At 38.7% G+C, this 132892-nt stretch overlaps 2 protein-coding genes across 3 annotated transcripts; one reads left to right on the top strand and one right to left on the bottom strand.

The window, feature by feature from the left end:
• The first annotated feature begins 51507 nt into the window (after window positions 1-51507).
• GDA (guanine deaminase) lies at window positions 51508-104751 on the top strand. The gene is made up of 14 exons (XM_034410244.3): window positions 51508-51998; window positions 72513-72601; window positions 76980-77151; window positions 79228-79315; window positions 80503-80608; window positions 84480-84507; window positions 85733-85840; window positions 91667-91774; window positions 92846-92943; window positions 93992-94059; window positions 95634-95783; window positions 96914-97032; window positions 99959-99986; window positions 101311-104751. The coding sequence occupies exons 1-14, from the start codon at window positions 51696-51698 to the stop codon at window positions 101379-101381; spliced, it is 1536 nt and encodes a 511-aa protein (XP_034266135.2). The 5' UTR covers window positions 51508-51695; the 3' UTR covers window positions 101382-104751.
• Window positions 104752-117748: 12997 nt separating this feature from the next.
• On the bottom strand, window positions 117749-132609 carry ZFAND5 (zinc finger AN1-type containing 5). 2 transcript variants are annotated; one of them, XM_034410243.3, is made up of 6 exons: window positions 128317-132609; window positions 124728-124884; window positions 124384-124495; window positions 123943-124043; window positions 119568-119693; window positions 117749-119374 (listed from the first exon to the last, which is right to left on the bottom strand). In XM_034410243.3, exons 2-6 carry the CDS (start codon window positions 124876-124878, stop codon window positions 119226-119228), a joined length of 639 nt encoding a protein of 212 aa, XP_034266134.1. In that variant the 5' UTR covers window positions 124879-124884; window positions 128317-132609; the 3' UTR covers window positions 117749-119225. The 2 variants fall into 2 exon arrangements, 1 of the variants encoding a protein (XP_034266134.1); XR_015732243.1 differs by lacking the exon at window positions 123943-124043.
• Window positions 132610-132892: the final 283 nt, after the last annotated feature.

The following is a 132892-nucleotide window of genomic DNA, read 5'->3' as shown; positions in this document are numbered from 1 at the left end:
CTGTGGCTGAAAGATCTTTCTCCTTTGCAATCCTCATCCTCCCACACAAAGGAGACCAGGGGAATTTATGTCTGTAGGAGGCAACTTGCTACCACTTGCTATAGGCCTCATGAAATAGGAAATCAGCATACCAAGGGACATTGGAGACATTCCAACACATCATAGTTGTAGCTTTTGCTGGATATAAGGAGGAACAGAAGAAATAAATGGGGGAGGAAATATTGGCAATCAATCTTGGGGATAGAAGGAACAAGGGATCCATATCAAGTGGTGTGACCACTCAAGAGGCACTTTTCCTACCAGCCTTCTGTCTTGCAAAGTTCTCAAGGCTTTGTGAAGATCTATCAACCAGATATGAATGCAGAGGTGATTATTTGAAGGAATGTAAGTCAGTGTATTTCTCATTCTTACACTTTAGTATCTATGCAGATACATGTTTAGTGTTTTGCTTTCCATGTTTAGGCCACCCCAGTTATCTCTCTGCTTCCTAGGAGACTTTTAAATAGAAACCTTACTGAAGGGACAGATTATATCTGGCTTTTAGCTTCTTATCCCTGCCTTTACAGATAAGTAGCAACACCACTTGATTTGTACCTGGAAATGAGCCAAGGATCAGAAATAACTCACAAACATTGGTTATCTCTTGCTGGGTTTTTTGCTGGGTTATGACAAGATCTTTGGGGATTTTGCTAAAATCTGGCTTGCTGGTAGATGGAGGTTGCTTGCTTGCTTCTGTTTATGTGGTTGCAATTTTAAAAGGAGTGTAAAAACATTTTTTTCCTGTGCGCTGCTCCCACTATCCATGCATGGGTTAATCCTTCAGTGCTTGGCAACAACTGAGTGAAAACAAAAGGCTTTTGTTCCCCCCTTTCCGGCTCCCAAGCCACACCTCTGGTCCCATGATCCCCCAGTCTTCACTCAGTTGCTGGCAAACACTGTAGTGATTTTTGGAGCTCCACAGATTGCTAAGGTATTGTGAGTCTGTGGGGGTTTTCTTCTCTGTTTTTTCTCTTTAATTCTCTAAGTATTGGCTTTCCCCTTTCCTTTGAGCGTTAGGTTTTTGTGTTATTTTTGAGTAGCTCCCCTTCGCGATTTTTTCTTTCTTTTAACTGCTGTGCAGGGCGATTTGAGCAGAGGAGGGGGAGTGGAGCAGAGCGCTCACACGCTCGCTCGCCAGCCTCTCCGCTCAGACCAGCTGGCTCGCTGCAAGCGCTACCGGGCGATCCGCTCCCTCTTCAGCTAGCAGGAGCCCATAGCTCATCGCCCCACGCTGGAGCCAGCAATTAGCAGCGGCGCGCTCCTCAACTGGCCGGCGGAGCCGCAAGCGCCGGCCGCCCACACGGCGAAGAGCCGAAGCTCGCTTGAAGGCTGAGCTTCGCAGGGCTGCTCCGGAGCAAGGGCGCAAGGCAGGACAAGCGCCGGAAGAAGGAGACAGCCCTCCCTGCACTACGGAATAACCCCTCGTTAAGGGGATTGTGCGGCGTCTGGTCGGACCCTCGGGCCGCCATTGTAAGCCCGCTGCCAGGTCTGCCCTCGTGGAGAAGAGCACTACGTGGCAGCGCCCTATTGGCGGACCTTCGGGCCGCCATTTTGGGCGAGATCTTCAAGCTTGCGCCTCCCTTATCCATCAGGGAGCCAGCTGCAGACCTGCACCACCCCCCCCCCACTGCTGGAAGGGGCATCAAACCACCCCCACCACCACCATCTGAAGAGGTTTGGGGGAGGCCCCGGGGCGCTCACTCAACAGATCACCCGTGAGTCGCAGGGCAAGGTCCTGATTCAAGTTCCCAGCCGCTCCAGCCATGTCTCATTCCCCCCCATCATCAGACATGGAGCTGGAACTAAGCCCCCCACGCATAAGCGAAAAAAGGGGGAAAAAGAAATCAAAAAAGAGGCACGTGAGCTCGGCCAGCAGGGCTGCCTCAGAAGGTTCCCTACCCTTCCAGGATAGGGACGCCCTGAGAAGGCACAACGCCCTAGAGCGACAGTGGGAGAGGGCGCACAAGGCGGTCTCAGGAATCCTGCCCAGGGATCCTGCACCTGGGGAGCCTACCCCCATCTCCCCAAGAGAGGCGGAAAGGGGACTTACATCTGTGGCCGACATCACAGTCACCCACAATACCCCTGAGGGGATTGGGCCCACTCGCACAACATCTCGCATTGAGGCAGCGTCAAGGCCCGGACTGGAAGCTCCAACTTCTCCGCCACCAAACCAGCATCGCCGGGCTAGGGAGGCAAGTGCCACACCCTCAAGGGTAGACCCACAGGGTCAGGGCGGACTGGGCTTGCCCCCCCCAGTGGACTTCCAGGCCATGTTCTCCGCGGCCCTGTCATCTTTCTTCACGGCAACAATGCAGCAGGCGTCCCAGGCTCCCGTACAAACCGCACCCGGCCAGGCGCGGCCGTTCCAACCCCAGCCCCGCCCCCTCCCAGAGCGAGGTCGGGACTCTTCATCAGACGAATCGGACCAAGCCGAGGATGCCCCAGAGGAGATGGAGCTATCGGAGGATGAAGGTCTAGCACCAGACACCCCGGCCTTTACAGGCCTCTTCTGCCCGGCCCTATTCAAGTCGCTCCTCCACAAGGCACGACTCACAACCAACCTCGGAGTGCCAGGAGATGTCGCAACGCCCTCCACGTCAACGGCGGGCCCTCACGATGCCCTTTTCAAGTCGTCAAAGCCGCAGAAGGACTACATCCCTTGCCCGCAGCTATTTACAGACGTGATTCAGAACCCCTGGGTGCAGCCGGCCTCCATGGCAACACCCAGCAACCTCGATAAGAAACTCTACTGCTCAGCCCCAGAGTTAGAGGACCTCCTGGTGCTCCCCTCAGTAGACCAGCCAGTGACAACCTTATCTTCCAACTCCCTGATCTCTACTGACCCTCTAGACACGCTCAAGGCGGAAGAAAAGAGGATGGAATGGGCCTTCCGCAAAGCGCACCAGGCCGTGGACTGGGCAATCAGATCCGCCACAGCTTCATCCTTCTTCAGCAGAGCCTCGCTCATTTGGCTCCGTCACCTGCAGGACAGGCTCCCGCCTGAGGACACTAGACTGCATCAAGATCTAAATAAGATAATAGCTGCCACCGAATACACTGCTGACAGCTCCCTGAACTCAGCCAAGTTCGCCTCAAGGGCGCTGGCTTCTACTCTTACTGCTAGGAGGCTATTCTGGCTTCAGCCTTGGAAAGCCGACTTCAAGGCCAAATGGAAGTTGGCGGCTTCCCCATATAAAGCACCAGATCTGTTCGGCGCTTCGCTGGAACCCCTACTGATTGAAGGGAAGGACAAGAGGAAGATCCTCCCATCAACCTACAGGTGCCAGGAACGCAGGTACACGCCTTACCCGCTCCAGCAGCCCTTTCGTGCAGGCGCCGGACCCAGGGGGTCCTCCTCGCACCGCTCCCATTACCAGGGAGGAGACAGATTTAACGACAGACAACAGTTCCAAGACCGAGGAAGACACCAGCAGCCTAAATGCAATTTCCGAGGAGCCGGCCCTAAGCCCGCCAGAAGGGGGAAATGACTCCAGGCCCATAGGGCCCATAGGGGGACGCCTCATCCTCTTCCATCAACAATGGGCCAGATCGACCTCGGACTCCTGGGTAAGGCGTACGACCTCTTCCGGTCTGTCTATCGAATTCTCCGGCCAGCCGCCCCACCGGTTTGTCTGTTGTCCAACTCCTCGATCCTCGGAACTTCAGGACCTGATGTCGCAGGAGATTGCCCACCTCCTGGAGGTCGAGGCCATAGAGCCGGTCCCGCACAGCCAGCGGGGCTCAGGATTCTACTCGACCCTCTTCTTGGTCCCCAAGAATTCCGGGGGCTGGAGGGGCATACTGAATCTAAAGCGCCTGAACCTGTCGGTACAATACCGCAGGTTCAAGATGCACTCCCTCAAGTCCATCTTAGCGGGAGTGAGACAGGGAGACTTCCTTCAATCAGTCGATCTCCGGGAGGCTTATCTGCACGTGCCAATTCACCCGCATCACCGTCAGTACCTGAGGTTCGAATACGCGGGCCATCACTACCAATATCGCGCGATGCCATTCGGACTTTCCTCGGCTCGCCGCACCTTTACCAAACTGGTAGCGGTGGTGGCGGCCAGGCTCCGGGCCGTCCCGATCCGGGTGCTATGTTATCTGGACGACATTCTGGTCCTGTCGTCCATGCCCGACCAAGCTTACAGAGACATGAAGATGGTGATCAAGGTCTTCCAGGAGCATGGCTTCACCATAAACTTCGCAAAGAGTCAGCTCCTGCCCACCACCAGGCTTCTTCACCGGGGGGCACTGATAGATTCGGCCAGCGGCCAGGTATTTCTGTCTCTGGACAGAGTCCAAAGCATCCAAACTTCAACTCTGCAGACCCTGATGAGGAGGAGAGTTGCCCTGATCCACCTCTCAACCCTCCTCGGGAAGATGGTATCCTGCTTCGCCATCGTACCGTGGGCACGCAGACATTCGAGACCTCTGCAGTGGTTCCTCCTCCCCTTCCAGCGAACGGGAAGGGCCAACTCCAAGAAGGAGGTACGCCTCACCTTGCAGGTCCGCAGGTCCCTCAGGTGGTGGACATCGCCATCGCTCCTAAAGGGTTCCAGCTTTCTAGAGCCAGACCGCCTGATACTCACCACCGACGCCAGTCTTCGGGGGTGGGGAGCCCATCTCCACAACCTAGTCACGCAAGGACAGTGGTCGCAAGAAGAACAGCAATGCAGCATCAACCTCCTAGAGCTTCGGGCGATCAGACTGGCACTGAGCAACTTCCAGCCGACGGTGCAGGGGCATCATATCTTAATCCTGACCGACAACATCTCGGCCAAAGCGCACGTCAACAGGGAGGGGGGCACGAGGTCCCGTACACTGATGAACGAGGCTGCGGAGCTATTCAGCTGGGCAGAGAGACACCTGCTCTCGATCAGAGCAGATCACATCTCCGGGGCAACCAATGTGAGGGCGGACTGGCTCAGCCGCGAAACGATAGATCAAGCGGAATGGCAACTCCACCCACAGCTGTTTCAAGAACTCGCTTCACGCTTCTGAAACCCGGTCGTAGATCTCTTCGCAACCCTGACCAACGCTCAGCTTCCCCGCTTCGTGTCCCGCTACCCGACACCACAAGCGGAGGACCACGATGCGCTGCGTTGCAGGTGGCCCGAAGGTCTCCTGTACGCATTCCCACCAGTTCCGCTGCTCCCGCGACTCATTCGGAAGCTACTGGCAGAAAAAGCCGACCTACTCCTGGTAGCCCCGAACTGGCCCCGGAGACCATGGTTCGCCGACCTGGTAGCACTGTCTGTAGGACAGCCATGGGTGATCCCACCACAGCAGCTCGTCCTGTGCCAAGGAGCAGTCACGCACCCAGAGCCCCAGTGGCTGCAATTAGCCGTCTGGCACTTGAACGGGTCATCCTGAAGAAGGATAGCCTACCAGACGAGGTGGTTGCCACTATCCAGGCGGCCAGACGGCCGGCTACGACCCGCATCTACGAGTCATCATGGCAGGCGTTCTGTCGCTGAAGCGCCCACCAGCACATCGACCCCACGTCAGCCACCATTCGGGACATTCTGCGGTTCCTACAAGCTGGCCTAGACAAGGGCCTGGCTCCCGCAACCCTAAGGAGACAGACAGCGGCGTTGTCAACAGTCATCGTGTGCTCGCCGTACCAATCCCTCGCGCATCACCCGCGCATCAAGGGGTTTCTGCATGGGGCCGCCAACCTGCGACCCCCCACAGTTCACCGCTACCCCTCATGGGATCTACCACTGGTGTTGCGGGCACTGACCGGACCCCCTTTCGAGCCCCTAGACTCGACATCTCTCAAGTACCTATCGTTTAAGGTGACCTTCCTGCTGGCAATCACCTCAGCAAGGAGGGTCTCAGAGCTAGCGGCTCTGTCAGTCCGCAAAGACTTGTGTATCTTCCACGACTCCACGGTGACCCTACGCCTGGATCCTGCATTTATCCCGAAGGTCAACTCGTGGTTCCACCGAGCTCAGGAGCTCATCCTGCTGGACTTCTGCCCTTCACCTCGCGACCCCAGAGAAAAGAGGTGGCACACCCTAGACGTGCGACGCGCCATCCGCACTTACATCCAACGGACCGCTCCTTTCCGCCATACGGAGGGACTCCTGGTTTCCTTCAACCCGAAATCCATGGGTCAGAAGATATCAGCAGCCACAGTCAGCAGATGGATCAAGGCCTGCATCGCCCTGGCGTATGACCTGAATGCCACAGCGACCCCCGGCAAGATCCTACCGCACTCGACTCGCAACGCGGCCCCCACGGCGGCCTGGGCCACCCAAGCCTCGGTCGTGGACATCTGCAGAGCTGCGACGTGGTCATCCCTCACTCCGTTCATCCGCCACTACAAGATCGATGCATACAACTCGGCGGAGGCATCCTTTGGCCGCAGAATTCTGCAAAAAGTTCTGACGGAAGAGGACTCTGGAGGCAGTCAGCCCCCCACCCAGGGAGTTTAAGCTTGGGTATATCCCATGCATGGATAGTGGGAGCAGCGCACAGGAAAATGGACGTTGTCTTACCTGAACGTCCCTTTTCTGGGCGCTGCGTACATTATCCATATCCCGCCCGTTAGGGCTGCCTGCCACTGTTATGGCTGAATTTACGTTAGTTTCCTTATGTTGATTTGAGTTAATAAAGTTGAGTTTATAAGTTACCTATAGTGTGGATTCCTGTCTGCTGCGCCTTCGTTCAGACTGGGGGATCATGGGACCAGAGGCGTGGCTTGGGAGCCGGAAAGGGGGGAACAAAAGCCTTTTGTTTTCACTCAGTTGTTGCCAAGCACTGAAGGATTAACCCATGCATGGATAGTGTACGCAGCACCCAGAAAAGGGACGTTCAGGTAAGACAACGTCCATTCTAATGATTGAATGCCACTCAGAGTCTGCAAGATGAAGCGGCATAGAAATATTAGTAATAGGAAAATACAAAATAACGCCAGGTTTTGTTTCTTAATCATGTTTAATTTGATCATGGCTATGTTATAATTCATAATTGGAAAGTTTGAACCATGTTGTTGCAGTCTTATGTATCTCATTAGCTTAATGGGAGTAAGCTATTGGGATTTTTGTGATATTGTTACAGCTGACACTCCAGGATAAGCTACTTAATATATAGAGATATAGATTTGAATCTCCAGAGGCAAAACTAAATTTTAACCACCTTTTACCCCAAGGAGAACAACATAACCTACACTAGTCAGAAATATGGATCTCTTAACCACCAGCCTTTGTCTTCTCTGGATTCACTAAGGTTTGGCTGATTAAACTACCTAGCTACATTACTAATGGCAGGCATGAGTAAAGCATTTCCAGTGCTCGGGTTCTTTTTTATCTAAGACAAAATAGAACTGGATGTTATCATCATGGGAATGAGATAAATGCTATGAAACTAACAGATGCAGACATTCCTTCCCCAAAAAGAACATGAGCTGTGAAATCAACAATCCTTGGAGCATTACAAAGTGCTCTCAGTGGGAGCCTGCCAGCCTACCCAGGATATAATTTAGCTGCTGGTACCAGATGCCACCAGGAGAATCGCTCCTCTTCTCGTGGTTTAGGATATCTATTACACTGACAGAGGCATTTTCTGGGCCAAATCTTGGCCTGAAGTCTGATTCTTTTTCTGGATCATTTTCAGTCAGCCTTCAGAAGTGGCAAGTCTGAAACACCACCCACCTACTCAAGCATTGTAACTAAAAAGGAGTGTTATTGACAATAGTTTTAGCCTTAAAGGTCTAAGGAGAGCTTTGTACCAGCCTCTTACAAAGCACCATAGATCCATAGAACAAATATTACAATATTTGTTAATTCCAATGTTCAATTAGGCAAAAATTCCAGAATCACAGCTAAAAATATTCCACTATGCGAAGCAATGTTGAACGAGAGTAATAGCAGCTGGGGCACAATCAAGTTAAAATACTTTTTTCAATCATTTTCAGAATTATTTTTTTAAATAAGACAATGCTAGTAGTTTATTGCTTGGATATCTGGCTAAATAAAAAGGGAATATTGGAAAACTGCCCTTAAAGAATAAGGTCAATTATTTTTTTTCCCCCTTGGGCCTCTTTAGACATTGAAAATAAAGGTGGAAACTTATCTCTTCACCATCTTTATGTCAGGTATTAACAGAGAACAAGCACATCTAACTAAAAATGTTGACAAGTTGAGAAACTAGTCCTTACTGTTCTATGCAGTGATGTTTATTCTAGAGGCTCATATACATTTGACAAACTTCCTCCTAACAAGCAGTGATACTGCTGGAAAAAATGGCTAAAGACATGGTCTAATACACTAAAGGTGAAAGGAAATCCTGACAAGGTCAGAAAAATATGTCACAGAGCAAGCAATCTCTGAGAAATAAAGGGCAGCTTTTGCTACAATACGAGTGACTAAACTTAATAGTTCAGATGGCAAAGCAGAGCAAGCAGATGGCACACCAAGCAGGACAAAACAGGAATTGGGAGGGGAAGAATAACGATTTTTCTTCTTCCTGTGGTGTGACATTTTTGTCATCCCTTACCTAAGTCCGGCACAAACTTTCCATTAAAAGTTGTTTCTTGTTTCCACCATTGTTGACTGGGGAAGCCGCACGTGACATATATCATAAGGCCAGTTCAAAATGTTCAAGCAGCTTTTTTTATAGTCATTAAGAGGGAAACAGCGGGAATTGTTCAGTTCAGCTCATCCCAACTGCATTAACACAGCCCTATTTTTATGTTTACAATGATATGGTTAGCCTTTCTTCAAACAGCTAGTTCTCGCTTGCCAATCGCAATTGGGATTATCAACTTTGTCACTAAGCAAGAAAACCATTTGACCATTCCAGACTTACAACATTTCTGCCTCTGTTGTTAAGTGAATCACTTTAGTTGTTAAGCAAAACATCACATGACCACAACTTGCAATCTTATTTCTAATTTCTCCATTGACAGAAGCTGGTTGTGAAGTGCGCAGATGGTGATCACATGACTATGGGATGCAGTAATGATTGTAAATATCCCCCAGTTGTGAAGTGCCTGAATCTTCATCGCGTAACTACAGAAACCTGCAGTGGCGTAAATGGGAGGATTGGTTGCAAAAACCTATTCTTTTTTTCAACTGTTGTAACTTTGGTCATTAAACACAGCAGACAGTAAGTGAGGATTATCTATAATCATGTACAGAGACGGAGACCATGTTATGGCTGTTTGCAGAGGTTGCTCATCCTTAACTGAATGGTTTCCAGCTCTTCCAGTTTTTCAAAAATTTTCTGTGGTCCATTTAAGCAACAAATGGATAGACAACTCAACATACAAACAACAACTTTGTTTATATTGGCCTTAGGTAACTTAACCTCATATTCTACATCTCCAATGGGAAAGCCAGTCACAACATGTATTTCATAAACAATGAGATGCTGAAATCTCATCACAGACACACAACCATTTAAGATAACAATCACATACAGTTTAAGAGGCAGCTGATAGAGATTTGAATACAGGAGCCCTTCTTAAAGGGTTTTCTCTGAATTGTAAGCAGCAGAGTTAAAATATTAATTCAGTATCAGATTGTCTCATTTAAAAATAAATATTCATAATATTGCCGTCTTGAATAAAGAGTATCAGCTATCAGTGGCCAGCATTAGAAAGTTATATTTGGAATAAAAAGTGGCTTGATTAGAAAATACAGGATGACAGAGAATTGTTATTTATATCTACATAACAAGAGATGATGAAATTCTCTTTTTTTCAGTTTAACGAAGAGTAGGACAAGTGAGAAACAAAGGCTGGAGAATTCTGGGAGTTGAAATCCACAACTCTTAAAGTTGCCAAGGTTACACACCCCTGCTCTACTATATACAAACAGCCTTAGCTTAACAAACTGCCTGCTCAGTATTACACAGACAATTTCAAACTGACGTGTCCCCCCACTCCCCCGTCTCTTCTGTTTCACTTCTTTCTGTGGTTTCACTTCTGGGTTATTCCTTGATACACACTATCTCCCCAGACCACACTATACAAAAACAACTCTAGGAATGCTCATAAACCTCTTCCTCCTTCTCTATTTAATGGAGTCTGCCTGTGCATGTGTTTACAGACAGAAGAATTCAAGCATGCCTGCATTTAGGTCTTTTAATCAACCCTCAAGCCTCTAAGCCTGATTTTGGTCCCACAAAAAAACTCTTTAATCCTGAGACTATTGCATACTACCTACAGATAATTATCACCCAGTCTCTAATCTTCCTTTCAGAGAAAGCCTATTGAAGTGAGTCTCAGTTTAGGTACAGAGCATCTAGAGGAAGTGGATTATTTGTAGTTTTTCTGGTTAGGATGCAGGTTTAAGTGGGATGGGGGCGGGGGAAATAGTTCTAATACAATTGAACATAGTCCATGTTATCCTTATCCATATTGGAGTTGGAGGCATTGCATTGCACTCCTTTGCTCAATTGGCAAATTGTGAGAAATAAGTGGTGGTCCAAACAGCCACTTATTTGTGAAGTGTCACAAGACTTGGTCTCTCCCATAATCTTTAAAATCTATTTGAAACATTGGAAAAGCTGTGGAAAATAGATCGTTTGCCAACCGACCAGGAGCTAATTCAAAAAATCTACACATGCGCAGAAATGGACAAATTAACTTTAGAGTTAAAGGACAAGGAAGACTCAAAATATTTTACAGTATGGAATAGATGGTACCAGTGGACAAATCAGAGGAGGGGGAAAATGGGTAAAGATGAAATTCAGAAGAAATCAACACAATTAAAAACAGCACTGTCAGATGGATAGAATAGGCAATAAGTCACTATGTGTATGTATATATGCATATATAATAATAGAAATTAGTCAGTAGGTGAAGTTGTGTACTGTATATTGTTTTTGATTAAGAGAAACTTAATCTTAAATGTTTTTAAGATTTAATAAAGTTTTGTTTTAAAATTAAAAAAAAAAGGAAAAGTTGATTTGGCATATTAACAATAGACTAATGTTATGCTTTTTTTTTTTAATTTATTTGGCAAACTTATATAGCTGCCCATCTCACAAAAAGTCACTTGGGGCTGCTTACAAGCAAAATAACAAAATCATATCATAATATAAAAAAAGCATAAAGGAGTAAAAACATAAAAAACTCAAGATAGCAGGAGGACAGCCCTCATTCAGCCTCACTTAACCCCTCTGCCACTTGCCATGGGATCCTCAGGTTGATGGAAGAACTATTTTTCAAGGCCTTCCAGAAGGCTAACAGAGATTAGGTTAACTTCATCTTGGGGTGGAGTGGTGTTCCAGAGGGTGGGGAAAAGTAGAAAAGGCACATCTGCCAGGTCCCACTAGATGGAATTCCTTAATACACAAGACCCAGACCATACCTCTTCTGCTAGATCTGATGGGATGGGTAGATGTAACTACTATAGGAATAGAAGGTCCCTCAAATAACCTGCTCCCATGTCATGAAGGGGTTTAAAGATTAAAACCAGCACCTTGAATTGCACCTAGTAGCAAATTGGCAACCAATGCGGCTTGTGGAATGGAAGTAAAATGCTGACCACCCTAACCTGACCATGGACACACATAACTGTCCATGCAACCACATTCTGCATTCGTTTGCAAGCTTCTAGATGCTCTTCAAGGGCAGCCCCATGTAGTGTGGATTACAGTTCTGGAAGTGACCAGGGCCTGACTTAGTTTGGGCTGCTCAGGTGATTCTGTTAATATCTTACCCCAGCATTTGGAGGCTGGGGTAAGAAAGAAAAGGCTGGGGCTGAAACATGACAAGACAGAATTATTGTTTGTTTATTCCTCATGGCTTCAGTAGTGTCTCTTGATAGCGTAGCATTTCCTGAAGAAACAAATTTAGGAATTGATCTTTCTGAACTCACAGCTCCTGCTGAATGGATAGGTGTAGAGCAGTGGTGGGTTGTTCCCGGTTCGGCCCGGTTCGGTCAAGCCAGTAGTGGTGACGATGTGACATCACCAAACCTGTTCTCTGTGACTGGGAGCTGGGCCCTCCCGCCCGCCTCCGCTTTATTCCTACCTTTATTTCTTGGTTTTTAGCCCAGTTGATAGGCACGGCAGAATGGATTGCCGCACCTCAGCTGGGCAGAAACCTAACATGTTTGCGCGGAGCGCAAGTTTGGCATGCGTGCAAGCGCAGAGAGCATTGCGTGGCGATCACGCGCAAAGCGCATGCGTGAAGAGAACCGGTGGTAACACCGGTTGGAACCCACCAGTGGTGTAGAGGCTATGGCCAGGATTGTCTTTGCCCAGCTTCAACTGGGACACCCTTAAAGCCCTACATGGTTTAGCTGTAGGTATCCCCCATGACCATGTGCCCCATCCAGTTCTGATGTGTCTACTATTTAGCTCCCAGGATAATTTATTATAGTTTCATATTGTTGTGAAATTAAGAGGACAGAGATTGCAAACTGTTTCTCTTTGACAGGGCAAGTTTATAGAAATTCCTGCTCCCTATAATCTTATCAGGTCTTCTTAGTTTTAGGAAATTATTAATATTGTACAAACTTGTTTAAAAGGGCTTTGACTGATATCACAATTTTTTGTTTTTAATTGTTTGCTGATATTTTGAACAATTTGGTGAATTGAAGAAATATTTATTGATGCCGAATGTCTGTGGAAATCCTCTGTCATCCAGGCCATAGTTATCTCAAAGGTGCTTTTTACTTTAAAAACCGGGCTGTTTTTTCTTTGAGGAGGAAGAAGAAAACATTTTACTTCTCATCCAAGAAGCTTCATCAGTTCTGATGGCAGAGAGATGGAAGGATAGGTACTGACAGATGAGATTGGATGATGGGGAGAGAAGGATAGATTCTAATAAGATTGGGGTGGGTGGGAATGGAAGGATTTTTCTTCCTCAAAGAAAAAACGGTCCAGTTGCCTTTTGAAGAAAAAAAGCACCTTTGAGACATTTATTGATGCCCTTATTTAAAATAGATATTGAACCTCAATTATTTGTCACTTGATCACTTTTCCTGATCTCGGAGGAAAAAATATCATTTTATCCAATAGTTACCTTTTTATAAAATACAAGAACAAATATATAAATCTTAGCGCTATTCTTGCTTCTGCACATGTTTTATATTTGTATAAATATATATGTATTTATGCACTTGGACAGTTGTTACTAAATAATTACATTCTTCCCCAAAACTGTTTAGAGAAGGGGGAATATATTGTGAATTTCCACAGAATCTCTTTCTTTTATAATATTATGGTATGTGTCATGCCAGCTTTCCGTTTTTACATTGTCCCTTTTCTTATATTATACTGGCTTTTGTATTCTGCAAAAGACTGGGTGATTGTATTATGGGTGATATACTATTGAACAGTACATGAGGAGAAAATAATATTTATTGCTGAAGCATTTGTAATTGAATCAGAAGTCTTAAGCACATTTTCTTGGTTCAGTCATGTGCCAGTTCTAGTAGACATTTAGTACTGAACTCTTGTTTTTAAAGAGTTTCCACTGAGTGACCAATCTCTCGCATGGCATTTATATGGGTTATACAGTGTTATAATAAGCCCTAGCAGCTACTTTTGGTATGTGCTTACTCTGACAAAGTTAAGAATAACACAGCAAATGCTGCAAGTAGGTTATTGAACATAGTCTGAAAGAGATTGAGTTTGGTATAAAGCAGTACATACACACAAAAACACGAGGGGGGGGGGAGAGAGATTATAAGGATACAACAATATCTATTACTGTATTTCCCCCATCCAATTCAGTATTGATTAAGAAAAACAATGGGGGTGATAGGGAGAGAAGAGCATTAATTGTGTAGAGACAATTAGGGCAATAGTTAGAAAAAAATGAACAACAATCTGTTTTCCCTAGAAACTAGATAAATATTGTAGATATCTATACCATGGGAGTTTTAAAATGATCTTTTTGTATCAGGCAAGTGTGTTTCTACACTAGAGAAAAACTGTGTTTCAGTGTCTCAGTATTACGAGAAGCCAAATAATTTGAACAGAGGCAATAGCAGTTCTTGTCAATTAGCTAGATGCAGCCTACAGTGGGGTCTCATTCAATCACCCTCCCTCCAGCAACTTTCTTCCTTTATTCTGCTCTGTAAATAAATTGCAGATGGATGAAAATACTAATTTTTCCCTTGCAACTACTTCTTGTGTTCGTGTGATGTGCACTGAGAAAGAAACTATCCTTTGAAGAAATGCAGCTTGCTGCATCCATCTTTATCTCATATCAAGAAAATCTGTCTTTTACATTATTTAAGTAATAGTCAAATAAACCATAGCTTCATATAAAATCAGGGCCCACTCAGTCTCTTTTTGCCATAAACTAATCCAATTCAGGACTAGCTTGATTAACCTACATTGGATGAATCAGACATCGTCCTCCAAATATTTCTGAACTAGAATGCCCAGGAGCCCTCACTTCGGGTCATGCTAGTTGGAGTTGCAGTTTAATCAACCTCTGATAAATCTCTAATTAATTGTGATTGTTCAATGGTACTGGCTTGCAATCTGTGGCTCTCATCTCATTTGTTGCCTGAACTGCTTCCTTCAAGTGGAATATGAGCAATTCATTACTGAGTAAAATAAAAACGTTTGGTACAAGCAGATATAAAATAATGACTTTTTCCTTATGCATAGCTGATGAATAATTAAGGATTGGGAAAGCTAGACATGTATTTCTTGCATGTGAAAAGGTTAACTGATGCATTTAATAAATATCCATTTCTTTATATAGCTTCTAGAATCACTTCAAAACAAGAGGGACTGCATATAAATTTAATAATAATAAAATAAAAATATAGTTTCTAGAGAAAACTGTTTTTTGTTTATTTGTTTGCAGGTTTAGTCTACCTATGGTCTTGATCCAACATTTCACATTATATGGCTTCCTGTCCCCCTGTCTTATGAAATTCATGTTTTCTCCTCCCACCCCATCCCACCTTCCTTTTTCTTCTATATATTGTGCAGAATTTCATTTGGGACACTAGATGTCACTAAAAGGCAAGAAAACTTATGCTTAAGACTGTCTAACTGTAAAAATTCATTAATTTCAAGATTAATGACAGACTCAAGACAGTCAGAATTCCTTTGAACTATGTGTTATTTTGTGAAAACTGGTATGATAATGCCTAAATGGTGAAGCACTATATATGTCCTCACTAACATGTCCTGGCCTACCTTTTCTTTTAAACTATTTTTTAAATTTTAAATTTGTGTTATAAATTGGGGTGTTTTAAATTTGTTTTCTGGACCAAATTATTTAATTGTATTTTAAATTGGTTTTTTAACATTTGTATTATATGTATTTTATCTTTTGGCTGTATATAAATTCAAATAATAACAACAACAACAACAACAACAACAACAACTGGGACCACTGGGTACAATAAAAACCACTGGGAACATCAGATTGAGAAAGTTTTAGAGAATGAGAAACTCAAGATCTTGTGGGACTTTAGGATTCAGACTGACAGGCACTTGGTCCACAACAACCTGACATAACAATAGTTGAAAAGAAAAAAGTATGGTTCATTGACATTGCAATACCTGGTGATACACGAATTGAAGATAAGCAGCAAGAAAAAAATCACAAAGTACCGGGACTTACAAATTGAAGTTGAGCGACTGTGGAAAAAGAAATCGTGTGTTGTCCCGATTGTAATTGGAGCCCTTGGAGCAATACCCAAAGGGCTACCCCGCTATTTAGAAATTCTAAAATTGCCGGACTTGAACATTTTGACTCTACAAAAAACCACCTTACTCGGAACAGTTTACATCCTCCGATGATACCTTGGCAGTTCCTAGGTCCTTGGTTAGGACTCGAGCTGCTGAGCTATTAACCAGCCTCAAAGGCTGTGAATCTCACTAAAGATTAACCAATAATAATAATAATAATAATAATAACAACAACAACAACAACAACAACAACAACACAAATATTTCTCTCCTGCCCCCCCCCCCACATAAAAACAAAATGTATAGACCAGTGGTGGGTTTCAAACTTTTTTACTACCAGTTCTATGGGTGTGGATTGGTGGGCATGGCATGGCTTGGTGGGCGTGGCTTGATGGCGTGGCTTGATGGGCGTGGCAGGGGAAGGATACTGTAAAATCTCTATTCCCTCCCCAATCCAGGGGAAGGTTACTGCAAAATCCCCATTTCCTCCCAATCAGCTGGGGCTTGGGAGGCAGAGAATAGATGGGGGTGGGGCCAGTCAGAATTTTTACTACTGGTTCTCCGAACTACTCAAAATTTCCACTACCAGTTCTCCAGAACTGGTCAGAACCTGCTGAAACCCACCTCTGGTATAGACTATGATGACAATGCTCCTATTTACAATTGTCCTATTTCATACAAATGAATGGTATAAGTGAGATATAAGAAAATACTTGTTGTTTTTCATAATATGTTTTATTTTGCCATTCTAAGCTGAAAGATATCCTTAAGTAATTATAGACATATTCTGTTTGGCCACTCACAAACAGAAACTAAAGGGAAACAGTTTAGAGCCAATCTGCCCAATGAAAGGAATCTCATGGTACAACATTTTCTGGACAGCTTCTTGTCCAGAGGTACAGGTAATCCTTGATTTACAACCCTTAGTTTAGTGATGGTTCAAAGTTACAACAGCATTGAAAAAAATGACTCCCTCCCAGACACTTTTCAGATGTTAATTCTAAACAGGATGAATCAGTCCCAGGCACTCAGGAGGGGATTTGATCAATGGCTCCAAGCAGCCAGCTGAGAGTGATTTAGTTGAAGCACAGCTACAGCAGGACAACCCTGAGGCTTCAGGTGGAAAAGCACACAGCTGCAGCCAGTCAGCGATGAGGCAGAGGAACTGCCTTCTGCCCCTGATCCGAGAACATGTAGGCCAGAGAAAAGGCAGGAGCAGTGAAGATCAGTCTGACTATTCAAGAGCAGGCAGCCTCATCCCTCTCGACGGGCTGCACCAGAAGCTGGCTATTTAAACAGTGTATTCCTTAGCTGCATGTTTCCTGGTAGTTGTGATTCCTGCTTTGACTTTGGATTGTGTCTTATGAATAAGGTGACCAGACGTCCCGCTTTTGGTGGGACAGTCCCGATTTTTAGCAATTTGTCCCGCGTCCCGCGGCGTTTCAAGAAAGTCCCGATTTTTCATTCTGCCTCCTGAGTCCCGCTGCCTCTTGAGCCCCAGCTGATGGCTAGAAGAAAAAAAAAACTGTTTAAACTCTTGCCCGGGGCTTCAAAGGGCCGCCCTACAGGCAATCAGTGTAAAGAGTTCCTGAAGCAGTTTTTTTCCCCCCTAGCTAAGCTGCAGAAACGAAACCGAAACCAGGATCTTTGGTGCAATGTGACAAAATGAGGCAGAGAGAGATTTATTTTTATTTTTCCTCCCCAAAAAAGGTAGGTGAAAAGCTGCAAACAATGGGAAATTTAGGAGAAGAGTTCAAGATTTTAAAACACAAAAGAAAAAAAAGCTGTATTTAACTAGGGAATTGTAATAATTGAGATACTATTAATTGTATATTGTGTTGAAAGCAGAAATGGTTAAGTTGTGGTTCAGAGGAATATATGGGGGATTTTTTTTTTTTTAATTTGATTTATATGCCGCCCTTCTCCGGACACTCAGGGCGGCTTACAATGCGTTAAGCAATAGCCTTCATACTTTTGTATATTTATACAAAGTCAGCTTATTGCCCCCACAAACTGGGTCCTCATTTAACCTACCTTAGAAAGGATGGAAGGCTGAGTCAACCTTGAGCCTTGGAGAGATTCGAACCAGCAGTAAATTGCAGGCAGCTGTGTTAATAACAGGGTGCTTTAAACCACTGTAGTACCAAGGCTCAAGGTTTATTATTATTGGTAAATATAATTAATTGATTTGTAAGAAATTGGATTGCATGGAAATAATAGGAATATTCATGTTCATATTGATTAATATACAAAAAAGATAGTTTTATAACTAATTGATTTATATTAAAATGTTGAATTTGTATTAAACAACTGTATTACATAATTACATAATTAAACAATGTGAGGATGGATATAAAAATAGATGACAATGGGAAGGGGTATAATATAGAATAGAAGGGAAAAATTGAATTTGATTAAGATTAGAGATGAGGATGAAGAGTAATATTGGTTTTTTTTAAAAAAAGAGATGAGGAATAAATATGGCAAAAAGGTAATATAGAAATTGTAAATTTAATTGAAGTGACTAAACACTGTTTAAATTTGTGAACCGGCCAAATACTCTGTTCAAAGAAAATAAATTGTATGTTTGTATGTGTGTTTCTAATTACTGCTATTTATTCATATTTGTTCTCTTTTATTCTTTAAAGTTTAACCATTCATTCTTTATCTTAATATCTTTATATTTGTTTGGGGTTGGCTTTCTTCCCTTTCATCTTTTTTATTGTACAGCAATCTTTCTCCTCAAACCTACCACCTCTCTCTTTTCTTTCCTTCTTACTTTCTCTTCCCCCCCTCTTCTTCTCCTCCCTACTTCCTCTTCCTTTCTCCTTCTCCTCCTCTCTTCCTCCCCCTCTTACCTTCACTCCTACTCTAATTTCCCTTCCCTTCCTTCATCTCTCTCTATTGCTGTATCCTTTTATGCATTTGGACTACTCAGAGGGCTGAAAAAGTTATTTTTGACTGGTCCTCGCACTTTTGACCAGTCCTCGAACTTACGACTGTCTTCACATTTTACGTTTTTTGCCCTATCTTATCACCATGGTGAAGAGAAGCAGTTGTGAAATGAGTGACATGGTTGTTAAGGATGCTGCATGGGCATAAATGTGAGGATGATCATAAGTGTGAGGACCAGTCAAAAGTGTGAGGACCTGTCAGAAATGACTTTTTTCAGCCCTCTGGTTAGTCCTTTTGTGCATATGGACTACTCAGAGGGCTGAAAAAGTTATTTTTGACTGGTCCTCACACTTTTGACCAGTCCTCGAACTTACGACTGTCCTCACATTTTACATTTTTGCCCTATCTTGTCACCATGGTGAAGAGAAGCAGTTGTGAAATGAGTGACATGGTTGTTAAGAATACTGCACGGGCATAAATGTGAGGATGGTCATAAGTGTGAGGACCAGTCAAAAGTGTGAGGACCTGTCAGAAATGACTTTTCAGCCCTCTGAGTAGTCCCTATACACACAGCCATGGCCACCCGGTCACATGACCAGCTAGCCATGCCCACCCAGTCACATGGCCTCCAAGCCACGCCCACACAATAAGTCACGCCCACAATGGTGTCCTTCTTACCAATGTTAAAATCTGTTCACCTTACCCTATACACATAGCCATGGCCACCCGGTCACGTGACCAGCTAGCCACGCCCACCCAGTCACGTGACCAGCTAGCCACGCCCACCCAGTCACGTGACCAGCTAGCCACGCCCACAAAATAAGCCACGCCCACAATGTCCCTCTTTACCAATGTTAAAATCTGGTCACCTTACTTATGAACATAGAGGGAAGTAAGCAGTGGGATACCACAAGGTTCCGTCTTAGGCCCAGTACTCTTCAATATCTTCATAAATGACTTGGATGAGGGAATAGAAGGGGAATTTACCAAATTTGGGGATGATACTAAGCTGGCAGGAATAGCTGACACCTTAGATGATATGCTGAAGATCCAGATGGTTCTTGACAGACCTGAACACTGGGCCCTATCCAACAAAATGAAATTCAGTATAGAGAAAAGTAAAGTCTTACACTTAGGCAAGAGAAACCAAAAGTACACACATAGACTGGGTGAAACCAGGCTTAAAAGCAGTAACTGTAAGATGGATCTTGGAGTCTTAGTGGACAACCAATTAAATATGAGCCAACAGTGTGTGGCGGCAGCCAAAAAAGCCAACGCAATCCTAAATTGCATTAACAGAGTGATACAATCAAGAACACGTGAGGTACTAATACCACTCTATAAAGCCTTAGTAAGACCACACCTAGAGTACTGCATCCATTTTTGATCACTACACTATAAAAAAGATGTTGATATTCTAGAAAGAGTGCAGAGAAGAGCAACAAAGATGTTTAGGGGACTGGAGGCCAGACAAGGAATAATGGATGGAAACTGAATAAGGAGAGATTCAACCTGGAAATAAGGAGAAATTTTCTGACAGTGAGAGCAATCAACCAATGGAACACTTGCCTTCAGAAGTTGTGGGAGCTTCATCACTGGAAGCTTTCCAGAAGAGACTGGACTGCCAACAGTCAGAAATGGTGTAGGGTCTGCTTGGGCAGAGAGCTGGACTAGATGACCTACAAGGTCCCTTCCAACTCTGTTAATCTGTATCTAACTCTGGAATATTCTTGCCTCATGAATTCTCTTGTGTTGTGGATTTAATTTTTCCTGGTGGATTTGTCTTGTTTGGGAAACTTTCAAGTGCCTTGTGACTCATTGGCCATTGCTCTGTTGACTAGTGTTGATCTGCTTTTGACTGGATTTAATTGGGACAGTTCTGGATTTTTGATGAAGGGAATTGCTGGGGAATATTAATAAAACATTGTTATGTGTATGTGCAAGTGGGACAGCATATCCTCACGCTTATAACTGTTGCAGTATTCCCACAATCACATGATCAAAATTTGGCAACTGGCATCCGGCATGTATTTATGAGAACTGTAGCATCCCAAGATCATGTGATCACCATTTGCTACTTTCCCCATCTTTGCTTTTGACAAGCAAAGTCAATAGGGAAGCTAGATTTGTTTAACGATTGTATGATAACAACTGCAATGATTTGCTTAACAACCATAGCAAAAAAGTTGTAAGATTAGGTGTGACTTATTTAATTAACTGCCTTGCTTAGCAATGGAAATTCTGGTCTCGTTTTTGGATGCAAGTCCAGGATTACCTGTATTGGATTATATATCCAACAGGTGGAGATAGGATAATACTCTATGTCAAAGGTTGGCAATTAATTATTCCAAAGGCCCATATGAGAAACTGGGACTGCTGTGGAGGGTCAAACCAAAAGTGCTATGAAGGTGCACAGGCATGCATGAATGCACATGCATAAATTGAAAAAAGTGTTTGCCTTCAAAATAAAAGCAATGTAGTTTAATTTAATTTAATTTAATTTATCGCATTTCTATGCCGCCCAACTGCCAAGGGACTCTGGGCGGCTTACAGCAAAAATAATGCGAACAATGAACATAGAAAAATTATTTAAAAACATTATAAAAACATTTTTAAAACATTAAAAGCCCATGCACACCATTCATGGCCGGATCTCGCAAGATTGCAACAGTGAGATCAACGGCCCCAGGCCTGCCGGAAAAGCCAGGTCTTCACCGCTTTCCGGAAGGCCAATAGGGTGGGGGTAGTCTGGATGTCAGGAGGTAACTGGTTCCAGAGATCTGGGGCAGCCACAGAGAAGGCCCTCCCTCGCGGGCCCGCCAGCCGGCATTGTTTAGCTGACGGGACCCGGAGGAGACCAACTCTGTGGGATCTTACCGGTCCCTGGGAGCTATGCGGTAGAAGGTGGTCTCGAAGATAGCCTGGCCCTGAGCCATGTAGGGCTTTAAAGGTAATAACCAACACCTTGAATTGTGCCCAGAGACCAATAGGGAGCCAGTGCAGTTGTATTGTGTGCATGGTATACACTAATTTACATTTGATCTGTAATTTCTGATTTACCTTACATGGGTTGAGCAGGGACAGCCAAAGGACCAGATGTGGCCCGAGAGCCGTAAAATGCCCAGGTCTACTCTATGTATGTCTTCTACCTTCCCTAGACCAGTATGGATCTGGTCCAGGATTCAAGGCTAGGATACAGGTGTTACATCAGCATAGCCATGACTCCTGCCCAGTTTCATTAAGGCAAATTCACAAAAGAAAACTGTTATTAAAGCAAGATTTAATGTGTAACTTAACAAAAGAGGAAAGAGAAAACCAGAACTTTTTGTAATCAAAAAACAGGAATTAAAGTTTCCGAGACCAAAAAACCCAAAATTAGGAAAAGGCAACTTCATGAGATTGCTTAAGACTAACTCCATCAGTTGACTAATAGTTTCTTATAAATACAAGCTGTTCACCATTTCTAGAATTATCCACCCCTGATGAGCCTTTGTCAGCCATTTGAGGTAGGCCAGACTAGAAATGGACAATAGAAGATAAAAAATGGCCACAAGACAACAGAAATACTACATTATTGTTATAGAGCAGGGATCTCAAACTCACGTTGTCACGGTGGTGTCACGTGACATATCAGGGCTTTTTCCCCCTTCACTAAACCGGCGTGAGCATGGCCAGCATGTGACGCATCTGGCCTGTGGGCTGGGAGTTTGACAGCCCTTTGTAGGTCATAATTGCAGAAATTCAATTATTTAATGGATAAATACTGTATGGGGCTGTCACAGTGGTGAAATGTAAAATTTGTTACTACTGGTTCTGTGGGCATGGCTTGGTGGGGGGGTGTAATGTGACTGGGTGGGCGTGGCTAACCTTTTTTTTTTTAACTTTTAAAAGCATTTTTTCTACAACCTCTTCGGCTGAAGAAGTTGCAGAAAAAAATGCTTTTAAAAGCCTCTGACAATCAGGCAACTCAGCTGGGATTGTCAGAGGCTTTTAATAGCATTTTTTTCTACAACCTCTTCGGCTGAAGAGGTTGCAAAAAAATAAGCTTTTAAAAGCCTCTGATGATCCCAGCTGAGCCGCGCGATCATCAGAGGCTTTTTTTTACTTTTACAAGCATTTTTTCGGCCGAAGAGGTTGTAGAAAAAATGCTTTTAAAAGTAAAGAAAACAGCCTCTGATGATCGCGCGGCTCAGTTGGGAATGGGGGGGGGGCGCAGGGATTTTTGCTACCGGTTTTCCGAACCACCTGCTGCCATCGCTACTGGATTGGGTGATCTGGTCCAAACTGAGAGCATTTCACCCCTGGGCTGGCAAACTGTTGGCTAATATACAAAAAAACAAAACAAAACAAAACAAAACCAATAACAAAGAAAATAACAGGTAACATTAAAACAGAACAACTCGATATGTAAAATATAAAATGGTGACTAACTGGGATAATTTTGAAAGCCTGGCAGAGTTTCTCTCTGTCCTTTCTTACAACAAACAGAATCGAGGCAGTGTTGTTTCGGGGTTCTTTCTCATGCATTTTCCTTTTCCAGAATTAAGATGGTCTGTGTGTGTGTGTGTGTGTTTGTGTGTATTTGTATATCCTTCCCTAATGGCTCCTGCATATCTTCAACAAGGTTATGTTTGCATTTTTCTTCACATAAATGAACAGCAATGCTGGTAGGAACACAAATTCCTTGATAGGGACTGGTCTATGACCATAATAAAGGATTGATTGATATGGCACCTATCATAGGGTCAAAAGAGGAGAGATGAAGCTATGATAATTCACAATTTGAGTACAGGTTTGGCTCTGAAGTCACAAGGGAAATTACACACATCTTCAAAAAAACACATCGCCCCCCAAAAAAGTTGAAACTGAACGTAGAAGACGGCAACAGTAAACCACTTCTGCATTGTTGCTGAGAAAATTATATAGACATGACTAATATATAAATGAATTTGAATATTAGACAATGAAATTGCCAAGCCAGGATCACACGTCCGGTTCCTAGGCAAACTGTTATGGGAAATGTGAAAATGATGACAATGCCAGACCAATGTTTCAGGGAAGTATGCTTACTCATGGAAGTCTGATGGTGCAAGCATTAAACCAAGGGTTGTTTTCTTACAAAAAGGCATAGTATTGAAACATGGAATATAAAAAGCATGAATAAAGGTAAACTGAAACCATGAAAATGAACATGGAGCATACTAGGTTGGATGCTTTAGCAATAATAAATTAGGGGACTGAAATAAATAAATCAGATGATTATGTGATATAGCTTTCAATGCATGAAACTATAGGAAGAAATGGAGTAGCAATGATACAAAGAAGATTGTGGTTAACTATGTGTTTGACTATAACCCAGTAAATCACAGATTATGTTTATTAGAGTTACTGGATATCTCATGTACTTCAATACTGTACAAGTGAATGCAGTTAAGGTATTATAGTAGATACTGAAGATGTTGAACAATTCTATGCCAAACTACTAAGTTCATACTACTATATTAGTAGTACCGCCAATACCAAAGTTAAAGAACTGGAGGAACATGGAACTTTAAAAAATATTGTAAGGTAAAGTTGTAAAACCCGGATGTTAAGAATGAGAGAAATATGTAAGACTTTTTCCAAATGATGCACTGTAAATAGTTATTAAGACTACCATAGACTTCAAGAAAAATGTAGGAAGAAGCAATCGACCCATCTGGTCCCAAATGATCTCTCAGAATGATTATCAGCAGTCAAAAATTAATATACTTTGGGAAAAGAATGATGGACTAAAAATGACTATGGTTGACAAGACTGAGTGAAGTGGAAGGAAAGATGATCCATAAGATTGATAGAATAAGTGAAATGTCCTGAAATAACCACAGATTATCACTATAGACAGGTTAGGATGTCCAGCATTTTCCTATGTAATCAACAAAGTTGACTTATACATATATAATATTCAGTGGTGAAATCCAAATTTTTTTTCTACCGGTTCTGTTGGCATGGCTTGGTGGGTGTGATGTGGCTTGGTGGCGTGGCAGGGGAAGGATACTGCAAAATCCCCATTCCCATCCCAATCTAGAGCCAGCCAGTTCTCCAAACTACTGAACTGGGGTGGGAATGGGGATTTTGCAGTATCCTTTCCCTGCTACACCCAAGCCACGCCCATCAAGCCATGCCCACAGAACCAGTAGTAAAAAAATCTGGATTTCACCACTGAACCACACTCATAGACTTGCAAGGTAGATCAGGTCAAGGAACAGATATCATGTAGGCCTAAAACTACTTTTACTGGAATGGCCAATACTGACAGAATCTTGCAAGTCTGGTTGTGCTTTTTGCCTTCATGTGAATTGAGGAGGCACCTGCTTTGGTGTTTTTGTATATCTCTATCTTTATATGGGCTTAATTCATATTTATCTCTTTGTTGCCTAGGTAACGGATCTTCCTTCAAGGCCATCTTGTATATCACCTACATATACTGAGGAACTTTGGAATGAAGCCATATCTATGTACTACTGAAACTCTTGTGTCTATAATCTTTAACTGGGCAAAGCAATGCATCATACAGCAAGTTTCTGAACCACCATAGCTGAAATGGACTAACATGTCCAAAATTGAGGGCCTGTGACACCTGTGGGATCGAAATTTGGCAAATATATTGCTTCAGTGCTGCTGTGCTGCCACACTACTACCTTAGTTCAGTATATTGGTCTCATCCCAAGGTGGCCAGATGTGGCCAAGCAGGCAGAAAGCTAGAAGTCACTCCTGCTCACACTGCTTTTTTTGACTACCTGTGGTGATTCTGTTTCTCTGCTTAGGTAAGGAAATCTCTCAAGGAAAGGATAATACAGTAGGACACAGGTTGTTTAGTAAAAATTTACAACATGAAAAACAGGTAATTAAGCTAGCAATAATTGTTTGCACCTGCTGGTCTTGACGTGCAATTTGCATCTATTTTAAATTTTGGTATTTTTCTAAGGTTGTCCCATGCGAAATGAATTATAATCCAGTCATGTGGTGATGAGCATGTGAAATATAATTGCACAGCTTCAGGGTCCAAATAGGGATACAATGTGCACAAGCTTAAACTGGATGAAAGTGCCTCTTAACATGAATTCCACCAGCTATTCCAGCGGCTATCTAGCTATCACCAGGCCATGTTACCAAGTTAAACAAAATATTTTTTATCAGACTATGTATTTACTTATCCAAACCAGCACAGCCCTCTGGCACTAGATTACCAACTGTCAAGACTGCCATGCTATTTCTGTGATTGCAATGTAAAGAAAGTTGATCTTGCTAGAAGCTGTGATGTACATGTGTGCAGTACGGTTCTTTCCAAAGTAAATGTAATGCTTTTTTCCTTCAAGAAAGATAGAACCTATCTGTCACTGGTTCCAACAAAAGCCTATGTTGGAATGCTTCATTGTAAAGCCCTAACCTCCACTAAAAACTGTCCAAAATGTCAGTGTTGGGATAAATTAACTCCATAGTCTTCATTGTGGCTGTTAAGAATGGCAAAATGCTTGTATTTCTCCCTTGTTATTGCAACTGTGGATGCCATCCAACCAGCCCTGTTTCAGGTGACAGGATTGGGAGTGGTTCTGAGGTTTACTTTCTTATCAACATTCCAGAGAAGAAAAGAAAAATCATTTTATGAAGGAACCGGTTCTGATCAATATGTTTCAATTTCTGAGAGGTGCACACAATTAATATTTTGCCTTTTGTCTTTTGTGGAAAAATAGATCAGATAAGGAACCCATTAACCTTTCCCAAAGGTGCTTTTTCTAGAGGCCACTGGACTTTCTTGTTTTTCTTTGAAGACATTTTGCTTCTCATCCAAGAAGCTTCTTTTGCTCTGACTGGATGGTAGGAAATGGAAGGATTTACTATTTTTCATTCTAGTCTCTCAGCCTTTCCTGGCCAAATGAATCAAGAAGAGCATGGGTTTGGCTCACAGGTGATAGAGTTAACCTACACAGAATCTTATATCTGTGCTGGTTTCCACAAGGTCAAACAAATCCCAGATAACAGTGGAAGGGCATTGCCATCATTATCACATTAGATCATCTCCAAATAGCATCTAACTCCAAAAAAATATTAGCAAAGAAATTCATAAACATAACACAACAGCCGGTTGGAGCATTGTCCCATCTGTTAATTTTCAGTGGGGAACAGGTTATCCCAAGCAGATTGTTGGACATAAATCAGCAGGCACAACAATATGATTCATTGGTCTTATTATCACATAGGTTCAAACATGGGCAGCATTTCTACTTTGGTCTTTGACTACCATAACTTTGGTCTTCTTTTTACTTGCATCATATCTCAGAATTTATCATCAGCCCAGGATTGGTGAGCAATTTTAACCATTGCCCTTTGTAACTTCAAGTTCACAGAGGATAACTAGATGTGTTGTTGAACTGCTCACCACGCTGTTGGGAAACTCCTGTAGCACCATCTGGAGCCAAGATGCACCCAAAGTGGACCATTCAAATAGGACACCCACCTCTGTACAGATTGGGGATGACAGTGATATTCAGTTTGGCCATAAAGAGACCTGAATGCAACAAAGGACTGAGGACAATGTCCTGGCTTTTCAGATCACATGCTGTTTGCACCAAAGAAAATACCAAGGTCAAACATGGGATAGAAGTTGTTCTGACCCAGTTACCCAAACATGACAAACCCTCTGAAGTTAACTCAAAGATTCCTTTATTAGGAGTGCCAGCAGCCCCGGCAAAAAGTTTCTCTCTCAATGCAGACTAACAAGTCCAGGCGGCCAGAAGTGAATAGTTGTCTTCCACATCTATTCATCTCCGCCTCCTGCCTTTTATTCCCAGGTGAGGCTTCGCTAGCAGCGATGGCTCTTCCTTCCCAAGGATTGGCCCACGGATTTCCACTTCTCTCCTCTACCTTCTGCGCATCCATGTGTCAGGCACTGGATCCCACTGTTCCTCCTCTTCCTCATCAGCCACCTCCAGACCTGAGGGCTGTTCCCTCTTCATCTGAGGGCTGATGGACGGCCCAGTCTCCGCCTCAGTCTCTCTCTCTGCCAGCTCCATTTCCTCTTCCCTCTTGGAGCTCTCAGATTTTTTTTTTTTTTTTTAATTTGATTTATATGCCGCCCTTCTCCGGAGACTCAGGGCGGCTTACAGTGCGTTAAGCAATAGCCTTCATACTTTTGTATATTTATACAAAGTCAGCTTATTGCCCCCACAAACTGGGTCCTCATTTAACCTACCTTAGAAAGGATGGAAGGCTGAGTCAACCTTGAGCCTTGGAGAGATTCGAACCAGCAGTAAATTGCAGGCAGCTGTGTTAATAACAGGGTGCTTTAAACCACTGTAGTACCAAGGCTCTTGCCTTGATGCTGACCTTTACTCCCACGACTCCTCCTCTGATTCAGCTGCTGGAGGGGCTGGTGACCGACAGGCCACAACAGAAGTGATATAACCTGGGAAAAGCCTATGGTTGCCATATTGGCCATGAAATCCTGAGCTCCATCGCCAGTGTCATCATGAGATCCAAGAACTGAGATAGACCCACTGCTGGACACTAAGGGGAACAGTACTCCATCAAGAGTCTCAGTTTGTCCTATAGTCCAGAACAACATAAAAATGCTCACTCTCAAATACTACTAGAGCAATCACCAACATGATGTCACAAACACTACTTATTTAGCAATATCTATATGTGTGTGCATATATGATTAGTTTCATAAAATCATTTTAAAGCCTTATTTCAGAGCCAGATGTCAATATAGTAAATTCAGCAGGAAACTAAATCTAGAATATTTCTTTACTGGCAGCAAGTATGACAAAAACTAAGTTCTGCTTGTATCTACTTCTGTTTTGATGTGATGACGTGGTGGCTCAGATGCTGAGCTTGTTGATTGAAAGGTCAGCGGTTCAAATCCCTAGTGCCGCATGATGGAATGAGCTCCCGTTACTTGTCCCAGCTTCTGCCAACGTAGCAGTTCGAAATCATATAAAAAATGCAAGTAGAAAAATAGGCATCACCTTTGGTGGGAAGGTAACAGCGTTTGTGCACCTTTGGCATTTAGTCATGCTGGCCACATGACCACGGAGACGTCTTCGGACAGCGTTGGCTCTTCGGTTTTGAAACGGAGATGAGCATCGCCCCCTAGAGTCGGGAACGACTAGCACATATGTGCAAGGGAACCTTTACCTTTCAATAGATTAGATCCATAACCATCAATGGAAAAACTTTCATCCTGCATTTGGGCTGAAAATCATAGTATGCATGTATTTGAGGGAAAGTCAGAAAAGTTTTTTTTTCCTATTATGATTTCAGGGAAGGCTTTACTCATTCCTCATCTTTCTTCTGCAAAAGAAGTTAAAAATAGGATCAAGAGACATCACAGGAGGCTTGGTGGGTAAGATGGTTCAACCTACCAAAGCTGGATTAAGTATATGGGTCAAAAAGTCTTCAATTCAAGAGTACCAGAACCTGACAATGCTAATTCTGGTAAAATTCTGACATATTGATTAGTATGTCAGATACTGCAAATGTTCAGGGTATTCTTCATGCACGATAGTTTCTTAGGGTCTAAATGCCACCTATAAAACATTTTATAAAAATTTTCCCTCAAATTCTGTGACTGTGTAAATTTAACATTCTGGACCCATATTTTTTCCCATGTTTCCAACATCACTGGTTCTGCAAAATTTTGTGCCCACTTTATCATACAATCTTTAACCAGTTCATTTTCTGAGTCTCTTTCTAACAAAACATTATAAACCCTCTTAATATGCATTGGAGCTTTCTCTTTTATATGTCTAACCAATTCTTCTTCATGCATCATTATATCAATTTTTTGATCTTCTTTCCATCTCAGTTGAAGTTTATTATACTGTAGCCAAGTTAAATTAATCCCTTCTTCCAACAGTATTTCTAATGTCTTTAGTTGCCATCTGCCCCCATCGATAAAAAGAACTTCTTTGTATAACCCCCCCCCGAGTGACATTATATTTGTATTCCACATAATATGATCAAGATCCAACCATAACGGTATTTTGTAATCCCATTTGAATCGGTGCTTCTTCCAAACTCGCATCAAAGAGTTCCTATGTATGTGGCTTTTAAATACTTTATCCACTTTGTTCTCATAGAATAAATATGCATGCCAACCAAATTCAAGATCATGACTTTCTATATTCAATATTCCAGTCTTTATCCTTCCAAACCAATCACTTGCTTGTGTCAAAGCTGCTGCTTCATAATACAATTGTAGGTTTGGAAGTTTAAGGCCTCCCCTTTCTGGAACATCTTGCATAATTTTCAGTTTGACTCTCGGCTTCTTCTCATTCCAGACAAACTTATTCACTCCTCTTTGCCATTCTCTCAATTGTTTATCACTTTTGAGCACCGGAATCATTTGAAACAAAAAGAGAAATCTAGGCAAAACGTTCATCTTAACTGCTGTCCAAGTAACGACAGCTGCAGTTTTTTCCAAGTCTCCATATTCTTTTGTACCTCTCGCCACAACACCTCATAATTATTTTGAAATAATTTTATATTTGAATCTGCAACTTGAATTCCTAAATATTTAACCTTTGATACTATTTCAAAACCTGCCTTGCTTTCAAGTTCCTGCTTTCGATCTTGTGTCATATTTTTAACTATCATCTTAGTTTTTTTCTGATTCAGTCTGAATCCTGATACCATGTCATATTATTTTATAATGTCTTTCATCTGAATTATTGATTCCATCAGCTGTGTTAGGGTAACAACCAGATCATCTGCAAATGCCCTAGTCCTATAATCTTCTTGCCTAATAGCTATGCCATGTAAAGAGTTTGAGTCCCGTATTGTATTCAACAAGACTTCTAATGTTAAAATAAATAACAATGGGGATAGCGGACAACCTTGTCTTGTTCCTTTTTCAATGCTAAAATTTGTAGTCAAACTTCCATTAATAATAATTTGTGCCGTTTGTTGTTGATAAATTGCTGAAACCGCCTGTATAAACTGATCCCCAAAGTCCATTTTTCTTAAAGTCTTTAATAGAAAGTTCCAATCCACTCTATCAAAGGCCTTCTCCGCATCCAAAAACACCAGCACTGCAGATATCTGTTTATTCTTCTCAAGATACTCCAATAAGTCTATTATTTGCCTTACATTATCCTTCATGTATCTGCCTTCTATAAATCCTGCTTGGTCATGATGAATCACCTCTTGAATAACTGGCATTAACCTGTTGGCTAATACTTTTGCAAAAATTTTGTAGTCATTATTCAAAAGAGATATTGGTCTAAAATTCTCAGGTTTTTTAGGACCTGCTTGCTCTTTCGGTATCAATGAAATATAAGCTGCTTTCCATGAAGGAGGTATTTTACCCCCTTGTTGTATACTACAAAATAAATCTTTAAGATGTTCAATCATTTCTGCTTGTAGAGTTTTATAATACACCGCAGTTAAACCATCCGTCCCTGGTGCTTTAGCTGTTTTCAATTGTTTAATTGCGGCAATAATCTCCTGAACTGTTATTGATTGGCTCATTCTTTCCTTTTGATCGCTAGAAATTTTCATAACTCTTCTTTCTTCTAAATATTTATCTATAAATCCAGTCTTTATATCATCTTTAGCATATAATTTAATATAGTAATCTAAGAAAGCTTCTTTAATTAGTTTTTGTTGAAAAATTTCCTTCCCTCCACTCTCAATGCTGCCAATAACCCGTGTGCTCTGACGCTTCCTCAGTGTGTAAGCCAGCCATCTGCCTGGTTTATTAGCGTTGCAAAATGTATTATGTTTTGCAAATTGTAAGTTAATTGCTGTTTGTTCCGCCATAAGCATATGAAATTGATCTTTCAAAAGTTTTATAGCTCCTCGTATTCTTTCATCTGATGGATTTTTCATAAGTAACTGTTCTTTTTTCTTTATCTCTGCTTCCATTTCAAGTCTTTTCTTTTGTCGATTTAATTTATGTTTAGAATTCATATAAATGAGTACCCCTCTCATATATGCCTTACTCACATCCCACACAATTTCAATAGGGGTACCCTTATTCAAATTCATTTCAAAAAATTCTTTCATTTGCTTTTTGAATTCATTTACATTCTTTTCATATCTAAACAGGTTTTCATTTACTCTCCATGATCTTTTCTCAATCTTTCCCATTTCAATCTCTATCCATACCAGGCTGTGGTCAGTTAGAGTCCTTGGAAAAATCTTTGTTTTTTTTGTTTTTACAAGTAAATCAGATGATAATAAAATAAAATCAATCCTAGAGAAGGATCTATGCCTGTCTGAGAAAGTAAAGTCCAAATCTTTTGGGTTATGTATTCTCCAAATATCTTTTAGTTCCAAATCTTCTTTCATATCAAAAAAAGTCTGTGGCAATCTAATCCTTGACTTTGCCAAACTCTTTTTATCTATTTTGGGATCAATTACTCCATTCCAATCTCCCATAATTAAAATAGATCTGTAATCCCATTGCAATATTTTAGAATACAATGTTTTATAAAAATTTTCTTGTTGTTGATTAGGAGCATAAATTCCAATCACCAAAATTGGACCATTTTCTGTATAAAGTTCAATTGCTATAAACCTCCCACAGTCATCTGCTTCTATAATTTTAGCTGACAATCTTTTATTTATGTAAATCACTACGCCATTCTTTTTTTCCAAATTCGAAGCTATAAATTGTGTTCCTAATCTAGAATTTATTAAGTATTTTTGATCTTGTATTCGAATATGAGTTTCTTGTAGGCAAATAATATCATCGTTAAATTGTCTTAAATAGTTAAATAATTTCTTCCTTTTCTGTGGTGAATTTAATCCATTCACATTCCAAGATAAAAACTTAATTGTCATCTGGAGCCTCTTGAAGTGATAAGAGCATTTGCTGAAGGCTTTCTTCCAAGTTGATAGTCTTCGGCTTAGCTCCCCCCATGGCTTCACATGCTTGTATATTGCCCTTAGCTCCCTTCTTGTCTTGCTGTGGCTTGGACCTTTCCTGTTGTTGTTTTTCTTTGATTTGCTTATAAGCAGCTTGAGTTATACACTGATCTTTAGCTTCACACATCCGGACTAGGTCCAAAGCCACTTCTCTTGTATTTTTAGGTGATCCAGTTACAGTTTCCAGAGGGAGATCTAACAGGGGCTCATCCAGAAATCCCTCTGTAGCTCCCTGCATTTCCATTGCCTCCCGCTCCATCTGTTTACGCTGCTCTTCAGTCTCTTGTTCAAACTGCTTCTCCTTATCACTCTCCTCTATCTCCAACACTGAAGATGTATGTAGGGATGTTGAACCTGTTTTAAAAACTGTGGAGTAGAATTCTTCCACTTTCTCAACAGTATTTAATCAATATCTTTCTCCTTCAAACCTCAATATTATGCCAGTTGGAGCATCCCATCTGAATGGGATTTGCTGTTTCTTTAGTTCAGTCACTAAAAATCCAAAGTCCTTTCTATCTTTTAACATCTTGGGCGGCAACTCTTTATAAACTCCAATTTCCTTTCCATCCACTTGCACAGTAGAAACAAAGGACCTTTGCAGAATATCATTTCTTATTCTTCTATCTGTAAAATATATCACCACATCTCTAGGCAATTGTCTTTGTTTAGCCACCCAAGAATTCACTCTGTAAACTTTATCCATCTTGCAAAAAATCTCTTCAGGGCTAATCTTTAACATCACAGCTAAAGCATCAGCACAGATCCTTCTCAGGTCTTCTCTACTATTCTCCTTTATACCTCTAAGTCTTATAGCAAATTCCATAGAACTGAATTGCATCATTGTCATCTCATTTTCAATCCTTTGCATTTTATTATCAACATTAGAGATTTTATGGCCAGCCTCCTTCATTTTAACATCTACTTCCAATCTATATTCCTCCACTTTTTTATCAGTTTGCACAACTGCAGCAGACAGACCAGTCACCACTGTCATTAACTTTTTGGTCACCTTATCATATTTTTCTTGAACCACCTCTTTGATTTCTTTAATCTCCTGCTTAATTTCCTGTTGAGATTTTTTAAACTTCTCATCCATATTTTCATCTTGCCTCATCAAAGCCTGAGCAATAAACTCTTTCAAGTTTTCAAGATCAATCTCCTTTCTCTGGCTCTGCTGGCTAGGAGGCTGTTGTTGCGGCTTGTGCGTGGGGGATCCCCCCCCTGCCGCCTTCGCTTCTTGCTTGGTCTGTTTTGAGGCCATTCTGCTACGTAATCTAACTTTTTCAAAGAGGAAAGTCTTTTTTTCCTTTCTTCCTCCACAGAATCCTCTAAAAAATTCCCCCAGGTTTGGTCAAATTAAAGATGAAATTAAGTCAGAATCAGGCTTACTTTAAGAGAATTTCCCTTTCTCTTCGCTTGTTGCAAACAATGTTACTTTGTAGCGTATTGAAATAACTATGCAAATCCACTTTCGCTTTCAGCTTTCCCTAGCGCTGAAGCCGGGCGCCATTTTCAGGAAACTTTCAATCTTTCACTTGAATTCAATCACAGGGCTAGCACAAATACTTGCTGTTTTGGAGTTCAAGTCCCGATTTCACCCTGTTCGATTAGGAAATTCTCTTTGTTTTTGCTAGCAAGGTTGGTCACGCCGTCTAGTTCTACAAAGTGTAGAATTGTCCCCGAGGTCCAGAGCTTCGGCGAGCTGGATAGGGAGCCTCACCTGTTTCTTCCCCAGAAGCAGAAAAAAAGCAATCTGGGGGCTCACAGGGGCTCAACCTGCTCTCGCCGGCTCTCCTCATGATTCCTTTAGGATTCAGAGTTTTCCAAGCCGCTTCTCCTTTCTCGAAGCGGCTCTTTACACGCGACAGTGCTGGCGGTCCGAAAAAAGACCGTCTGGCGACGATAGGAACCAAACAGGAAGTCCCCAATATGATTCATTGGTCTTATTATCACATAGGCTCAAACATGGGCAGCTATTTGTGATCCTGCATTTCTACTTTGGTCTTTGACTACCATAACTTTGGTCTTCTTTTTACTTGCATCATATCTCAGAATTTATCATCAGCCCAGGATTGGTGAGCAATTTTAACCATTGCCCTTTGTAACTTCAAGTTCACAGAGGATAACTAGATGTGTTGTTGAACTGCTCACCACGCTGTTGGGAAACTCCTGTAGCACCATCTGGACCAAGATGCACCCAAAGTGGACCATTCAAATAGGACACCCACCTCTGTACAGATTGGGGATGACAGTGATATTCAGTTTGGCCATAAAGAAACCTGAATGCAACAAAGGACTGAGGACAATGTCCTGGCTTTTCAGATCACATGCTGTTTGCACCAAAGAAAATACCAAGGTCAAACATGGGATAGAAGTTGTTCTGACCCAGTTACCCAAACATGACAAACCCTCTGAAGTTAACTCAAAGATTCCTTTATTAGGAGTGCCAGCAGCCCCAGCAAAAAGTTTCTCTCTCAATGCAGACTAACAAGTCCAGGCGGCCAGAAGTGAATAGTTGTCTTCCACATCTATTCATCTCCGCCTCCTGCCTTTTATTCCCAGGTGAGGCTTCGCTAGCAGCGATGGCTCTTCCTTCCCAAGGATTGGCCCACGGATTTCCACTTCTCTCCTCTACCTTCTGCACATCCATGTGTCAGGCACTGGACCCCACTGTTCCTCCTCTTCCTCATCAGCCACCTCCAGACCTGAGGGCTGTTCCCTCTTCATCTGAGGGCTGATGGACGGCCCAGTCTCCGCCTCAGTCTCTCTCTCTGCCAGCTCCATTTCCTCTTCCCTCTTGGAGCTCTCAGATTGCCTTGATGCTGACCTTTACTCCCACGACTCCTCCTCTGATTCAGCTGCTGGAGGGGCTGGTGACCGACAGGCCACAACAGAAGTGATATAACCTGGGAAAAGCCTATGGTTGCCATATTGGCCATGAAATCCTGAGCTCCATCGCCAGTGTCATCATGAGATCCAAGAACTGAGATAGACCCACTGCTGGACACTAAGGAGAACAGTACTCCATCAAGAGTCTCAGTTTGTCCTATAGTCCAGAATAACATAAAAATGCTCACTCTCAAATACTACTAGAGCAATCACCAACATGATGTCACAAACACTATGTCAGCGTTCCAAGTTAGGCTCTCTTCCAGCGCTGACATGAATGAAATGAAACAGAGAGCAGAAGCGGTGATTTATTGCTGAGATGAACTTTTTCCTAGTTTTCTGCAGGCAACAGATAGTGTTACCTGGTAGGGTGGGAGCAAATTCCTGTGAAAAGAACGAGCCGAGACGAAGAGATGGATCTGCATGATGGCCAATGGGATATTGGGGTTGGAGAGCAGAAGGGGAGGTTGTTGGAAGGAGGGACCAGTTTGGCTCCAACCAGAGTTCAAGCATTTCATGTTTTTTCTATTCTTAAATAAAATAGATTCATTAGAGACTTTGCGTTTGAGAACGAAGTTTATTTAAGATAGCACCGAAGCTTGACAGACAGCCAAACTCTCTCAAAGCCAGGCTGGCTGAGTTTAAATCCTTCCGTTCCCTCCCAGACGTATGGTTGGACTGGAGGTTGTCCCCCGACGTTATGGCTGAAGCGAAGCTCTTGGAGGAAAGCCTGCTTCAAGCAACGAGTGGAGGAGAAGCGGTCGTGATCCCAGCCAGTTTGGAAAGTACGAAGGCTCAACTCTCCCCGCCTTCTCCCTCGGAAAAACTTCAAACAAAGAAGCGTGAACCAGATAAGTACCCGGGGACTGTGCCAAAAGCCTCAGAGGCTGAATTTCTCTTTCCGAACATAAAAGATAAGGGAAAACCCCTAAGTGAATTGGGCAGGGCATCCTGGCTATGGGAATGGGAACAAGCCAGAAAACAAACTAAGCACCAAGAAATTCTAAGGAAGCGTTCGCAGTAAGATGGGCCTTGTTGACCTGGCGACACCTACTAGAGGGAGGCCAGAAACCATTTGAAGTCTGGACTGATCATAAAAACCTAGAGGCCCTAAAAACCCCACAGAAACTGTCGCCCAGGCAAGTACGGTGGGCACAATACTTCAATCATTTCAATTTCGAGCTTAAGCACATCCCAGGAGAGAGAAATTTCCTGGCTGACGCCCTCTCCCGGATGCCCCAATACAACAGTGAGCGGGAGCAGGTAGTGAATGCCATCATCCCCTCCACCCAAGCTGCGGCTCAAGTGACCACCAGACGGCAACAACGTGACCAGCAAGGCTGACTTGCAAGTGACTTAACTGCAAAATTAAAAAATGAAACGCTGACAGACCCCTGATATCGGGATAATCAACATCTCTTGACAAAAAGAGATGACCTAGCATGGAGGGGGACAAAGCTCTATGTCCCACAGACTTTACGCATCCTGATTCTCAAGAGGAGCCATGACGTTAAACCAGCAGGACACTTCGGGTTCCTAAAGACTCTGCACCTTGTACAAAGGCAGTTCTGGTGGCCCCACATGAGAAAGGACGTAGACAGTTATGTAAAAAGCTGCACCATTTGTGCCACGATGAAGACAAGACCAGGGTGCCCACCTGGACTGTTGCAACCAGTAGCTGAGCCAACAAGACCATGGGAGGAGATTGCAATGGACTTTATAGTAGACCTACCGAGGAGCGGTGGAAATACAGTGATCTGGACTGTAATAGACTTATTCTCCAAACAGGCACACTTCATTCCTTGTAGTGGATTGCCTTCAGCCCGCCAGTTATCCAAACTGTTCCTGAAACACATCTACCGCCTACATGGAGTCCCCAGGAGAATCATCTCCAAGGGGTCCAGTTCACAGTTTCTGGAGGGAGTTTCTATGATCCATAGGGTCATCCCAAGGCCTCAGCTCAGCATTTCACCCAAGCACCAATGGGGGGGCAGAAAGACTGAACGCTATGATAGAACAGTATTTAAGATGCTACGTCGACTACCAGCATTCCAATTGGGCAGACCTCCGATCTTTTGCGGAGGTTGCATATAATAATGCTGTCCACAGCAGCACGGGGCTAACCCCATTCAAAGTAGTGAGTGGCATGGATTTTGTCCCCATGCCAGAGTACCCGAGGGAGCCCCCTTCCTCAGTCAGTTTGACCGACTGGATGGCAATGTTGAGAGAAACTTGGGAGAATGTTAAGAGGGCGCTGGCAAAGGCGGCTCAATCTTATAAGGAACAAGCAGACAAGCGCCGAACTCCCCAAAGACCATTTCAGTTGGGAGAGAAAGTTTACCTTTCCACCAAGTACTTGAGACTTAGACTCCCGAGCAAGAAATTGAGCCCAAAATTTATAGGACCATTTCCTATAATAAAAATAATCAACCCTGTTACAGTGCAATTGCAGTTGCCACGGCTTTTGCGGAAAATTCACCCCGTTTTTCACAGTAGCCTTCTAAAACCTGTAGTGGGGTCTACTTTAAGGCCGACGCCACGTGAACCCCCTGGGCCCCTGGTTGTTGGGGGCCAAACGCACTACGAAGTGCAGTGAATTCTTGATTCAAGATGGCACAGGGGGCGCCTCCAGTACTTAATTAAATGGAAGGGCTACCCGTTGTCAGAGGCTTCCTGGGTGAAGAGCACAAACATCCAAGCTGACCGCCTTATAGCAAAATTCCATGCAGACCACCCGGGAAAGCCGGGAGGGGGGGTGTGCAGCCAAGGAGGGGCTAATGATACTTATCTTGTTGTGTTTTTCCCTATGGGGTAGGTTACATCGCAGAAGTGAAGGGAGAGGGGCCGGATGTCAGCGTTCCAAGTTAGGCTCTCTTCCAGCGCTGACATGAATGAAATGAAACTGAGAGCAGAAGCGGTGATTTATTGCTGAGATGAACTTTTACCTAGTTTTCTGCAGGCAACAGATAGTGTTACCTGGGTAGAGGATGGGGGCAAATTCCTGTGAAAAGAACGAGCCGAGATGAAGAGATGGATCTGCATGATGGCCAATGGGATATTGGGGTTGGAGAGCGGAAGGGGAGGTTGTTGGAAGGAGGGGCCAGTTTGGCTCCAACCAGAGTTCAAGCATGTCGTGTTTTTTCTATTCTTAAATAAAATAGATTCATTAGAGACTTTGCGTTTGAGAATGAAGTTTATTTAAGATAGCACTGAAGCTTGACACACTACTTATTTAGCAATATCTATATGTGTGTGCGTATATGATTAGTTTCATAAAATCATTTTAAAGCCTTATTTCAGAGCCAGATGTCACAATAGTAAATTCAGCAGGAAACTAAATCTAGAATATTTCTTTACTGGCAGCAAGTATGACAAAAACTAAGTTCTGCTTGTATCTACTTCTGTTTTGATGTGATGAAATTGTGATGCCTAAAGTAAAACTGTCTGTGCTTTGTGAAGTTTCTTTTCACAAACTTCACATTTACAAAGTCAACAATTTCTATTTTAATCAAAAAGTTTCTAATACTGTATAGCCTTATTTCTTATTTTATCAATATACTAATTAGCATAAATAACTCTGAGAAACACACTCATCATTCAGAAATTTGACAGAGACATAAAGTGAAGCAGCAAACAATTTATTGTAAAATACGCCCTTGCAAGAGCAAGTGACCAACAAGCAGGCGCACCCAAGCATTGAAAAGATCCAACTTTTTATGCCTCCCCCCATCTGCATGATTTCTCCCTTGTCTCCCCATTGGCTGAGTACTACAAGGTTTGCAGTACTATCTGAAATGCCTAACAATCCCACGTGAATCTCCACTCTTGTTTACATTTCCCACTACCATGCTTTAAGTGCCCCCAACCCTTATTTATTTATTCCTTTTTATACCATAGCCCCCTGGTTAATTTTTGTAGATGCAGCACTTTATAACCACAAATTTAGTTTCCATTGCTTCGGTTAGAATTTCCTGCTGTCCTAGGAAGATAAGATTACCTGATCAGGCTTTTACTTTGCATACCATTCTTACAAGCTGTTGCGGTTAAGCTATTCCCCCGCTCTGGAATATGGAGCGAGTCTCCATCCCCCGTTGTCGCCCTTACCTTCTCAGGCCAGGAGAGGAGTGACTGGGAGGAGAGGGCAAGGGGCGTGGCCAGCCAGTGGTGGGTTCAGCGACAGAGAGCCACAGCAGGGGGACAAAAGAGCTTCATTTATCTGGGAACCTGAAATGACTTTTGATTTAAATCATATGGTAAAAAGCACCCAAAGAAGAAAGAACAACATCAACAAAACAACAACAAACTTTCACCTGTTTTTGGATATGGTTCAAGAGGGAATACACACACACACAAGAGAGAGAGATGAGAGAGAGAGAGAAAGAAAAAGAAAGAGAGAGACACAGAGCAAAAGAGATACCTGTTGCTGGGGGGGTGTCATGTGACTGGGTGGGAGTGAGTGACATCGAGTTGGCCATGCCCACCCAGGTTTTGTGGCTCTCGGTATTTTCTGTTCTGTGGGAAACGAGTCCTAATGGCTCTTTGAGTGTTTAAGGTTGCAGATTCCTGGACTAGTCAGACTCGGACTCTGGCTTGAGATCCCCTTCAACCATGAAGGATTTCAAGTCAGTCAGTCTCTCTGAGCCCAAGAGCCAACGTGCTGTGGGTAGTAAAGGAATGAACTAGGAGCGGGAAGTACCAGGTTCTTGTCTGCCCTTAGGCTTAGAAGCTGGTGTGTGTGACTTTGGGTCATTCATCTCTTTCAGCTCTGGACTGAGAAGATGGAAAACATCTACCAACTTGTAATTGGATCTGGTTAGAAAGGGACGCGGTGGCTCAGATGCTGAGCTTGTTGATTGAAAGGTCAGCGGTTCAGCGGTTCAAATCCCTAGTGCCGCATGATGGAATGAGCTCCCGTTACTTGTCCCAGCTTCTGCCAACCTAGCAGTTCGAAATCATATAAAAAATGCAAGTAGAAAAATAGGGACCACCTTTGGTGGGAAGGTAACAGCGTTCTGTGCACCTTTGGCATTTAGTCATGCTGGCCACATGACCACGGAGACGTCTTCGGACAGCGTTGGCTCTTCGGTTTTGAAATGGAGATGAGCACCGCCCCCTAGAGTCGGGAACGACTAGCACATATGTGCAAGGGAACCTTTACCTTTTAATAGATTAGATCCATAACCATCAATGGAAAAACTTTCATCCTGCATTTGGGCTGAAAATCATAGTATGCATGTATTTGAGGGAAAGTCAGAAAAGTTTTTTTTTTCTTATTATGATTTCAGGGAAGGCTTTACTCATTCCTCATCTTTCTTCTGCAAAAGAAGTTAAAAATAGGATCAAGAGACATCACAGGAGGTTTGGTGGGTAAGATGGTTCAACCTACCAAAGCTGGATTAAGTATATGGGTCAAAAAGTCTTTAATTCAAGAGTACCAGAACCTGACAATGCTAATTCTGGTAAAATTCTGACATATTGATTAGTATGTCAGATACTGCAAATGTTCAGGGTATTCTTCATATAGGAAAATCCCTGGGTGAGCTTGAGCAGATTACTAAGTCTCAGCCTATCTCTGCTCACAAGCTTGTTGTGAAGATATATTGCATATTGTAGGTGAATAAATTTGTCCACTTGCTACAGCTGAATAGCTTAGCACAAAACACAGAATAATTAAAGAGTGCTTAATGTAATATTTTTCTAATATCCATGTTTATCTTACTTTTATCTGTTTCCGAGAACAGAATGCTTGTAACCTAGTTTGCAACCAATACATTATTTGTAATTTGAGACTCCTTTTTCCTGTAAAATAGATATATAATCTGTATTTAATGGTGGCGGGGAGCTTTCAGCTTGAAAGCATTGCTAAATGATTGATCAGGTTCTGCAGACATATAAATGGACTATTTGGAGTCTGAGTACTGAATTTGTGGTCTTAACTGAATAGACGAACAAACTGGGATGAACTTTACTGAGAAGGGAGAGTGAAATAGTGTAGGTGTCCCACTTAAGCAGGGGGTTGGACTAGAAGACCTCTAATGTCCCTTCCAACTCTGTTATACTATTATTCTGTTACTTATGAGTTTTGTGTACAAAATTTGTAACTCTCAGCATCTTGGAACAAGGTTGTGATTGTGTGTTAAAAATGCAACAAAACATATGTCAGAAAGGATGGCAGTGCCTAGTTGCTACAAAGTGATTCAATGAGATATGGTATAACTCTATTTCCACTGATCCCTTTTAAACATGCTGAATATTCATATGTACCAAAAATGGGTTTTCATGCTCGCTATCCCGCTATTCCATCATTTTCACTTTTTTCTTGGTGTATCTGTGATGTCTAAAAGAAATCTAGTAAAGAAATCTAAGACAAAATCTGTGAAGCAACTTGTGTGGGCAGACCATGTTTTATTCCAGAAGCTCTACATTGGGTTTGCAGAGTAGGTAACCATAGTGACTATACAGCAATACTTCTATATACAGTGTTGACAGAACATGGTCCAAACTGGTCTTCATTCTGTTAACAGGCATCGGCTCTTCAACTGAGATAATTAATTGATTTCTTCTTTCATATTGAAATATATTTAAATTAAGCAAAGCATATGGGAGTTAATATTGGTAAACACTCTTCTTTTAAATGGCTAACTTTTAAGTTATCGTACAGTGCAGAAGGGGAGAATTCAGTTTTATAAACATGAGAAAAGGCTTGCCAGAATAGATATGGCAAACACTTTATTTGTCACATTCTGCCAGAAATAAATTTTGGCAACTACGATTTTTGGACAGTCAGTGGGACAAGCCATTGAAAAGGCCACTGCACTGAGAACCACTGCATTCAGAAAGGAAGGATACAGCCCACTCAAACTCCAATAGTGATTATCAGTATTCATTAAAGAGAAAGGGAAAAATAAATCCCAAGTGCCAGTATTTTGGAAAATGTATTTCTTTTTAAGTGCCTGTAAAAACAGAGAAAAGCAAGGGCAGTGGAATGATTTGCAACATAGCTATAACAATATTTCTAAAAATGCGCAATTTTCCTTCTGTATATTAAAACTAATTCAGTAAAAGTGTAAAATAGAATAGTTTGAAGTTATAAAGTATGTATGTATATGTGGAACTGTTTATTGAATAGAATAGTACCTAAAATCCATTTAAATAAATTATTCTATTCATTCAAACTAACACAATTTTGTAATCTACATATAATCTTATTTTTACCTAAGTTAAATAGCAAGTCAACATTGTGATCAATATCAATGCTCATTACATTAAAGTATTTTCTCAGCTGCCACACCTCTCCTTTTCATACTGCAATTACTCAGAGAAAAAAAAAACTATATAAAATAAATCCTCTGCTTCCATAGAAACAGAATAAGCAACTTTTACTGCTCAGCTGTTTCTACTGTTTGTTGGAGACATCTGTTTACAGCACATATGAATAGATGCATCCAATATACAGTAGATCAAGAGACCCTAAACAAACAGGACAATTAAATGTAAGATTAATTTCATCAAAATACTAGACAAACCATGAACCACTGGGTCATTGTTCATATTTCCTTACCTAAATGGGCAGTCAAAAAAATCAGTGAGAGTGAGAGCAAATTCCAACTTCTTATTGGATTTACCATTGAGTTTCCTTGTGGGAAAGTGTCAGGGAGCCTTGGAAATGAGGACCACTTGACCAGAACTGACCATGGCACCATAGCAGGGGCACTGAAGCAGGCAAATAAAATTCCCAAATTTTATTACCATGGAAGTCATGTCTTCTGGCATTCTGTAAGTCAGCCCATTTTTGGTTTAATAACTGATGCCCTCTACCTTCCAATTTCTCCCAATTGAAGATTACAAACAAATAGACATAAGAGTTTTAGTAGTATATAGATAGGTGCTGCTGGACCGATATGCATATACTTTACATACAAAAAGTTAAAATGAATTTATATACAGAAAATCAAAGCATCAAAATATGTATACTTACAGGCACAATGAGCTTTAAAATAAATATTCCTTCCAAATTACTTGCTGGTCTGTAATGACTTTGAGAGCTTTATCAGGAATGTTGTAATAATTTCTTGTTTAGAGCCATTGCCTTGTTAATAAAAAGTTGATGGTCTGAACTGGCTTTTAAAAACTTTTTTCTTACCCAGGCTATCTATTTTTCCCTCTTTTTAAAAGTCCAACAATGTATCATTTCATTGTTTCCAGTCACCTGAGTTATTTGGGAAATAACTCATGGTACCTATTGAAAAACTGTCCCTGCCTCAGTGAAGTTGCCAATCCACTATTGGGGTTGGCTGCAACGAATTGAAGTGCACTTTCTGAAATGGACAGAAAATGTTGAGGCAATATAAGATGGAAAAGTATGCTTTAGAAGAAAAAGGTGCATTGAGGTGAGTGAGGGGCTGACAGAGTGAACTGTTAACTATATCTGCCTTCCAAAATAGTTATCAGCCTATTCTGGCAAGAAAGCAATAAGTGAAGAATTAGGAGTCATTCATTTTCCCTCTTTGTGAGGAGTATTTTTCATTGTTTAAGTTTCTGTATGTAAAATACATCAGTTCATAGTGTGTAAGAAAACTATGCTCTAGATAATCATCCTCAATATAGGCAGTTGTCGACTTACAACAGTTCATTTAGTGACCATTCAAAGTTACAACTGAGTCAACCCTGAGCCAAGGTGGTGCAGTGGTTAGAGTGCAGTACTGCAGGCTACTTCAGCTGACTGCTAGCTGCAGTTTGGCAGATCTCACCGGATCAGGGTTGACTTAGCCTTCCATCCTTCCGGTGGGTAAAATGAGGACCCAGACTGTTGAGGGCAATAGGCTGACTCTGTAAACCGCTTAGAGAAGGCTATAAAAGCACTATGAAGCGGTATATAAGTCTAAGTGCTATTGCTATTTCTATTGCTACAACGGCAGTGAAAAAGTGACTTATGACTCTTTTTCACAGTTATGACCTTTGCAGCATCCCCATGGTCATGTGATCAAAATTCAGATGTTTGGCAACTGGTTCATACTTGTGACTGTTGCTGTATCCCAAGGTCATATGATCACCCTTTTGCGACCTTCTGACAAGCAAAGTCAATGGGGAAGCCAGATTCACTTAACAACCGTCTTACTAACTTATCAACTGTAGTGATTTATTTAACAACTATGGCAAGAAAGGTTATAAAATGGGGGGAAAATCACTTAACAAAAGAAATTTTGGGCTCAATTGTGATCATAAGTCGAGGACTACCTGTATTAATGGATGGGTTCCCTCCAGATGCTTTAGAGTTGAATTTTCATAAATCCCATGTTTCCCTTTAGATTTCAATTTGCATAATGGCAGTAACTATGATGATAGAAGTATGAAAATTGAAGTACTACACAGTTTAAGGGAATGCAAGTAGAGAAACAGAATTAAAAAGAAACAGAATTAATTGCATTGGAATAACCCCAAATTGGTTATAGAAAGCCAATGCATTATTCCTGACATCCAAGCTCAGGTTCCTCTCTGTATAATTTTAATGATCCCTTTTTAATCATTATGGTACTTTCTGCATCTCTGTTTAAAATAGATTCTTTCCCTATCTGAAAGTAATTTGAGCTAGGGAATTCTGGTGAATTTCAAAATATATCTTCCCATTCCTGAAAAGAAATATTTTTTCTTTGCTGAAAAAAATACTCCTGTTAAAAGCAGTGAGGTTTTTAGGTATGATTCATACCTGAACATTTCAATCCAAAGCATAATCATTTGGGAATAAAATACAGTTAAGTACTGCTTATTTCTAAGTATACATACAAAAGCTCATGTTGAAAAACTCTTAGCAGAATATTAGGAATAGTATTAGAAATAATCAAATGTTCTAAAACACACATTATTACAATATAATATTAAATCTTTTACAATAGTATGCTAAATAAAACTACAGGAACACATTGAAATTTATTTGACAACAATCTCTTCAAAGTAATTGGCATTTCCTTACTTCAGCCTGTGAAAATTATAGAATAAAGAAATTTATAATATGTTGTTTTCTATAATATCCTGAAAACATTTTCTTTAGGAACCTGATTGAGTTAGGTACACTGAGGTAGGCATAAACTTTTTAAACTTGTTGGAAAATAGTGAGTTATTAATGAATATTCTTCATAGCACTCTCTGTGCTGTTTGCAATGTAAGTAATCTGGGTCCTTATTTTACCAACTTCGGAAGGATGAAAGGCTGAATCAATCTTGATCATAGTCATTCTGTCTTGCCCAACTCACCTCACAGGCTTGTTGTTGTAGGAAAAATGGGAGGAGGAAGGAGTATTAGATATATTCACCACCTTCCTCGAGTTACTTATAAAAATACAGGTAGTCCTTGATTTACAACCACAACTGAGCCCAAAATTTATGTTGCTAAAGGAAACATTTCTTAAATGAGTTTTGTCCCATTTTACAACTTTTCTTGCCACTGTTCTTAAATGAATCGTTGCAATTGTTAAGTTAGTAACATGGTTGTTAGGTGAATTTGGCTTCCCCATTGACTTTGCTTGTCAAAAGGTTGCAAAAACTGATCACATGACCCTGGGACTCTGCAACCGCCATAAATATGAACCAGTTGCCAAGCATCTGAATTTTGATCACGTGATCATGGGGATGCTGCAATGATCATAAGTATGAAAAATGGTCCTAAGCCACTTTTTTCAGTGCCATTGTAACTTTAAACAATCACTAAATGAATGGTTGTAAGTTGAGGATTACCTGTAATAAAGGCAAGATATAATTTCTTGAAAATAAAAATTGTCTCCTGCCAGTAATCCTCTAGATGTGTAGAGAACTGCAATTTCCAGAATTTCTAGCCCATACTGTGATCAAACATTCTGAGAAATAGTTTTGGCAGTCTCATCAATTTGGAGATTGCTACCTCGGAGCAGGCTGGTCTGACATGTAACATCCTTAGAAACAGAACAGAACAGAATGCATCTGAAGGCAGTATCACAGACACAAGGAAGTGCAAAATAACTCTGTAAATAAGGACCAATTACAAGCAGCAAAAATACTACAGTGTAAATAGAAACTACCCAGTGTCCTGAAATAGAACATGAAAGAAAGCAAGTATAATACTATTAAAAATCCTATAGCAGTGTTTTTCCACCTTGGCCACATGGCTAGCTGGGGAATTCTGAGAGTTGAAGTCCACACATCTGAAAATCACCAAGGCTGAAAAACACTGTCCTTTAGTAAATCCAATAGCAATATAGAATAACAAAAGAGTTTTTTCCACATTTGTCCTGAACACTGACAATGCTATCATTCCTTTTACAGTCATTTATATTGATAAACTGATTTTGATGTTACATTATATTTTTAAACTTTTATATGCTTTTTGTTTAAGAGAGGAATCTTTGTTTAAGAGAGGAATCAGGATTAAGCTGTTTATCTGTCCATCTGTCTGTGTAGCATCATCCCTCTCTCACACACTCTGCAGTGCAGTCAAAGAAATTGTTGGCATTTTCAGCAATTAAGTGTTAGGTTAACATTTCCATAAAAGCATGAAATCAAAATAAATAACACTGTCAGACATTCTATTATTATATAATAGAAGTGTGGGAATTAGTTCTTACAGTTTTCAAGTTTCTGTACACCCTATACTAGCATTAAAGATATCTTCCTGACGTTCATGTCATTTTTGCTTCCTTGATTTTGCCATCTGGATGGGGCTTGACAAGAATCAAGTCAAATACCCTGTTTCCCTGAAAATAAGACATCCCCTGATAATAATCCCAATCAGGCTTTTGAGTGCTAAAATAAGCCCCCACACAAAAATAAGCCCTCCCTGAAAATATTTAACTGCATGTGCAGCCGGTCCCCGCCATTTCCTCTGGTTAGGGTTAGGGAGACAGAGCTGGATATCAGGTAAGATGGCAAGTGGAGCCCCGTCCTGCTCCACATGCCCCCAAATAATAAGACCTCCCCAAAAATAAAACTAAGCGCTTATTTTTGTGGTTCAAAAAAATATAAGACAGTAGGAATTTATAAGCATTCATCAACACTTTGAATTGGATCCGAAAGCAAATAGGCACCAGATCAAGAAAAAAAAAAAATGAAAGGGGAAAATGTTATTATGGTCACAAACCATTTATGATTATAAGCTACCCAGAATTACTTTGTTATAAGATGGGAGTCTGATAAATTTTTATAAATAAATAAATCCCACATTAAAAATAAAATAAAGCAAACCAGGGTAAGAACATTACAACTGGTAGTGGGTTTCATTGGTGGACAATCAAGGCATATCTACTTTTATAAACAGTATAGCAAAATTTAGCTACATTCAAGAACACTAACTGGTATTGATCTAATAACAACTGTACATAAAAAGATCAGAATTTCCTGGGTATTTTACGAGGTAGAGTTATAAACTGGGATCTTTACGTGTCAGAACTTAAATGAGCTTAAGACGAAAATCCAAAAGGATTTATCTATGAAACAAACAAAATGTTAAAAAGTTGTGATATTTAGACAGTTACTTACCAAGCACATCTAAATTATATTAAAGTAACCAAAATATCTTTACAATCCCCAAGGCATGTTACAACTTTTGAGCACCCCTAATGTTTGGAAATTGAAAGTTGAAAAAATTGACACGTCCTAAAATCTATGTAATTTTCTTGGCAACTAATCAAGAACAATCCCACTTAGCTTTTTAAAAAGCATTGAAGATCACCTGTGCTGCTACCTACATAGGCAGTCAGCTAATTACATTTAGTAAAATCAAGGGGAATGTGTTATTTCATTAAATGTTGTATCACCAGTAAGGCAACCAATACTCCAAAGAGTGAAGAACTGTCAAAACCAGCACTTAAGCCTACATAGATTGAAAGCTAATAAAGTCAATAAATGCTATGTATGGTAGTGTGCGGCAGCAGCCAAAAAACCAATCCTAAATTGCATTAACAGAGGGATTGAATGAAGATCACGTGAGGTACTAATACCCCTCTATGAAGCCTTAGTAAGACCACACCTAGAATACTGCATGCAGTTTTGGTCACCACACTATAAAAAAGATGTTGAGACTCTAGTCTAGAAAGAGTGCAGAGAAGAGCAACAAAGATGATTAGGGCCCTGGAGGCTAAAACATATAAAGAATGGTTGCAAGAACTGGGCATGGGTAGTCTAGTGAAGAGAAGGACCAGGGGTGACATGATAGCAGTGTTCCAATATTGGCGGGCTGTTACAGAGAGGAGGGGGACAATCTATTTTTCAAAGCACTTGAAGGCCAGACAAGGAACGATGCATGGAAACTGACCAAGGAGAAATTCAATCTAGAAATAAGGAGAAATTTTCTGACAGTGAGAACAATCAACCAATGGAACAGCTTGCCTTCAGAAGTTGTGGGAGCTTCATCACTGGAAGCTTTCAAGAAGAGACTGGACAGCCACTTGTCAGAAATGGTAGAGGGTCAAACGCCAAAGGGAGGGGGTTGAACCAGATGACCTACAAGGTCCCTTCCAACTCTGTTATTCTGTATATTCTGTATTTTTTTAAAAAAAAAATACCATCCCTTATTACAAATGCATCCATCTAATTGTTACTCCAAAGACAATATCAAAGACAGATATTGATCCGACTATGTGGAATATCTACTAATGCAGATACATTTATTTATTTAATTACTTGTTAATTAGTTAATTAATTAATTACATTTATTTATTACATTTATAACATTTATATAGCTGCCCATCTTATACCAAACCTATACCAAACTCTGGGCAGCTCCAAATCAAGACTTAAAATGATATAAAAACCAGATTAAAACTATAAACACCAAACACATTAAAAATAAAAATGCAGTGCCAAATTGAACTTTTGACATGCAGTCAACTCACTGCTTTTCAGAAGACTAGGATGGTAGCAGTCTGCCAAATGTCTGGGAAAAGAGTATTCCACAGGACAGAGGATGCCTCAGGAAACGCACGCTTCCATAAGGTAACAATGCCCACCCTATCTAACCTGGTAGGATAGCAATAGCATTTAGACTTATATACTGCTTCATAGAGCTTTATAGCATTGTAAACCACTATCGTTTTGACTGCTTTACAGTGTCAGCATATTTTCCCCAACAATCTGGATCCTCATTTTACCGACCTTGGAAGGATGGAAGGTTGAATCAACCTCGAACTCCAGGTGTGGGCAAAGTTTGCCTGCAATAGTGTATTCTAACCATTGTGCCACCATACCACCAGGGATGGATAGATGTCCTTAGGGAAAGACGGTCCTACAGAGAACATGGTTTTGTATCATATAGGACTTTAAATTATTTAATTGTATTTAGAAGGAAACTAGAACCCAGTGCAGCTTATGTAACAGAGGTGATACAGTTTTGTATCATCATTGCTTTGTTGCAACGAAAATTAATTTGAAGGGAATATGTTAATCCTTCTTTCCTAGGTCCACAGAAACTTTACAGCAATGAAGAAGTGATGATTCCGGTTGATAGAAACAAAGAATCTATTACATTGATTGCAATATTATAGCTTAATTGGTAGCTTAATTAGTACCTGTATATGTACTTACTTTTATAGTAGTACAGTGGACACAAGATGGGGAAGAAGGAAAAGTATGCTTCAATCATGCTGTCCAAAAGGTTACTCATTGGCAAGTCTAAAAATGGAACAAAGGTGGGGAAAATGCAATAACCAATACATCTCACTTGGACCCAGTGAATGGGTCACTAGAATGGGTCAGTTGGAAGAAAAAGAAATAAAGTTACTAATCAGGTAAAATATAGTAGGATGAAATACAGAGCAGCAACCAGCCATTGGCAGGCCTGGGTATACTGGGCACTGGATCTAGGATGTTATTAGATTGGAATGGAAGAACAACTATTCAGATGGGCTTGAGATGGCTCAGTGCTTTTGAAGATGAATGTCAAAATTATGACTGATGGATGCACTTGTGATGGGCTGGGAGTCAGCTATGAATATGATGTCATTCATCACTGCACTCATATTGGAGGTGGGGTAAAGCAGAAAGTGTGGATCTGGCCCATGTGGGCACAAACATGTCTAAATCATACAATCCAAACAGAAGTTTTCTAAGCTGATGCTCACTAATCATCATCACCTATATTTTGGATCTCCAAACGCAAAAATAGCTGTGTCTCATATTATTCTCACACATATATTCATATGAGAATTCATACACCCAACAGAATCTTTTCTCTCATGATAAATCATTAATTAAGTCTTAATGTTGCATATTCCCCCCTGCCCCCCCCCCAAAACCCAATTCCTTGTTCTACTACTACCACTGACTGGAATGTAGCATGTGTACAAACTATGAAGTCCTGTTTGTATACTGTACATCTGTAACTTCCCAGATGACATTGTTTTCTGAAATATATTTTAGAACTATTTATTTATCATTAAACCTATACCTTTACACCCCTGTATGTTTTCATCATCCCCATTCCAAAAGACTGGACTAATTTCAAACAGATCTACCACCTCTTCTCTTCATTTTACTAAGATACAACATTATTTTCTTTCTTTTATCTAATTCATCCTCTTCATCGTTTATTCCTTTCTAATTCCAAGTCACATCTTCTGGCCATCATTAAATGGGTCCTCAAATATTAAACCTAATACTCACCTTGGCTTTGGTCAATTGAGGGCTTCTCACAATACCTTTTAGTAAAGTGCGGACTAAATCAGGGATTTTCAAAGATTTCTCAGCCCGTGGAAACTATTTGCTAGAGTTAGGGTTTTTCAACCTTGGCAACTTTAAGATGTGTGGACTTCAACTGATCTAGAACAGTGTTTCTCAATCTTGGCAATTTTAAGATGTGTGGACCAATTCCCAGAATTTCTAGTGTGGCCGGCTAGGGAATTCTGGGATTTAAAGTCCACATACCTTAAAATTGCCAAGGTTCAGAAACACTGCACTAGAAACTGCCTTGCAAGCCACTAATTGCACTTCATCAGCTCAGAAGTAGATATAGCGCTAGCCACCCACTCAGGATACTTTTATTAGATTATTATTAGGATTATTACTCTAATCAGAGTATTTTGTTTTGAATCTAATTTTGGCCATCAACCTCCTCTTCACCTTCTGGGCAAGGACGTGCTGCAGGGCGGCTGCGCTTGCCCGCTTCCATCTCCTTTGCCAGGATGAGTCTTGGATTGTTTTGTATCAATTTCTCTCAGCCGGTCGCACTTTTGCTGCCCTCAGGACGGGCTGAGGAGAAGGCGGCAGGCGGGCCAAAAGAAGCCTCCCCTTGGATGGGGCTGAGGGAGCAACCCGAATTGGTTGTAATCACACCCCCAAAGAGGAGAGTCCTTAAATAGGGGAGGAGAGATGGTGACAGCGCTGTGGGCGCTGCTCCAGACACGCCGGGACCAACTGCTGGGAGCTCCGGCAATCGCAGCCTCCGTCCTCAACGGCGGGCTGCACCGTTCTCCCCTCCCCGCCTTTTTGCACCCCCCCCCACGCCCCACCGTCGGCCACCTGCGCCCGTCCCGCCAAGAGGCGCGCGCCATGGACCCCCCGCGGGCCGCGCAGCTCGCGCATATTTTCAAGGGGACCTTCGTCCACTCCACCTGCACCTCGCCGATGGTCATCCTGCAAAGCCACCTGTTGGGTGTAGAGGAAAGCGGGAAGGTGAGCCTGGGAAAGGGCGAAAGGAGGGGAGGGCAGCGCGAGGGCTCCTGGCTCGTTGCCGCTGCCTTCTCTGGCACGTGGGGGGGGGGGCGGGAGGGGGCGAAGGATGCGCTCGGGGCGGCGAGGGTTCCCGCGTGGCGCGCCTCATGCGGAGCTGAAGGGCTACGAAGGAAGAAAGGTGGCACTTCGGCCGGCTGGTCGACGGAGGCTGGGAGCCGCACTTGGGACCGAGAGAGAAGTTTGAGGACAAGGCTGTGGAAGCGATATTTTTACCTGCCCCCCCCCACCTGCCGCCCCGTTGGCATAAAACCCCGGCGGTTGTAGAAACCTCGGGATAGAAGGCGAAGACGAAGAAGAAGAAGGCGGAAGGGCGGGTGGTTGTCGTGATTCACATAACTTACGTAACACCTGTGAAGAAGGTGGGGGGGGAGAGAGAATATGAAATTGGATTTAATCCGATCCATTTTCCAAGCAGGGAGCTCGTTTTCGGGTTCTTCAGAATGGCCCCAAATGATCAGCCGAAACAACAGACATAGGATTGAGAAGATAGAGAGATGTTGTTGTTAGAAAGCTGGTGGTCTCCAAAACATGAAAATCTCTTCCCGTCTGTAAATGGCAGTTTAGGAAGGTGCGCAAATTATGCCAACTATAAAGAGGACCTGATAGACTTAAGAGATTTATCACAATACTCTGCCCTCCCTTCCCCCCCCTTTTTTTGTTTGTTTGTTTGAAAGGGTCACAACAGTGTTTTCAGTGCTGGCGATTATCAAGCAGGGCAAGAAAACATGATAGAAATAAATAATAAATACTGCTGTTCATCATAACCCCAGCTGGTTCATTATTTGTCAACACGGAAGAGAAATTCTGCGGTTACGAATATATATATAAAGAAACACTTGTCACCTTTGGGTGTCTTTTTTAAATTATGATTTTATAGGCATGCAAATATTTAATAGGAATTAATTTATATTCAGTCAGATTAAAAAATCATCTGCGCTCATTTCCTAGAAAACATCATGATGGATGTGTATATGGTGAAGAATAAATTAGTATGGGGAGTGTTGAGAACTTGCACTGGAATTTGCACTGGAAAATAAAGAACTATAAAAATGTTGAGACGATAGAAAAATAAATGACTAGATATTTCAGGACAGTGTTCAGTGTTAGGCTCACCAGATTGTTCTAATCTATCATGTTTAATATTACTTTATAGTATGAAATCCTGAAGTGTTTCAGGTGCATTTTTTTTCATTATTTCACCTATTCTAATTTTTGGTTCCACTAGCCAAATCAGCAAAGTCAATATTTGTTTAACTATTAGATAAGCAGTATCAAACAAAGCTTCCAAGCTTTGATACTTTGGCCATCTGGCTCTATATAGCATTAGATGCCAACAACTCTAGTCTAATTAGATGCTCATTTAACAAGAAGTGTAATTATATGTTCCACATTCATTGGTGGTATACAGTTTAAAGCTTAATGAAGCATATTATTGTGCAAGCTCATACACTTTCAAATATGTGTATGCGTGTAGAGAACAGATGATTGCAGTGACTAATATATGAATGTGTTTGGCATAGCAACCACATCTACTTGGTGGCTCTTGATTTTGTAGACCATTTAATCCATTTTTGCTATAGTACAACGTATTTTCTTGGCTCTCTATGTCTTTTTGTACACTTGCAATAGTTATTTTATGACATGGCAGTTTTTCTCATAAAATAAGAGGCAGCCAACGCCATTAGATTACAGCATACTGCCTATATCAGTTAGGCTTTGATAAAAGTGCCAAAGTCCCGTTCAATAATGGTTTGGGTTGTGGCCCATTTTGGGAGAAATAGCAAGAGGTATAAAGGATGAAATGGTGCCTTACCTGTCTGCAATGCTTTAGGCAACCATTTTGTCCTGTGATATTCCTTCCATCCCATAAGAGCCAACACTGATTCCAAATTTTGGCTCTGCCAATCCTGTGATGGCCACAGAAGGAAAATTGGCAGGCCATATTTGTACTCCTCATCTAACAGATGGTTTTGGTCAGCTGTTGTACTCTGTTAGTATACTTGAGACTTTTAGACCGATTTTCTTCTATTGAAGGCAGAGCCAACAGAACATCTTCTTAAACAATTTACTGCTTTCTCATACATATAGCACAAGTTGTAAGAGACAAGTTGTAGCTCCATCAGTTTTTGCATATAGTAGGGGAGAAGAGGAGTCATCTTTCTGCTAACAAGTGGTTGAGCCAGTTCTCTCACACTTAATTTTTAATATAGTCATATATTATCCTTGCTTACTAAGCCTTACTAGTTGAGGGGAGGTTTCAGTGGACTTTGATCTTAGAACAATCCTGGGATGAATGCCATGCAGCTATCAATTCTGATGAACTAGTGATAAAAATGACACTGGAAAAATGGTAATCTGACAGAAATTTGGTGATTTTTTTTTTTTTTTTGCTTTATGTTTGATGGCTCATTATCTTCCACTCTCTTTTGAAAATTATCGTTTGACATATCTGGTTGCTGCCTAGAACAATGGAAACAAGATTATGTGAAAGGTATAAAAAGAAGGAGGTGATTGGTTTTAATAGAAGAGAATATACTGCATGTAGCTCAGGGTGTATACCAGGTACTATAAATGAACAGGGAGCAAACCCTACACTCATTTGCACTGATGATGTTACCTAGCTGGGTAATGAAATACCTGTAAGCAAATAACCAAATTGAAAGAGCACCAAGGGCTCCACAGGGGAATATTGGTTTTGGAAAAGTTCCAGTGAGTCTAGTTACTGGAAGGAAACCACCAAATGAAGGCAGATGGGCTTCTCCTGTTCCATTCCTAGGCTATGAAACATGCTCCTTTGGGAGCTGTGATTAGGTTCCACTCTTGTTTTTAGAAGATTGTTAAACAGATTTTTATATTTTTAGGTTTCTTTAAACAAATATATGCAATTATTCTCAGAAACAATCTTAAGAGAAGTGAAGCATAACTTTCTAACACTCCAAAGAGGGAAAAATAAAAACTGGATTATTGAGTGATGGAACATGCTGGGATGCCACGGATTCAAATTCTGCCCAGATTTTCATCAGCATCCCTAATTAAGAACAAAAATTAGATAATTTATTTTCCTCCTCCTACTTGTAATGGTTGTAGATGTACTATTGGAAAGGAGGCACAGAAAGAATCAATAATTCATCCTGCCATTTTTTTATGCTGGAATTTTTGTTTCTTCCTGAAGAGTTTTCTTTCTTTTTTTTTTTTTTATTGAAAAGGTTTTCAAATACAAATTTTTCCCCCTTTTTCCCCCCCTCCCCCCCCCTCCCTAACCCCCCCTCCCCACCCTTCCCCCCCTGTGACTTCTTCGTAACAAAAAAAAACCCTAATTCATAACAGATTACTTACTCCCTCCTCAAAATACTGACCTTTACTTACTAAAAGTATTATAAATCCCCCTTTATCCATACATTTCAGAAAAGAAGAAGAGAAAAAACAAACAAAAAAAAACAAACACATTATACTATAACTATTATAAAATAACTTCTAATTTAGCATAATAGTGTTTTATATCTATACATTATTGCAACAATTCAAAACCACCTTCCACTTTAAAACTATACGATAAGTCCTACTTTAATAACATTTCAAAGCGGGCTCCCCATAAAATCTAATTTAACATTTATTCCACTCTATCCATTTCCTCCACTCCCCTAAATGTATCACTTAAAAATCCCTTTTCTTAAACTAATCAGTCTGTAGCTAGCTTATTCACCCACTGTCTTACAAATTTACCATACACAACAATTCTTGATATCTTTAATTCACTGCCCACACTACTTAAATATATATATATATATATATTCCATTATATCTAAATAAAAAAAGAAAAGACAATAACTTTAAATTTATAGTCCATATAATATCTTCTTGAAGTCTTTCCACTGGATTGTTAAAACCAACATCCATAATAGGGTAACATAGCTTGCTGATGCAACAGTTTATTCAAGATCTCCAATCATATCTGCCCCCATCAGTAGTAAACATCTTCTTATATATATAAAAGTAAAAACAACCACCCGAGTGACATTATAATTATCTTCCATATAATAATAATTGTGGGTTTCATCAGGATTATTAATTTCCATCATCGTATTGGGTAACAACCCGATCTTCTGCATGTCCCAATATGATTCTCTTGCCTTATAATTCAAGATAATTATAATATATTTATCAACACAAAAAGAAGTTTCAAAGTAGATAATTCAAAACCATCAATTTGAGGCTCTTTCCATGTCCCAAAATTACGGCAATGCAGAGATCTGCCACTATCCTCAGGATGATATTGACCAATATGTCGCCTCCTCTATGTTTTCACATAATCATTCATATTTTAAAATCACTGGCTTCACTGTTGCTTGGGTTAGAAATTTCTATTTTTGTACAACCTATTTCTTTTTTTGTTTTCTTTTTGTGGGTTTGACTTCCATCCTAATTTTTTGTGTCTCGCGTTTCTTTTTTATCCCTTGTATATCCTCTAATTGGTTTCCATGCTTGTCCTTGCCTTGATAAGTCATCACATTAAAATCAGATGGCACTTCTCTCGAATTTGTAGATAATCCAGCTGGGGTATCCGATAAATCCAAAGGCAATTTATCTGGTACAGTCTCTGTCTTTAGTTCCAGCTCCTTCTGCTTATCCTGTATTATATCTGAAGACGTTAAATTCATTTTCAACCTATTTTGATAAAATTCTTCCGCTCTTTCAACAGTATTTAACTGGTATCTTTCTCCTTGATATCTCAATATAATACCAACTGGGACGTCCCACCGGAATTGAATATTTCTCCTTTTTAACTCAGACACCAGAAAGCCAAATTTCTTCCTTTCCATTAATATCTTAGGTGGGAGTTCCTTGTAAATCCAAATCTTTCTTCCATACAATTGCAAATTAGAATTGAAGGAATTTTGCACAATTTTATTCCTAATTTCTTTATCTGAAAAATAGATTACCACATCTCTAGGCAATTGCCTTTGCTTGGCAGTCCAGGAGTTTATTCGATAAACTCTGTCAATCCTACAAAACACTTCCTCAGGTTGAATCTTTAAAATCCCAGCTAGAAATTCAGAAGATATTTTCCTTAAGTCATCTCTGTTATTTTCCTGCAAACCTCTAAGTCTTATTGCATATTCTGTGAAATTATATTGTATCTTTAGAACCTCTTTTTCAATCCTCTGTTGCAGATTTTCTACATTACCAGACTTTTGGTCAGCATCCATTTTAAATTTTTCTTCTGAACTATAATCCTGAATATTTAACAAATCATTTTCAATTTTTTGAATTCTATTGTCCAATTTATCTTGAATTTCATCCATTTTTGACTCTAGTAAATTAGTATTTGTATCCAACCGAATCATGAATTCTGACACTTTTAAAATTTTTTGCTGCAAAAAGTCAAACTTGGATTTCACCAATTCCTTAGTTTCCTGCTTAAATTTTTCAAGTTGCTGATTCACAATCTCATCCCTTCTTTCAATCTCCTCTAAGAGAAATTCTATTATATTAAAATCAGGTTTCTGGGACTGAAGAGTTAAAACTTGTTCCTTTAAATTCTTAGTGGGGGAATCCCCCCCACCTATTTGCTTGTCTGACTTCACAAGCCTCAGTGCCATGTTTCCGCCTAAGCAGGCTTTGTTAGAAGAAAAAAAAAAAAAACAAGACAAAAGACTTCCAGCCAGCAACAATCCTCCAGGGGAAAAAGAGAAAAACAAAAACAGGAGCGGAGTTTTGTCTACAAATGTAGCCAGTGGTATTTATTCCGCTACATTGTAATAATAAAAAACGGAAGAACTTTCCCTCTCAAACTCTTCTCCAGCCGCGGCAGACGCCATTTTAAAAAGAAACTTTTTTCCTCTTTCTCTTCCTCTATTCTCCTAAGTAATTTTTAAAAGATAAGTAAAATACTTGCGCTTCAGTATTACAGGTCCAGCTCACATTTTCTTTGAGTAATCTGTCAAATTCGCAGGCTTGCTTTTGACGCCTGGCTCTGCATTAGCAGAGGTCTCCCAAAGCCCGGAGCAGCGGCTGGGGATATGGGGCATCTCATCCGCTCCATCCCAAAAGTAAAAGAAAAACTTTTGGGACTCTGCAGAGAGTTCTACCCACCCCTGCCGGCTCTATCTCCGTTTCCTCATGGGAACGGAGTTTTTTCGAGCCGCCGTTCCGTTGTGAAGGCGGCTCTGACAGGCAGTGGAAGCTGACGATCCCAAAGGAACGTCTGGCGGCGGCCAGCAGCAAACAGGAAGTCCCCCTGAAGAGTTTTCTTAATTCTGGACATGCAGGGAGGTTCAAAATGGAAAGATATGATGAGGCAGAAGATAAACCTGTCCCTGTCTCACTTGTCTCATTCCATGTAAACTTACAGGTTCAGAGAATAACAATTAGGTAATGTACAGTTAGGCAATGTACAATTAGGCAATGTGCAGGCTCATCACAGCTAGTGATATAATGATTGCTTAAAGCAGTTAATAGCAATTGCTTTTAGGCTTGGAGCCAGAGTGGAAATTACCTACCTAATAGGGATGAGTGTCTGAAAAACTGGCATCCATTGTTTTATCTCACGGAGCTCACTGATGCTGTGGAAGAAATAGTAAAACCTAAAAATAATTATATTTTGTTTTAGTATGCCTATGCAAATTCATTGAAATGTAGAAGCACCTCATTTCAAATCACATCTTTTTGAAGGTTCATGCGGAAGTTGCTCCTGGCTGTCTCTATATGTGTAAAGTAAAGTGGTTCCCTGTGCATCCACACACAGGCACACACAAGACAAACTGGGGGACGCTTCTGCAGTATTCATGCACGTTTGGCTGGAGTAAGAGGCTGCATATTTCATATCTTTTTTTTGAAGGATGGACACACACAGCCCTACGTGATGGTTCATTTAATTCAATTAACATTTGGCATGGTATTTAACCATAGCTGTATTTCCTCATGTCCTTATTGCTCAGAGTTCTTCACTAGAATACAAATGGCCATAAAAGTGAAAATGCAAGAACCTTTGTTTGGCAGTGCTATTAAAAAGGAGATACATGGATAATTAATTTTGTCTTTTACAATCTCTGTTTCGCTTTTTTTCTTCTTTGAAACCCTTGTGCTTAGCTACCGGTATGTAAAGATAGTCTCTGAATTACAACCATTCATTTAGTAACCATTCAGCAGCACGTTCTTATGACCACTCCTTGCACTTATGACTATTGCAGCATCTTCATGGTCACATGATAAAAAAATTGGGCACTCAGCAATCAGCATGTATTTATGATAGTTGCAGTGTCCTGGGGTCATGTGATCACCATTTCTAACCTTTCCAACTGTCTTCTGATAAAGTTAAAGGAAGAAAGCTGGATTCACTTAATGGCTGTGTGGTTTTTTTTGCTTAACGACTATGGCAAAAAAGGTTATAAAATTGGGCATGATTCACTAGTTCCAATTGGGGGCATAAGTCAAGGACTACCTGTACTATACAAGAACACATTCATTTTCAGTGAACTGAATATTTGGCTGCTTTTTAACTTTGAACAGATAAATAATCTGAAACAACTGTGGCAGGGTTCACACAGTGTTCCAAGATATTCTTAATGTTTTCTAAAATTGTGTGGGTACATGAGTACATATATATACTAAACCAAGACAAATTGCACTTTGGATTTACTCAGTGTGTTGAACCTAACTTCTGTGTATATGGATGGAATATCCTACTGAAGAATACTTGCCATGTGTCTTGGAAGATAAAAGAAGGCTTTTCATTTAAGACAATTTATAATAATTGGGATTGAATCAATATTATCAATAATCAATATTATTACTATTTTTAATTCAAATATACACCAGTAAGGCACTGATGTTGATATAATATCCTTCAATAGAACATATCATTTAGAATATATAAGTATAGTAAAATAAAGTCAACTTAACTTTTTATGACCTAAGTCACACCTTTCTCTAGGTTCCTCCAACATGTCTTTTCCCTGTCCATCTTTTCCTCAGTCTAAGTAATAATTTAAAATTAAACTTTCATACTTCTGTCACTATCCTAGTCTGAAATCCTTACTTTAGAGTGGTTGCTACTTTTTCCATTCCAGAGATACAGTATATTCTTTTGTCTGGACAATGCATGTACATTTTATGTAGTTCATAATTAACTTTTGTTTCAGTTTATTTATCTTTATCTTACACAATCTTATAGTTTATTCAAGTTCAGCAATTTGGGGAACTGGCTCTTGAACAGATGACTGCTGTAGTAGCAGAGACATTATTTTACGATCTTGCATCAGGCATGTTTTTTTCAATGGAATAGGTTCACTATGATACATCAATGGATGAACATTTGACAAATCAGATAATGTTTATACTGTATGTATATTCCTTTATGAACTAACCTTTGCTTTATCATCTGATTAATGTATTCTTATCAAACATTGCTGACAAACAACAGAAGTAGACATTGATCCTATTGACCAACCGTTGAAATTTGTTTTTAGCAACTCTAGTCTTTGTGGGCCATATGCATTTGCTTTCTTCATAAAATGATATTTGCATAATAAATACATTATTGCACTATATGCTGTTCTGTAATAACATTATTACAAAATTGCTGTGCTATAAATATAGCATTGGCAGCTTGTCTTCCATGACAACAGTCCTGCTTTCAACAGTTACCATCTGGTGCTACTGTATATGTTTATCTTTATTTCACTTTTTCTGGTTATGAAATTTGTATTTAATCAGAGCATTAATTTCCCCCCCCCAGTTTACTTCAACATCTCTGCAGTACAGGATTATTTTAATTTCTTATCAAAAGATCTGAATGTATGTGTAAATTATATAATTACATGCTCATGTGGAATCATGCCATATTATTTGATTTATAGTCACTTATCTCACATATGTGACTCTATGTGGCTTACAATGAAATAAATAAACCTAGATACAAAAAAATTAAAATATATAATGTAAATATTCTCCTTTAGGATACTTTATTTGACAGTGCCAAATAAAATAGGAGATGCAATCTATCATAAAAATGAAAGTTTTACAGCACAAAAAAGGCAATGAATCTGACTCTTTTTCACCACCCAAACTATTTGCTGAATAAAATGTATCTAATGACTAGTTAAAAGTAATGAAACAAGAAGACATTTCCAATTTGTTCTTCGCTATAGGAATTATTGCTGATACTGCAAATAAAGCATTTGATGTCACTGAAAGGAATTTAGTTGCAACTAATCTAATAAAAAGAAATTCTGAAGACTTAATGTGAGATTATTATATCTGGAGAATGCCAAGCATCATTGCATCAATAAAGCTAAAAATATTACACAGTTATATGAAAATCAGAATACATTATATTTTGCGGTAAATTACTAAATGATTTATTCCTGGATATTAACTTTAACCTCAGGACATGGAAAGTGTGTATCTTTTAGGGCACTATCATCATCTGGTAATAAGTGTATCGGTAAATGTCTATGGAGATTCTCAGTCATCCAGGTCATGATTGTCCCAAAGGTGCTTTTTCAAGAGACAAGTGGACTTTCTAGTTTTTCTTTGAAGACATTTCACTTCTCTTCCAAGAGGTTCCTTGGAAGCACCTTTGGGACATCTGGTAATAAAAAAAAATCAAGACAATAAGTTTTAAGTTTATTATGTTAAAAAAGCTATCAATCCAAAGGCTAAAACAAAGAGAAAAATTATGTTGTAGAGAAACAGAGTCCAAATATTTTAAGATTTAGCATGTGAAATTCTGCAGAAAAGAGGTCCATTTAAAACGTACCTTAGAAAATATGGGAGAATTTATCTCTTGATATTCCTCTTCAGATTAGAATTCAGTCTAATGGGAAGGAAAAAAATCAAGTCTATAATTAAATAGATGAATCAAATGAATTTAAAATGAAGTATCTTGAACCGATCAATCAAGATAAACAGATCATGCCAAATCCCATCCAAAGAGGCACTGAGAGGAGGAAGAGCAGAGACAGGGAGAAAGAGGAAGATCGACTATCAGCTCTGGAGTGGAAGAAGAAAAGAAATCTAAAAGAGGGGAATAATAAGTGATTATAATGTTAAAAGGAATAATATATATACTGTAGAGATGCTGATTTCTATACAGCATTTAATGATTAATAGCTAAGTAAGCATACCGTATTTTTCAAAGTATAAGATGCACCTTTTTTCCCCCTAAAAGGGGATGAAAGTTTGGGTGCTTCTTATACACCGAATGTAGCCCCGCCCAACCACTGGCCCCCACCCTATGGCCTCTGCCTCCCAGCAATTTACCCCCTTGCAGCAAGCAGCAAGAAGAAACAGCTTGTTTCAGCTTCAGCACAGCCTAATTAGCACAAGTTGATTGTCCGTTGGATCGACCTTCCGACTCTCAGCTGTTTCAGGCTGCAGGGATTGCCATTGCCTATTGCTGCGCAGTCCTCTGCTGCTTGCTGCAAGGAGGTAAATTGCTGGGAGCAGATTTTTTTTCTTGTGCTGATGAAGGTATGCTGAAAACGAAAATGAAAGTAAAGCAGGCTGTTTGCTGCAATGAGGCAAAATTGCTGGGAGGCAGAGGCAGATTTCTTTTTCTTGTTTTCCTCACCAAAAGTAGGTGCGTCTTATAGTCTGGAGTGTTTTATACTCCGAAAAATACGGTATAAGAACTTTAAAAAGGAAGTTCTTCTTTTCTTTTTCTTTTTAGTTAGGTAATTCATTGCAATACAATACCTTGAAATTACAGGAAAGCAGAATTCTATAGTTACACAAAGTGCTCAGAATAGGTTTATCTGTGTGACAATTGTATTATCACTTCTGGAGGTGACAGCTCTTCAGATTGGCCTGTCTATGGTCTACAGCAGGAATTCCTGTTATCTTTCCTTACATCAATCACTATATTATTATTAAAATAGTGTGTTTTGTGGACCACCATGTAAGAAAGCCATTTTAACATGTTCTTGTTTGAGGATAGCAGAAAAGTAATCAATCTCTATTTAGATTCCATATTCTAACTGCCAAACATGCAACCAGCATTTGCTCACCCTGATCTCTGCAAAAGTTTTGTAAGGCTTGAGGTTGGAGAGGAGTGAACTAGAGTCAAATGGTCATTTCAAAAACAGAAAAAAGTCTCTTATTTTCAAGCAAGCAAGGGCTGCTCCAAATAACTATTAAATCAGAATGGGAAAAACAAATCTCAAATTTAAAGACTTGAGTATATCATCATTATTTACATCTTTCCACTTATAGGTAGAAATGAGCCATTATATGAGGCTTCATTCTTTTTTTCAATGAAGATTTGATTTAACTGATCCATATCTATGTTTTCAACTAAGACAAGACAAGACAAGATATCAAGCTAAGCAGGAAATGTCATGAAATTTAAATTTAAGCCTAAATTGGGAAGCCTGAAATAATCACAGTTTATATTCAGAGAGTATTGTATTATGCAAAGATGTCTGGGAATTAAATTGCATTTCAGACAATGCCCTAATGCAGCATCCTTTATAATATTAAATATAATGCAGAAAAGTTACATGTATCTTAATTGCAATATCACATATGTATTTCCCCTGCTCTTTAAAACATCAGCAAAGTTGTCTGGATTTTAAATTGGAAACTTCTGATTACAGTAATTAGAAAATTTTGTAATTAGTAATTTTGTTTAAACAAAATGTCCAGTCATGACTGGCTTTACAGACTGAGAGGCAGAATTGGTAGAAATGTTCAGTAAAGAAAGAGTAGGCATTCCTGTTAATATAAAATGAAATCAGCAAGTAAACTCGTGACTCCTAAAAGATAACCACTGTAACTTCTTTATTGCCTGGTTTCAAAGTCCGGAGAAAAGGTGATATTTTACATGCACAAGTCATAGGAAGAGAGAAAAAACACAAAGAAAATTGGAAGAAGGAAAAGGGTGGGGGAAGAAATAGTTTGGTAACCTATTTCTGATATTGTGAATTGTATTTATTTAATAAATTTATCGGCTGCCCATCTCATACACATGATATGAATTTTTGAATCTCTATGTATCTGACTGATAGAATGACTGAGTATGTCCAGATTCTTGGCAGCTTACACCATAAAAAAAATTAAAATAGCCATGGTTAAAGAAACCCCAAACAATATTGGGATGCAGATGTTCCTGGTGGCAGAGAATATTTCTATGGAGTAAAGCAGCTGGTGCAGCATATTTAGTTGGCTCTTCCCAGGTGTTAGAGGGAGGAGCATCTCTAAAATAGAGAAATTACTTGTACAATGTCTTTTGTATTCAATAGAAGATAGAATATCTTCTTTCAGAATGTTCCAAACTTAGCTTATGGTAATTTGTACTGAGATGAACAATAAGCTGTTACTGATCTATGGGATATCACAAGATATTTAATTCATCGCTATTACTGTATCTATGAATTTGAACTAATAGCTGTGTCTACAAGAAATGCTTAAACTGATCTTCTGAAGGTCCAATGTATAATTAAGATATCCAGCCACACCCGCTGAAAGTGAAAGTATTATAAGGTAACTCTAGATTATTTAATTTCAGTCGGGGGCAGGATTAGCTCCGTCTGAACAAACAAGAACTCTGAGTCAAAAAGAGGGCGAGGATAGATATGATGATTTTTTAAATTAAACTAAACAGTGGCAACAAGAAATTGCCAGGTGTGCTGCCAGCTATATTGGATACTGGGATACCAGCTGGGATGATTGCTCCCTATTTCATTTGACTGGTTCCTGCATTAATGACATACTTTTAACAGAACCAATGACAGGAATACACCACAAGCCCAGAAGAAAACATCTTTGGTGTTAGGCTTCTTCTGTTATCAGACTTGATCTCAACTGAAGGTACTCAGACACTTGACTATCACAGGGCTAAACAAGTACGTGGCTGCAGTCTTAAAATGAAGTAACTGAAGTTAGTGGATAAGACTTAAGTCATTGCATTCTCCGCAGTTCAAATCCACCATTGCTACTTCCTGCCTTTTCCATGGCTTACCAGGAACTTCTGAAATATCTAGAAGGGTGACTGCCTTGGGTTTGGCAGACAAGGGAGATCCTGGGCTCCTTCTTGCCCAACAGTTTCAAACTTTTATATAGGTTAGGTGTTGTGATGGAGAATGTCCAGAGAGGGTTCCAGGAATTCCTCCTTCTCCTTCCCAGTTCAGTGTGACAGGACTGAGGTATTTCTTCCTCTCTCTACTTCCATGTTTGAAAGCTAATCATCTTTGAGATTCAGAACAGCATGAATGCATGATACTCCTTCATTGCAGAAGGCTTTTTCCAGTTGGAGTCAATGAGATCTATACAATTTCAGAAGCCTTCTTTTCTTCTTCACGCAACAAAGTATCCTCTGCGAGATAATGGAAGACTCTGCCCCTGTACCTCCCCTCCATCGTCACTCTGCCCAAGCTTCCTCCCTTTCTCCTTCCACTAAATTCCTTTCTGTTCCCACCCCACCCAAAATCAGTTCATTGATCAGGTAATTTGGGTTTAGGAGGTACGACAGATAGAAATGTTGAAGGAAATGCATTTCTTATATGTTATGTTAGCCATTGCCTCCCAGAAATATTTAATCTCCTCCAATGCCCCAGATGTTCCCATCCTGCAGTGTGCAGTGTGCATCCAGGCTGCAGTCTACTTTAAAATCTTCCTTCCCATTTATCAATGGTAGATGTCCTAAAAGCAGTAAAACAGTGGAAAATGAGTATATTTTATAATGAGACTGGAAGCTGCAAGTGGAAAGAAAATGGACTGATTTGTGCCACAATGGAGAATGGTCCAGCTGATCTGTCATCCAGCTTCTTAAATAATTGTATAGAAGAAAATGCTTGATAGGCAACCAAACACAATGTTTGACAGCAGTGGAAGGTTGTCTTCTTAATATTTTGTTGGAAGACATGGCCTGGCCCAGCCATAGAATTACTGAATTGTTTGAAACTCCTGAAGTAAATGGGAGGCTTCTGTGATGACTACAGACCAGAAGATGATTAGAAAAAAGGAAAGATAGTATTCATAAATAACCTTAAAACATAAATTTTAATCATATTTTTAAAAGAAACTTAGCAAGCATAAAAGAAATGGCTGGTCATCTTTCTGAAAGTCAACACTTCCAACAAAAGTATAGTTCATAGGTAACATTCATCTCTCTTGTTGTGGACAATAGGTTAAGGATAGCAGCTTTCCAGTAATTGAAATAGTGTGAACCACAAGACGAAGATCAGGTCAAGAAATCAATCAACACTACATTAAGGCTACAACTACAGCAATTTTATTAAAATTGGCTATAGTAATATATAAATCTTGCAAATGTGATTATGCTTTATCTCCTTTTCTAATACTTATTTTGAACTATGGGGGTGTCCCTCAGAAATACCTACAGTATACATACCTTCTTCATTTTTTTGGCTGAAGCAATGTTTTCCTTTTTATTGCTTTTGTAAATAGCTCTTCCCTCTTCCTGTCAAGGCCAACTTTTTTACTACCTACAAACAGGGCCTGCCAAAATTATACCATGAACTGTGGGCTCCTATCACAAATCAGGTGGTTGGGCAATCTGTTACTTCAAACAACTTATTGAATTAACAGATGGCCTGTTTAGGGTGCATATGAGAAGCCAAGCAGGGGATAAAGTGAACAATGTTAGAGAAGAGAACAACAGCTACCAAAATAGTATAGTATTTAGATTTTTGAGAAATGGTAGGTCACTTATAAAGACCAAGGAAACCCTTTGAAGGTCCTTGCAGGTGGAAAGTTTGTGAGCTTTGGGATAGACAAATGTCATTATGCCATGCAATTCTTAATTTTTGCTCAAGGCAACCAAAAATGAAACAAAAAATATGGTTTGTTTGAAACAACTCGAAATGAAATTCAGTGGTGAGAAAAATAAGGTTTTACACTTAGGCAAGACAAACCAAATGTACAGGTATAGAATAAGTGGACCAGTGGTGGGTTTCAAAATTTTTCACTACCAGTTCTGTAGGCGTGGCTTGGTGAGCGTGGCTTGGTGGGTGTTTGCAGGGAAAGGATACTGTAAAATCTCCATTCCCATCCCACTCCAGAGGAAGGTTACTACAAAACCCCCATTTCCTCCCGATCAGCTGGGACGGGAGGCAGAGAATAGATGGGGGCGGGGCCAGTCAGAGGCGGTATTTACCGGTTCTCCGAACTACTCAAAATGTTCACCACTGGTTCTCCAGAACTGGTCAGAACCTGCTGAAACCCACCTCTGAAGTGGACCCTGGCTGAATAGCAGTAACTATGAGGCGGATCTTCAAGTCCTAGTGGATAATCACTTAAATATAAACCAGCAGTGTGCTGCATCCGTCAAAAAAGAGAAAGCAATTCTAGCCTGCGTCAACAGAAGGATAGAATCAAGATTACATGAAGTGTTAGTACCACTTTATAATGCCTTGGTAAGACCATACCAATTGCATCCAGTTTTGGTTGCCACAATGTAAAAAAGATGTTGAGACTCTGGAAAGAGTGCAGAGAAGAGCAACAAAGATGATTTGGGGGGTTGGAGGCTAAAACATATGATGAATGGTTGCAGGTATTGGGTATGTCTAGTCTAGTGAAAAGAAGGACTGAGTGACATGATAGCAGTGTTCCAATATATCTCCCAAGCACTTGAAGGCAGTGTCAGGTTCCAAGTAATGCATGTTTTGACTGAAGGCTCCACCCCTCTCCAGTTCCAAGCTGTGTCAAGCTGAACTCATATTAGGATGTCCAAGGATACAAACAATCCCATACCCCAGTCAATTTCAGGCTTGACAGGCAGGACAAGAAGCAATGGATGGAGAGCTTCCGGTTGGCGCCGCGGCGATTCAGGTGGGGAATTAGTGGGGCTCCTCAGAGCCCCGCAAAAACCCCTTCTGTCAAGCCACCGGCGGCAGGTCTGTGGACCTACCCTGTCCTGTAGGGACAGGGGGCTAGAGAGGGACCCCTCGGATGGCTGAGAGGAATGGGCAGATTCCTTGGGGCCAGAGGCTTGCCTTCTGTGCTGGCGACAATGGATGCAGCAGCCATGGCGGCTGCCCCAAGACTGCGGCAACCGGAACAAAAGGATGTGCAGGAGGAGAAGTGGAGAGCTGAGCAGGGAGCTTGAAAGCCGGGTGAATGGACTTCTGCCCAGGCGAGAACTGCCCGTAAATCCTGGATTATAAAAGTAATCCAGGATTACTTTAAAAGCTTTAACAGTGGCTGAGAACTACTGGGGCAAAAAGACTCAAAGAAATGCTGGAAGGAAAAGACCTGTTGATGGATTGCGTTAATTACTGACTTCTTGGAAATGATTTCCTTATAGATTTGGTTTTTTTTCTTTTTTTTTTTTTGTGGCTAAATGAGAATGAATTATGTTTGAGAGAGAGGAAGGAGAAGAGGAAATAAATATGCTTTTAAAAGCAAAGACAAAAGACAAACGGGAATGGACAAAATGGTTGCCAGCTGAGAAGGGAAAGTGTAAATTCCAGACTGCTTGTTACTTGAAAGAAAAACTTTGTTGCTTGTTACTTAAAGTGGACTATTTTGAGAAAAAATTCAGGAGGCTTGGCTTTGGATATATATATATATAATCTGTTTATTGGAGGATTTATTGAAGATCAGAAAGAAGAAACTAAATGGAATAATGAAAACTGAACTAATAAGTGTGGCAAAAAGAGAAAAACGGTGCGGCAATAAAAGAAGGACATGATGATACCATATATGGAATAGCTAACCCAGAACTAACTTTATAGAACTTATAACTTTGATGACATTGAAATGGAAAAGAAACATACTTAGACAGATTGGAGAAAGAAAAAAAAATGGAATATATTATGTAACAAGATAATAAAATACTACAGTTTGATTTAAATGGATGTAATGGTGTCTGGATGTTTGAAGTTTGAATAATGTTAGGAGATACTTTTCCTCTTCTCTTTGTTCTCTCTTTGTTTCCTTTTCAGTTTTTTTATTTTCTCTTTTGTCTTTTTTCCCCTCTCTACTTTTTCTAACTCTTTTTTCAATCTCTTTTGTCATATTTCTATTCTCTTTCCTTTCTTTATTTTTGCTTCTTTTTTCTTTTTTATTCTAACTATTATAAATATTGTTATTATTCTCTCTTTTTCTTTACTATTATTTTTATTGAGATGGATTTTATAAATATACAAACAATTTGATTAGAAAATAAGAGTACAAATGATTGAAAAACATGATTTTTGGATGCTCTAATGCCTTTTTAAATTTTGAATTCTTAATAAGCTCTATTTACAGACCTAATAATTTAGAAGAAAATGTTTTTCAAGGTGCTGGATATTAAAAAGAACTATTTACAGACTTAATAATTATAGAAAATTGATTTTAAAATGACTTAAAATGTTGTTACTTATAGAAAATAAGAAATAAGCATGGAATGGGAGAAAGCCTATGAGAGAATAGGAGCTAAGATATTTGTTGATATACATTCTTATTTTAAATTAGTAAAAGATATGGAGGAGAATGGATTGAAAAATAAATATGGGTAATACATTGTGAATTAATTTAAAGTTAAAAAACTGAATAAGAGATGTAGGAATGGAGGAAAACATAAAGCTGGACAATAACTAAAACAAAATGCTATGAACCAGCTAAACAAATGAAGTTAGGAGTGGAGGGAAGCATGATTCTGGAGAACAGTGAAAGAAAAGCTGTGATCCAATCTTACAAATAAGGTAGGAGTGGAGGAAAGCATCATACTGGAGAACAGTTAAAACAAAACTGGGAACCAGTTAAAAATAATAAAAAAAAGAATTAGGAGTGGAGGAAAGCATACGCTGGGTAACAGTTAAAGCAAAACTGTGAACTAGCCAAAAAATAAAAAGTTAGGAGTGGAGGAAAGTATATCTGGAGATCAACTGAAATAAAGTTGTGAACCAGTTAAAAATAGGGGTTGGAGCGGAGTTGCTTTCCATTGCTGGAAAGCAACTATTTGAGTTGTGAACTAGTTTCATAATAGATCTAGGAGGAGTGAAGGAGATAATGTCGGTGTGTGGTTAAAATTATATTGTGAACCAGCCTAAATAAGTAAGGTTAGAAGTGGAGAAAAGCATTGCTGGAAAGCAGCTGATTAAGTTGTGAACCAGCCAAAAAATAAACCTAGGAGGAAGTGGAGGAGATAATACTGGAGAATAGTTAAACCAAACTGTGAACCAGTTAAACAAATAGAGATAGAAGTGGTGGAAAATACCACTGGGAAATAGCTACTTAAATTATGAATCAGCTAAATTCAGACTTATTAGTATTAGAGAACAAGCCTGAAGTAAATGAAATAAAGTATTTTGGGAGTAACAAATTATAGATGGAAATGTTGATTGATTTTGAAATGACTTCAAGAGAGGAGGAAAATATTCTTTGTCAAGATCATGGATACTAGCTGCCATTTAAGAGAAGTAGAATATAGATTTGATGTAATGGGTTTTAGGAAGGAATATATATGAAGTATTGGTTGTTAAAATGACAAAGATTTGGAATGGTGTTTGTTTGGAAATAATTGTTTAGAATTTTGGGTGATATAGTAGAATGATAAATGTTTAGAATAAGATTCTTTCTTTTCTTTTTCTTTCTTTTTTTTTAAAGATGTAAATGGAAAAATTTGGAACAAAATTGGTTGAGGGAATGTGAGTAATTGTATCTATTTTATACTGGATCAAATCCTTGCTCTAAAAAGATGTATTTTATGTTGTATGTTTAAAAAAAAAAATTCAAAAAAAAAAAAAAAAGAAGCAATGGATGGAAACTAATCAAGGAGACAACCAACCTAGAATTAAGGAGGAATTTCCTAACAGAGTGAACAATTAACCAATGTAACAGCTTGCCTTCAGAAATTTTGATGCTCCATCACTGGAGGTTTTTAAGAAGACATTGGACAGCCATTTGTCTGAAATGGTATAGGTTTGAGCAGGGATTGGATTAGAACACCTCCAAGGTTCCTTCCAACTCTGTTATTTTGTTATCAGGGGTGTCAAACTGGCGGCCCGCAGGCCAGATGCATCACGTGCAGGCCACACCCACCTCAGCTCTGTGTAGGGAAAAAAGTCACAAAACGTCACATGACAGCAACATGACATCATGAGTTTGACACCTGTGTGTTAAATGATGCTGGTTATTACAGAGTTTTCCTCTCTCATCAAAGGAAAAATCCTTTATATACAGTAGGTGGCTGTTCTATCACAATCCCAAGAAAAGAGGGGGCAGTGGCAAAAGGACAACCTCTTACAGATCATCCAGTCTAACCTGCATATACAATGTTTCTCTAGAACTATAATATTTAAGTAATTGATTTGTTAGTTTAATCTGTTGAAAATCCTGTGGTTTTCAATTGAATTAGGAAACAGATTGTAAACATTTGCTAAAATTTAGTTGTAATAAAACAATTCAGTTTTAAAAAGCAATTAAAACGATCAAGAATTGGTTTCAAATCATTAAATATTTTTAAAATTGCAAACAGTTGAGACTCTGGAAAGCGCAGAGAAGAGCAACAAAGCAGTTTCTAAATTAGGGTTAATTAGGTTAATTAGCACTGTCATATCTGGGTGGCAAAAATCTGGAAAACTCTAGATGACATCAAGAAGATTAAAAAATCATTATAAAAGATTACAGATTATAAAAATAATCTGTATTTTTGTAGCCATGTATGATTATATTAATTTAAGCCATATCAGAAAACAAAATAAAGCTCTTGGGAAACAGCTCACAAAAATTAAGGACTGGTTTATAGAAAATTAGTGTTTGTGACTTAGGTTAGAAAAATCTAAATAGAAAATTATGGCTGCTGGCGTACCCATTTTAGGATCTGCTGGTAGAAACCCTTAACAGATTCTTCCAAAGGGAATTAAATCATGGACAAAAAATAATTTTCACATATGCTTTTATAACATTAACCAAAGACAGAAGACTTGACTTCCTAATTTGAGGAAGCATCAATTTGCAAGTCTGCTTCTCAGTAGGTTTACTTCTCAGTAGAAAAAAGGGGATGAAGGAATCTCAAATGGGAGAGGAATCCAAATCCCTGTGAAAATTATTTTGTGGAAGCTGAATGGATTTTGGAAATGTATTCCTTCTAAGCGACACAAAAAAACAGAAATGTTAGAGGAAAGGGTAGAAATAATTATGCAAATTTTGCATTAAACATGTTGCAATATTTATAAAATATCAGCCTGCAAGTGCCAACAATATATATATATATACACACACTGTTTACAGAAGGCAAAGTAAATACACAGATATATAAAACATTGTCTTCTGCAAATATATTAGTTTTCATATTTACAACTCTATCTCTCACACACATACAATATATCATATATTATTTAGGATATATAAAAGAAAATTGTCTATTTTAAAAAAAACAATAAAATGAAACATTTAATATGAATTAATTTCTACCATTAACAAAAATAAAATAAATATTTGCTAAATTGCCTTGCATACAGAATGATATAATGTATGTATTTCATTCTTTTACCCTTGTCTTAGATCGCATTTTTTGAACCAGCTGATGGACAAGACAAACTAGTGAAGAAGTGGGGATTTAAAGCAACTGATATACAAGAACTCAGTAATAAGTATGCATTTGTTCTATATTACATTCTCAACAAATTATTTGTCTGGTTTTTTTTCAAGGACAAATTGTGGCTTATAAATCTACTTGACTAAAAGCAGAACAACCAGTGGCACCAGTTTGGCTATAATAGCAAAGAAGCTAGGGACAAATAGGATTGATGAAATAGTATGCTCCACTACAATTGTTTTTAGTGTATTAGAAGAGGATCATTATGCAAGAATTTAAATCTTAAATCTACTGAGACTTTGTAAGATTATTTCTGTTGATTCTTGTTTATTCTTGTCCTTGTTCTTTACTTAGCTGAAAAAAATAAATCCATTTATGTAACTTCCTTTCTCTTCCTCTGCCATGAGGTATTCCAGTTTATTAATTTTTTATGGCTTTTTAATTTAGTAAGAGTTGTACAGGCATCAAATCTATTGCAGAAGTGTTTTGGACATTGTTTGGTCTTGAAAAAAAAGTCACACAACTCATTAAAACAATCACATCTTTTTTAAAGCTTCAACCTGTAATTATATTTATGAATATCAGAGGGATGCTGTGCTGATGGGAAATCTGCCAATTATAAATAATTGGCAAACTGTGTGCAATACCATTATCAGTTGTATCATTTGATTATCTATTTAAAATATTTGTGTAATGCATTGCACAAAGAAATCTCATAACAATTTGCACTTAAGAGAAACTGTTCAAACAATTGATAAAAAGTTATATTAAAACACTGTATAAATGTAAAATAATAATATCTCTCTCACACACACAGACACACATTAATACAGTACTGATGCCAGCTTCGAGCTTATCACTCAGGCTACATGAAAAGATTAGGGAACATTCACCTTACATCTGTTTGGAACCCGCAATTGAGCGTGTCCAGAGATATTTCACAAGAAGAGTTTTCCACTCCTCTGCTCCCAACAGAATACCTTATGCCACTAGACTTGAAATTCTGAGTTTAGACAATTTAGAACTATGCCGCCTTCGGTATGACCTAAGCGTAGCTCATAAAATCATCTGCTACAATGTCCTACCTGTCAAAGACTACTTCAGCTTCAACCACAACAATACATGAGCACACAATAGATACAAACTTAAAGTGAACCGCTCCAAACTCGATTGCAGAAAACTTCAGCAACAGAGTGGTCAATGCCTGGAATGCACTACCTGACTCTGTGGTTTCATCCCAAAACCCCCAGAATTTTAACCTAAAACTGTCTACTGTTGACCTCACCCCATTCCTAAGAGGTCTGTAAGGGCTGTGCATAAGTGCACAAACGTGCCTACCGGCCCTATCCTAATGTTCCCTTTACCTGTATTCATTTCTTGTATTCAAATCATGTTTATACTTATATATATTATCTAATACGTGCTTGACAAAATAAATAAATGAAATAAATAAAAAGTTTAAGGTGCTCCTGCTTTAAATAAACTTAAAAAAACATGTCCCACTGAGACACTGACCACATCCATTCCAGAATATTTGCTGGAATCACATAAGATGCAATGTTGACAATAATATATGAAATATATGGTGTGACAAAAATAAATATTTTTTAGGCAGCTGGTTCAGTATTATGTAACGTAAGGAATTATCCTGTGATGGGCCTGCCTGTATTGATTACGAAGTCTTGATATTACAATTACCACAATCTTACTGCAACAAAAAGTTATAATTCAAAGTACTTTGTAATTAACTATGATGGCAAGGGTTCCTTTCAAGAAAAATGTTATTATCTGAGCCTGACTTGATATTTGAGCCAGAAACTATCCATATCTTTCGTTCCTTCTCTGGAATTTATATCAAAATGTCTTGTCCATTTTTGTGGGCAGAGAATGCCAGGATGTTTGTCGACTATGTCAACCAATCAACAATTATTTTTACTACGCACTGATGTTAAGTCAATGAGACTTCCCAGTTCACTGCACAGTAATCGACAAGTTCTTTAGCTACCCTACTGCAAACTACAGTTGCTTCTATCAGCAGCAGAATGTAACTTGCCACTGGAAAGGCAGATTTTACGGCAAATCCTAGACCAGCATATCTCAATCTCGTCAACTTTAAAATGGATGGATGGCAGCCAGAGGAATTATGGGAAATCTTCCCATCTTAAAGTTGGCAGGGTTGAGAAACTCTGCCCCAGATGATTACACTACAAGGTTCACGCTCAAACTAGTACATAATAATTCTGAACATAATTGCAATAAATTCTTAAATACTGTGCAAGTCACCCGCTTTGATTGAAGCAGTTTATTTTGGGCATAATCCATGTACCAGCTATGACAGTTTATTTTATGTTTACAATGTCTTTCACTTCATTAGCAGTGAACAGTTTTTTTAAATAAAGACCTTGATCCTGCCCTGTAGCAAAACATGAGGAAAGAACAGAGACAAGGAAGTTACACAAGAAACACTGGGTGTCCTTCAGTAAATTTTAAATAGGGTGGCTTCTGGATAAAGTTTCTTAATAATTGTTTATAAAAAGCCACCAGCAGATAAATCATGTAGAATTACAATATGATTTATAAAACCATGATAAATAGTTTAAGACTTTTTGGTGTTCTCATCAATTAGCACCAGATATTCCAAAAATACAATATACAGAAATGATAAAAATGAACTAAACAATGGCAGAAGCAAAACAAACAACTCCCCCTCCCGAATTCTTCACTTAAACTTCCAAAACTAGCCAAGCCAGCAATGTTGCTACAACTTCTCATCACATGACTCTGGGGGCACTACATCCATCATAAATATGAGCAAATTGCCAAGCATCTGAATTTTGATCATGTGACCATGGGAATCTTACGACAGTTGTGTGAAAAACAGTCGTATGTCACTTTTTCAGTGCTGTTGTAACTTCGTACCATCACTAAACAAATGCTTGTAAGTTGAGGACTACCTGTATAACATGTCTTATCAATGACTTGGAGATAACATAAATTGTGTAGCAGGCTTTATTATTTTAGCATGCTTCCATTTCCATCATATTGAAGATCCTTGTGAAACAGTTTATTATAAGCAGAAGCTGAACTTGCCTTTCTCCGTTTCCACATCTTGGCACATTTTTATGTACATTTTGTGGGAAACTGTAGGTTTTGTAGGAATGCTAGCCATATTTTTGTAACCCTCACATACAGTACCAACAAACATTAAAAAAATGTCAAATCCTCTTCAGCCAAATCATGTTTTGCAAGTCATTGCAAGCATTGAAATTAGGCTGACTCACTCTTGTTAAGGTTTAGTCATTGTTAAATTGTTTTATTGTCATATTTTGTTATTGTAAACTGAGAGTTGTTGAACAGAAAAGTAGATTTCAAACTTAGAAAAGAGTATAAATATTATTCCTAATTAGACAACTCATATAGTGCAGTGGTTAAAGTGTTAAGTAGGAGTAACAAGTCCATCCTCCCCCACAGAAGCTCATTGTCTGACTTTAATCCACTCATTCTCTCAACCCAGCCTATTTCAACAAACTGAGTGGGGGGGGGAAATTGGGGGGGGAACAGGAAAAAGAAGCGCCATGTAGATCACATCTAGATTACATCAAATTCTTGAATGAAAATATATATGTTTGTGTGTGTGTGTGTGTGTGTGTGTGTGTGTGTGTGTGTGTGTGTGTATACACATACATAAAACACCTACTCTCTCCCCTGGCTCAAACTGATGAAGGGAGAACTTGTGGCTCAGAGGTTAATACAACTGCCTAACATGCAGGCAGCCCAAGTTCAAATCCAACTAAGGGTATGGTTAGCTTATGAGAGCTAAATAGATCTATACTAGTCTCCCTTTATTTCTTTATCAGCAAAATATAAATTATATTAATATTTATTATATATTAATGATATCAAAGTGTAGTTGAGAGGCAGAACCAATTTCCTATATGCAATTATGTATATACAAGTTATAAATATATAGACACAGCACCAATTACTTTGCATAATGCTGGCAATAATATGTATGACCTAACCAATCACTACATTTATCAATATTAACCACATATAAATTAATATGGTATTTGTTCATGTGAAAAGGTAATTATTCCTTTTCCTTAGTAATAGCATATATATGGTCTTCAGGTACTTTGGTTTCAAGCTAAGATTATTCCACAAGCATATTAAGACATCCAAGTGAGATTTGATTAGGGGATCTGAAGAAGCAGGAGAAAATGATGCATCATAATGTCATAGCACATAGCTTGTGTCAGACATCATGATGATCTAATACTGTACTGTATGTAACTGCAACATATGTGTGATTACATCATCATGAATATATGATAATGTTAATATCACTGTTACTGAAATCACTGGATTTAATAAAATGCAAATAATAACATTTGGAAAGTTGATGTGCTTGTTTCTCATACTTTTTTTCCCAGTGAATTCTTCATGCCAGGTTTGGTTGATGCACATATCCATGCCCCACAGTATTCCTTTACAGGGATCCGAGGAAATCTGACTCTTTTGAAATGGTTGGAAAAAACCACTTATCCAGTAGAGGCTGAATTCAAAAAAATTGATTTTGCTGAAGAAGTATACACTAGAGCTGTGGTAAGACAGATGTCTGTCTGTCTACTTGTCAGTTTGGCCCTATCTATTGTACCTCTTTTCCTTATCACTATAAACATCTCAGGGTTCTTTCCCTGCTATTACTATGGTTTACAATTATATAAAAAATATTATTTGGGAAAGGTTATGATGAATTTTATATAATAATTTGATAATCCTTTATCTCTTCTTCTGAATTCTTCATTTCTAAATCAATACAAACATACAAAGAAAAAATTCTTCTTCCTGATCCCTTACAGTTCAACATGTATAATTCATGAATAAACAGGAGCAATTGGAATATATAGTAAACATTATTCTAAAGCTAGAATTATTAAACCTCTATGTCATGGCCTGCTCCCAGATAATTAAAGCATGAGCAGATAAAGCTAAAAATTGCTTTAAAACTTAAAATTTAAATTTGCTTTGAACATCTTGTCTGGCCTCCATTCTTCTTCTTCTTCTTCTTTTTTTTTTTTTGGAAGAGCATTAAGAACTGGCTCTGTAAACTTGCCTGGATACCCAAGAATGATATGCAACCTGGGAGTGTTGGTGGCTTCCATCTTTTGAACTTTGTCTAGTTCTGTAGGATTTTATGGTGTTTATTTGTAAGCCACTCAGAGTCACTTAAGGTAGTTTGTGAGATGAATGGTGTATAAATTAGATGAATAAAATAAAATGCAAAACTCTGTTGTTTGGAAGAAGCCCCACTGAAGTCAGAAAGATATAAAAAGTTGAGTAATTATTTGGACTTGATTTCAGGAAAGTACTGAAGAACTATCCATCTACAGCTCTTTAAAATAGCTGCAAAGATCAACTGTACAATTCTGGAAAAAAACATGGCTCCTTTAAAGAGCTCATAATACGTCCTTTTTGAAACAGCTTTAAGGAATCAAATCCAAAATGCTGCCTAACCCTAATGAACACATATGTTTATGCAGCTGGAAATCAATGTTTTATACAATTAGTTTTGCATGGAGTAGTTTTCAACTCTTTAAATACATATGGATGATTTCCTAGTTATTACACCTGATTTATAAAACAGGAAAGGCTAAGTAAATATAATACTGTTGCTTTGGTAGAATACTTTATGAAACACTAATTAGATGCATGCATCATTTTTAATCTCTGCTCATGATCTAGCCATTTTTAAGTGCAACTAACCTCAATGGTGAAATGGGGCATGTAATTTTTTTTCTCTCTTTGAAATCTGTGGGATTTAAAAAGGGAGCCAACTCTGAATAGATTGGATTAATGAGAGGTTAGAAATGGGGTTGAGTCACAATTGAGCTGCTTAGAGTCCATTAAATATAATGTAGTCTTAGTTCTATAATCAATTTAAAAATGACCACTCCTATCACTCCCCTTTCCTTTAATATACACGCTTTTTGCTTTTCTTCTATTTTCTCTGGGAAATCAAATCCGTCATATGGAAAGACAAGTTGCAAGTTGATATGATTTGTAAAAACATATATTTCAGGAAAAAATTAGGGCAAAGTAACACAGTTTGTATAAAGGAAAAAGTAAAACGAGTCTATAAACTGTACACACATATTAGTCATTCAGATTAAACAGAGATAAACCAGCTATTCTGATTTATCACTGGCTATATTTGCACAGTGGATTTGTTTCACTGTGATTTATTGAATAAATTATAATGCTTAACAATATGCTAAACTGGAGGCAAGAAACAGCATATTTGTTTTGTATAATTTGAACTAAATCTTTGTACAGGAAAAAAAGTAATAGTTTCTGCTTTGTTTGCTGAAGGCCGTAACTGAATCCTTAGTAGTTCTCAAGAGACAGAAGGGAAGAAACAAGCCAACCCAGGAAAGATAGAACCCAAGGACACGTTAGATATACTGTTAAGTTAATATACCGCTAATAATTTTTTAAAAAAAAATAGATGACAAGTGGTAGTATGAGGTATTTTTTCTATAATGTCTATAATTTTGTCCTGACAATTGTCATTGATTATACAGTATAGATGTGACAGGTTTTTTAAGAAAATGGTAGTATTATTCACTGCATTATTCTTTCCTGAAACAAGTAGATTGTGAGGGTTTTTTTTTCCTACAGAGACGAACACTCAAGAATGGTACAACTACAGCTTGCTATTTTGCCACAATTCACACAGATGCTGCTTTGCTTCTGGCTGACATTATAGGTAAGACTGTAAGATTGTCAAGAACTTTTAGAATGGGCTAGCAGAAAATAAATTGGGATTTATTGGTCAGTGATTAAAAGTAGATTGGTAAGGCTTTATGAAGTACAGTTATCTAATAATAACAATAATTAAAATGTATTTCCTCCTCAAATTAGTTGTCAGTAAAAGAACACATGAAGGAAAATCAGAACTACTATTGATTTCAAATTCCTGAACTAAGTGTGTGAGGCATCTTTTTTTCTTCTTCTTGGTATATGTCTGTGTGACCACATTACTATTTTGTGTCTGGTTTCTGGGTTAGTGGAACTTGAGAATTTTACTTTTAAAAAAAAAGTAAACAAAAGTTGCAAGTACCGGTAGATCCTACTTTTACAGGTAATGAGAAATTTTCAAAAGTTCCAAGTATAATTCATATTGCCTTTATCATTGTGAACTGGATCAATTAAATGATATTCCTGTGTTGAGTATAACACACTTCAATCCTTCAATTATTTTCTATGCAGTTAATAATATAGGGATTTATTTTCTGGAGTCATCACTCATACAAGCTGTTCATTCTGTTTCAACAGCAGTGAATAAATCTAGGAAACTTCCCAACTAGATATGAAAATAATTATTCTTTGCTCTTAGTCAATGAAAACTGCATAACAAAAGCTAACATAAATTCATCTAATTACCAAAAACAAGCCAACAAATCCCAGTTAAGATTGTAGTTTTCATCCTTATCATGAGAAAATGTTTCCAAAAAGTATGCATTTTTCTACTGTTATTTTTATTTACCTTCTACTACTTATATAGCATTTTTTCAATGTTTGAAATATTTTGTTTTGCTTTCAATTCCTCTAAAAGGATCTACACTGGGAATAAATGAAATAAGTTTTAACTAAGGAATTTATAGCTCACATCTCACAGTGGTAACTACATTATATTAGATCCTATATTTTGTAAATGCTTTCAGGCGGTGGGGGAACTGTAATGGTGTGGCTAAAAAGACACAAACTACACAGAGAGATAATTATGAATTTCATGGAACTCTTTCTATACTATTCTATTCCAAATGAGTGCCTGGAATTGTGAGATATGCTTGTAATGTCAGAATTTATTGGCAATTTTTTTTTTTTAAAAAAGACTTGTTAACAATGAGGATCAAGGAAATTATTCTTAATCTTGTTCTTCATATTTTATAGATAAATTTGGCCAGAGGGCATTTGTGGGTAAAGTTTGCATGGATATCAATGAAAGCTTCCCAGAATACAAGGAAGCCACCAAAGAATCAATTGAGGAAACTGAAAGGTGAGCCAGATAGTTCTTCCTGTATGATTTAAGCAGCAACATTTTTTAAGAATGATGAAAGAAAGAGGACATGGATTACCAAAAATTAAAGCAAAGACTAACATGTGACATCTGCTTCTATTTTATGTGTTTCTAACAGGCTCATACCACACTAGGAATAATTTCACAGTATTTGGGATTTTCTCAAAAATATTGCCAAAATGTTTGAAAAAGGAAGAAAAGCAGCTATAGAGAAACTAATGCCAGTATTGATGTAGCAACAGCAATAGCAATAACACTTAGATTTATATACTGCTTCATAGTGCTTTCCAGTCCTATCTAAACATTTTATAGAATCAGCATATTGCCCCCAACAATCTGGGTCCTCATTTTAATGACCTTGGGAGGATAGTAGGATTGAACTGCTGGAGTGGAATGCAGAGTTAGCCTGCTATAATACTGCATTATAATCACTGTGCCACCATGGCTCTTACATAACACATTTATGGGCATATAACTTTTCTAATATCTTAAAGGTCATTGAACTGAACTCAAAGCTCATGTGTGAATAAGATAAAGTTATAAGCAGAACAATGCTACACTTTTATGAAAGTTCAAGTATTAAAAGTATTTATTTATTTATATGGCTGCACTTCTTAAGCAATTTTGGGTGACTTACAATGTATTTCAGACATCAGTGGCTGATTATGTATATATGAGCATAGTCATAGATTTCTGCTCATGCAAAGAGACATCCTTCTCTTCAACTTCTATGTAGCCCAATTGATTGATTGATTGGTTGGTTGATTCATTGGATATAGTCACCCATCTTGCCTTGGTAATTCCAAGACAACAATATATAAAAGCACAATCCAAATAAACAATAAAACAGCATTTTAAAAAACTATGAAGGCAGACAAGATAAATCTTGTATGGTAAAATATAAATAAAATAACTTTTAACCATAATCATATGGACTTCCATTATCTACATGATTCCCAAGCCTGGAACATATCTATGTCTTCAAAGCTTTTAGAAAGATTAACACTGCATTGGCATTCCATTGGAAAATGCTTTGTTCTGTTTGCCTTGCTGGGAACTTGAAAACTAATAAGTTATGGTAGAATATATATATATATATCGTGGGACAAACTCAGATACTGATTCTAATTCTGAAGAAAAGGTTTCAGCAGAACCTGTGGAATTTCAGCCTCAGGAGACACAAGAATCATATAAAAGTAATCAAATATAGGCATCACATGAACAGGTGGAGCAATCAGAATGACATAAGGCTTCCCGGACCATGCATTCTGCAAGTAGAGAGGAGAGCAAAGCAGAGAGGTTGCCAAGAAAGGGACAAATCTCTTGAATAATGGCAGCTGACTGCAGCCTGATTTAAGATCCAGCCTTGATCCTCGTTTCTTTGCTGGAAACAATTGTCTGATTTGTGGCTCTTGCATGACAATTCAGGTGGATTCTTCCCATGAAATTCTGATCTCTGGAATGACTGACAACCCTTACCCAGCTCTTGGAATCTTGGAATGATTTTGGAGTGTTCTTCACTCTTCATTTCTCAGACACTCTGTTTTGACTTGTATGCTTTGACTGTTGTTATCTCTTTTACCCTGAGTAAACTGTGAACTACCAAAGCAACATTGTTGAGTCAGTATTTGAAATCAGAAGCAGAACAGTTTGTTTCCAGCCTCATTAACTCTCAGCTGACTTGGGAGTGAAACTTTAACTAACAATCACACTGAGAAAAATAAACAGTGTAGAGAAACATGCCATTGGGAATACCCAGCTGACTCAGCAGCTTGCTTTACTCACAGCCCAAACACAAATATTACCAGTCCAGTCAGCATAAGCAGTGACTGCAGTAGCAACTACTCCCCACTCTTGCAGAAAATGTCCTATTGCAAGGGTATCAAACTCAATTTCATTGAGGGCTGCATCAGGGTTGTGTTTGACCTCGGGGGCAGTGAGGTGGGGCATCAGGGTGGCTGTGGCTGGGGGGGGGGACATGGCCAGCTCAAAGTCATTTGTGTCAGGGGCATCTGTGCTGGCCCGTGCAGGTCTGGGATCCATTGTCTCCAGTGGAGGAATTTCTCGATGCCTCTTGCCTTGTGATCAAATGCCACTTTTGCTAGTAGTTTGTGAAAATGGAGCTCGGGAGGCGTGTGCATGGACGTCGGGCTCCATTTTCAGCTGTGACAGCCTCCTGCAGCCCTCTGCCAGCGAAAATGAATGAGCTTCGTTTTTGCTGCCAGAGGCACCACGGACCAGTCCTTTGCTGTTTCCAGGATGGCCCCATGGACCAGATCTAAGCACCCCATGGGCCTTGAGTTTGACAGCCCTGTCCTATTGCCTGTCCAGAAAAGTCTGATGGGATGCTATATCAATTTATTACCTTTTGGGCACAATTCAATCTATATATGAACATGTATGGGGGAGGATTTTTCAACAGAAAGACATTGAGGTGGCTTTATAATAAGCTTTTTATCTAGAATTGTTACTACCGGTAAATGGGTCACATCACTGTTAACACAACAGAGCCTCCTACTCAATGACTGCTGGATTTAGTTGACAGATCTAAACCCATTTATTCTGACCTTGTGACAGCACATTGCCAAAATTTGAGAACTGAAACAAGGGTGCCACTCAGTGGCTGAATATGTAAGAGCTTTCCAGCTAATCTTCCAAGATCTGGCTTGGATGAAGCAGCACTTATCAATCATTTTCAGGAAGGGCTGGCAGATGAAATTCTGGATGAGCTAAAGACATGCAGGAATTAGTTCAACCGTGTTTTATAATAGTTAACAGCAAAAACTAGAGCTTGAGCTAACAAACATCTCTGCCCACCGAGCTAGCAAACATCTTTGTCAAGCATCTCTGTCCACACCTCGCCTTGAGAAACCATCTCAAGAGGAGCCCATGCAGATCAGGGTTCTCACCCTCATCTGACTGATACAGAAAAGGCACAAAGGTGCAGAGATGGTCTATATTTATACTGTGGGGGCCAGGACCACCTAGCTCCTACATGCCCTGCGAAGAGACCAATTCACACATTTTTCTAGGTAGGTAATAATGAAATATTTTTATGCATTTGAGAACACTACGCGCAGAAGCATGACTTCAGTAGCCACATTTTAAATAGCCTGCATTATAAAATGCTATCTAACCAGAAGTGTTTGTAGCCATGTCTAATTAGTTTAGAAAGAGCAAAGTTCTGAATTACCTCAAGAATTATATTAGCCATCACAATGCAATGACTGTGGAACCCACTCATACCTGATCTATTTTAAGATTTTAAGAACAATGCTTGTTTCTCTGTATTGCTCAAAAGTAGATAAATGTTAAAAGCCCCTGGCGGAGAGAGATATAGTATCAATTAAATAATGTAGGATAGATGTGAAATTAGAATTCATATTTTCAGAGTATTGTCAATGAAACATATTTATGCCATACAAAATGCCGCTTATCAAAACAGAACACTTCAGTTTTCTGATACAGAGCCAAAAGTTCTTACTTTCTAAAAAATATGCCCATAACTATAACATACAATTATGCTTTCACTTGATTTTGTATGTTATCTATTTAGTTGTCACAGGAAACATAGTAATAACCAGTTGTCTACTGTTAATTATCAACAGCTTGTGCACATTTAAGATCAAAATCCTTAGCTGGTGCACATTTGCACAGCCTCATTAACCACCACAGAAAGTGTTGATTTCCTGCAGTCTTTCCAAATATGGCAACAGGGAATTCTGGAAGTTGTAGTCAAGACCCTTGTGAAGCATACTAAATTGAAATAATAATTGATTTCATGGTTGATGTCCAGACTCGCACATTCATTTATATGTCTTTTTCTAATTCCCTTTTTTGATCTTTTCAGATTTGTTCAAGGAATCCTGGGGAAAAAAGTAAGTAAGCTGAGTTTTCTTCCACAGAGCAGTATATATAATTTCTTTATATCCTATGTTTAGGTTTTTATGTAACAAAATGATCTTGCAATATGAAACCATGTATTGCCTAGATGTCTTAAATTGAACTCCTGTGTACTGCTACAAGTCAGGGATTATAAGCGCTCATTCAGATAGGATAACAGGAGGTCTCATGCTTTGCCTAGAATGGTATCCGTCTACAGAAGGTATTGCTTTAGTTTTTACAGATCTGCCAAAAGTGAAAATCAAACTGAAAGTTCTAATCTATTAGAAGGATAACATTAGCTATATTTAATTACATATGAACACTATGCAGCTATAGTTTTATCCTGGTCTTTACATTTTATTCTTCAGTTCCCATCCAATTTCTTTCTTTTTCTTTCTTTTTTTTTGAGACTCCATACAGTTCCCAGGAACCAATCTTTTGTGCTATATAGCTTTCTTCTCATTTTCAGATTGACTTCTAAAATGGGGTAATGTTGGTGTGTAGATCAAAGGATGGGCCACAGGAGATGAGAGGAGATAGAAAACTTTACCTTTAAAAAAAAGAAGCCACAATGACATTCAAAGAATTGAGTCAATTACAATCACATTTTTGGAAGGAATGAATTCTGAACTTCATAACATTAATTTCAGTGAATGTAGTGAAGGTTAATTTCACTGTCTCTTTTATGAACTATTTTTGTAAAATAGGCCATATGAGTGGCTTATTTCACAGGCTTGTTATGTGGCTATTTTGTTTTGATAAAGATATGGGAAAGTATTCATTACTGATACTTTCCCTAAATAGCAATTCTGCCTTATTTATTTAACTTTTTTCTAGATAACTCCCCACAATATATCTTTGAGATTGCATTTAGTTATCATTATAAATATATGAAAATAATAACTCTGTTAGATACATATTAATTTTGTGCTAGATATGAATCAATGACTTTCTAGAATCAAATAGCACTGTATATAATTATTAGTTTAAGCCTGAATTTGCATACACTTGGTGCTTTATTTTTATTAGCTGATAATCATTATTTTGCTATATTACATTATATTACATTGTTTTCATAATAGTGGCGTTGAAAATGAGCTTAAAGGCCTTTTAATTATGGTTTAATAGATTATACATATACAGCCATAGATATAGCTTAAAATGCTATTGTGCTCACATATTTATCGTCTATTCTTTCTATTACTTGAATATCCTTAGTATCCAAGAATACTTCCTATAATAACACCCCGTTTTGGACTATCTTGTACAGAGGAATTACTTAGTAGCCTTGGTAACCTGGCAGAGACTCATGATATTCATATACAGGTAAACCTTTTGCTATTGTATTTACTAAAATGTTATTCACCCAGCAGTTTTCAGAGTACTGGTTCTCTCACTCTAAAGTTAAATTGTGACTCTCTTCTTTCTATAATCTGCCCTATATAATCTCCAAAACCATCAATCATAACTTCATTTTTTACAGAAAACGTCCACAAGGGTTTTCCAGTCACCAGTAAATATACATACACTCTTTTCTCTATTTAAACAAGTCAGTGAATTCCATCATTTTCACCAACCATGGTTCTGTTGTAGGCATTGCCGAATCTTTCCATTTTTATGTATTCAATATTCTTGTTTACAGTTGTCATATATTAAAAACAATGTTCCATGACTTTTTTTCCAATTGCTTATCCATCAGTCCCAAAAGTTCTGGTTTCAGTTGAATTTATCCTCTGAATATCTGTGTGTATTTGAACTCCAAATTTTCTAGCTTTTTTGCATGTCCACCAAGCATAAAAAAAAATGACCCTTCTTGTAGTTCATATTTCTAACATAAATTTGAAGTACTTTTATACATTCTAGATAGCTTTTCTGGTATCTTATACCAAGAGTACATCATTTTATAAAAATTCTCTTTAGGATTGTAACATAGTGTAAATTTCAGCCCTTTCAACCACACATTTTTCCATTGTCCTCATTGTAAATTTTAATAATTTTTATACACCTTATCATACATTTCTGTATTTATCCTTTCAATAAAATTTTAGGAATCAGTTCATTTGTATGCAAATCTCTTTCAAATCAGTCTTAAAATGTTCAGTGTTGTAAGCTGCCCAGAGTCGAGATGGGGGAATAAATTTTATAAATAAATAAACAAATAAATAAATAAATACTATAAATTATCATTATTAACTTTAAATTTTTTGAATTGCTCGAAATAAGGAAACCATTGTCACGTGTATCCCTCTGCCATCCGTTCTGTTGATTTTATTTTATATACCACTGGACAAAATTCTGTTATCTCAGGTTAAGTTAGCCATTTGTGTTTGCCATTTATTTCTTGTCTATTACAAGTAGTCCTTAACTTACAACCATAATGGAGCCAGCCCACATGATTGCCTCGCTTAATGACCCCCATTCTTGATGCAGTCATTAAGTGACTGCATGGATTGTTAAGTGAAGCACAGGGTGCCTCAGAGTTGTGGAAGGCCTAGGCAGGCCCAGGCCTGCCTGCCCTGGGCCTACACTAGGCCTCTCCCACCCCAAGGCACCCCTATCCTCAGCTTCCTTGCGGTCCCAGGAGGCTATAGGCCTGCTTCTCACCCCGCTGGGTCCCTCTCACTCCTCCCTGTCACTCATTTACATTTTAGTCAGAGGTGGGTTTCAGCATGTTCTGACCAGTTCTGGAGAACCAGTAGCGGAAATTTTGAATAGTTCGGAGAACCGGTAGTAAAAATTCTGACTGGCCCCACCCCCATCTATTCTCTGCCTCCTGAGTCCTAGCTGATCGGGAGGAAATGGGGATTTTGCAATAACCTTCCCCTGGAGTGGGGAGGGAATGGAGATTTTACAGTATCCTTCCCCTGCCACACCTACCATGTCACGTCCACCAAGCCACGCCCACGGAACTGGTAGTAAAAATTTTTTGAAACCCACCAGTGATTTTAGTTCTCCTTCTGGAAGCTCCAGTGATCACATTGGGGAAGGAGAGCAGACTGCTCTGCCCCTCGACTTTCCTGCCTGTCTCTGTCCCGGAAGCGGGTTGTCTTTTTGGGAGAATCACACAGAAAGATCTTGCCACAGTTTTCTTGTAATTTTATTATACATATTACTACCTATGTTAAAGTCAGTGGCATGAATCTATTTAGATGCAGTATTTGAATACCATTATGTCTGTAAACTGGTCTTGAGATCAGAACAGAAAACTATTCTAGATAATTTGAGAAGACAATTTTGATGCTAGATACCATTGTGTTGGTCCTTTTCCTTGTTTTTCCATTAGCCTATCTTTTAGGTAGAATATGACTGTTTCAAAAGCACTCTGATGAGTCAATCTGCCTCTGACATTCCCTTTGAGAAAAACAAATCACACTCAGGAGCTTAGGACTGATGAATTGCTATTATGTTGACATTTAACTTCTGGAAAATGGGAGTTCATTACTATTAGATTGTGATTCATATTGCTTTTAAATTTGTACAGTTATACTTCGTTGGGTTGGGTGAGCTGGAAATGGAATTATTTATTTTTATTTCCTGCCTTTATTACTTTTTTATAAATAAGTCAATGCGGCAATAAGTCCTTCCTCCTCCTGTTCTCCCCACAACAACATCCCTGTGAGGTGAGTGGGGCTAAGAGAGTGAGATTGTCACACAGGTCACACAGTTGGTTTGCTTGCCTAGGGTGGGACTACAACTCCCAGTCTCCTGGCTTCTACCTTGATAACCAACCACTAAGCCAAAGTGGTTCTTTAATTATTATTAATTAATTAATAATTCTTTTCTTTCATGCAACAAAACATGAGAGAACTTCAAAGACACAATTCAATGTTCACTTTGTGGTTCTTTGAGAAAAAGATAGTCTAGTCCCGTGATGGCGAACCTATGGCACGCATGCCAGAGGTGATACACAGCACTCTCTTTGTGGGCACGTGAGCCGTCGCCCCAGCTCAGCTTCACCGCACATGTGCACGCACCTGCCACCGGCCAGCTGGTCTTCAGGTCTCTACCATGCATGTGAGGGGGACCAGGGGGCATGCAGGGGGCAGGTGCATGCGCGGGGGCCAGGGCGCATGCAGGGGCCCCACGTATGCATGCAAGGGGGGTGGGGGGCATGCCTGGGCCACACATGCACGGGGGAGAGATGCATTGCATTTTGGGGGTCGTGCGCATGCTTTGGGCACTCAGTCTGGAAAAGGTTAGCCATCATTGGTCTAGTCTATAAAATAACAGCTCATTATTAATATGAAGAAAATGTGGGGATTCTTTGCTCTCCAAGGATTGGACACACCACAGCATAGCAAATCTATACAGAATTCTTTATTACAATACACACCTTCCCCAACAACAAGCTCTTGCTCCGTATTGTCACTCCACCCTTTTAGGATCTTGAAAGGTGATGTTGCCACACGAATGTTTTTAATGCTCAGACCTTTATACTCAATCTTTTAATACTCAGTCCAAGCAAAAGTCTTTAAAGTAACACACAATCTTTTTGTGTTTTCCTAGACATTCTTATTCTAGTTGGGATGACTTGCTGTTTCAGTGTGGTTGTTCCTAATCTAATAATTTCTCCTGAGCTCCAGGTAAAGGCCCAGTAAGGACTCCTATCAGGATATGCTGCTCACTATAGCTTGTGATGCTGGCAGTTGAATGAAAGTCCTCTTGTCTGCTTGTAATAGCTGCCAATTGTCTGCCAATTTGCAGACGTCATCTTCACTTCCTCATCTTTAGGCCATTTACTTTTACCTTTCCCGGTATACACACACACTTTCCCAGTGGTGTGATTCAAATAATTTAACAACCGGTTCTCTGCCCTAATGATTTCTTCCAACAACCAGTTCACCAAACTTCTCAGAAAGTTAACAAATGGTTCTCCCGAAGTGGTGCGAACTGGCTGAATCCCACCACTGCCCTTTCCCCATTTAATAACTATAGCATTTGCTTTTAGTAATCTCAAATAGCTGGTGGGGTGAGGTTGACTTTGGGTCTCTGGACCTTGAAAACACTAAGGTGTGGCTCAATTGTCGGACATTAAGCAGGTCAAAATTTGACCAGACCCAATTTTATGACATCTTTGCACCAATCATTAAGCAAATGCCATAGTTATTAAATGAATGCTGTAGTCATTAAATGAACAGGGTGGTGGTTAAGTGAATCCACTGTAGTCACTGGGCTTTTTTGCCAGAAATCAAAAGTAAAAGCTGGTTTCTTACAAAGAAACAAACAAACAAAATCATAAATCATGGTCATGTGACTGCAGGACCATGCAAACAGCCTTAAAAGCACCCAAAATGTGATCATGTGACTGCAGTAGGTTAGTGGCTATTGGAATTTCAAAACTAAATCATAAGCTATTCTTGAAGAGCATTCGAAAGCTACAGCAGGTGCAGAATGCAGGCAGTTCTTAAGGCCCCGAGGGTGGCTCATGTTACACCACCGTTTTGTGAGCTGCACTGGTTCCCAATCTGCTTCCAGGTGCATTCAAGGTGTTGGGCATCACCTTTGAAGCCCTGCATGGCATGAGTCTAGTTTATCTGAGGAACTGCCTCATCCTGATGGGATTGACCTGCCTCACTCGTGTTGGCAGAAGGGGCATACTGCAGATCCTATTAGCCAAGGAATTTCAGCTGGCAGAATCCTAGACTTCTCTGCTGTGGATCCTATCCTCTGGAACATCTTACTGCCTAAAATGAGATTGGTTCCCACCCTTCTGAAAGAACCTCAAAACCTGGCTGTACCAGATGGCTTGGTGACCCAGTGGGGGAGTTCCATATTGGAGGTGGTGGATTAATTAAAATTCAATGTTCCCCTCTCCCCTCCATGTGTCTGGCTCCCTTCTTTGCCATCTTTTCTCCTTGATTTTATCTATTAATGTTTTTATCTGCTGTGTTTTTATAATGGATGATTGTATGGTTTTTCAATGTTTATATTGTAAGTTGTTGGATATGAGATGGACGGCAAATAAATTTTATAAACAAACAAACAAACAAACAAACAAACAAACAAACAAACAAACAAATAAATTCTGGGGAGATCTGTTATAAGTTGAGAACTACCTGTACTCAATCAAATCAATGCATTCTATCCTAAAACAAACAAACAAACAAACAAACAAACAAACAAACAAACAAACAATCCAGATAGACTATTGGAACAGTGCAATTAAGTTTTATTAATGAAATATTTTTATTTGACAGGAATCCTTGCATTTTTAAATAGCTATCATGTTTTACTCAACACGAGGCAAGAATTTGCCACACTGAAAATATGTGAAGTAGCTAAGTAAGAAACAGATATGAAATCAATGGATGAAGGGGGCTATTGCTATGTTGGCGACTGGACTATATAGGTTGTTGTTATGATCCTGCACTGCTCTTATATCCTTTAAATCACAAATGCATTTCAACATCCATTTGTTTCAGTCTTTAATTACAATGTGTAGTCTTTTTTTCTTTGTAAAGTGTGATTCATGAATTTCAACCGTTGCTTTCCTAAATCATCAGGTACTGTAAAATAAAATGACTTCCTGCTGACCTAGTTCAACTTTGTTTTCCAGGATTAAGTTAGATCATAAATATTGGTGTGTGCTAATTGAAAATTACGTGAAAGAAATATTTTAAAACTTGAATAAACACAGCACTATTCTGCTATGCACTGAAGCAGCCCAACATTACTCAGGCTTCTTCTATGCTGTCTATAATAGCTGTCTCTTTAAAATACTGTTCTCGGCTATGAAGGGATTCCATCAGCTCTTTCTTCATATTAAACATCTAAAATTCAATATTCCAACTTTTCAAAATGTGGTCTAGATTAAGCAGCTTTGCTTCATACGATGCTCCCACGGTTCTTTATATCATTAATATTTGTAAGGATTTTAAAATCTGTTAAAGCAAAATGTTTCTCTTCTATTTTTAATTTTTTTGCATCGTTTGTCTAAAAAGCTTCTCAAATAATAATTTAATTTACCATATAACTACCAATAGTACATGACATGATATGAATTTTATAAATATTGTTTTCATTAAAAATGTAGATTTGTATTGAATAGCTTCAATAGCTTGCATGTATGAAGACATTCATATTATTCTTTCAAGGTGTGAAATTATGTGAAATACTGACCACTGTCTCTGTGTTTCTCCCATCATCTTACAGAGCCACATAAGTGAGTCTAAAGGGGAGCTCAGACTTATAGAAAGCACGTTTCCACACTATCAACATTATACAGAGCTATATGATAAAAACAAGCTGCTTACAAACAAGGTTGGTTATTTGTATCAATCGTGAAGATATTTTGAGTAATGCTGCTTTTGGAGTTACAAGTGTTGAGTTACTGCTGAAGTAGAATCAGTGTTGAACAAGCCAACAAAATGGGCATTGTTCAGTTTTATGTGTTGTGATCTTTCTTTATCTCATCAATTTTATAAAGCTCTTAAAACTTGTGGATAAATTATTTATGTTAGAAAAACAATTAAAAAAACAATGTTTATTTCAAGAAGCTATTTATCATTCAGCTCTGGGTTGCATACTGTAAGTTCAGATCATTACTAGGGATACAGCAAAGGGATACAGAAAGTTCTATCCCTTTGGCAGTTGGCTGAACATATAAAATATATTGTTCTGTTCTTTGTCTGTATTTAGTTCATTTATGCTTACCTGGCAAGACAGATAATTGGGTACCTCACAAAATTTTAAAATGTTTTATATATATCAGCTACCATTTACAAAAATGCATTTCAAATACATACTATGCTACTTTTTGAATATTTTTTTAAAAAAAATAATGGATGCCCTTTCCTTTTTTTTAAACCTTCCTATATTTTTTCCTTGTAATCTAGCCTTGTTCTATTACGTTAAGCTCACAACTTTAAAGTTCTAACTGCTCCCAGTTTTCACATGCTATTATAAGAATTGCATGAAAATTCCACATTCCGCATGAATAGCACATTCATGTTTATCTACTCAGAAGGAACTCCCACTAAGCTCATTGCATATTGCTACCATAGAAGTAAGCAGTGGTTGTCAAGGGTTATACCGTGGGCCTATTAAGATGAATGTTTATTTACTTTATCTGCAAATGTGAACATCTGAAAGAACAGTATTAAATATAAGCATCTAATTAGTAACCCCAAATGGATGCCACTTTAATTGCCTTTCAGTAAGGATTTGGAAGACCGAAATTTTTACTAAAAATGTTGAGCAATATGTGATGCATTACAGGTTATTGCTGTAGTGATTTTCACAATAGATCCTAAAATTGTTATCTTAAAACCTGAATTGTCAAAATGAAATAATTCAAATAAGTAAAGGTAATATTACTGTATTTACTTTTAGACTATAATGGCTCATGGCTGCTATCTTTCTGATGAAGAACTGGACATATTTAAACGTAGAGGAGCTGCCATTATACATTGTCCTAATTCAAATATATCGTGAGTAACATAGTGTCACAAAGTAATAACACTTTCAAGGAATGAGTTTCTGTTCAATCTTTCCCAATCCGGTGCTTTTGGGCTACATATTGAATTATTCTCACACTCCTAAATAACAAATATAAAAATGGAGAGCACAAATTTGTGATAGGTTGCTTTAAAAAATGTCAGTGATGAATTAAATCACAGGTGTCCAACCTTTTGGTGATGAAGAATTGCCTTGGGCCACATATAAAATATATAAACATAATTAATGTATATAAATGACATAATAATATTAAAAGTTTACAATCTTATGGGACCACATTACTAGATGTCCAGGGCAACATGTCCAGGGCACATCTGGATTAAATATTGGAAGCATTTGATTGTCAAATTTTTCAGGTATGAATCTTAAAGTGAGACAGGGAACCTAAAATGTACTCATCATTTCCATAAAACACATTCTGGTTATTTCCAATGGTTGATCCATTCAATCTTCTTTCACATATTTATACTTTCAGAAAAATCCAATTTATATGCTTGGATTTTATTGATTTTATGCCCAAGCTTAAATACCAGGATTATAGACATTTCAGAAATGATTCAAAAGACTTTTTTAAAAAAATCCATAGGACCCCAGCATTTATCTTCTGTTCATTAAAGCAGCCATGCCTTTTTTCCCCAGACTTATGTGGGAGTCTGAATGTCTTTAATTTAAGGGATCTGGTAATTAAAATTAATGTGATTCTTAAAGCAGCCACATCTTTTTTCCAGGTCATGCAGAAGCATGAAAATATTTTAATGAACAGTATTGAGGTAGTATGTTCTCATTAGGTTTGCAAACTGAATCTTTTTGATTCAGCTGTATTAAATATAGCATAGCTTAATTAAAGTGGAATATGTTCATAGCAATAACACTTATGAAGTTATACTTAAAGCAAGTCCTGTTTTACATCTTGTTCTAGCACTTTGTGAACAGCTTTTAATGCATCAACACATCTGCTACAACCTTTTTTTTTTTAACTTAGAAAAATGATATCCTTTCATTCTTCTATTTTCAATCTAGATTAAAGAGTGGCCTTTTAAACACAAGGAAGATTCTGAACCACAATGTAAAACTTGGATTAGGCACAGGTTAGTCATTTATTATGTGTTTACTTTCAGGTACTTTTTTAAAAGATTAAAAAAGAAATGGGTCACATACATAAACCCACAAGGCATATGAAATGCAGATAATCCTTGCTTACTCACTCAGTGACCATTTGAAATTACCAGTATTCAAACTTATTTAAAAAGATATATCAATAGGAATGTGAAATATTCCATGAATAAAATGGAATTATATAAATAAAATGGAACTTTTTCTGACAGCTGCTTGGGAAAGTGTTATAACTGTCTTATAAAAATATCTTTACAGTAAACATTTTATATGCTTATATAACCTCCCAAAGTCACTTGATTGTGAGATGGCAGCTATATAAATATGATGAATAAATAAAACATAATAAACCAAGCAGTTGCAACCATCTACAGGTCCCTCCAACCACTGCCTGATTATCAAATATTTATAAACATCAGGCCCATCATCTCAGATATTGACGCTGGATCTGTTTATCACTTGCCTGTTTGCCATCCATTGAGGAACAGCTGAGGTATAGAATCTTGGCTTTATCCTTGAGATTACAGCTTTAGCAGTACCACTGTCCATCCTGAACTGGAATGGCCTGTGGCAAGAATGCTCAACTTCTGTCACCTTATTAGTACCACCAGGCCTGCCCATCCAAATTTTTTTACTACAGGTTCTGGGGGCATGGTTTGGTGGGTGTGGTGTGGGTTGGTGGGCATGGCTTGGTGGGCGTGGCAGGAGAAGGATACTGCAAAATATCCATTCCCACCCGGCTCCAGGGGAAGGATACTGCAAAATCTCCATTCCCACCAGGGGTAGGTTCTACTTACCTTTACTACCAGTTTGAAATGGGACAGCGCGCGCGTGTGTGTGTGCTTCAGCGCATGCGCAAAAGCTTCCTGATCATGTCTGGGTCGGTGGGTGGAGCCTCCCACCGGTTTTACTACCAGTTCTTGTGAACCGGTCTGAACCGGGGGCAACCCACCACTGATTCCCACCCCACTCCAGGGGAAGAATATTGCAAAATCTCCATTCCCACCCCACTCTGGGGCCAGCCAGAGGTGGTATTTGCCGGTTCTCTGAACTAGTCAAAATTTCCACTATCGGTTCTCTGAACTGCTCAAAATTTCTGCTACCGGTTCTACAGAACCTGTCAGAACCTGCTGGATTTCACCCCTGGGCCTGCCCCTCACAAATGGATGGAGGCTGGGCTTTTTGGGGGGAGGAGATTCAGGAGGTGAAATGGGTGGCTTGAAAACTCTTTTGTTTCTGAACTCTTCACTGCAAAACAGGGAGAAAACTTTTTGTCTCACGATTTAAGCTTTGGGACCCCCAGATATATGCTGGCAAGCTATATCTGATCTTTGGCAACACTTTTTGCACCTCTGACCTAGAGCATGGACATCCTCCTGTACATAGTGAATTCCTGGAAGATACTTTTAAATTGCCAGCATGATAAAAAGCCTGGATGAGATCATACCTATATTGTAATCATAAGCATCTGCCTGCATATTTAATGAAACTCCTGTTTCCATCTAACGCATAAGCCTTCCAGATTGATTGTAATGTCCTCTATTGTTAGATGTTGCTGGTGGCTATTCTGTTTCCATGCTTGATGCTATCAGAAATACGATTGTGGTATCTGAAGTCCTTCATCTTAATAGTGAAACAGATGAAAAAGGCTTAACTCTGAAGGAGGCATTCCGACTAGCAACTCTTGCAGGAAGTCAAGGTAATTCTCTTCTTTTTAACTGTCTATCCCCAAAACACAGAAATTACATGTGATATGTAGCCTGGCTTGAAATAAACTTTCCATTTGAATGTTAGCATATCTTACATCCTAATCACTTCATTATACTGACCAAATGCACCGAGTATGTGTAACCATAGTTTTCTCACTCATGGTTTGTGAAAGAAAGAAAGAAAGAAACAGTTCAGACATCATATAAGACAAGATTAAAAATACTAAATCTCTATAGCTTAATATGACATCGTTAACAAAACTGCTAAAATATGTGTATGCCCATGTGGTGTAGTAGATACAGTGCCAAATGAGGACCAAGATGTTCTACCAGTACTACTTTTTACTCTGAAGATCCAATGGATGATTTTGGATCATTTGCTATTTCTCCTTCTCACATAACTCACATGAATATTTTGTATGGAAGATTGGAGATGATCTAACACTGATCCAATATGCTATGATATAAGGGAGAATATAAATCTATATGAATGAACAAATAGGATTCTCATTTGTTGAGCTCTATAAATAAGTTTAAAATGTTTAAAATATTTGAATGATGTTTTCACAGACTACAAGCATTTAACACTTTATTTTTCTTTTTTCTATGGGTGGGATTCAAATTTGTTCCCCTGAAGCTCCTTTTCCTGGTTTGAAATAGATGATTTTATGGTCTAAATATCCATAAATTTACTTTGATCCTCTTCTGCTTCTCTTATTAAACTTTGACAGGCATTTGGCTATTGATATTCTACTGCCCCCTGCTGTTTAATATGGAAACTATATTAAAGAGGATTAGGAAAAGCACCCTAGAAAGACACTAAAATTTAGTATTTCAAAAACAGTACTCCTCAGAATTGATGCTGGATCAATTCCATGCTGAATGTTCATCCTTCTTTTGATCATCAAATTTTATTTTATTTTAAAGAATTTGAGACATTTTCTCCTCCTCTGTTATTTAGATTAGAATTATAGTCATAACAGAACTGCAACGAAGAACACAAATATAACCTTTGTAAATATATTGTTGGGTCCTTTCTATTGATTTCAAAAATCATCACTTGTAATGTACTTAATTTCATGGTGTATAATAAAGAAATTATTTTTTTTTTAATTTACAGCTTTGGGATTAGATCGTATAATTGGAAACTTTGAAGTTGGCAAGGAATTTGATGCACTACTTATCAATGCCAAAGCTTCAGATAGTCCTTTTGATCTATTTGCTTCTGACCATATTGAGGTAATCAAATACTGCATAACTGAAGTACGTTGCATATGTATGGACGGATCCACATATAATGGAATGTCTAGCAGGCCCTGGGAATAGGCAGGAAGGAAACAAATGCGAGAGAGACCCCTCAGCCATGCAGACGGAAAGGACCATGAGAAAGAGAGTAACTCTATCTTAAAGTATAAGTTGATCTAAGTGGTGATTCTCAATCTTGGCAACTTTATGATGGGTGGACTTCAACTCCCAGAATTCTCCAGCCAGGATTTGAAGTCTACCTATCTTAAAGTTGCCAAGGTTGAGAAACACTGATCTAGAGAATTCCTTCAACAGTTTTTTAAGGTTATGCACTTTACCCTACTGGCAGTATAGACCATCTCAGAAGTAATTCTTGTTCCTGAGTCTACCTGCCTCATAAGTATCCCTCAAGCCAATGAGCTTTCTGGTTGTTTCATAAAAACATAAGAATTTTGCTTGATCAGGCAACAATCCATCTATTCAGCATCCTCTGTCACACAGCAATCAAACAATTGTAATAGGAAGCTCATAAACATGAATAAGATAGTGATATTTCTTTTGCATTATTACTTTCTAGAAGCTGATATCTATGGCATGCATTCCAGTGGTTTAGGAGGTAGTTAATTAAGACTAGTGCTTAACTAACAGCAGAATTTTCCATAAATGTATCTAATCTCCTTTTAAAAATCACCTAAATTAAGGGCAATCATTGCAGTAGCTCATAACTAATTCCATAATGTACCTTTGGAAAGGTAAACAAAGTAGCTCCTTTTACTGGCCCTCCTCCCCCATTTACTTTGAATGAATAGTTCCAAGTTCTAACATTTTGAAAGAAAAAGAAATATTGGTCTATATTTTTCACACCATCCAGGATTTTATTATCTCTATCTTACCTCTTTTTACTGCTATTTGATCCAAGTTAAAGCACTAGAAAAGTTGCAAATTTTCCTTACAAGTCAATCATTTTAGATCCTGTTTTTGCATGTTTTCCAGATCTACAATATATTTGGGGGATGTGTGATAGATTTTATGTCAGAGCTCTTGTATTCTTTTGATACAAAACAATTGGCATCACAATTTTTCATTACTTTCCTAATGATTGCTAGCATGAAATTTGTTTTGTTTCTTTTTTTAAATAGTACCCTGTTCCCCTAAAATAAGACATCCCCTGATAATAAGCCCAGTCGGGTTTTTGAGCCCGAGAGCTAAAATAATCCACCCCCCAAAAAATAAGCCCTCCCTGAAAATATTTAAATGCAGAGCTGGAAATCAGGTAAGACGGCAAGAGGAGCCCCATCTTGCTCCAGGCACCCCAAAATAATCAGACCTCCCCGAAAATAAGGCCAAGCGCTTATTTTGGGGTTCAAAAAAATATAAGACGGTCTTATTTTCGGGGAAACACGGTAGCAACCTACTGGATTGATTTTTTCACTTTCCTGTTAATTTTGACTCTATAGTAACTTTTTCTTTATCAGTTGCAGTTAGCTCAAATTATATTAATATGTTTGTTTTAGAAGAAACATGGACCATTTTCTATTATTTGATTTCACAGCATTTGCTACTTAAAAGCCAATTCATTCATTTGGAAAAGCACTGTTGGAATTTCTTATTGAAAACTTACTGCAATTTCTTACTGAGATTAGTACTCTTAAACTTGGACTCATAGATAAAATGTGTTGCATCTCTAGTCCTGGTAATTTCACACCATTTATTACCAAGTTAAAAAGTGCCAATTCTGATGTTGATCCTTGGTGATCCTATTTTGCATGTCTCTAATACAGTCTCTAATTATATGTTGATTCCAGTTTATTTATTTATTTATTGGTTCGATTTATATGCCGCCCTTTTCCGGAGACTCAGGGCGGCTTACAATGCATTAAGCAATAGCCTTCATATTTTTGTATATACCTGCTTAGTAGGGCTTTCGGGGGCCCCTAAGCGGTGTTCTTTTTTATACAAAGTCAGCTTATTGCCCCCACAAACCGGGTCCTCATTGTACCTACCTCGAAAGGATGGAAGGCTGAGTCAACCTTCAGCCTGGTGAGATTTGAACTTGCAGTAATTGCAGGTAGCTGGTGTTACTTAACAGTGCTTTAGTCTGCTGCGCCACCAAGAGAACTCTTATAGTTCTCTGTTTCCTATTCTTATCTTGTGATCATGAACTCACAATTGGAATTGTTTGCTGAAAAATTTTGAGGGTTTATGAAACTCCAAGTATACAATATTTGTGAGATCACTCCTATCTCTTAAAAGTTTAGGTAGGTTGATGCTGAATTTATATTAAAATATTTGGAGATGCTTGTAATCTTTTTCCGCACAAGTCATAAATGCATATTTTTAAAAAACCTTGATTTATGAGAAAAAAATTAATTCTAATAGACATGCTGAAGTGGAATTGAGGAAACCCAAATTTGACTCCATTTGACCAAACAGCTCACTTGCCAGTCCATTTTTCATAACCAGCAGTGTATTGGGTAGTATTTTTGTGAACTTAAAAAAACCCTAACCCTAACAGTTAATTTATTAAATAAACAATCTCAGAAGATTCCTAGAAAAATTGCAACAATTAAACTGAATCAATATCAGTTCACTTCATGGAACAGGTCTTTTGATGGGGCCCATCACTCTGAAAATTCCAAGATTCCGTTCAAAGAAAGGAATAGGACACCCCGACAATGTAAACAAAAATATAAAATGAAAGAAATGAAAATATTTATTGAAAAATAATTTGCATCAGAAGAAATTTTATTCTAGTTCTTCAATATTTTACAATGCTGGGTATTCTTGGATTCATACTGTATTTGAGTTTTTCTTTTTGTGACAGTATGTTTGTTTAATTTTACAAATTATTAATGTTTTATTATCTACTTTTACAATAAAAAAGAACTACATTTTGAATATTTCCCTTTTCACCCCACAGGATATAATTGAAAAATTCCTGTATCTTGGTAGGTATACCAGTTATAATTTATACAGATAGTTTCATATGATTGCAAAGTAGGTTTCTTCTTCTATTTTTATTAATGTATTCTCCTTTACTCTTAAAAAATTCTTAAAATATCAGTGTGTGTGTGTATGTTTAATACTTATTAGCTTTATAGTATAATGAAATGTTATCATTCACACTGAGCATTAATTCTTCCTTTATAGAAGTGTTTTTTAAATCACTTGTAAAAAAGATGATTTCTGTGCAGTACAAAATGCTGGGACAAGATGAATTTACAGATTCAAGACAACTTATTTTGACTTATATTTTCTTTGTATTCTTGGCATATTGTGTTTGATACATATTGCCATTGATCCCTTAAAGTTGAAAGGATTATTATAGATGATTCTCATTGATGTCTTCTTGTACAAATCACCTTTTTTGTATATATTGCCTTTGAACTGAATCCAGTATGTCTTCTAATCCTTTTAATGTATTCAGAGCAGCTTTCCCCAAACTGGTGTCTTTTAGCCTTGTTGCAGTCAACATGGGAATTCTTGTAATGGTTAACCCAAGCTTAACAGAATCAAAATCATTATAAAATAATCATATCCACATCTATAATATTTCCCAAAAGAATTTGGATGTAATTTATTCCAAAGTATAGCACTATGGTGATATTTCCTGCCATTATGAGAGTACCTGCGATTATGTCTATGATTTTTCTGGTTTATCTATGCAGCAACATAGTTAGGAGATGATAAGATTGCTTGTATGATTTCAGAATTCTTTATGTGAACTGATTCTAGATATGAACTGTGCATGATGGCACCAAACTATATCTTTAACTGTAAAATCTTACTTCTGATGTGAGGACTCACTGGGGGGGGGGAGGAGAAACAATGGAACAGACTTCTGGGTAAAAGCAGATGGTCAGGGAATATTTAATTCTGGGTATCCTTCAGTACTTCAAATCCCACTCCATGACCTTCATTAAAAATCACTGGGACAGAATTGTATCTGAAGAATCTGCTACAAATATATACTCTGGAACTTAATCATGACTATGGGTAATTTTCAATTTTATTGTAACTTATTCACATTATTTAGAAGCTGTCCAACTCCAAGCAACCCTGGGTGGCTTACATCTTAAAAAGCAGGAACAATGAAAACAAATAAATAAAAAACAGATCATAGATATCCAGCAGAGAAAATATAATCAAAGTCAAGTTTTTGGAAGAATGTGAACTATGCATGTTTATAAACAAAATTCACAATTATATAGAAGTTAATAGTAATGGAAGCATACTTTAAGGAAATAATCTCATTCATCTTTATATTTTCAGGTGATGACAGAAATATCGAGGGGGTGTACGTGGCTGGCAAACTGGTGGTTCCATTTTCAAGCTCTGTGTAAATTGGATTCCCATTCTGAAAAATGCTCAACTAGTTATCGTTTGGTTTGGAAGAACTGGGTAGAAATGCAGTGCCTTGTTGTTATGCTGATTTTATTTAGTATGTTTCTGATATGCAGAAGAAAGATTGTCAACTTGGCAGTGACAAAAAAAAAAAAATATGCCAAAAAATCTATCTCGTTTGAGCAGGACAGGAAGCAGCCCGAATTTTTAAAACAAAGTGAACTTGCAATTGGAATAAATCTTTCCACCTACACCTTAATAAAAATATCCAGAGATGGGTGCAGAATGTATTTCCTCTCTTCAAATATGAAAACCGAAATCCTAAAAATGCATCTGATGAGAATTTAGGGATCTTATTTGTGAATATATTACAATTACTCTCATTGACTTAGAAACAAAACACACTGTTTTGGGTGGTGTCCATTTTCTATAACTTTCCTCCTTGAATAGACTTCATGTGATCTTGGCAGGGTTTCCCAATCAGGAATTGAAAAATCTGTTTCCTTTTCTCTCTACTGGGGAGTGACATGTCTCCTGAAACTTTTACCTTTATATTTGTCCATCTAGAGCCGCGATGGCGAACCTATAGCATGCGTGCCGAGGTGGCATGTAGTGCCCTCTCTGTGGGCACGCAAGCTGCCATCCCAGTTCAGCTCCACCGTGCATGTGCACCGTCTCCTGCCAGCCAGCTGGTCTTCGGGTCTCTGCCATGTATGCATGGGAGGCAGGGTGTGTGCAGGGACACCAGCGCATGCATGGGGGGGCAGGTGCATGCTCTGGGGCCACGTGCATTGCATTTTGGGGGTTCGGGCACGTGCATGTGCATTCACACACGCACACACTTTGGGCACTCAGTCCAGAAAAGGTTCGCCATCACTGATCTAGAGTGCAGATTGCTTAACAGCAAATATGGCATGATGAATGAGGATATAAAAAGAAGAGAGTCAGATCCCATGTTCACAGTTTATGTCATCCAGGATGGCTTTGTTCACACATAATGCAAAGCTGTAATGTGGTTAATTTAAATTTGGATTAATATGATGGATTCATTATGGATGCATTTCAAGTGAGAAAAAGGCCCTTTTTAGTATGAGGATAAGGCTGTAGCCTTGATACTTTACTGATATGGGTCAATTGGGTGCAATCTAATTGGAAGTGTTTGTTCAAATTGTAAATTCATTCTTACCCTACAGTTCAAAGCAATCTTGACAATCAAATCAATATGGAAAAGGGGGCTTTTGCTTTAGAATATGATCTCTGAGTTTAATATTTGTATAACTGCTCTATTTTCTCTGATAAAGTATATAAAGTACATGGGATAAATACTCAGAAAATACAAACAATAAAACTATTTTTTTTTAATCTTGCAACCCAGAGATGGCAGGTATAAGTACGATAGGTTTGCACAAAACACCTTTGGAGGAATGTGTGCCTTTTAGGATCATTATTGGTTTTTTAGTTTTGGGGAGGATAATTTTAGAATTCTATTATGCAGCGGTTGCCTCTGAGAGATTCTCAGTAGGAAATAAACTTTTGTTGATAATTGTATAAATAAAATAGAACACTTTTTAAAGGGATTTGTCTCTAAACGTTTGGAAAGCCTGTTGAAAACTGTCAACCATCTCCCAGCACACACAACGCCTTCTTCATCCGCCTTTGTTCCCTCCCAGCATGAAGTTTAGCTGAAAAGGTTGGGCAGCCAGAAAAAGAGCCTTGGAAATTTACTTGGGGGAAAAGAGAAGCCTAAATGTCTGTTTTGTGAAAAAGAAGCATTTTGAATTTGTGAAAAAGAAGCATTTCCGTCTTACTGTACCATTTATTAACCTTCTGTTTGAAGATATTAATGAGAGCGAATATAATTTGTGCTTTGTGGAGTTAGTTGAATGATTTTGGTGTGGCAGTTGGATTTCAGCCATATAAAATGTTGACTTAGCTTTAATATGCACGCTTTACAATATTTGCAAAACAGAAGGCTAGGGGAACTCAGGAAAGGAACTGCACTTTATTCACTTATCTATTTTATTTTACTTTTTCAAATATAGTAAGTCTGTACATTTTTTTTTTTTGCACAAGAAAGGAAGAAAAAATGGTCCAACCTCTGCATTTATGCCAAAAAATAAACTTTTATTCCTGCTGATAAAAATAATAAGTCAAATATGCATTGGAAGTCAAGGAAGGAGAACTATAATATTTCACAAAACTATATTTGTTGCACTAAGAAGTTTTATAGTTTTATAGACAAAGTTTATGAGTATCAGTATGTTAGTGAACTCAGCTGGCCATGAAATATGATGATTAAACCATGGCTTAACATGATCTGTTCACCTATTACAGGCCTCATTCATAAGATATGCTAAAAATTGTCTTTATATTATTTTAATATATACTATATACTATATAATATATACTGTATTAATAAGAGTATATTATTTGATTATATTAAACTAAAATATATACATATGTGTTAACAAAGTCATATAAAATTGAAATGAAGGAATAAAGAAAAGAGGAAAAAGCTTGGGAAATTAAACAATAAACAAAGTATTTAAGACAGAACAAAACTTTCAAGTCCTCTTATATATAAATTCATTTTTTCCAACAAACCAAATAAATGATAGATTAGCATCACCTACAAGCCCAATTGCCCAGTTAGATGGACTTTGCTCTTGATGTGAAAACAATTATGATGTGTTTGGAATAGGAGTGAAGTAAACATTCTCATTTATACTCTTTGAAAAAACAAATTACCCGGATACTATGTTCTGCTGTTGATATTGCCTATCATGTACTGATTTCCATCACAACGTAAAACAATTTTGGCACATTTTTCATCTCGTTTTGTCTGATCCTCAAATCAATGTAACTAAAAGTATGATCCTTTAAATGGCATCTGTTTATAAAAGTATAGCATTATCATATCACTAACAGATTTGGAAAGCTGTTTGGATATATTTATTGCTAATTACAGTGGGAACATGTGGGAGAGAAGTTGACCTCAGCAGCTTCGGGGTAGGCGGGGTCAAAAAGGGCAAGGTGATGGTTATGGAGTCTGAATTGAAGCCCCGCCCCTTTCCCTACACCTCCTGCAGATGGCTTTCTCTTTTTCACCCGCATTTCAATCTTGGTATGGAGTGTGTTTGGCATGAAGAGTGCTATAATTTTATTGTATAGCTTTTGATTGATGGGAAAAAAATGTGAATTAATCTTGCCAGATTTTTATTTTTCTGACTGTATACTTTCAAGGTGAGAAATGCAACCCCTCCCCAAAAAATAATTTGTTGCTGTGTATTCCAACTGCTTGATTGTCAGTAGTTATAAATGAGCCCCTCTGTGCTTGTTTAACAGAATAAAAAAGATACGTTTACTATGTTTACATTGGTTCATTTCTTAATGTTTTGAAGGAAGTGGAAACAGCATAATCCGCTGATTGACTCCGGAGGAACACATACATTGAAGAGAGGGAATCTATGGATGCTGAAGAAAAAAAAAAATCCTAAATAAGGTTCTTAAATAAACCAAACCACTCAAACTGAGGGAAAAACCTATCTTTGCATAAGGTTCATCTCCCTTATTATCCAGTCAATAAGGCTGAGCACATCCTTTAAAACAGCTGCTTTGAAACGTGCTTTGGAATTAATGTTCAGAGTATGAAAACTAAATGATATGAACTTTAACTATTAATCCTAAACTACTATTCATTTAATTGATTAATTAAAACCCTAACTCCTCCTTAGCTCTCTCCCCCCCCCCCAATTATGCCAGCATCATCCAGGGGCTGTTTTAAGGTGTACAAAATCTGTTAAGCTTTCTCATTCATTGCCCTGGAGAGAGGTTAGGTGACTGGCACTGTGCTTTGTTATTAGGGGCAAGAGAGGATTACCATTGGGGACAGAAAATGTCACGCCAGGCCTGTTTTCTGCCAAGTGACGCACAGCTCATAATGGCCTTCAGAAAATCTCTCTCAGCCTAGCCTAAACAACCCTCTTGCTTTTTGGAAGTGAGGTAAAGTGGTATTATTTCAGCAGGCTTTGATTCCTTAGCTGTGCTTGGGAGGCCATCGTTCGTAGTTTCTTGTCACAGATTTTTAATGTTTACATTTTGAAATTGTTTGCTGTCCAAAGTTTGTATGGATCGGGGAGGCCTGTGAATGTTTTTAACAAACAAACTCTGAACTGAACAGAAAGCTGTAAATGGAAAATATATTTAAGTTAATACACATAGGATTGCACTGATACCGAGTCCAGTTCCATCCTTCTATGTCAGAGAATCTGTTGCTCTCAGTTTAATTTCCCTTCTACAAGTAATCATTGTAGGGATCTTACAAGGAGCCTGTGTCTCACAGCTACAGGCTGGATAAACAGGGTAGAGAGAAAAAGAATCACATTCACTCACCAGCTTAGGATCAAGTCCTACCACCAGTGATAGTGATATTCCTCTTCTAGTGAAATTTTATCCAAAAGAATCCATTCCTTAAAACCACAGCAAAATGGCCCCCATGGTATGCCAATCTGAAGGGGGGGAAAGTGTTTGAACTAATTTACAAGCTTCCATAGCAATAGAAATGTGGAAATCAATCTACTGAATCTTGTAGAACAGCAATATCTTAAATCAAGAGGTCAAACCCCACTCTCTACTAGCACTGATAATGTTACCTATTTTGGAGTATGAAACGTCTTCAAGAAAACTACCAAGCTCAGGGAGCACCAAGAACCACTCATTTCAATCCTGAGCTACAAATATTCTCCTTTATCAATACCTTAAACCCAGTGGTGGGTTTCAAATTTTTTTACTACCGGTTCTGTGGGTGTGGCTTGGTGGGCGTGGCAGGGGAAGGATACTGTAAAATCTCCATTCCCTCCCCAATCCAGGGGATGGTTACTGCAAAATCCCCATTTCCTCCGATCAACTAGGACTCAGGAGGCAGAGAATAGATGGGGGAGGGGCCAGTCAGAATTTTTACTACCGGTTCTCCGAACTACTCAAAATTTCTGCTACCGGTTCTCCAGAACTGGTTAGAACCTGCTGAAACCCACCTCTGCCTTAAATCCTTTAGCCGTATTCAGTGGAAAATACAGAGCAATAATCTCATGAAGTATTTTTAAATCTCCACAAACAAACCATCGGTAAAAAGCAACATCTGCTCGCTTGTCTTGAAAATAACTTGTTTACTAACTCCTTGAGAATTAAGTTGGGGTTTTTTTTTTTTTACAATTTTTTACAAAAATAGATTCAAATTGTGTTGGTGTTGCACCATTCCCTCTGGGAAGGAAACGCTAGAAACTTGCTCTTTGTTGTCAGAGTCTTTTACAATCAACAGGAACACAACCCTTTTGATGAATTCAGAGCAAATGCATTTTCATGAATTTATTTCCACAACTCAGCTTTGGATGGCAGCACATGGGCTAGAGAAAAGACTGGAATGAGCCACTTTCCAGCATATATGAAAAATAATAGCCAATTATTTGCATATAAACATTTTTAACCATTTTTTTTTAAAAAAAGCAGTTGTGGCTTTCTTATTGTCTGAATAGTTTTATTTTCTGAAGCAGGCACATCGTTTGGATCTATTCATTTTAATCAAATCTATTCATCCACGATATTACACTCATGGAATCCATTACAATACTTGAATTCCTAAAGGAACAGCTTTTATACAAATCTCCAGCCCTCATAATACATGGGAGATATGTGACCTCAATCAATACAAGGTTAAGGACGCTGCACTGGCAATGAAATAATAGTGTCTATAAAAGGTTTCCAGAGTTAGTTAGCGAAATGTTCTCATCTGTTTTGTACAACGCAACCTCCCATATTCATATTCAAATTACTGTATTGCTGAAAAGAATATCGCATTTAAATATCTCAAAATAGACCCAAACATGTAATCTCTCTCCATTTGATTTTCTCAAATCAAGGAATTTTTTTGATGGCCGAGTGAGAGGGAGAGGGGCATATTTTTTTGATGTATTTTAGGGAGGTTACTAAGGGGCCACAAAGGAAAGAACTGTAACTTGGTGTCATCCCTGCAGTGTGCAACATTTTGAGAGAAACATGTTGACATATTTTTCTTTGATAAGGAAGGGAATGAGTCAGGCCTATTCAACCACTCACCGACAATATCCAATTATTTCCTCTAGTCCAGTAGAAAAACCACACACAATCATTTCTTGGCAGATTGTTGACAATATTCAAGAACACATTTTCTAGAACATGCTGGCTGGGGAATTCTGGGAGTTGAAGTCCACAAGTCTTAAAGTTGCCATGGTTGGACACCCCTTGGACACGAAGGCTGCAAAATGAAGCTTGGGAGCGACACATACTTGTTGGGCTATGAGTTGCTCATTCTCATTTTAAATCATAAATCATGTCACCTGTTTTCCTTAACAGGCCAGGCTATTTCCTGGAATACAAGTAAATACTGAATAAAATAGTGAAACAAATATTAATATCAGTTAGTAAGACAGCACAGTAGTTAAGGCACCCAGGTAAACCCAGAAAACTGGGAGTTCTAGTCCTGCGTTAGGTATGAAACTAATTGAGTGACTCTGGGCCAGTAACTTTCTCTCAACCCCAGGAAAAAGGCAATGGCAAACCACTGGAATTTTTTTAAAAAAAAAATCTGCCATTAAAAATAAAGCAGTGCCGATAATAGTTCTGAAGCCCTACTTAACTCTACTTGAGGGTCGTCTTCAGTTCTTGTGAATCCTCCTTAGCTGCTTCTCAGCTCACGGCTGAGATTCTATAAAGCACATTCCTCTTTCACATAAAGACAGCTTCTGAGTCCCCATGCTTGGCACTTCTGGGCTGATTTAGAAGTAGTGAGGTACATTTGTCGATGGAATCTTCTCATTACAGTGCTTTTGTTCTTTCCAAGTTCTCTTTTGCCCAACTGCTCTTTTATATCAGCCAGCTCTTCTCTGCCTAGTTTCAACAGGTTTTGTTCTTTCTTGAATCCCTCCTTGCTTTATCCTGAAAGTAGTCTTCCACTATTCATGTAAGCAGCTGATTGTGAAGAATTTAAAAAATAGTGATACTCTTCTTATTTTTTCCCACCAAGTAACCAGGAGAACATTTCAGACTGGAAAGCATCTTTCACCTTGAAACGTATTCATGAAAAGCTTTCCTTGCAAATTTCTAAATTTCTAAAACTATTTGTTGTCGTAATGAAATAAAAAGTTCTTGAAATGTTAGTTGTATTTGTGACTATTTGTGTGTGCAACTTCGAATCCTTGCTGTCTCCTGGTGACTTACCTGGACAAATCTGTCATTTTCTTGGCAAATTTTCAGAAGTGGCTTGCCACTGTCTCCTTTCTGGAGCTGCGAGAGAAGGACTGACTCAGGTTCCCCAATTGCCTTTATACCTAAAGCAGTTTCTAACATGGTACTTTAGCTACTACACCAGGGGGTGTCCAACCTTGACAACTTTTAAGACATGTGGACTTCAACTTCCAGAATTTGCTGGCTGGGAAATTCTGGGAGTTGAAGTCCATAAGTCTTAAAGTTACCAAGATTGGATACCCTTGCACTGCACCAAACTGGCTGTCTCATTCAGGACTATAGTACAAAACATTTTAATTGTTTTCCTTGGGTATGTTCTAGGCTAGAGTGCATTTAGCTTTCTAAATCCACATTTGTTTCAGTCTGAAACCTTTATAAATCATGAATTTAACCATGTAATTTTTTTTAGGTGAAAAAGACCACGTGATTCCTCTTCTTGTCCTTCCCATACATTCTATCCTGAGACACCCATCAGTGATATATAGAAAGAATAAAGCATCTATCTCTTTCATTGAAGAAATGTGTTCTGTCTGAAAGGCAAATGTAGATATTGATGTTATAGCTCTCTTCCTTCAGAAGATGGCACTCTTTTCTCCAGATCTTCACCATATCAAACCAAGGAAATTCAGCAGAACTACTGAAAGAAATTATTTGGCTTCTGAACTGCAATAAAACCACACTCTCTACAACTTATGAAAATATTTGTCAATAGGCTACATTTAAAAAAAAACCCTATCCTTTTATTTCTTCTGTAATAATACTAAGGACCTATTTATAATAACCAAATGTCTTGTAGAGTCAGAATACTCAAATAAGCCACTCCAACAACTACAGAATAACAGAGTTGGAAGGGACCTTGGAGGTGTTCTAGTCCAACCCCTTACTCAAGCAAACAACCTTATATCATTTCAGACATGTGATTGTCCAATCTTTTTTTAAAAACCTCCAGTGTTTGGGCACCCACAACCATTCCACTGATTAATTTTTCTGTCAGGAAATTTCTTCTTAATTCTAGGTTGCTTCTCTCCCTGATTAGTTTCCATCCATTGCTTCTTGTCCGGCCTTCAGGTGCTTTGGAAAATAGCTTGACCCCCTCTTCCTTGTAGCAGCCCCTTACATATAGGAACCCTGCGACCATGTCACCCCTAGTCCTTCTTTTCACTAAACTAGACATATCCATTTTTAAAAAATTTTTTGATTTATATGCCGCCCTTCTCCAGAGACTCAGGGCGGCTTACAGTGCGTTAAGCAATAGCTTTCATCCTTTTGTATATTTATACAAAGTCAGTTTATTGCCCCCACAAACTGGGTCCTCAATTTACCCACCTTAGAAAGGATGGAAGGCTGAGTCAATCTTGAGCCTGGTGAGAATTGAACTCGCAGTAATTGCAGGCAGCTGGATGTTAAATGCTGCCTTAGGAGGCATTAGCCTCCTACACCACTCAGGCTCGTTTCCTGCAACTTCTTCATATCTTTTAGCCTCAAGTCCCTAATCTTTTTTCTTCAACTTGTCAGCAGAGTACATAAATTAAGCTATCCGATTAAGTAATCTTTGTCACCCAAAATAATAACAATAGTGTACCTATATAATCACAAACAGCATTTTCTTTATTCAGCATTTTTTGAATAAAGGCAAGATAGCGTTTTTCCATCATTATTGGGAAAAAAAAATCACATAAATACTAAAATATTAAAAGGACAGAGCAACTCTGCATCCTCTTGAAAATCACTACACTTGTAATATACCTGTATTATCCCTTCTGGGATAATTCTCAAACACTGCAAGCAAAAATGTGTAGCTATTATTTGATGTAGGCTATCCTTAAATGATTAAACAGAAACATCAGTGTAGAGCTTACCATTAACCTACTTCCGAAATGAATGAAACCTGCTGGGGTTATGCAAATCATTAATTACTGATACACTTTGCCAGAACTTTAGCTGTCTTCCTGGGGATTAGTAGAATCTTTCAGCCATGCTTGTATCAATCTGCTCCAGCGATTATATTAGAAAAATCTTAATTATACTTGTATATAAAGCCCAATGTTAACAATAGCAATAACACACTTATATACCACCCCAGTGCTTTACAGCACTCTCTGGATGGAGGAATGCAGATATCATAAGAATAAGGGCATAGTAAAAGAAGTGTCAGACCATGCAACCTGATTTCAGCCAGATCATCTACAAGAGGGATCAATGTTCCATGCCAAATGGAGGTTGGAGATAACCAATACAGATAGTCCTTGACAGTGGTGGGTTTCAAAATTTTTTACTACCGGTTCTGTGGTTGTGACTTGGTGGGTGTGGTATGGGAAGGATACTGTAAAATCTCCATTCCCACCCCACTCCAGGGGAAGGACACTGTAAAATCTCCATTCCCTCCCCAATCCAGGGGAAGGTTACTACAAAATCCCCATTTCCTCCCGATCAGCTGGGACTCAGGGTGCAGAGAATAGATGGGGGCGGGGCCAGTCAGAATTTTTACTACCAGTTTTCTGAACTACTTAAAATTTCCGCTACCGGTTCTCCAGAACTGGTCAGAACCTGCTGAAATCCACCTCTGGTCCTTGACTTATAGTCCACAGTGGAGACCAAAATTTAAGTTGCTAAGCAAGACATTTGTTAAGTGAGTTTTGCCCCATTTTACGACCTTTCTTGCCACAGTTGTTAAGCAATTGTTAAGTTAGTAACAATCTGGCTTCCCCATTGACTTTCCTTTCAGAAGGTCGCCAAAGATGACCGCGTGACCCTGGGACACTGCAACCATCATAAATATATGCCAGTGGCCAAACATCTGAATTTTGATCATGTGACCGTGAGGATGTGGCAATGATTGTGTGAGAAACAGTCATAAGTCTCTTTTTTCAGTGTTGTTGTAACTTTGAATGGTCACTTAAACATTGTCAATTGTCTAATGGTTGTAAGTTGAGTACTACCTGTAGTAATAATAAAGTTGGATTGAGATTTGTCTTCCTCCTCCAAAGTGTTGTGGCCCACCAGTGGCCTACGCGGATCGTGGCTGATCCCGACGAGGAGGCTGGTGTGGGGTCGCGCCAGCAGCCTACGCAGCCGGCGCTCGCGTCGGACAGCAAGGAGGCTGAAGAGGATGTGGTGCCAGAGGCAGAGACTCAGCCAGGGCCTTCAGAACCTCCAGAGGCTCCTTCAAGTGGAGAGAGCGAAGTGGAGGAGCCTCTCCTCAATGCTTGAGCACGCAGGGCTGCCAAAAGGCAGGAGGAGGAGGTCTCCTCGAGAGTAAGGTTTGAGGATAGTTGGCCAATCCCTTAGCCTATTTAAGTCGCATGCAGTTAGTAATTTCTTGCTGGAAACGTGTAATTATTACAGAGCATTTTGGAGAGTGAGTGTCTTATCGTATCTTGTTTTCTGGGCTGGTTGCCAACCTTTGCTGGACTTTGTTTATTCTTGGTACGTTGTAACTTTGATAAGGACCATTGGTGTGTGTCACAATCCTTGGGAATCCGGAGCTGGGGCAGAACACAAGGCAGGTAGAACTACTGTTATCCAAGGATGCATTAACCACCATCCTTATCCAGTTTCTTGCAATCTTCCAGGTAGCCAATGAGAACCAGGATGTAATCTATATATGGAAGAACCAATGAAGAATCTGATCTACATCCTCAGGATCAACAGAATCAAATGGCTTTCAGTTAATTTAGCAACATATGGTTTCTATTATCTGTCAATAATTTGTCCAGCAAGATTCCATTTCGGACTGTATATAAATGATTCTATCTTCCATATGCCTTGCAAATTTCTCAGAGGCTCAGTCAGTTAACGTCTATCCATCCTTCCCAGATCGTCTGGGTTGGCTTAAGCAGGGGTTCTGGATGGTAAGAATAAGTATTGATGCTTTGCTGTTTTTCCTTGGCTCACATCCATATTTAGACATATGTACTTTTTTATCAACTTTCTTCCAGGTGTCTTTTGTTTCTTGATCTTGTGGTGGGCCAAACTACTGTAATTTCCTGATTGTACTTTCAGGGGACACTCGCACAATGACCAGTCTGCCGGCACTTCCTTTGCATTAATCATCGGATCCTTCTGCAAAACAAAGCATTCTTAGTCTGTAAGGCATACATAAAACTCATGAATACAGGCAAAACTTGCTGGTTGGGTATCTTTATTGTCATGGGGTGGGGGGGACATAAGAGCATAGCAATTAAGATAAAACTCATTCAACATCTTTCTTTTATTTAGCAAGTGCAATTATCATCTCTTAAAGGTAAAGGTTCCCCCGCACATGCGTGCTAGTCGTTTCCGGCTCTAGAGGGTGGTGCTCATCTCAGTTTCTAAACCGAAGAGCCAGCGCTGTCCGAAGACGTCTCTGTGGTCATGTGGCTGGCATGACTCAATGCCAAGGCTCACGGAGCACTGTTACCTTCCCACCAAAGTGTTCCCTATTTTTCTACTTGCACTTTTTACGTGCTTTCGAACTGCTAGGTTGGCAGAAGCTGGAACATGAAATGGAGCTCACTCTGTTACATGGCGCTAGGGATTCGAACCACTGAACTGCCGACCTTCTGATCGACAATCTCAGTGTCTTAGCCTTGAGCCACCTCAATATATAACCTCTTACAGGTAAGAAAATTAGGATGGAAATGTGCAGTGAGAAAGACTTCACTTTTAAACCATTATCCTTCACGTTGCAATGCCATTAAAACATTCCCAATAGACAACTGGAATTAGACCTGGAAGGGCGGCTTCCATACCTGTTTTGCTGCTCCTGCATACTTACCTGGGCATAAGAACCTCTGAATTCAGTAGGTCAGACTACAAAGGAAGCATGCATATGTTTATACTTGTTGAGCTTTCATTTCTGTAGTTATTTTCTCTCTGGGTGCTTTAGCTGTTATTTTGAAGAGAGACACTAGTATGGCTGAAAGCATTTAGGCTGAAAATATGCATAGCTCTTTGTGCTCACAGTCATTGATCAGTTGTCTTTTGCGAAGAGAAGAAAGGAACAATTCAGTAACAGCAATTTTAAGGTTTTCTTTGTGTGAACTTGCTATAGTTTTGGTATCATGGGTTGTAGAATGACTGAAGGCACCAGAATGGAGATGACTCACCTCACCTATGATCAAATTAGATACTATATTGAAACAAGAGTTTATTTCTTCTTTAGTAAACAGGGAAGAATCTCCAAGTTCTCTGAGGTGGAAGACAGGAGGACACATTTACTGTAATTGTAAATCTCTTGCCATTTTAGGCAGAGCTGAAAGTGATTAGTTTAGTTTTACATAGTGCATGGAACAAGCAAGGCAAAATCTTCAGTTTTGGAACATTTGCATAGGGCACAAAACACAGAACATCACAAAGACTACTCTGAAGTTAATATACTCCATATTCGTATAAAACTGTACTTTGCATCATTATTCCACACCATTCCACTTGAAAACAATAACAAACATTTGCAAAACGGCAATTAGACTTTCCCTCACATTTAAGACATCATGCTTTTGCAAGTTTGGTTCTAGATACAATGAGTTGACTCTGATATGAACTCTGATATGAATCAGATTGGATTAGCTGTTTTGCTGCATGCCCTTAGCTTTAGGAGATGGATAACAATTTTTATAATTTCTGCTTTTAGGATTACTGTCTAGGATAAAGGAGAAAGTTATTTGGAATACTGAAGCTTACTCTTTACAAACAAACATATGTTGTAGATGGATTCCAGTTATAAAACCAGCATCTATTAGCGAGTCATTCAGTATCTTTTACTTGGGAGTAAGATAGAAGGTGTTATGAGACTCATGTAGGTTTTTTTAAAAGGATGGGCAACCTGTGGCTCTTCAGAAATTGCTAAGTTTGAGACAGACTAAGGGAGCATGGATATGTGGAGAAAACGAGAAACAAATTATCTGTGACTGGGAGCTTTGCACACTACTGATAATTCTAGTTCTCAAATGAAAGTGGCACAAGCAAGACAGATGCATAACTAAGCTTTAATTAAGACATCCTTAATAAACCATCCCTGCTGAGGTGTTTGACTGGTATGATTTTTTTAGATGTGCAAAAAATCCAACAACAAAACGCTAATTTTAGCAGCAAGAAAACTACTAAGTTCAGCACTAATTACAGAAATGTGATCTTTAAAATTAGCAAGTACAAGTAGACGTGATTTTGATTTCTAAAACTTACTGGATTTTCTTGTAAATGTTAAAGCATGCTACAGCAAGGTGGCTGCATCGTGCCACTGCTAAAAGATACAATAAATGTAACTAGAAAAATTAACAAATGGAATCTGGAGAGATTTTGGATACCTGTTTCTGTGATGCAAGGTGTTGCTAAATGCAACCCATATAAGTAACCAAAATTAAAATCATGTGACACCAGCTGAAGATGCTGAAATAAAAAGGAATTCCACGTCCAATTCTTATGGAAATATACAATCACAAGATATTTGAGTTGACAACTGTGAAGACAAATCTTTTTCAATATGATCAAAGAACTGGTTTTCTTTCTCTGGATTTCCTAAAGTACTTCAAGTAGTTCATTATATCCTACTTTATATAAAATACACATGCTATAATTTAGTATGCATTATCTGCTTTACATACATTTGAATTTTTAAAAATTAAGGATATACAGTATTTAAAATACATGTCAGTTTCTTTTATAGAGGTTGGCCAAGTGGCATGCATTTTTTCAAACAATTTTGCACTCTCATTAGCTTTTGTGTACTGATCTAATATGCATTTTCTGTTTTATATTGCAACATTCAAAGAACTACAGTTTTTGAAGGGTATGGTTTAGTTCATGGTTTCGCTTGAAAGTGCAGTCAGGTAACTTATCAGAGAAGAAAATACTGTTACGTCTTCCATTTCTTGATAACTAGAAAAGTTCTGTTTTCATTTTGAGGAGAAACATATCCTTAGTTTTTACTTCCAGCATTGAAAAAAGAAGAATGTTCCTTGTCTTTGAGTCCACTGAAATAAGAGATGTTGTCCACTACTCAGCTATTGTCACTTTTTCCATTGTAGAAAATCCAAATAAGTTAATACAGGTAGTCCTTGACATATAACCACAACTGACCACAAAATTTGTTACTACATGAGACATTTAAGTGAATTTTGCCCCATTTTACGATCTTTCTTGCCAGTTAAGTGAATCATTGCAGTTATCAAGTTAGTAACATGGTTAAGTGAATCTGGCTTCCCCATTGACTTTGTCAGATTGCAAAAGGTGATCACATGACCCCAGGACACTGCAGCGATCATAAATATGAATCTGTTGCCAAGCACCTGAATTTTGATCACGTGACCATGGGGATGCTGCAATGATTCTAAGTGTGAAATATGGTCATAAGTCACTTTTTTCAGTGCCCTTGTAACTTTGAACAGTCACTAAACAAACTGTTGTAAGTCGAGGACTACCTGTAGTTTTAAAGGATAGGTAACTTTTAAAGTTCATCAACTCCTCACCATTTCCCTATTTCCCAAATCAGCCTTTTACATCAAAAGATATTTGAATAACAATCATACCCCAAATATTTGTCATGTTTTTCTACACATTTTAGTCTACTTTATCAGATATACCAGTTACAATTATCTCTCTTGAAACAGGTAAAATAGTAAAGCAGAATAATCAATTGGCAATTCACTGAACTTTTGCACTCCAACAGCACATTTTATCTTTAAGGGGTAGCATTTCCAAAATATTGGTACCGTTATAAAACCTTTTCTTAGGTAACTTCTATAGTTTGCCAATTCTTTATAGGTTTAGGCTAGAAACTAGAAGACCTTCTGCCTTGGAGACAAAGCCAGCTTGGTGACCTTGGGCAGATCATGTTCTCTCAGCCCTAGAAATCAAGCAACGGCAAACCACTTCTGGAAAAAAAAAAGCCATTGCAGGCAATCTCCAAGAATCGGATATGATTGAATGAAATAATAACAGATATTGCACATCTTTTGAGCCAATAGCAATGAAAGTTCAGCAACTGGTTCAGCACTGGCAAAATTATTATCCCAGGAAGCTCTGCTTATACTTCATTTTTGAAGCATGTACTGCCCCTTTCTTTTTCTCAGAACACTGAAAACTCAAATGCTAAGCTTATTTAGATTTGATACTCAAAATTCCTTCAAAGATTTTCTGACTTCAGAAAAGAAAAAGCAGGTTGATTTTATATGCTTCCAATATAAACTCCCTGCAGCAATCCTTCAATCCTAGAGAGGGCTAATAGGCACATCATAAATTGCCCAATGACTTCATTATTCCAAACAGAAGTCTATAATATTTATATAGTACTAAAGACATTTTTTCCTTTCTTTGACAAGGTCACAATAGAATATTAGAAGGATTCAGTCTTTTTACAAGTTCCAGTCACTCTTTTAACACCTAACATTAATTGCTGTTCATATCAGATAGCCAGCAAGTCAAAATGTTTTTCATCAGTATAGTAAATCTTAATTTCCACAAGGAATTTTGATTTGTAGGATGACTAAATGGAGCATGTGTTTTGCCTAAAACTGGAACAGAAAAAAGGTCTTCTTTATAATTTGAACTGAAGATAAATCTAAGTTATATAAATGCAAAAAAGTGTGCATAGTAGGCAATATATATTTTAAATATATTTTTTCTTTATATTACATACTGTATGTGTATTACATACAGTATAAATTGCCTTTCTGTTTCTTTGTTCAAATCATCAGGAATTAACCAAACTACAAAACAGTTACGTCCACAGTTAGTGAATCATCAAGGGCTGCAATTATGGCCAGAAAATTGCTGCCAAAATGTCAACAAGAAAAAACTGTCAACTGGAGAAGCATGTAGAATGTAAGACATTCCCCCTTTCAATCATACTGATACAGCTGTTTTCGAATTTCTGTCAGGTATCTATATATTCCTGCTTACAGACTTTGCTCACCTGACTAGATCATCTTTGAGTGGAAACAATAAATAAACATTCAGCAATGAGAGAAACATATATACTATCGTAGTTAAATCCCCAAATTAGAAACCAATAAAGTTTGAACAATAAATTGCAACCACCTCTTCCCCACCAGCAGAGCGTTCGTAACTCAATTAGTTTCCATGCCAATGAACCATCACAAAAGGAACTATATCCCTCTGTACATGATTTTATTATTTACATAATACAATATAGCATAGATGCTGGGTAGCATGATTATGTGCAATACATAAATATGAACTATCTGTACACATTTGCTTATCTAATAACTCAACTGAGGACAAAATTTAAAGCAAAGACCTGATGCTTTTAATGAAGAAAACTAAGACTGAACACTGCAATAGAAATCAGAAGTAGTGCCCTATGTATACACAACTATTTACAAATGAGAACAGGCATTACCACTATACTACTCTAAACTGTACTTGTTTATATAAAAAACACAAGTTTCATACATCACAAAAAACCCTTCCATTATAACACAGAAGTGATATTACCAGACAAGCATCAGTGAAGTATACTGCCTTTTCTAGAGTTGTTATTGTACAATGCTGTAGATAATGCAGCCCATGCAATACACCCAAGAACACTACAGTCCTACACCCAAATACTATTAAAATGATAAAAGCAGCCCCTCAGAGTGGTTCCAGGTACCACTTAAGTGTACAGCAGCCATATTGGGTATGATTTCTCCATGCAAAAGGGTGCAATCTCACTACATTTGGAAACTATAAAAAAATTAAAGGCTAACCTTCTTTTCAAACCAGAACACATTCAACTTAAGATGCATATGAAAAAATTAAAGGCTTGAATAGATTTGCAAACTAGGTTCATCAGATGCAGGTGCTTATTTGAAAGAGCTGCTGTGATTAACTTTTATCAAAAATGTAGCCTTTATTTTGTAAACTGAAATCAATTCTTGTTGCATTGTGCTACTCAATGTATTTAGCTACTTAAGAGTAAGAAGCAGACAAGTCTTCTGTTGTAGGCTAGTTCATAAAATTTTGAAAAAAGTTTCCTTCAAGAACTAGTTTTTAACAGTTGAACAATTTTTATCACTTCCAAAGATTACATCCTCTAGAAGGTAATCTTAAACTGCAGTTTATGGCACCTGAACACCCATTTCCAGTTAGAAACTGGCTCCTCTGCAGTTCAGCCTTAGAACAATGAAGTGTGGAAATTAAAGATGATTACGGTTAACTATGGTAAAAGTAGACTCATTTTTCTTGGTGTATCATTTAATCAAACAGGCACATTAGCACTATCCAATGATGATATACCTCTTTCAACAATCCCAAAAGGCAAATCTGCTGCAAACATGCAGATTTTATGCATCTGTTTGGCACATGTGAACTAGACAACTCTGTCCTTTGCGCATGTCTGTTTTCCAATGCAGGTCTTACTCTTTCATTCATTTGGGGGAGGGCATGTATACATTTTAAAGGGCTGTATCTATCCAATTCTGCCTGTAACACCCACAATATCCTAAAATATCAATCAATAAGACAAACTAAAGTAAAACTCTGGAGAACATCAAAGGAAAATGGCCATGCATCTGCTCTTTAATGTTTTCCTAGGATATTTTAAAATAAAAACAAAGGAAGTCAGTCTTTGCACCAAGTAGGTTAGTTTATATTCTCTGGATTTTTTCAGCCACAACAACTGGATTCTCTTTCCTGATTTTTGCTGCAGCTTCTGCTTTGTAATCATATGGGCAGTTGTGCTTGTCAGAATAACGGTGAAGTCCACAAAACAGATTTCCACATCGGCAGTCAAATCCTGTGAAAACACAGAAATAGTACCTTGAAGTAAGTTATGGTGAAGTCTTATAACTAAGGCATTATCTTTCTAAGCAATACATCTATCCTTATCCCTCCTAAGGATATTTGTCTTCTTTGAAAGACGTTTAAATGTTTCCCAAATACATTCTTTTAAAGCAAGGAGCTAGACAAAATGAACTCCAATATCCTACCTGTAAGTCCAACCTTCTTTCTGCACATAAAACATCTGTTCTTCTTTGGTTTGGGCATTTCAGGTGTTTTCTCTTCATTCTGAGATGTACTAGGTTGAGTAACTGAAGGACTTGGTTGAGTAACCACTAAAAGAACAACAGAAATTGGTTAAATATACATTTCTGCTTTAATCTGAACTTTCATCTCCATCACCTTTTCACGTGCTCCATTATTAAATAGCATACACAAAATATCCCTATTTAAGTTTGATATTTGAACGTGAAATGAAAGTTTCCAGTGTTTCAGATGTGAAACAAAAGACCAGTGTTCCAGAACTTCATTGAGACTGGAACAAAAATGTTCTGAATTTTCTGCCCCCTAAGCAAAATTATGTTGCTTTGAATGCTAAGACTTGTATTTTCTATTTTTTTTTTTTTTTTGCAAAATGTGTATTACCAAGTACAGTAGCAGGACCAATTTCATCCATGCTATCAGATGTGTGATGCAGGAATGAAAGGAAAAGTGATTACCTAAACATAGGATGAAACTGCTATAATTGAGCACTAATCACTGACTTGCCTAGGTCCTGTCTCTGTGTTCAGAATAAGTTCTGGATCTGCTTGTTCAACTATTACCAATGCAAAAAGATGCCCATGCATTGAATGTATTGTGCAACTATTATCTATGTAGTTGAATTTTTTCTGGCTATTAATGCAAGAATGGTGCTTTATTGTTGTGGTTCTAATGCAATTACTGTTAACCTGTAACAAAGGATTAAAAAATCCACACTTAAACTGCTGTCAATATTAGTTACTATGAAGTTTTGGGAATTGTTTTTCAATCTGGAATATTATGTCTAAAACATCATAATCTGCTTCCAACTCAAAAAATTAACTTGTAGAAAATAGCTAGACCACCCATGGAACAGTCGGATCAGCATGATCCAGAGGAAAAACAGAATGCTTCTGAGTTCCTTTATACTCAGATATTAAGAACCATCCTCTTCAGCATTTTGTATTTGGGCAATAGCAGGATAGCACCCTGAAACCAATACCCCATCTATCTTTGTCATATCAAGACACAATTGATTTGAAGCAGTGGAACATTGGTTGGAGTTGTTTCATGGAAAAATGTTAATATTGAAACAATTATTTCCATAAGAATTATTTGGTGAAAAACATTCTTGAAGATATTGGGTGTACAACCAGGCTTAAGTTATTTTTCTCCTCTTTCCCATTTCTCTCTTTTTAAACTATCCTGAGGAATATTTATATAATGAGTTGTTTTAATACTTTGGACAATTTGAAACAATTTTGTAATAAATGAGTACAACTACTTTGGAAATCGAAGAACTTTTTCCAACACTGAGCTTTATCAAAGGCACCAAGAATCAGAACCAAGGTATTTGGTGGCAATGGCTTAATCAGTGGATTCATAGTTCTGCACAGTCTAGCAATACATGTTGGGAGATGAGAGAACAGGTGTGGAGAATCCTTCAAATATTGTTTAACTCTAACTTCTATCAACCCCAATCAGCACATCCAATAATGGAGGGAAAGGAGACTATGATCTTCTGTTATTTGGAAAGCTAACACTTTCCTGGTTCTCACACAGACAGTAATATTTATAAGTTATTACAGCATTTTATTTTCTATTTATGCCACCTTTTTAGAAAAATATTTTTTACTGAAAGTAAATGCTTTGAAATAGCTTTCTTTCCTCTATCATTGTTTCACATAGCAGCTACAACAGCTTGCTTAGAATAAACAGGAAAGCACCTGAAGATGTGTATGTATGTTACAGAGTTCATGTTACAAATGATGTTGCTATCATTTCAATACAGAGCTATCATGAGTGCAGGACTATAATCAACTGTATGGATAAACTGGAAGTAAAAACTACAGACTCCTCTGCAACTTTCCAGAGATCAATTATCTCCTTCACTTATGGTATTGCCTACATAACAGAAAGTTTATTTTATTGAGCTAACTGAAATATGTATTAAACGTCTACAGGGTGACATATACTGATATAATTTAAATGATGAATTAAAACAGCCATTCTGCTGCCAGTGTAATCATTTTTAATGATGTAGAAATGTTTTACACGTAAGTATATAAAATCTTGTCAAATCATTCTAAAATTTTGAGCTAAGACAGGATTAGATATTAAAATTTTTATTTCCTTTTTAAGAAAGGCCGCAAGGATGAATGTTTATCAATAGGTATGAGCTGCTTTTTACCTTAAAGCTACTTTGTCTCATATCCAACTCAAATTCACCCTTATGATAAAGTGCACCAAGAATAACACTATTGGGAAAACTCTTTAGACGTTTCAATTATTAAATATGTAAGAACAAAATATTGCAGAAAAATATGACTCAACCAGCACAAATAGTGCTAAGAAATCATGAGAATTATAATTCAAAATATTGGGAGCGTACAAAGTTCAAATGAATAAAATAAGTATGTCCACATTAACCATCCGTTTAATATTAACGAATATAAACAATGTGGTTATCATATCAATACATAATTCATGAAAAACATCTAATGTGCAATCAACTTCAGTTGGTGTGTAAGTTATAATCTATGGAGGAAGAATGTTGTTGCTTAGAACATGGGGTGTGTGCAAATTTTAATTAACCTTTGTTTACTGATAAAAAGTGAGTTAATTAAATTTATATATAACTTGGTTGCTCATAAAACTGTTTGATATATATCTAAAATAGATTGTTTAGGCCGTAATTATTAATGCATTGATTATCTTAAATATTGTTTGTTGCTATTATCTAAACATGGATTTCTTCATTTTTAAGAAGCGTATTGGTATTAATGTTCAAGTAAAAAGCCTAACTGTATTTCTCACTTTTATCTTCCACTTATGCCAAGTAACCATTTAAAGTACTAATTTTCAGAACTTGAGAAAAGACTCAGAATATATATTTTTTTGTGGACTTCTGAGTACAGGTTGTCCTCGACTTCCAACCAGAATTCAGGCCCAAATTTCTGTTGTTGAGACAGTTAAGTGAATTTTGCCCCATGGTAAGACCTTTCTTGCCATAGTTAAGTGAATCACTGCAGCTGTTAAATTAGTAACACTGTTGTTAAGTAAATCTGGTTTCCCCATTGACTTTGCTTGTAAGAAAGTCGCAAACCCCAGGAAACTGCAACTATCATAAATATGAGTCAGCTGCCAGGTTCTGAATTTTGATTATGTGTCCATGGGGATGCTGCAAGTCATGTTAAAAATGGTCATAAGTCATTTTTTTCAGTGCCAGGTGTAAATCACTGTAGATCAGTGTAAAAATAGTCACTAAATGAACTGCTCTAAGTCACTAAATGAACTGCTCTAAGTCAACCTGTATAGATTTTTGCATATACTGAGCTACACCTATCTTTTTATATAGTTATTTCCCCTTCTACAATATTTAATGTTATGTGAAACTTTCCCATATTATAAGATTCCTTCAAAACACTATTTAAGCAGTCAATGAATTTCTTCTCATTATTGAATTTCTAGCAAAACCATGAACTTATTACAATACTTTCCCTTTAAGTATATTCAATTTAATACATTTAAAAAGAAAGTTTTGCACCATACATTAATTAAAACATTAACTGCAGAAAGTTTACTCTAAAAATACTATTTATGATTATGATTATACAGAAGAATGAATTATTAAAATAGCTTTGATAAAAAACATTTGATGACCCACTTAAAAAACCTGATTAAAGAGCAGAGTATGGATATGAAAATGAATGAATACATATGTATGATTGAATGTATGTTTGCTGATATTACAAATGAACTTTTGGAACTTGTCAAAGTTTGTAATGTTAACCATAGCAGAAGATGTCTTCAGTTCTAAAACACAATAAGCATTTTGCATGGGATTTTTGGTTTATTTTGACTACTGAATTTATTAGCTGTTGATCTGACTAGCAAATTAAGCATTTTTATAGGAAGAAAATTAAATGATTTAAGAATAATATTTTGGTAGTTTTTTGAGTGCTTTTTTCCTTAAATATATAAGGTAAAAATAAACTTTTATTTGAACTGAGTTGACCCTGTGACAATATATTCTTTTTGGTAACTATTTGGAAGTGGTTTGCCACTTTCTTCTTCCAATAACCCCTCTCCCCCATACCCACCCCTTTAGGCTACAACCCTGGGATTTCCTGGTGCCTCTCATCCAAATACTAAACAAGTCCTACCTTGCTTAGCTTTCTGAGATCCACCACAGTTGGCCAGATTGCTGCCTCATAGCTGGGCTAACTGTGTAAGAAGTGTTCAAATATCAAATATTATAGTTTTCTTCCTTGATTATAGATGTTTAAACGTGCCAGGTCCCACTGTACTAACTGCACTCAAGTCACTTTTAAAGAGGCATACCTGGCTCTGTTGTCTCTGTTTTCGGAATTATTTTCTCCTCTCTTGAAATGCTCATTTCTGTCATTTGCTGTGTTACAGGCAAGGCGGCAGCAGGCACATTTCTGCTTGCATTCAGTAAAATGAAAGCAATTTGTTAGTGCTATTACGAAGACTAGAATTTTTATAAAGCTAAGATTTTTAACAACTTCAGCTCTTTTTGGTAACTGAATTATTGAACCCACTGATAATAAATTCTGATAACAAATTCTTAACAACTGACTTTAAAATCTATTCTTATAGTCATCCAAGATATTATTATAAACGTTTAATCATTATAATTCTCAGATTAACTGCAAAAATAGACTAAGTATTACCTCTATTAATTAAGTATAGCAGAATCTAATGCAATTGTAAAAAAACATTTTAAATAATTTCAAGATAAATTTAACATCTTTGTTTTACCTTGATTTCTCCGATGTGCTGCCAGCAGCACCTTCACAGTTGTTTAAACTAGTATCTGCTCTCTGTATAGACGTAGACTCTGAGGTAGGGTTATTGGAACCACCTGATGTTCCTGGGTAGTAAAAAAATAAAAAAAAGGAATATAACAAATACATTAGAATGTTTAAGCAAATAAAATGGCTGTTATTAAATGCTTCCAGGTCTTTGTAACTATAGTGAATGAATCCAGATTTAAGAAAAACATTTCAAAGTTTGGGAAGGCATGGTGTAATATTAATTCCAGCTATTTTTGAAATGTACTGTACTGACATCTAGTATTTCATTTTTGTTGCTCCAAAACATACCCATTGGACTGATTCGGCCACTATTTTGCTGTCTTTGAAGATGTTCTTTATAGCAGACGGAACACATTCCATTAGTTCTAGGATTCCCATAAAATCCACATCCTGTGCTACACAGCATGGGTCCTGGGGTCTGGTTGGTTTCCTGAGCCATCTTGTGCTGTAAACAGAGCAAAAGGATACCTAATTAGGAGCTGCTATACATTCATAATTCACATAGAATTGCTATTACAAATGCTAGTATGACACAATTAGCCTTCTGCATAAATGTAGAATGTGTATCATCATGAAATGGCAGATCATCATAAACAGGGATGGGACAGGACTGGTGAAAATGTATGTATTTGAAGACTGTAAGCTGTGAAAAAGAAACAATCTTCATCTTATCTGTCCAAAGGCAGATGAATAGAGAAATTAATAGGTACTCTCAATTGTTAAAGATGTGAGTTAAGCCAAAAGAAAATAAGCTGCTTGTCATTTGATTCCTTTCAGCCTAAAGCCATTCCCAGTTCAACCCTCACCCAAGAGATTCTTTTTCTCTAAAGGGGAATGCTGCTTGCATCGTAAAAAAACCAAAAATAAGTGTAATGTGCAGGTGCATATGGCTTACCCATATGACATAATGACCCAAATGTGCCACTAACTGTATATTCCACTGACAATTATGTTGTTTACTAAAGTCCAAAGTTCCTGAGCTATTAAATGGACTTCAGATTGCTTTTATATAGGTTTATGTTGGATTGGGAAGGAAGAGTGGAGTTTATGCAAATAATATCATGATGCACAACCCTGCTTTTAGCATAAGCATTGCATTAACAAAAACACTGCCACAATCCCATAAACAAAATGTTATGCAAGACTAATATTGTTTATTAATATTCCTGTATACTTTATATTATAAACCTGGAAGGCTATTATTATGTGTGTATATAGGTATGAAGTTTGCTTTCTTATAGCTATTTTCACTATTAGAAGTTCAAAACTAAACTTGACAGGATAGTTATATTTATCCTTTCCCCAAATAACTAAAAAGGCGGTCATCTCAGTATATCAAAATATACATATTTTAACATACATGTTTGAAAAAAGTGGAAGAAAATATCTATTAGCCTTCCAAAGTAGGTTTACTTCTTTACAGATAGAATTCCGACCACCATTAAAACATTCAGGTTGTATCTAAAATTGACACAATAAGGCATAGTAGAGATCAAGTAACTTAATACTAGCCTATTCAATCCAATATATTTAGTACTGCATCTTTGTAAAAACATAGCCTCTTTCCATATAATGCTATTTCAGTTCAAATTGTCCAAAAAGCAACAGGACAAATATTCAAAAAATGGGGAATGGGTAAATGAAAAAAAAATTGAAAACTGATGCTAAATGAAATAAAGCCAGTTTGGATTTTCACATAGCTTCCAAGTGGCACTTGGCATGGAATTTATAATCTCATGTTATTGAATATGCTTTATATCTTTAGTCTAACTAGAATGCTGGTTTCTAATACCATGTGTGTCCTCTAGCTTTAGTTTTTCCTCAGAAGCTAAGGTCACATGGGGGAGCGCATTAGCTTCCGCTTGTCACAAGGCTGCAATGTGACAAGCTGAGCTAGAAGCTCAGATAAAACCCTGTCAACAGGGGCCTCTGAAATCAGCTTCTATTTTTATCTCAAAAGCTGCCTAGTTCCAGTACAGCTCACAAAATTAAAACAGCAAAATATGTATTCATGTTAAAAAAATTTTTTAAAAAAAAAACTCAATTATAGGGCAATTCATAATAGTGTTAAAGAAAAAAATGGGCAAGGCCAACAATGAGAGAATTTGTCAAACTAGTTTAGTTACAGTGGTATAAGCAATTGTTCTGCCACCGCTACATACATGGTGGGCTACAAAAATCAGATGGTTGCTTTATTTTTTAAAGTAAAAGTTTGGTTCCTGCTGTCCAACTAAAGGTTGGACACATTGTAAAATAAACCTGCTCTTTGTTCAACCTAACTTTCAATTATCAACAAGCACTCCATCAATACTTGTTCTAAAACTCCAGGGCACAGAGTGGGATAGTAGTATGAAGAGTTGTATATTCCACGTTTAAAAATTCAATAAAATAAAAAAATGGTTTAAAAAGTTACTCTTATCACAAGGAAGAAGTCACAGAATGAACTCAACAGCCCTTCATAGATTGCTTAACACCAAAAAAACATGAAACTTCTTAGGTAAAGGAAAAACCGTGATTACTAATTCAGTATTACACCCACAGAAATTGCATCACTTATGGCACGCAACTGCTCAGCTCGTCTACACGCATTTAACTTTACAAAGCAACAAGGCGCTTTGCGGGTTCAACTCGGAGGCCCTGGAAAGAAGAAGGGCGCCTCCAGGCAAATCCTGAAGCTTTTTTTTTTTTTTTGGGGGGGGGGGGGGCAGACGACCAGAAAACAAGGAGCCAGGGATTTTTTTTCGTAGTGGCACAATGGATACCGGCCAAGTCGGAGGAAACAAAGGAGAAGCCGCTGCCAGTAATTCAGGGCTTCGAGGGGCGGCGGGGAAGGGGAGGGAGGGAGAGAGAGACAGGCAGCGGATAAAAGGAAAGCGGAGCCGCTCTCGGGCGCCAAGGACTCCGGGACGCCAAACGCGCCGACATTAAAAAAAAAAAAAAAGAGAGAGAGAAAATGGCAGGCGACGATGACGGTCAGGGCGGACTCTCCTGGTTGAGCTACCGGGAGGGGATGGGCGAAGAAGCTGGGAAGAGGCAGGGGCCTCGCTACGGCTCGCCGTTTCACCCCCCCTCCCTCTCCCCAAGCCACATCCACCCAGCTGACAAACACATACCGAGGCCTGAGGGGCCTCGTGAAAGAAAACCACTGAGTCATGGCAAGGCCGAGCCTGCCCGGGAAAAAAAAACAAGCGGTCGTCCCCCGCGCTCCGGGCCAACGCGCACCAACGATCTTCTCCACCCCACCCCACGCCCGGTTCCCAAAGGCCGTTTCGGCCCGGAGGAAAAAGGGACGGGAGTGTGTGTGTGGGAAGGTGAGGGGGGGGGGGCGAAGAATAAGAAAGGCGGGAAGAGGAAGAAGGTTTCGCTCCCAGTCCGCGCCGGCAACCCGAGGAAGCCCATTGTGTCCCTTCCAGTTTCTTTGTTTCCCCTTCCTCCTCCTCCTCCTCCGCTTCTTCTTCTTCTTCTTCTCCCTTTCAGCGACTTTGCCCTCCCGCCTCCTCGCCAGCCGACACCAAGCGACGGGCGGAGGAGAAAGAAAGAGCATCCATATTTTTCTCAGTTTCACTCGCTCCCTCCCTCCCTCCCCACCACCTCCTCCTCCACAAGCCACGCAAACAAGCGGCCCTTTTGTCCTCCTCCCTTGCCCCGCCGTCCTCCTTGGCCAAACAAAGCGAAAAGGCGGCCTCCCCCCCCTCCTCAGTTTTCGCGGCTCTCAACACGGAAGGCAAGACAACCCCCCCCTCCCTCTAATCCAAGCGCCCCCCCCCGCCTCTTCCCGCTCCTCTGTGGAGGCGAGACGGGAGAACGACGCCCCCTTCTCATCTCCCACCATTCCCCTCCCCCGCCCGCTCCGCACCTGGAACGAAAGGCCACTCACCGTCGCTCGGCGTCCCAGATACTTCGACTTGCAAGGGAAGAGCCGAAAGAGAGGCGGAGAAACGCCGCCGCTGTTTGGGGCTTTAGCGGGAAGAGGGTCCCCGGAGCTGCAGCAGCAGCAACCGCCGCCGCCGCTGCTGCCGCCGCTTCTTTCCTTTGTTCCAAGAAGAGGAGGAGGAGGAGGAGGCGGAGGAGGAGTTGCTGGTGCCGCTGCGCGGAGCTAGACACGGCGAGGAAGGGAGGGAGGGAAGGAAGGAAGGAAGGAAGGGGGGCCCCGAAGATGGTTCCTCGTCGTCGCGCGCTGGTGATAATGGCGGCGGTAAAGCCGCCGCTGCCGCGAGCCTCCGGGCCTTGGTGAGAGCGTCGCCGCTTCCCGCGCGCACAAACCGTCCCTCGAGCGTGGAGGAAGAAAGCGCGCGCGCGCGGGCAGCCCCGGTCGCTCCGGGTGAAGAAAAAGTAGGCGGCCGCCGGGCTCTTAATGCGCTGACTGGCGCGGGCGCGCTGGCTGTGCCCTGATGGGAGTCGCTCACGGTGGGCGAGGGGGAGGAGCAGAAAAGGAGGAAGGGCGGCCTGATACGTCACCATTCCAACCCCTCCCTCGCTCTTCCCTTCCTCCCCATCGCCTTCCTCTCCCCTCCCTCCCTCCCGCGCACATTGGGGAAAGAAAAAAAAAAGCGGTTAGCCAAAGGGGGGCTGGAGACGTGTACGCGAGCGACGGCGCAAGCGCCTCCTCATAGTTCACAGTCAGTGTCAACGTCACCGTCATTCTCCTTTCCACGCCCCCCTCGCTCGCTGAAGCGCGGCCAAGCGAGAGGAGGCGGAGGGGTTGGGAACGGGGTGGGGGGTGGGGAGGCCGGTTGGGCTCGGATCTGAAAAAAACACGCCGAGAGGGGAGGGATTAAAAGCTGATCCTTCAGGAGTGTTGCCCGCTTTTAACCTGGGGTTACGACGTTTGCGGGCCATTACTTCTCTGAAATCAAAAGACAAAAGGTTGGCTTGTGCCTATCAAAGCCGGACATGTTGCATGTTCCCCTAGCCTAGCGCTTATTGGGAAACAGAACCACAAAGGAAAATGAGGAAAGCCTTCAAATTGTAAACCTATCCGGCTTAATTTTTGGATCTTCTTCGTCCCCTCCTTTAGGTGATTTCTGGCCTGGTGAAGAAATTTGAATTGCTCAAAACCCTGCACATTTTTAAACTCTTTTTTTTAAAAAAATGGTCCTAATAAAGATATGGCTAAGCCATAGATTTATGTGTGGGGGGGGGGTTGTTTTGTTTTCACTACTCAATATAGTTATGGTCACTTTTATTGATCTAATAGCTTATGAACTGTCCTATTGATCAGCAATTAGTTTAAACAGTATTTTACATTAATGTATTTAAATCTTGTCAAATGTTTAGAGTTCTGTTAACACAACATTGTTCTCTCATGTTTACAGGTTAAGAAGAAAGGAATGAGAAAGAATAACTGGGAAGCTCAAACCTTAGTCTATAATTAAGAGAGCCACTTTGGCATAAGAATTAAGACACCAGATTAGAAATAAGGAGACTGAGTTATAGTCCCTCTTTAGGCATGAAAGTTGCATGGGTTGCTTTCATGAGTTTCAACTTTTGTAACCTCTAAATGCTTTGTGTCCTCCCCTCCCTCCATGGAGGTTTGGCTATATCCACAGGACTGTTACTATGAAATAATCCAGGAATTATGCTTGTGCAACAGCACTGCTTAGCGTGGTGGTTTCTCATCCGGCAGAATGAATGCCTTTTTCCTCCTAAATATTGTTGGAGAAAAGAGCATACTAGTAAATGGATGAATTCGTAACATATCTTGGTTCTTTCTATTCTGTATTACTTTAAAGTAATGAATGGATTACTAGAAATTACTAGAAATTTGCAAATTGTTGTGTGTGGTGTGTTAGTACTGTATTTGTGAGAAATGTTTTGTGATGTGAAATGGTTCATCATGAATATGTACTACATGACAATTAAAATTATTATCTTTACCCCAAAAAGAAGCCTCGTGGGTCTTAATAAATCATTTGGTTTCTGGCTTTTATGATTGGCTAGAAGCTATGACTTCTTTCCTACTTGGCTGAAAGCAGTGATTATTATCACATGATACAGCTCCTTTTTAAAGCAAGACCTTTTTCTCAAATAGGGGCAAGTTGAAAGTAGTGCCAAGGTTATTTTGCAGAGTCTCAAAATAATCCCAACTTTTTCAGTGTGTTGGCCTCCCCAGTATTGCAATGAATATGTGGCCCAACAAATCCTACAGTCCTTAAGGTAAATAAACTCGTACTGTTAAGATGTAAATGTGGCTCTCACTCACTCACTCATTTGGCATTTTTACAGAATGGAGCACCCTTCATTACAATTACAATAAGAAAATCATTTCCAGAGGATAGGCCAGCTGAAGTCACTACAAATGAGAACTGTTCTGTAGTGTCCGTGTTCAGATTGAATAATTGGTGAAACCTAGAAAACTAAAGATTTGGGATTCAAAAATGTCACCAAATGACTAAAAGGTGCTCTTATATAGTTAAGACTGCTGTCCTCTCCCTGAGTTTGTGCTGCACTCATTTTGTCCTGAAAACATATTCAGACCTGAAATTTGTAACATCTGTAGTTTGTTATATGTTTACACAAAGATCACATTTAGCTAAGTATTATTTCTCAGTAAATAGACAAGCCAAGGCTATATTTGCCTTTCATTATTATTCATCTTTACATAATAATTCTCTTAAGGTTTCTTTAACATTCTACATATCAGAATCACTACTATCAAAAATTCATATTCTATAATTTCGAGCCTTTTATGTTATAGTACTCTAGTAAAGATAAGGAATGCTGGGAACAGCTGCAGTTGATGCAAATAAATGTTCACATGCCATTGTGTTTTCATTCATTCAGAATTCAAAGAGCATGGAATATGTTTTACCTCCATCAGTGAGAATGACATAAGCAATGAAATAAATATTACAAATCAGTTGTGCAGCACAATCTATTTCCTTTATCTTAAACTCCTGTCTAGATTATAGTTTTGTTTCTTCCTAAAAGCTCATCAATAGGATTATAGTTAGATAAACCATTTGCCTTGCACATTGGCTAGAAGTTACAAAATTCCTTAAGCTGTCGATTTATCTTTTGTTTCTTGCTTATTTCATTCATTGCAATGATTTCTGCTGTCAAAAAGAAATGTTGCCTTGCTGTTTAAATATAACCTGGAATTGGTGAAGCTATAGTTTGCTTTTTTAAATTTTTTTATAAATCCGCTTTTTTATAGGCTTTTTTTTTTCTCTTTGGGCTTCAACCATAAGGAAAAGATCTATCTATCTAGTTCTTCTAATATTTAAAATCAACATGTACATTGGTTGGAATATATGTGTAACCACTACTGTAGGTCATCTGTAGTTATGAGTTCTGCTCATGAGCTGAAAAAGGCATGTTTCTAAGGCTGAACTTTCTAAAACTATTCCTAGAACTTTGGAAAATATCTCAAACTTATTACAATAATTAACTACAGATGGTCCTTGACTTAACAGCCACAATTGAACCCCAAATGCTGTTGCCAAATCTGACTTTGCATGTCAAAAGTTCACAAAAGATCACATAATCCTGGGACACTTCAACCCTCATAAATATGAGCCAGTTGCCAAGTATCCAAATTTTAATCAAGTAACCATTGGGATGCTGCATTTTTGTGAAAAATGATCATAAATCACATTTTTCAGTGCCGTTGTTACTTTGAAGGTCACTAAACAAATGATTGTAAGTTGAGGACTACCTGTATTGTTGTTCAAATTTTATAGGAAGGAGCTTACTTTATTTACTTACTTACTTTATGAACCTATATGCAGCTCATTGCCCAATATAACAAGATAAATTCAAGTTACCTAATCAACCAATCCCCTCATATTCTATAAGGGTGTAGCGTAGGGAAATTTTACTTAAGCTCTCTCTTGATCATTGCCTCTTATTGAGATTTCTTTGTTCTTCTAATCTCCTGTCTTGGAAGCTTCATTATATAATTTTATGACTTCTGTATCATTTTGAGCTTTATCCTTCTTGTACAAGAAAAAAGCAGTTTGAATAGGAGACTTTGTTAACACGGAATACTGTACTAAAAGGACATTTGTTTCAGATACTGTTGTTAGAAGCTTCAGTTTACAGAGCTGGAGGATCTAATTTTAAAATGCATTTTAAGCTGAAAATCTCTGCTCAGAATTGTATTAAATTTATTTATGGGGCTTATAGGCTGCTTCAATTAACTGATTCTAAAGTGGCACATAACTCCCCAAACCTGTAACTAGTGGTAAAACAAATACATAAAGTTCATTGTATTTATTTATATTCTTTTACAAAGAGGGGAAAGGAGGTTTCCATTGATTTTAGCAGGCTAAGGATGGGAAGTACTTCATCCATCTGGGCCCTCCTTGATCTCTTTGTGGCCTTTGATACTATGAATGATGATAATCTTCTGGTTTGCTTAGGGCAGGGGTGTCAAACTCAAGGCCCATGGGCCAGATCTGGTCCGCAGGGTACTTAGATCTGGCCCGCGGGTCTTCCCTGGAAACAGCAAA

This window comes from Pantherophis guttatus, chromosome 2 (genome assembly GCF_059756535.1).
Source record: "Pantherophis guttatus breed Tessera chromosome 2, ASM5975653v1, whole genome shotgun sequence".
Taxonomy (NCBI): domain Eukaryota; kingdom Metazoa; phylum Chordata; class Lepidosauria; order Squamata; family Colubridae; genus Pantherophis; species Pantherophis guttatus.
Note: the sequence above shows the minus strand (reverse complement) of the source record. Positions and strands in the feature narration are given on the sequence as shown.

Excerpts from the sequence above, each read along its gene's own strand:
- GDA (XM_034410244.3), top strand. The coding sequence starts at position 51,696 with ATGGTGACAGCGCTGTGGGCGCTGCTCCAGACACGCCGGGACCAACTG. Across the intron at positions 51,999-72,512 it reads GTGTAGAGGAAAGCGGGAAG|ATCGCATTTTTTGAACCAGC; the intron begins GTGAGCCTGGGA and ends CCCTTGTCTTAG. Across the intron at positions 85,841-91,666 it reads CTCATGATATTCATATACAG|AGCCACATAAGTGAGTCTAA; the intron begins GTAAACCTTTTG and ends ATCATCTTACAG.
- ZFAND5 (XM_034410243.3), bottom strand. The coding sequence starts at position 124,878 with ATGGCTCAGGAAACCAACCAGACCCCAGGACCCATGCTGTGTAGCACA. Across the intron at positions 124,496-124,727 it reads TGGCCGAATCAGTCCAATGG|GAACATCAGGTGGTTCCAAT; the intron begins GTATGTTTTGGA and ends TTTACTACCCAG. Across the intron at positions 119,694-123,942 it reads AACAGAGACAACAGAGCCAG|TGGTTACTCAACCAAGTCCT; the intron begins GTATGCCTCTTT and ends TTGTTCTTTTAG.